This window comes from Aquarana catesbeiana, linkage group LG12 (genome assembly GCF_042186555.1).
Source record: "Aquarana catesbeiana isolate 2022-GZ linkage group LG12, ASM4218655v1, whole genome shotgun sequence".
Taxonomy (NCBI): domain Eukaryota; kingdom Metazoa; phylum Chordata; class Amphibia; order Anura; family Ranidae; genus Aquarana; species Aquarana catesbeiana.
In genome coordinates this window covers 71,619,180-71,763,358 of record NC_133335.1, presented here as the reverse complement: position 1 = coordinate 71,763,358, position 144,179 = coordinate 71,619,180, and the positions used below count along the sequence as shown (strand labels likewise).

Genomic DNA, 144,179 nt, shown 5'->3' with positions numbered 1-144,179 from the left:
CAAATTATTACATCTCAAGCAGGCTCTCTCCCCCAGCCTAAGATGGGAATCTACAAGCAGCTGGGGTAAGCCCCGGGGATTAGATCACACGGTGCCACATGCGGCAATTCCATGATCAAACAAGTGACCAAAAAGTGTCACGCTTGTGTAATAATTGTCCACATACAAGTGGTACCCCCTTCCAAATAAGGGTGATACCAAGTCCCACACAATCTTACCAGCGCTACTTATGTATAGCCTGTTGCCCTGTCAGAGAGCTTATACATCTTGACCCCATATCTGGCACGCTTGCTGGGAAGATACTGTTTGAATGACAAGCGGTCAGAAAACTTAAACAGGGGCCGAATTTTGTAGAGCCGATCGTATTCAGGGTCCCCCGAGGACAACAGAGTTCATTGTTCATTGAAATGCATGAACTGCAAGATCTGCTTGTATCGTGTCCTGGTCATGGAGGCAGAGAACAAGGGCATATAGTGAATTGGGTCAGTGGACCAATATGACCGCAACTCACTTTTTGTAGTTATGCCCATAAGGAGGGATAGGCCCAGGAAGGTCTTAAATTTAGAGACCGTAATAGGTCTCCAATCTCTGGCAAGGGTCAACTGGGGCTTAACGGTAATTAATTGACCAGAATACAAATAGCTTTGGTCCACAATAGATCTATAGAGATCTTCCGTGTAAATCAGTGAATAGAAATCAAGTGACGCAAAATCAACTGTTGAATTCCGGGTTGGCCAGTGAATGGGGGAAGTACAGGTGCTGCAGAAGTGGTGGGCTCCCAATTCGCAATGGCAAATGCAGCAGGAAGGGCACTATGGGCTCGACTGGCCTGTCTTTGTCTTCTTGGAGGCTGTGGGACACTAGTTGTGGTAGCCACCTCACCAGCTTGAACTGCACTTATGGGACTTGCCACGTCACCAAGTGTTACTGCACTGCTGGATGTACGACCAGGATGTACTAGGCCGCTGGTGCTTGCCAGTTCACCAGAAGGATGAGCGGCACTAATACTGGTTATCTGCTCCATACGAGACCTCTGCAGTACTTGCAACAACAGTAGAAGAATGGGGTCGGGTACGCCTGACCTTGACAGGGACCGCAACTCCATCATTAGAGCTATCGGTCAGGGTGCCACTGCCGTCTACAGGTTCATATTCTTAGCCTGAATCTGACAGATGGGTGAGTTCCTCTTCACTCTCAACTGTCATGCTCAGAAACGTGTAGGCCTCTTCACTAGTGTACCTTCGATTGGACATTTTGGCCTCTAAATTTACTGGTACAACTAATGAGACTATTGAGGAAAAAAAGAGCACCTAACTGTCAGCGACTGCTTCAAACGCTACCAAAAAAACTGTAATGCCCCGTACACACGATAGGATTTTCCGACAGAAAATGTTTGATAGGAGTTTGTTGTCGGAAATTCCGACCGTGTGTAGGCTCCATTGGACATTTTCCATTGGAATTTCTGTCGCACAAAATTTGAGAGCTGGTTCTCAAATTTTCCAACAACAAAATCCATTGTTGGAAATTCCGATGCACAAAGTTCCACGCATGCTCAGAATCAAGCAGAAGAGCAGCACTTGATATTGAACGTCATTTTCCTCGGCTCGTTGTATGTGTTGTATGTCACCTCGTTCTTGACATTCGGAATTTCCGACCATTTTTGTGTGACCGTGTGTATGCAAGACAAGTTTGAGCCAACATCCATCGGGAAAAAAACATGGATTTTGTTGTCGAAAAATCCTATCGTGTGTACAGGGCATTAGCGTTCACAGGGATCAGGCCTGACCCTGTGAATACTGCAGTTATGTGTTTTGTAAGTGACAATGATCGATTCATACTGCACTTGGGTGGGCTGGGCTCGGCTGGGCAGGGGGGCCAAACACAGGTACTAGCAGGTATCTAGGCTGATCCTGCTAACGCTGGGTTTTTGGAAACCCTAAACTATTGGGGATGCTAATATAGTTCTGATAAGATCAAAGATATCAATTCGTTCAGACACTATACTACTAAGGGAGGTGTATGGGGCGTGCGTGGGTGTTAGCGCTACTGGCACTAATCTGACGCTGCCTGGGGCGACGCAGACCCTAACTGACAATAACACCTAACTGATATCACCCACCGGGTGATCAGGGGGTTAAACCTTTTATTAGGGTGCCCTGACGCTATAAAAGAATAACTAACTAACCAGCGTCACCCGTGACACTAATACAGTGATCACTTCAGTGGTGACAAGGGGTGATCAAGGGGTTAAAGCTTTATTAGGGGGGTTTAGGGGGGGTCCCTAGACCTATCTGGGCCTACTACTAAGTACCCTAACGCTTTTTAGTGTCACAAATGACACCAGTACAGTGATCAAAGAAAAATATGAACACTGCACTGGGTGACACAGTGACAGAGAGTGAAGGGGTTAACTGGGGGGCGATCGGGGGGTAAAATGTGTGCCTATGCTTACTGTGTCAGTGTAGTGTTGGTGCAACTCACGTTTGGATGTCCTCTCTCCTCTCTCAGGAACAGAAAAGAATTCCAGAGAGGGAGATGACATCACTTCCCCTGCCTGTGTTTGCACTTACAGGCAGGGGAAGCATTTCATTCATCAGAACCGATCAGAAATCATTGGCCTGGGCCTGGAGACTGATCGGTTCTGAAATCTGATCAACGCAGCCACCTAGGGGGCGCGCGTGCAAGCTCGACGCAAGGTAAAGTCGTTTTGCCCACCCGTGCCATTCTGCCGCAGTAAAACTGTGGCGGCTGGTCGGGAACCGGCTAAAATGGATCCAAAAAACTATTTGATAATAAACGGCTTCATGTGATTGCTATTCTTAAATAAAAGACAGTTTTTTTGGCATGATCAGTCATATTTTCAATATTAATGCCAAAATTTCACAATTTCTGCCAGGGTATGCAAACTTTTGGGCACAACTGTATATGCATTATACCTTTCTACCCAGCAGGTGGCACAGCAGTGTTATAATGTGTATTCTCTGTGGTAATAAAATAAAAGTATGTATTGTCTGTATCTAAGTGTGTACTTGTATACTTCTGCTTCCTGTTCATGTTTCTCCATGCTGTAAGACATGTAATATATTTCTCCATAAAAGTAAAGCCGTTTGCTGTATCCAAGAAGCTTCCAGCACTTAATTGCAATAATCTGCACAATAGAAACACTCCTCAAATGAGGCATTAAGGTGTAACCTATATGGAGTTACATAGGAGAAGCAAAATAGGGGAGGCATAGATTGCAGACAAAAATGATGATGATGATAAGTACACTGCTGTTAACTAAATGTTAATGAATGAGTCCATACAGGATTCATAAAAAAGGGTTACCTTCCATGAGTTCGATTTTTGGACTGTATGGATGAGGGTATGATGTCTGGATGCACTTTGGTATCTGAGACAACGTTGTCTTTTTTTTAAAGTGATGGTGGTGGTGGTGGTGACAGTTTTTAATGTTTTACCTGATTTATGTAATTCATAAAGGTTTTTGTATTTTCTCATTTTTTGACTCCATTTCATTATTTTGTATTGGTTCACTATACCCCTGAGGCTTAATGGTATGGTTATTTGACAGTTCTGTTTTCTAGTTCTGTCATCTTTTTTGGTACATGCTTTTTTTTTGCCATAGAGCCCCACTACAACCTGTTAGTGAGTTGGTTAAGTGAACTGATGGTACATAATGATACCCATATATGATATGCTCCCTTTCTCTATATATTTTTTATGTTGACAATTTCCTTATCAGTCTCAGCTCAGTGGTCAATCAGTGGTCAATCAGGTTTACACTTTACACAAAAAAGTATTTATGTTGACGGTGCACATTCTCACCTTTATCTTACTAGTGTTGGACTTGTTGCACTCATATACTTAGTCAAAAAAGAGGCATTATGACTTTTATGAACTTTTACTGAAGTATCAAAAAGCATTAAAGATGATCAGTTCTATAATTCTACATGGATGGCCATACAGTATAGTACACGTAGTATGAATGTGTCGAAAATATGGTAACCTGGCTGTAACAGATCTAAAGTGCCACTAACTCCACAGGAGTTGCTTTGGTGCTACTCACTAGTAAAGTCCTCAATGATGTCCTCTTCAGGCCAAAATGATTCCCCATCCACACAAGCAAGGTTGATAGAGAAATCTTCCCCACTGAGGCATACAATTCTGACAGTGGAGACTCTCTGCTGTCAAAATACTCTGATCAGTGGCTGTAGCTGCTGGTGGAGAATTTTTTTTTTAACAGAGTGGGAACACCCATAGAAGTTCGGGCAGTCCCTGCGGATCCTCATGGCTTCCAGTTCCCCAAATGGAAAGTGCATCCACTTTAATGTTGCATTCTGTTGTTCTCACTGCATATCCAGCCCAGAATGGCTCCTTCTCCCCTCCTATAAAGGCCCTGAGCCGAGCTACTAAGAAGCACACCACCACAAAAGGGTAGTGGCCATACCTTTAAGGGCAACACCTGTTTATACACAGTGCCAGATTTAGGCTTTGGGGGGGCCCAGGGCACTTCAAGTTGGGGGGCCACACAACAAAGAAATGAAATTATATGACAAATAAAAAATTCTACTGATGTTAATGATAAACTGCATTTGTTCTAAAAAAATTATTCAAAAACCCACTTGTTAGGAGTCAACTTTACTACTACACTCGGTGCAAGACACGTAAGAAAAGAATGTCCCCTACTCTTTGCTGATTTCGTCCGACACTCTTTCATTCTGGCCGAATTCTGATTCAGGTCCACGCCTGTCCCGAATTTGACCAATCTCATAATTTTGGGTAAAATTTTTCTAACAAAGTTTACCCTATTCGAGATCACGGAGTGTCAGATTCGTCCCTTGACCCAGTTGGGGTCAAGCGGGGGAGTGAGCTTCTCTCATGTTTCTCACTGCGATAAATTATTCTAACTTTAAGGCCCCTTTCACATGTGACTGTCCATTTTGACAGACTCCGCTTGCTCAGCAAGGATCGCTCTGTTAACCCCCACTGAGCCACCGGATGACAGGTCCGTCTCTGCTCACTGTGCAGGGATGGACCTGTCAGAGCCCCGCTCTCGTCTATGGGGGATCGAATGAAAACGGACTGCCTGTCCGTTTTCATCCAATCTGATCTGCCAGATGGATGGAAAATAGGGTTTCCATCCGTCTGCATTTAGCGGATTGGAGCAGATCGTATGTCATCCGTCGCTCCATAGAGGTGCATGGAGTGTCCGTTCAGGTCCGCCTGAAAAACTGACAGACGGACCTAAATGGTCCGCATATGTGAAAGAGCCCTTACACTGTTTCATGTGACAACACTGAAGAAATGACACTTTGCTACAATGTAAAGTAGTGAGTGTACAGCTTGTATAACTGTGTAAATTTGCTGTCCCCTCAAAATAACTCAACACACAGCCATTAATGTCTAAACTGCTGGCAACAAAAGTGAGTACACCCCTAAGTGAAAATGTCCAAATTGGGCCCAATTAGCCATCTTCCCTCCCCGGTGTCATGTGACTCATTAGTGTTACAAGTTCTTAGGTGTGAATGGGGAGCAGGAGTGTTAAATGTGGTGTTATCGCTCTCATTCTCTCATACTAGTCACTGGAAGTTCAACATGGCACCTCAAGGCAAAGAACTCTCTGAGGATCTGAAAAAAAAGAATCGTTGCTCTACATAAAGATGGCCTAGGCAAGTGATGGCGAACCTTGGCACCCCAGATGTTTTGGAACTACATTTCCCATGATGCTTCGGCACTCTGAAGAGTAAATGAGCATCATGGGGAAATGTAGTTTCAAAACTTCTGGGGTGCCAAGGTTCGCCATCACTGGTCTAGGCTATAAGAAGATTACAAAGACCCTGAAACTGAGCTGCAGCACGGTGGCCAAGACCATAAAATGGTTTAACAGGACAGGTTCCACTCAGAACAGGCCTCGCCATGGTCGACCAAAGAAGTTGAGTGCAGGTGCTCAGCGTCATATCCAGAGGTTGTCTTTGGGAAATAGACGTATGAGTGCTGCTAGTATTGCTGCAGAGGTTGAAGGGGTGGGGGGGCCTGTCGGTGCTCAGACCATACGGTGCACACTGCATCAAATTAGTCTGCATGGCTGTCATTCCAGAAGGAAGCCTCTTCTAAAGAAAGCCCACAAACTGTTTGCTGAAGACAAGATTACTGGACATGGATTACTAGAACCATGTCCTGTGGTCTGATGAGACCAAGATAAACATATTTGGTTGAGACGGTGTCAAGCATGTGTGGCGGCAACCAGGTGATGAGTACAAAGACAAGTGTGTCTTGCCTACAGTCATGCATGGTGGTGGCAGTTTCATGGTCTGGGGCTGCATGAGTGCTGCTGGCACTGGGGAGCTACAGTTCATTGAGGGGACCATGAATGCCAACATGTACTGTGACATACTAAAGCAGAGCATGATCCCCTCCCTTTGGAGACTGGGCCGCAGGGCAGTATTCAAACATGATAACAACCCCCAAACACACCTCCAAGATGACCACTGCCTTGCTAAAGAAGCTGAGGGTAAAGGTGATGGACTAGCCAAGCATGTCTCCAGACCTAAGCCCTATTGAGCATCTGTGGGGCATTCTCAAACAGAAGGTGGATGAGCGCAAGGTCTCTAACATCCACCAGCTCTGTGATGTCGTCATGGAGGAGTGGAAGAGGACTCCAGTGGCAACCTGTGAAGCTCTGGTGAACTCCATACCCAAGAGGGTTAAGGCAGTGCTGGAAAATAATGGTGGCCACACAAAATATTGACACGTTCGGCCCAATTTGGAAATTTTCACTTAGGGATGTACTCACATTTGTTGCCAGCAGTTTAGACATTAATGGCTGTGTGTTGAGTTATTTTGAGGGGACAGCAAATTTACACTGTTATACAAGCTGTACACTCACTACTTTAAATTGTAGCAAAGTGGCATTTCTTCAGTGTTGTCACATGAAAAGATGTAATAAAATATTTTCAAAAATGTGAGGGGTGTACTCACTTTTGTGAGATAGTGTACTTCCACTGAAGTCTATAGCAACCAAAAACATGTGACTGAGTCAGAGAAGTTCATGAACTTTGAGCTACAAGCAACACGTAATCTTCTATTATATGATTAAAGGCTTTTTTTGTCAACTGTGATGTGCTGCTGACGCTTTGATACTTCCTATGTCCAAATCCGTTCTCCAGTCTGATGTAACCCCTGTTTAAAGCACATTCCAATTTCTGAATGCTGGGAAGCTATATACTGTCATATTTTAGGTATGTGATTACTGTAATGGTATCCGTATACACTTTGATAAATGATCAACCTATTTTCCAATCCATAGGAAGAATCAACCTATAGTCAACAACCCATACAATCGATATACCACACATGGAAGAGTGGATTTTGATTGATAGTTAAGATGTGATTGTAATTTAGGATCATAAGTTAAGTTATAAACTGCATTTGTTTCCACCATGCAGTCTCATTGAATTGAATCAATCGAAATACAATTATAAGAATGAACAAAGTATCACAAGGATGTCGATTGTTACACAACGGTCAATAAATTTCCACACTGGCTGATCAGTTTGATCAAACACAAACTGATCAGAACAGAAGTTGTGTCTATTTGATTGTTTTAATCAAATCACAGATCAATTGGGTAATAAAATCAAAGCATGTTTGTCCACTCTTAAACTCAAAGCGGTTGTAAAGGCTTCATTTCTTTTCCCTAAAATAATAAACATATTATACTTACCTACTGTAAGTGTAATGGTATTGCACAGTGTGGCCCCTAACCTCCTCCTCTGGGGTCCTCCTCCTCCTTTTCTTTGTGTTCCCCGTAGCAAGCCATGTGCTATAGGGGCACACGTTCGAGTGCGCTCCCAAGCCCTACTGTGTGTGTGCATTATTATTATTGTATTTCGATTGATTCAATTCAATGAGACTGCATGGTGGAAACAAATGCAGTTTATAACTTAACTTATGATCCTAAATTACAATCACATCGTAACTATCAATCAAAATCCACTCTTCCATGTGTGGTATATCGATTGTATGGGTTGTTGACTATAGGTTGATTCTTCCTATGGATTGGAAAATAGAGTGATCATTTATCAAAGTGTATACGGATACCATTACAGTAATCACATACCTAAAATATGACGCGACTCGGCCCCCGCCCCTGCTCCCTTGTCACAGGATTTGATTGAAATCATCGGAAACCAATAGCTCCCGCTGCCCCACAGACAAGCCCACTGAAAATGGGTACAGCGCTGGATCAAGATAGGACTTGGGTATGTATATATGGCGGGGAGGTGATACAACTACTTGGACATTTTTTACCTTAATACAGAGAATGTATTAAGGTAAACTATGTCTTGCCTTTAGAATCGCTTTAATATTTCCTAATTTCCCCCATAACATAGCAAACCTCCACTCAGTTCCCATTTATTTATAAAATGAAGCACAGAGGACATCTAGTGGTGGAATGGTAAAACTTCCCATTCATTATCTTGTTTGCAATTGTGTACCTAACACATTTATTATTATTATTATTATTATTATACAGAATTTATATAGCACAAATTTACATATTAACCACTCGCATACTGGCCACTTTTAACCCCTTCCTGCCCAGGCCAATTTTCAGCTTTCAGCGCTGTCACACTTTGAATGATAATTGCGTGGTCATGCAAAACTGTACCCAAAATACATTTTTATACATTTTTTTCACACAAATCTTTTGGTGGTATTTAATCACCACTGGGTTTTTTATTTTTTGCTAAACAAATAAAAACAGAAAATTTGAAAAAAAACAAACATTATTCATAGTTTGTTATAAAAGTTTTTAAACAGGTAATTTGTCTCCTTCACTGATGTGCATTGATGAGGCGGCACTGATAGGCACTGATGAGGCGGCACTGATGGGTGGCACTGATGGGCACTGATAGGCGGCATTAATGAGGTGGCACCGATCAGGAGGCACTGATCAGGCTAAACTGATAGGTGGCACTGAAGGTCACTGTGAGGGGCCACTGATAGGCGGCACTGATGGGCACTGATAGGTGAAACTGATGGGCACTGGAAGGTGGCACTGCTAGGCAGCAATGATAAGTGACACTCATGAAGAGGCACTAATGGGCACTGATTGGCAGCACTGATGGGTACTGATAGGTGGCACTGATTAGCAGTACTGATGGGCACTGATAGGTGACACTAATGGGCACTGGAAGGCAGCACTGATAGGCAGCAATGATAAGTGACACTCATGATGAGGCACTAATGGGCACTGATTGGCAGCACTGATGGGTACTGATAGGTGGCACTGATTAGCAGTACTGATGGGCACTGATAGGTGGCACTGGTGGGCACTGATTAGCAGTACTGATGGGCACTGATAGGTGGCACCGGTGGGCAATGATTAGCAGCACTGGTCGGCAATGTTGGGACCAATGGCCTTTTAACAGGAGCCAGTTATCGGTTTGCCTCTTTGCTAGAGTGAGAAAAAAAAAGCCGATAGCCAACTTCTGTTTACATTGTGTGATCAGCTGTCATGCTTACAGCTGATCACGTGGTAAAGAGGCACTGTTATTGGCCCTTTACCCCGATGTGATCAGCTGAGTCCGAAGGACTCATGGGAGGACGTCCGTGGATGCCCTCCCGGCATTGTAAGCCCGCGCTGTAGCTGTCTTTCAGTTATAGCGTGAGCAGGAAAAGGGTTAATAAGTAAGGTTCCTTATATGACTATCACAAGTGCACACCCCCATTAATATAAGGGGAAATATTTTTTATTATAAAAAATTACACATCCCACTTAAAAATAAGATTGTGTGACCAAACTTTCATAAATTTATTTAACATCACATATACTATTTTGGTGCACCTGCTCACCAGTTTAAATAAATCCATTGATTTCTTCATCGGTTCATTGATGTGTTAAATGTTCTGGGCAGGGACATTGCAAATAGCCTCATAATGAAGCACATATTGGTGGAAAATATGTCAAGGTTCTAACTGTATTCTCTGATGATTCTACGTTTTAAATTTTCAATAAACCATTATACATTACATAGCTGCTCTTTAGACCTCATTTTATTTTGTGGACTTGGGTGACAGCTTAGGTAAAGCTGAGATAATGAGAAACAGCTGCGTATGGTCAGGATCCCGGGTGTTCAGTTGCAGTGTCATTTACATATCAGAAAGCTACTTTGATTACCGGTGGAGGATTAAGCAGGCCATACACAGTTGAATTTTGAACAAATTTTCTTTTCAAAATCAGAATGTTCGTTTTTTTTTGTGATCCGATGATGCCACCATTGATTTTAAAAATTCGGCCGACCAAGCCTTCAATTTCACCGCATGTTGCTACAGAAAAGAATTTTCATGGCCGGGAATCTTCTTTTCTCTCCATAAATTTTCTTTTCTTATTACATTTCTCGCATGATTCTACCATCGTTCGTTTCTCTAAAAATTTCCAACATGTCCGATTCCTCAAATTTGATTGCCGCACGAAAATCGGCCGTTGTTGCAGCCTACTAATGGTGCGAAATTCATACGAAAATTCTTTCATACGATTTTCGAAAGAAAATTCTTACGAAATTCGAACCGTGTATGGCTGGCATTAGTCATCTCTTTCAATTTGCTTTTGTTGTTTACCAGTGTATTTGTTTTCAACAATTAAAGCCTAAACCCAGCCATACATGGATTGATATTCATCCAGTTCAGCACGGCCGGCCTATTTTTGATCCAGGTAGGAAGTTGTACAGAAGTCGATCTACTATCAATGATCTCTTTGCTCTCACTGGTTCCTCATGAAAAACTTCACGTTTCTTGCAGATACACAAAGATCAAAAATATGTAGCAGAATACATATTAACCTAAATTGATGAAGAAATTTGATTTTTTACATTTTTTTATTGGATAGGTTTGAGGCTCAGTTCACAGTAGATGCTGCGCGAATTTACAGCGAATTTGCTGCAAATTCGCACCGCATCTAAATCGCAAACCTGTTCATGCAAACCGATTGCGGAGTGTAAATTAAGTTAACCACACTCCACAATCAGTTTGTGAACACCCATGCGATCCGATTCTGGTGCGGACCAAAAAAAGGGTTCTGCGCGAATTTGGTCCGAATGGGATGCAAATTCAGCCATACAGTTTGAATGGCTGAATTCGCATTGCACAGACATCGCATGTGATCTGCACAGCAATGCGGTACGAATCACATTTGATATCTGGCATCGCACCAGTGTGAACTGGCCCTGATAGCAAAAAGTAAAAAATGTTGCTTTTTTAATAAAATTGTTGGCCTTTTTTTTATAACACCAAAAATTAAGAACGCAGAGGTGATCAAATACCACTGAAAGAAATCTCTATTTGTGGGGAAAAAAGCATATACATTTTATTTGGGTACATCGTTGCATTACTGCGCAATTGTCAGTTAAAGTAACGCAGTGCCGTATCGCAAAGAAAATGGCCTGGTCATGAAGGGGGGTAAATTTTACTGAGGTAATGTAGTTGTGTCACTCAACAGTTGTGTCTGCATCAGTGTCTTTGTGTACAGTATAATTATTTTTACAATTGTTTTTCTTTCTTGCAACCACCATCACGACCTATCATAGAACTTTTTGATGGATATTCATTTTTGTTTTGTATATTATCAACAGTAATTTTCTCACTATATACTGCGTGAAGGAATCAAGGCACATTCACAGATCAAGATTTATCAGTCTTAACTTATGTAGTTTTCCACATAAATGTTATCAAGTGTGGCAGCTATCCTTAAAGAGTAACTCCGTATTTGTTGAAAAAAAACAAACCCTCTGGGTGATCAATGTACATTGCAGTAATTTTAACAAACTTTGTAGCAGATTCCTACTTTTTGTTGCTTTGAAGAAATATCTGTTTGTTTTACCAGACTGATTCTAAATGAGAGGGTCTGGTTTATTATAACCAGGTGATGCACTTTCTGTGTTTTAATGAGGAAAACTGCAGTGTCTGCATCCTTTTATAAGTAATTAACCTTTAGGTCCCTTTCACACACGTGGATCGTTTGTCCGTTTTTCATCCATCCGTTAACGGATGAAAAATGGACATCAACACATGTCTATGGACAAACAATGTAAACGGATGATTATGCGTTTACCTCAGCATCCGTTAAAATCCTTTTTTAAAACGGATCATAGCTCTATTTTTGGTCCGTTTAAAAAATGGAAAGGGACCTAAATAGATGTAAGCTGACGATCGGTCCATTTTTGCATTAGTTGTTAGGAGCCGGCACCTGCTGGCGTCCTAACAACCAGTGACTCATCTCTGCTGTCAGCAGGCATTCCCGCTGACAGCAGAATGTAAACAAAAGATATAAAAAAAATGCAGCCACTGGGTGCAGACAAGGGGGGGGGGCAGTGTGCACAAGGAGGTGGCAGAAGAGGAGCAGTGTACACAGTGAGGAGGCAGTGTGTACAGACAGGCTCCCTCACTTGCCGGCGCTGACTGTCATTGCCGGATCTGAATGTAACTGCCAGCTCCTTTGTTTTGTTTACTTCAGCGCTGGAGAGGGAGCTGTCATTCGACCCTGCCACTAAAGTAGAGAAAGGGGAGAAAAAAAATAGAAAAATTGGCCCCAGGGTTCAAGCTAGTGGATGAGGGCATATTGCATTGAATTTTACAGAAAATTACAGTGGCTATAGATAGGAAAGGAAAGATAAAACATGAATAGATTGCATTCACACAGCGATCACGTGGTATCTGGGCCACTCACAGTGGGCCGATACCGAGCACCACAATCCACTGTGTTCAGAGGAAATCATGACGCTGTGCGCCTAGGGTGACCACATTTCAAACTACCATTCAGGGAAACCCCCCGACAACTCAAAAAAAAAGACAATTTTTGATACCTTTTTTTTTGCCAAAAGCAAATGGTGGCCACCAGTTTGTGGTATACAATGTGCAGTTTTCTCTGTCTCCTTCATCAATGTCCCCTCAGTTCCCTGTGTCACCCTCATTACTGTCATCTCAGTTCCCTGTGTCACCTTTATTAATGTCCCCCCAGTTCCCTGTGTCACCTTCATTACTGTCCCCTCAGTTCCCTGTGTCACCGTCATTACTGTCCCCTCAGTTCCCTGTGTCACCTTCATTACTGTCATCTCAGTTCCCGGTGTCAAATTCATTAGTGTCTCCTCAGTTCCCTGTGTATCCCCTTCATTAGTGTCTCCTCAGTTCCCTGCATGTCCCCTTCATTAGTGTCTCCTCAGTTCCCTGCGTGTCCCCTTCATTAGTGTCTCCTCAGTTCCCTATGTGTCCCCTTCATTAGTGTCTCCTCAGTTCCCTGCGTGTCCCCTTCATTAGTGTCTCCTCAGTTCCCTGTGTGTCCCCTTCATTAGTGTCTCCTCAGTTCCCTGCGTCTCCCCTTCATTAGTGTCTCCTCAGTTCCCTGCGTCTCCCCTTCATTAGTATCTCCTCAGTTCCCTATGTGTCCCCTTCATTAGTGATAAGTGATAGGACCTCTGCGCTACTAACTACCGTGAAATAAAATATAAAATTTCCATATGATGTGGACAAAAAAATCATAAAAGTGATGCCGCAAAATCAATGGTGTACACTAAATCACCTAATGGAAAATAAATTAAGAGTGGGATTTCGCACAAACACATATATAATGACGTCAATGTTGCGTGTGTCACGTGACCTGTGTACAGCAATGAAAGCAACAAATTGACAATAGTGATAAAATAAAAACCAAAAAATATATACAAAAAAGTATATAAAATAAGGCCCCTAGTCTAGGGCCAAATCATGGATGGTATATCAAATAATAACACAATCCATCTGCTAAGTATGGTGGCTCCAGTGATGATGGTTAATAATTGTTCTTTAGATTGAAATCAAATACATCAAAGTGCTTCATTCCCTCTGTGTGTGTGCTCACAATGCCCTTACCTCAAGGGGCTTAAAAAATAAGCCTTATTACAGATGTGAAGTGATGATCTAGGGGTGCCTGTTCTTCTGGTGGTGAGGTGATGTCCGCTGGTTACAGGTGAATGGATATCCCAATTACTCCTGAATAGGGGTGTCTTGCTCTGTGTGTTGATCTCCAGGCCACAGAAAAACGAAAGAAAAAAAGAGGGGGCTTCCAATGGTGTAGTAATTTTTAAAAATCCGGTTTATTAAAGTTAAAAAAGTGAATAAAATAACATCCACACTGTGGGTACAGTGTGGAACAGTGACAAGCAAAGATGGCGGCGGGACGCCGTCACCTGGTGCAAAACTTCCGGTTCACAGCTACAACGTCCGGGGTCGAAACAGCGTCGAATGTTGTGTGTATCTCTTAGCTAGATCCTACGCGTTACGTCACGTGACCTCGTGACTTCATCAGGGATTCTCATTGGTCCAAGCCTCCTTCCATTTATAGTCAATGACAGGAAATGGTTCAGGCGCCATATTTGTGTAGTCCGAGTGTAATGTTATTGCGCAAACAAGTATTGTCCTATTTCAATGCTAATGTGTGTGCATCTTATACTGGCTTTTAGTGAATATCCATAGTTTATACATAAGTGCTCATGATAATTAAATAAATCTTTAAATGTAATATCCTAAAAGGGTATCGCAAATCTGTACAGTGTAAGATTAAATATGCTGCCATCTTGTGGTGACTGTGAGGTTTACATGACGTTATTAAACGATAATGTGTGAGGTAAATAAGACTCTAAATACAAAGCTGGGTAAACTACCCCAGTCAATTATTCGCAATTCCAAAGTGCATAAACTTGGAAGAGGTTGATAAAAATAGGTTATATTAAAATATATAAATTACGAAATCTCTTCAATAATAGATGAGTGCGGTACTAGACAGTTAAAAGTGCTGCCATCATGTGGTTAAAATTTAAGCTACATTTGAGAATGTTCTTGGTTATAAGGCATAGCATTGCCAGATTGTGTTCTGAATAACTTGGAAGTAATCAACATTGATAGACTTAGGTACAACTTATAAATGGAAAAAAATTAATAATGGTCTGTAATCCGGAAAATTGGCAACAGGTTTACAAACAACATATATAATAACTGCATAATAAATCAATAGTCGCTGATAAAACAATTTAGGTCAAAGTCTATATTCAACCCATTTGGCACTAAAGTATTCATTTTATGAATCCACTGGGATTCTTTTTGACTTAGACTCCTCATTTTGTGGCTACCTCTCCATGATTTGTGATAACGTTCTATGCCCCAAAACATCATTTCGGTCGGGTTACTGTTATGCACCTCGGAAAAGTGTCTTGATACATTATGCTTCGGGAAGTTTTTAATTATGTTTTGCACATGTTCTTTGACTCTAACTTTTAAGGACCTTTTGGTCCATCCTACATATAGGTTTATCTGGACCAACTGCAGATAAAAAAACATCAAAGATCCAATTCATATTAAGAAGGGCATACAAACATTAATTAAGAGAAAAGACCTCGTGGTAAGACCAGCCGATAAAGGAGGAGGAGTAGTGTTGCAAAATAAAGCCAATTATCTTAAAGAGATTGAACGTCAACTTTCCGATGAGTCTACATATATCAAATTACAGAGAAACCCTACATCACAAATTAAACGAGGATTGGAGCAATTAGTCCAAAAGGGAGTAAAAAAAACAATACTAACGAATAAAGAAGCCAAGTACCTAGTACCAGAATTGTGTAGAATACCAGTAATTTATACAGTCCCAAAGATACACAAGAACAGCGAAAACCCACCAGGAAGGCCTTAGGCTGGATTTACACCTATGCATTTTTAGTGTTTTCTGCATTTTGCAGATTTTCACTACAGTCCATTTAACGGTTTCCTATGGAACACGTTCTGTAGTACAAATCTGCAAAATGCAAAAAGCACTAAAAATGCATAAGTGTGAATCCAGCCTTAGGCTGGATTCACATCTATGCACGTTGCTTTTGAGCGTTTCTGCAGTGCTTTTTGCGGTGCTTGCCGCGTTTTTGAACATGTGTTTTTGCCGCGTTTTTCGTTTTGCATTTAATTTTCACAGTGTTTTTTTTTTTTAATACACTGTGGTTGCTAAGCAACCAGCTATATACAGTATAAAAAAAAAAGAAATAACAAAAAAACGCAGATCGCGGCAAAAACGCAGTAAAAACGCGGTACTTGCATTTTGGATGTGGGTCCATTGAATTCTTTTACATGCAAAATGCTGCATTTTGCATGAAAAAAAGTCCCCGACCGTTTCCAAAAAAGCAGAGGCACAAAAATGCATTGATGTGAACATGTTCCATAGGAACCCATGTTAAAAAATTTCCATGCATTTCTGCAAAAAGCATCAAAAAATGCATTAGTGTGAATCGAGCCTAAGGCTCGAATCACACTAATGCGTTTTTTGATGCATTTTGCATTGGGCAATGTGTAAAAGGTAGGGGTCCGTGGATGTTTAGGTACCAAATAATTAAGGGTGTCTGTCAATCAGACCATGCCAGAAAGCCCCCGTGCACAGTTCTCTGAATTTGTTAATGAAACCCATGATACTGGTAAGTGAAATGGGTTGGTACCAAATGGAATTGTTTAATACTTCATAGCACATTGTTTGGTATTGGGTGTGTGACATTATCACTATGTTGCCACCTTTGTCCGATAGTTTAATGACAATGTCACGGCGTGTTTGTAGGTGTTGGAGGGCTCGCTGTTGGCTGTGGGTCAAATTAGGTGTGAAATCCTGCCAGTTCTTACTCTTGAGATCTTTGATTGATTGATGTAAGAAGGCCCAGATAGCTGGACAGGTCATCAAGTCGGGAAAATTTTGTGACTTGGGTTTAAAGGAGCCTTAGAGGGTGTAGGTAACAGAGAAGTGGGAGTGACAGTGGTTTTGTAAGGGACCTCACTTAGTTCAGGTTGTGAGTGTGATGTGTTATTTATGTTGCTCTCATCGTATAATAACATTAAGTCGCGCAAGGCGCGAAATTCCTCCATTGTAAAGTGTCTGGTGCGTTCCGTGAGTTCATGTTCCAAGTTAGTATTTTGATGGTTGGAGTCAAATAGAAACTTGTACGTTAAATTTCGTGCAAAAAGATAGAGGTCTTTGATAGTTTCTGTGATGTGTATGGGGTCAAGGGGACAGAACCCAAGACCCAATTGTAGGACAGAAAGTTTGTCAGAAGAAAGAGAACATGAAACCAAATTTATCACGTTCAACTGTGATGAGTGGGGGTGCTGGCTGAAGGTGTCGGGGGGGGGTTCCAAACAAATGTGTCGATTTTGGTTTGTTGGTGTTTTTTCAGATCCAAAGAAGTTGGGTCTAAAAAATCACCATCAGTGGGTGATCTTCTGGAGTTACCAGAAATACTTTCAAGGACTTTGGGGATAACATTGTGTAATGAAGGGGGGGCAACTCCGCCAGCCAACTGGGATGGGGGTGTGGATGGGTCCCCTGGTAAGTGCACTGACTTGTGTTTAGTAGATGTTCTTTTACCTTTACTAGGTGCTGCAGGAGAGGTACCACCACTGTGACGAGTATGTTTCCATACAGGATTAGAGGTGGAAGAACCTGAAGAGCGAGGACCTATTGGGTGAGAAATGGACGATGAGAGGGAAGAGTCAGATTCTGATTGTTCAGTATTGCCATTTGGTAAAAAAGTGTTGCGTGAAACCGCTCTTCTACCTTTCATTCTACCAGACCACTTATATGCGAACCCCTCGGAGAAAGCGAGTTTGTCTTTTACAAATTTAATTTGTTTATTTTTAATAATATCCTTAGTCAACTCTTCAATACGTTCCTTTTTTAGGGAAGGAGGGAGCGTCAAGGAGGTGTTGGTAATGTGTATTGAGTCTATCGATCTTGTTATCAAGCGAGGTCATGTCATGTTCATATTGAGTAACTAGGGTTTGCATGAGTTCTAAGCTACAATGAGTTAAGCTTTTTTCCCCAAGACGATTTAAAGGAAGGAGAGGGGTCCTTAATGGTGGGGAATAACTGGATTCTCAAGCCCAAAGGGCAAACTTCTTCCTTGATGTATAGTTTAAAGTACTCAGTATGCCAATGTAGGTGTGATTTATGTTTGAGGAGACTATACATACAATCAATCAGGTTTTGATTTCTTCATCAGATTTAGTGTTGTTGGTAAGACATGAATTTTGAATTTGAGTCATAAAGCCTGTCCAGGCCTTGCCTAAAACATCCATGTTGTGTTATTCACTTAGGCCAAAAATACAGAGTCTAAATAAATTTAATTCGAAATTGGTAAAATATCGCATAGGATTATGAAGAAAGAGGGTAATGAGGGAGGCCCTCCCCAAGTCATATGGGACGAGGGGAGTTAAGAAAAAATTGGCAATGGCCGCCGATGTAAGCCAACGAGGGCGCAGCGAGAGAAGACCTAGTTACAGTCGCTGCGTCGAAGTCGGAGGCCAGCACCCGACCGCACACAGGTGTGTTGTCCACCTAATTAATATAGAAAACGTATGGCCTCACAAAGCAAAATAGATAGGGTATAAATCAGTAAAATGTACCATCATCCAGATTGATTGAGAATGATCATTTGGGAGTATGGGCCCCACCCCTGACTCACCGAGGAAGAGGAGGCAAGTGGACTATTGTGGTACATATGAAAGAGATATACATATATAGTACAAATCACTGGTAAAAAAAATCACAAAATTTATTTATACAAAAATAGCAAAAGAACAACAAAACATATGAATTTAAAAGGGTTCAGATGACATGATATTTCAACATGTTTCGTGGGTTTACTGCTTCATCAGGACAATACATCTGCAAATATAGATGAGAATACAAAGATAAATACCATATAAAGGGCTTTTACAAGATTATGGAATGGGGAGGATGGAATAAGATAATAGGACTGCTTACCCAAGCCTTGGAGGGTGTGAATCAACAAGGTAACCTGACTAAGCCTCCCCCGGTGATTGGGAAGGGGATATGAGACACCAGCTAGCATCTGAGTGAAACAGTATGAAGATAGGTAATCAGATAACCAATATAAGTGTCAGTCATAAAGTGATGTGATTGTGATAGGAACACACCAACAATAATAAAAAGAGAACATGCCAGCATGTGGAAAAAATCACACCATGATTGGGGATAGGAGAAGGAAAGGAAGTGAAGGTAGGGGAAGTGAAAGAGAAGTAAGGAAGAGGAGGAGGGAAAGGAGATGGACATAAGGGACAAGAGGGGAACCAAGAATAGTCCAAAGAACCAACGAAGAGTAGGAAAACCAGAGAGAAAGGGGGAAAGAGACATGAGAGGGAAATGAATGGGGTGGGTAACCAGGGACCAAAAAACTCCACATGTGAGCATAATACTGGTGAATGTAGAACAAAAACCGTGAAGTTGTGAACATGAAACCAACCATGAAAACACGTAGTGAGGTGGGATAAGTGAACAGACTGAGCAACCTAGGAGTGTAAACAAACGGGTGATAAGGGTAAAAAATAAAACTGACAGTTATTTAAGGCCCTTTTCACACTGGGGCGGTTTGAAAGCGATATTGCGCTAATAATAGCGCCTGCAAACCGACACGAAACAGCTGCTGCTGTCTCTCCAGTGTGAAAGCCCCGAGGGGTTTCACACTGGAGGGGTGCGCTAGCAGGACGGGAAAAAAAGTCCTGCTAGCAGCATCTTTGGAGCAGCGAAGGAGCGGTGTATACACCGCTCCTGCCCATTGAAATCAATGAGACAGCGTGGCTATACCGTCAGCAAAGCCAGTGGCGTTGCGAGGTGGGGGCGGGGGGTGCGGGCCGCACCTGGGTGACACCCGCCAGAGGGGTGACACCCGTGTATTGCAGAACCGCAGCCGCTGACACCGCCCTCTGCCCTGTGTCTCTCATCTCGCTCACTCTGTGTCCCCCGTGGAGCGGACTGAAGCTGCCTCCTCCTCTGTTTACATCCTGTGAGGAGGAGGAGCTCTGAGTGACACACACCTCTGTGTGTATACGTCCGCGGCCACGCTGTACTGAGGTACTGTACTGTACACTCTAAGTAGATTAGTAGATGAGGTAGATGGACATGTGCGGGGGGGGGGGCACTATGGGAGGGGAGAGGGGTGCTTATACTGATGGGGGTCTGCACTAGGGGGATTCTATACTGATGGGGTCTGCACTAAGGGGGATTCTATACTGATGGGGTCTGCACTAAGGGGGATTCTATACTGATGGGGTCTGCACTAAAGGAGATTCTATACTGATGGGGTCTGCATTAAGGGGGATTCTATACTGATGGGGGCTCTGTACTAGGGGGATTCTATACTGATGGGGGCTCTGCACTAGGGGGATTCTATACTGATGGGGGCTCTGCACTAAGGGGGATTCTATACTGATGGGGTCTGCACTAAGGGGGATTCTATACTGATGGGGTCTGCACTAAGGGGGATTCTATACTGATGGGGTCTGCACTAGGGGGATTCTATACTGATGGGGGCTCTGCACTAGGGGGATTCTATACTGATGGGGGCTCTGCACTAGGGGAATTCTATACTGATGGGGGCTCTGCACTAAGGGGGATTCTATACTGATGGGGGCTCTGCACTAGGGGGATTCTATACTGATGGGGGCTCTGCACTAAGGGGGATTCTATACTGATGGGGCTCTGCACTAAGGGGGATTCTATACTGATGGGGGTCTGCACTAAGGGGGATTCTATACTGATGGGGTCTGCACTAAGGGGGATTCTATACTGATGGAGTCTGCACTAAGGGGGATTCTATACTGATGGGGGTCTGCACTAAGAGGGGGTGTCTCTATTGATGGGGGTCTGCACTAAGGGGGATTCTATACTGATGGGGGTCTGCACTAGGGGGATTCTATACTGATGGGGGTCTGCACTAAGAGGGGGTGTTTCTATTGATGGGGGGTCTGCATTAAGGGAGATTCTATACTGATGGGGGGTCTGCACTAAGGGGAGGTTATATACTGATGGGGGGTCTGCACTAAGGGGGTGATTCTATACTGATGGGGGGTCTGCACTAAGAGGGGGTGTCTATATTGATGGGGGGTCTGCACTAAAGGGGGGTCTCAACTGTGGGGGTCTGCACTAAGGGGGGATTCTATACTGATGGGGAGGGTCTGCACTAAGGGGCTGGATTCTACCCTGATGGAGGTCTGCACTGAGTTTGGAGGTCTATACTGATGGGGGGGTGTCTGTACTGATGGGGGGGGGTCTGCACTGAGGGTGGAGGTCTGTTGTTAGTGAGGGTGATCTATACTGCAGGATCTGTACTTAGCGGAGAGGGGTCTGTACTGAGGGGTGACTATATTTGGTGGAGGGCGGGGGGGAGGGGGGTGACACCAATTTTTTCAGCACCGGGTGACACCAACCCTAGTGACGCCATTGAGCAAAGCGCCTCTGCAGAGGCGCTTTGCGGTGGTAAAACTGCCCCGCTAGCGGCCGAATACCAACGGTAAAGCGCCGCTAACAATAGCGGTGCTTTACCGCCGACGCCGTCCCCACCCCAGTGTGAAAGGGGTCTAAGTCATAAAGATATTAGTGTATGGAGCCCAGAGATACATAGCCATGAGGGTCAATGCAAGTATGTATAGATCACGGGGTTGAGTAAGCCTAAGTTGACTGCATCAAACGTGCATAGCAACGGGCATGGAAACATTGGAAACAATGTCCAGGATCTAGGGGGAGTAAATATGTGATAAAAACATCATTGGTAATCAGTTAAATATATTAGTAGTAGCAAAGTGTAGTGCAGCCGTCTGTCACCTACAGAAGTACGGCCAGACACAAGTATAAAAATATAGAAAAAACTTACTAGTGCTGTAGTGTTCCAGGGCTTCTCTGGAGCCACCCGCCAGCAGTAAATGTACTAAAAAAATGTGTTGCACAAATTATTAAACGTGCAAAAACACAAAACATAATGAAAAGCAAAGTAAATGTACTGCTGTCAGTCAGCAAGTGGTTAAAGCCACCTTGGACTGTAGTCAGCACCTGAGTACAGCTTTCCCCTGATTACAGCCAGAGCCAGATTACATTCAGCACTTGATAATAGCGCCAGATTACAGAGAGTGCCTGATTACAGTCAACACCTGATTAGCCACTTCACCCCCCCAGGCCAATTCTGACATTTCTGTCATACATGTACAAATCAGCATTTTTTTGCTAGAAAATTATTTATAATCCCCAAAGATTATATATGTTCTGAAGGCAGAGACCCAGGAGAATAAAATGGTGGTTGTTGCAGTTTTTTATTTCATATGATATTTGCGCAGCCATTTTTAAAACACAAATTTTTAGTAAAAGATACACTTTGATAAATTTTAGTGCACATAAACAGAATTGAATATCCCAAAAAATATCAAAGCTGATTTATGCCAAATAAAAAGATATCTAACATGTCACACCTTAAAACGACAGTTTAAAAATCTCCATGGTGACAAATGAAGGCTTCTTTCACACTGAAAGTGCCAGGCATTAGTGCTAACGTGCTGCTTATTTTAGCAGTGCTTTAGCGCTGTTTAAGCTGCACTTTTGCGCAGCTTTTTCTGTCGCTAACGGGGTGCTTTTAAACCCAAAAAAAGGGTTAAGACCCCTTTCACACTGGGGTGATTTTCAGGCACTTTAGTGCTAGAAATAGCCTCTGCAAAGAGACAGAAAACCGCCACAGATTCAATCCAGTGAGTTTTTTCACACTGGGGCGGTTTGCTTGTGGGACGTTCCAAAAAATCCTGCAAGCAGCATCTTTGGGGTGGGTTGGGAGTGCTGTATTTAGTGCTCCCAAAACGCCCTGCCCATTGGAATGAATGGGCAGCGCATTCAAAGCACCTTAAAAGTGCTTTGAAAGCATTGTAAAACAGGAGTTAAAGGTTACAGGCACCCTGCTAGCAGCTGAAAAGCGGTGCAGCACTAAAACGATTGGCGCTTTAGCGCTAATGGCCGGCATTTTGGAAGCGCTGCCCATTCATTCCAATGGGAGCGCTGTATTTAGCGCTCCCAACCTGCCCCAAAAATGCTGCTTGCAGGAATGTTTGGTGCAAGCGCACCACCATAGTGTGAAAAGACAAACTGGAATGAATGGGAGGCAGTTTTCAGGTGCTTAGCAGAGGCTAATTCTAGTGCTAAAGAGCCTGAAAACCACCCCGGTGTCAAAGGGGTCTAAGGCTGGATTTACACTAATGCGTTTTTTGATGCATTTTGCATTTTGCAGAAATGCATGGAAATTTTTTAACATGGGTTCCTATGGAACATGTTCACATCAATGCATTTTTGTGCCTCTGCGTTTTTGGAAAGGGTCGGGGACTTTTTTTCATGCAAAATGCAGCGTTTTGCATGTAATAGAATTCAATGGACCCGCATTCAAAATGCAAGTACAGCGTTTTTACCATGTTTTTAGTGCGTTTTTTGGCGCGACTGGCGCTTTGCGTTTTTTTTTTATTTCTTTTTTTAAACTGTATATAGCTGGTTGCTAAGCAACCACAGTGTAAAAAAAAAAAACTAAAAAAAAAACAAAAAAAAACGAAAAACGCGGCAAAAACGCATGTTCAAAAACGTGGCGAGCACCGCAAAAAGCACTGCAGAAACTCTCAAAAGCAACATGCATAGATGTGAATCGAGCCTTAGAGTCTTTACAAGTTACCAGTTTAGAATAAGGCTCGATTCACACTAATGCGTTTTTGATGCATTTTGCAGAAATGCAGGGAAATTTTTTAACATGGGTTCCTATGGAACATGTTCACATCAATGCATTTTTGTGCCTCTGCGTTTTTGGAAAGGGTCGGGGACTTTTTTCCTGCAAAATGCATGTAAAAGACTTCAATGGACCTGCATCCAAAACACAAGTACCGCGTTTCTACCGCGATTTTGCCGCGATTTGCGTTTTGTGAGGGATTTTTGGGGTTTTTTTTTTAGCGGAACATTCACTGTATATAACTGGTTGCTAAGGAGAGGACCGGGAAGCCGGCCACCGTGTCCTTAACCACTTGCTGACCGGCTCACGCCGTTATACATCGGCAAAGTGGCACGGGTGCGCAAAATCCCGTATGGGTAAGTCGGCCCTTTAAGAGCCGCCACAGGGCGCGCGCGGGACGCTGGAGACATGTGCGCGCACGCGCTGCACGGCGGGGGACCCGATGCGTGTGGCCGGTGGGCGCGATCGTCACCAGCCAGGCGCGATCGCATGCACGAGCACCAGCACGGGGATTTGTGTGTGTAAACACACAAATCCCTGTGCTGTCAGGGGATAGGAGACATGTCGTTTGTTCCTAGTAAATAGAAACAACGATATGTCTCCTCTCTTACTCAGTCCTATCCCCATACAGTTAGAACACACTGAGGGAACACATATTTAACCATTTAATTGCCCCTAGTGTTAACCTTTTCCCTACCAGTGACATTTACACAGTATGGGCGGCACAGTGGTGTAGTGGATAGCACTTTCGCCTAGCAGTAAGAAGGGTCGCTGGTTCGAATCCCAACCACGACACTACCTGCCTGGAGTTTGCATGTTCTCCCTCTGCCTGCGTGGGTTTCCTCCGGGTACTCTGGTTTCCTCCCACACTCCAAAGACATGCTGGTAGGTTAATTGGATCCTGTTTAATTTGTCCCCTAGTATGTATGAATGTGAAATAGGGACCTTAGATTGTAAACTCCTTGAGGGTAGGGACTGATGTGAATGTACAATGTAAAGCGCTGCGTAAATTGATGGCGCTATATAAGTACCATAAATAATCAGTGCATTTTTATAGCATTTTTATAGCACTGATCGCTGTATAAATGTCAGTGGTCCCAAAAATGTGTCAAAAGTGTCCACCGCAATGTCGCATTCCCGATAAAAATCACAGATCGCCGCCATTACTAGTAAAAAAAAATAATATAATAATAAATGCCATAAAAATTACATACATTTTTCCCATAGTTTGCAGACGCTATAACTTTTGCGCAAACCAATCAATATACGCTTATTGGTATTTTTTTTACCAAGAATATGTAGAAGAATATATATTGGCCTAAACTGATGAAGAAATTTGTTTTTTTTTATAAATATTTTTGGGGATATTTATTATAGCAAAAAGTAAAAAATATAGTTTTAATTTCCAAAATTGTCGCTGTTTTTTGTTTATAGCGCAAAAAATAAAAACCGCAGAGGCGATCAAATACCACCAAAAGAAAGCTCTATTTGTGGGGAAAAAAAGGACTCAAATTTCGTTTAGGTACAGCATCGCAATTACCAGTTAAAGAGACACAGTGCCAAATTGTAAAACGTGCTCTGGTCAGGAAGGGGGTAAAATCTTCCGGGGCTGAAATGGTTAACAACCGATGAGTCATCAGCTGTCAGCAGGCTTCCCTGCTGAATGTAAAAAAAAAGAATTGCGGGCTAAAAAAAACTTGGGTCTTTTTAAAAAATGGCATGGGATCCCCCCAAAAATCCATGCTTGACATCGGCGAGGACAGATCAGTGGGATGCAGCATCGGAGGAGGGTCGTGGGCGGCAGAGGAAGAAGAACACCGGACAAAGAAGACAGAAGAAGAGCAGAAGAAGAAGCAGCAGAAGAAGGAGAAGCCCGGAGGAGGAAGATACGGGAGAAGATGGAGGAAGAAGCGGGGAAGAAGAAGATATTTTTAATAAAAGACAAAAACTGCCTACTATATTTTCTCACACTACACTACTTTTTTTTGGTGAATGGGTAGGGGTACAATGTACCCCGTACTCATTCACATGGGGCTGGGATCTGGGGGCCCCCTTGTTAAAGGGGGCATCCAGATTCTGATAATCCCCCCGCCCGTAGACCCCAACAACCACTGAGCAAGGGTTGCTGGGAAGAGGCCCTTGTCCCCAACATGGGGGCAAGGTGCTTTGAGGTGGGGGGTCACAAAGCCCCCCCCGCCCCAAAGCACCCACCCCCCCATGTTGAGGGCATGCGGTCTGGTATGGTTCAGAAGGGGGGGCACTCGCTCGTCCCCTCCTTTTCCTGACCTGCCGGGCTGCATGCTCGGATAAGGGTCTGGTATGGATTTTGGGGGGGACCCCACACAGTTTTTTTTTTCACAATTTTTTTTTAGCCGGCAATTTTTTTTTACATTCAGTGGGGAAGCCCGCTGACAGTTGCTGACTCATCGTTTGTTAAGGACGCAGCGGCCGGCTTCCCGGCCTCCTCCTTAGCAACCAGCTATATACAGTGTTAAAAACAAAAAGAAAAAACGCAAATCACGGTAAAATCGCTGTAAAATGCGTGTCCAAAAACGTGGCAAGCACCGCACAAAGCACTGCAGAAATGCTCAAAAGCAGCATGCATATATGTGAATCAAGCCTAAAGCTGGATACACACTATACAACTTTCTTTAGATTTTCTCCTTTAGATTTACCAAAAACAGTGGCGGAATTACCAGGCCCGCAACAGTTGCACTTGTGACGGGGCCCTGGCATTCTGTCACTGTCGGGGGGCCCAGCGGGTTTGCTATTCATACGGCCCTGAGCAGAGAGCGTGTCTCTCATGGAACAGCAGCACAGAGACACCGGCATTGACAGAGGACACAGCTGATCTGCTCCCCTTTGTCCCTCCTGTGTGCTCCGCGGGCAGTCAAATGTGAAGCTAACAAGCTCACATTTCCTGCGGAGCACACAGGAGAGGGGAGGGGGGAGAAGGGGGAGCAGATCAGCTGTGTGTCCTCTGTCATCCCGTGCGAGAGAGGATGGACAGAGAGGGAAAAAGAACTGTCAATGCCGGTGTCTCTGTGCTGCTGTTCCATGAGAGACACACTCTCCGCTCAGAGCCGTGCTGTCCTGAGAAGGCAGACGGAACTGATGGGCACTGATAGGATTCAATGATGAGCACTGAAAGAACGGAGGCACTGATGGGCACTGATAGAAGGCACTAATGGGCACTGATAGAAGGCACTAATGGGCACTGATAGAAGGCACTAATGGGCACTGATAGAAGGCACTAATGGGCACTGATAGAAGGCACTGATGGGCACTGATAGGTGTTGCAGCCTCTGGGGCCTTTCAAAAAGGTGTGTATATGTAATGACAGATCATGTGACACTTAGATTGCACACAGGTGGACATCATTTCACTAATTATGTGACTTCTGAAGGTGATTGGTTGCACCAGAGCTTTTTATGGGCTTCATAACAAAGGAATGAATACATACGCACATGACAATTATCCGTTTTTTATTTCTGATTTCTAATTTACTTCACCAACTTAGACTATTGTGTTCTGATCCATCACATGTAATTCAGATTAAAAAAACATTGAACCAAAGGCTGTAATGTAACAAGATAGGTTAAAAGCCCGGGGGGGGGGAGGATACTTTTGCAAGGCACTGTATAGAGTCTACAAGCTATGGTGGTAATCATTGAAAATTGATCACACCTGATGTACTGACGGCCTTTCTCATTTCTTGAGACACTAACAATCCAGGACAGTATAAATACCCCGCAAATTACCCCTTTTTGGAAAGTAGACATTCCAAAGTATTTAGTAATGTAGCAGGAATACACGGTTCGAAAATCGACCGATCGCTCGACCGCCAACCAACAAAACAACGTTGGTCAAAATTGTCGCCAACATTAACCAATCCAAAAAATTCTTTAAAAGAGCAATCGATTTCACACGTAGTGTTGACATCTCACGTACAAGTGGTGTCATCTACTAGTTTCGCTCATGCGTGATAATGTTCAAGAGATGTTTTACGGATGACCTTCACACCAACTAATAAAATATCGTTCGTTCGCAAACGATGCAATTTTTCCATTTGTTCAATCGGTCTTTTTCGTTCACAATATCAATATCAGGTATTACTTGCTGGGCATCAACGAGTAGAAAATCAGCCGATCCTTCGCAGAATGGAAATTTTTGCCCAATTTTCTTATCGTGTATTCCTGCCATAAAAGGCATAGTGAGTTTTTTGAAGTTGTGATTTTTTTTCCCACAATTTTTTGCAAAATTAATATTTTTCTTTTTCCACAAAGTTGTCATATTAACAGGTTTTTTCTCTCACATGGCATATGCATACTTGCAACTACACCCCAAAATACATTCTGCTACTCCTCCTGAGTATGGCGATACCACATGTGTGAGATTTTTTCACAGCCTGGCCACATAGAGAGGCCCAACATGCAGGGAGAACCATCAGGTGTTCTAGGGACATAAATTACACATCTAATTTCCTGACAATCTATCATTTTTGAAGGCCCTTCATATTTCTAACACATAGCAGGTACATGTAGCAATACCACCGTAGGGGCTGCTGAAATTTTGGATTGTCTGTCACCTGGCCCAGCCCGGGGTTCACCTCTCAGACACTCAGAGACACAGAACAGTCCATATACTTTGCTTTTTTGTTTTATTGAGGGGATTGAACTTGGATGGGGTAAGGGAAATATGGGATGCCCAGTAAAATCGGTAGCACTTGCTTGGGACAACTATATACAGTCCAGTATATACACTCCATTTCTCCTCCTGCACATCACTTCCTCTTTAATCTTCAGGTCTTTCTCCTCCAGCACATCACTTCCTCTCTAATCTCCAGGCACTGCTACCATAAAGTTCTTAGGCTGGACACTGGCTCAGCCAGGCCTTTAGCAATTTCCCTTTGCAGGCAGGGACTGCGGGCCCCAATGGTGTAGCAAAATAGAAAGTCTCTGGTACTAGCTGTCCTACCCGTGGCTACTGAGCCCAGTAAGCCATCTTCAGGCCCTGCCAGCTCACCTGGCTGCAGCTGTTTTTTCCACTGCCCCTTTCACCACAGTCCACACTTCTGGTTCTGCACCCATCCCAGACTGCAAGCTCCCAGTCCTCTCAGGCGTGCCTCTCAAGTCCTCCCGACTGTGCCTCACCCAACCAGCCCTCCTGGCTGCTACCAGTTGTCCTCCCTGGAGTCTCTTAGTAGTGCTTTCTCCCATTGACCTTTCCTTGCTCTCTCTTGTACCTCCAGTTCAGGCCCTCTTCGTGTGTTCCTGAAATTGGTCCCGACTGCACCCGAGCTCAGACTGGTTAGCTCCCTCAAAGGCCCCGACAGTCTCCACACTCTCTCACTCCAGTGCTTCCACCAGACAACTCCTCCCCCAGCTGGGCTGACCCTGGGTATTTAAGGAGGCCTGCAAATCCAAGTTGGGGATTGGTCAAGGCTCCTTAGAATACCCCAGGCAGCTCCACCTCTCCTCTCCTCATCTCTTTCCAGAATCTTCTGAAAATAAGAGGGAGGTCTTGGTGATGCTGCCTGTGAGTCACCAGCTGCTACCCTGAGCCACTGCCAGCCCAGAATGAAAACAAAACGGACAGGCCTGACGACCAGCCAGGCCTGCCTAAATTTACCTAATCCTAACCAAAAATCTTCACTCTAGCACCTACCTAGAGAGTGCTACATACACACCAAGAATTACACCCCAAAATAAATTATGCTGAGCAAAGGGTGAACCTAAGATTACCTGTGGTTTTAGTAGTGCAGTTGCCCACAGAGAAGAGCATTGGTCCAGGCAGCAGGCAGGGACGTGGTCAGCGACAGTGAAAGTAATTGTCCAGGCAGCAGGCAGGATTATTGTCTATAGTCAGTGCAGACAGCAGGCAGAGATATTGCCAGCACAGCCAAAGCATTAGTCCAGGCAGAAGGCAGAGATGTGGTCAGCAATAGCCAAAGGAATTGTCTAGGCAGAGACATGGTCAGCACAGGTAAAATATTGGTCCTGGTAGTAGACAGGAACATGGTCCATAGTACAGGTAGCAGGTAGCAGGCAGAGGTGTGGTCAGTTCGTGTGGCATTTAGAGACATGATGGCAGTAAGTCAGCAGGGGCAGAAATATCAGGCTTAGGGCCTTGGTCAGGTAAAACTTGGGCACAGGGGTAGAGGCTTCTCCCGTCCAAATCTCTTTGAAGCCTCTGGTCTCCAGACCCTGATCCGGAAATTACAAAAACTTGGACCAAAAAATTTGTTTTCTCTATCTGAAAAAACAATTCTGGAGCCCCTCACATATGTGAGACCCCTGTGTACTACAGTAGCAGGGCAACAGATCAGTCCAAGCGGTAGGCAAAAAACATTGTCAATTAACAGGCCAAGGCCAGTTCACATGGAAGACAGAAAAGTGGTGGATAAACAATGCAGACGGCAGGCAGAAGCATAGTTGGTAAACAGGCCAGGGTCAGTTCACGTGGAAGTCAGTGGCATGGTTATTTGAGGAAGCAGGCAAATGGTCAGAACAGATGTTGAAAATGGGGAAATGGCAGGCTGTTTAAAATATGGGCTAAGATTTTAGGGATGTGTGAAAACGTCGGAAGCATTCTCCAATGCATAGGTTGGGTTAGTAGGGACACTGGGGACAATGATAGCTGGTATCTCTTCTAACTCCTCCTTTGCTGCATACGCAACAGAGAGAAGGTTTTCTGGGGGGGGTCTTTGCTGGTAGATGAGGGCTGTGACTTTTTCTTCTATGAATTTTAGGAAGGGGGTGGGTCTTTCTGTGGATTTGGTGTAGGTGACATAAGCATTGTAAATGGCCAAATGAATAAACTAAATGGCAACTTTCTTATACCAGAAATGGGACCTCCTTGTTGCCAAATAGGGCTGAAGCGTTTGATCGTTGAAATCCACTCCCCCATGTAAAGATTATAATCTTGGATGCATGTAGGCTTTTGAATGGGACCGTGTCTTCCGCAATCTCCACTGAGGTGTCATTTTGTATGGTGAACAGGACGTAGGCATCCCTCTTATGCTTCCACTTCACGGCCAACACTTTGTCGTTTCTCAGACTTGCTGATTCCCCCCTTCATAGCCTTGTGTTCACTAAAGTTTGTGGGAAGCCGATCCTGTTTTTTCTGGAGGTACAGCAGACCAAGGTTTTTGCATAGTGTAGGTGGCGGAAAAGGGGCAGGCTGGTGTAAAAGTTTTTTGGAGAAGTGGGTATGCCAGGTCCCATACATTTTTTCCACTTATGTCATTGTAGGTTGGGCACTCAAGGGGCTGGAGCTGGTAATCTCTTCTTTCCTATATGCAGAACGCATACGGATGTCCTGTGACTCTTTCACAAAGATTGTAGATTTTTATTCCATATCTGGCCCTTTTGCTTGGAATGTATTGTTTATTTCCTAGACGGCTACTGAAGTGTACAAGGGACTCATCCACCCATATATTTTGATCAGGGACATAAAGTTCAGCAAATCTTTGTGAAAAAAAATTATTCAGTGGGCGAATGTTGTATAATTTGTCATAGTTGGGATGATCTCGGAGGGGGCACTGGGTATTGCCACTGAAGTAAAGGAAGTGCATGCCTGACAAAGGAGCACGCATGCTCCGAACGCAAGCTCGACCACGCCTCCTGTCCATCATTGCTGACGCGCCTGCCGTGTGACTGTCTTCAGCCTCGGAAACCACCGCTGCCCAGCTGGACCACAGGAGCCCTAGCCTAACTTATACCATGCATGTTTATTCTACTCAAATGTGAGTTGATACTACGCTTATTAAAATTTTCATTTTTAACCGACTTACTGCACTCAGAGTGGTGCTGCTCTTTTTCTCTCTCTCTCGCTCATCTGAGTTTACACAGCCGCTTCTTCTCTCCACAGCTGGCTGCCCCCACTGACACAGACCAGAACCTCTAAACACAAGTCTGGTCCCAGCAGTTTATGAACTTTGCCTATTGGCACCCCTGGACCTTTGTAACTGTTTCCAGATCGCACTAGCTGCGTTTTTAGCGCTCCATCTTTTATTTAAGGAAGTGCATGATCATCTCATACCTGGGTATTACAGAAGAATAAATGGGCATGTGATGGATGGAGTGGGTGGACCAGTAGGCATGTCCTTCATTTTTTTTTTCTGTAAGCCCCATGTTAAGGGTAAGGCCCACAAACAATTTGAACTCCTCCAATGTTAGACATTTCCACTGATACGGACAGGCATAGGATGAACTGGGGTTGCTATCAATCTAGTGTTGAGCAAATAGATTTGTCTGGTCCACAATAAATTGGAGTAAAGTGTCAGGCAAAAATAAATTAAAAAGAAAATACATTTCTGAAAATTTTTTGTATTGGCCTGCACGCCTGGCTGTGCAGGGAAAGGAGGAATGCTTGCTGATCCCGAGTTGGAAGGCAGCCATATTGGGTTGGCAAGAACATCTGGGAGTTATGTATGGGCCCTGATTCTTGGGGGATTTGACATTCTAGGTACTTGGGGGATGTGACACTTAAATGCTGGTAATGAGGGATGTGACATGCCAGTGCTGGTACTTGGGGGAGGTGACACTCCAGTGCTGGTACTGGGCCTTTCATCCTAAGGTCTGTTGCCGTTGGCATTTGCTGATTGACCATTGGGGTGTGTGGTTGTCTAGTTTTCAGAGAGCTGTATCCTTTTAGGAGGGACCCTTTCTTCCTCCGATTCGATCGCTGATCCACTGCTTTTGACGGGTTCATACACCGAATCAGAATCAGACTGTAGGAACTCTCCGCTGCTCTCACCAGTCACGCTAAGGATCTGAAATGCCTCCTCACTGGTGTAAACATTTTTGGACATGGCTGGGACTGGTAGACTGCTGATGGTGGTTGTGTGATGGCTACTCTGGTGATGAGCGGCTGTAGGATGGGTACTCTGGTGATGTGGTTGTGTGATGGGTACTCTGCTGATGGGAAGCTGTGTGACAGGTACTCTGCTGATGGGTGGCTGTGTGACAGGTACTCTGCTGATGGGCGGCTGTGTGACAGGTACTCTGCGGATGGTGGTACTGATAGGCAATGTGCAACAGGTGCACTGCTGATGGTCACTGATGGGCAGGAGGTACACTGCTGATGGATGACAGGTGCACTTTATGGGCACTGATGGGTGACAGGTGCACTGGAGGGGCGATAGTAACACTGCTGATGGGCACTGATGAACACAGTTGATTGGCAATGTGACAGGTTCTCTTGTGTGGTGCTTGGTGCAGTACAATGACAAGAAACAGATCGGTAACTCACTGATCCCTGGCTCTCCTCTCCTCACACTGGAAACGGTGTGTGGGGAGAGGGGAGCCAGTAACAGCCAGTTACCGTTCTATGTTTACATTTGTGATCCGCTGTGAAGGGACACTCACGTGGTAAAGAGCCGCTCTTTACCAAGAACAGTGACGCGCCATCTCTGGGGGACACGCTGACACCGAGATCAGAGCGCTGCGTACCCTCTATGTTGATGTGCTGTAAGAGTCAGACGACGTCATAGAACAAGAGCGGTCCCGCCTCGCCATCATATTACTATATGGCGGGCGGGAGCTGGTTAAAGTGTATGCAAAAGTCAGCAGTTTTGGCTATATATGCACTGCAGTAAATGTATGAACATGTGACAATCATCATACTAAGCAATGCATTGTCTGACCCCTGGACTAATGCATTCAACAGAGCTGGTACCAGGGTTGCCAACCATCAGTAAATGTACTGACAGTTTGTAAAAATCACAGCTTTTTACAGCTGTCAGTAAATATCTGTTAGAGAAAATTAATGTCAGTAAAAATCAGTATTTTTTTTCAAATAGGTTAGTGCTGGCTCGGACTAGTGCGGACTTTTTGACCGAACTGGTTCGACGGACCGAGTCCGGTGGACAATTCGACCTTGTGTGGGCTTCAGTGGACTTGCAGTGGACTTTTTCGGTCGAAAATCAGACGGGCTTTAGATTTGGAACATGATTCAAATCTTTAAGTCAGAACTCCGCCGGACCCAGTTCCTATTGAAAAGTCCGCTCGTCTGTATGCTAGTCCGACGGACGAAAACCGACGTTAGGGCAGCTATTGGCTACTAGCTATCAACTTCCTTATTTTAGTCCGGTCGTACGTCATCACATACGAATCCGTCGGACTTTGGTGTGATCGTGTGTAGCCAAGTCTGTTCCTTGGGAAAGTCCGTTGGAAGTCCGCCAAAAGTCCGTCGGATAGTCCGTTGGACCAGTCCGGTCGAAAAGTCTGCTCGTGTGTACGTGGCATAAGATCGAACCCCTTGACAGCTTGATGCAGCACCAGCAGCCATCCAGGCAGAGTTTGGAGCCAGTTGGGATTATTTTTAAATAGAAGCAGGCTGCAGCTGGCAGCGGAAGGAGCAGCTGACTGCATTTGCTGCTCCTGCTCCTCTAGTTCAGGCTGTGGAGTGATCTCAACTGTGCTCCGCCTGCCACCTGTCTGCATAGATAGGTAGTTGGAACCTGGTGCTTATCTAGCAGCAACAGCTCCTGAAGCCTGTGCCCACGGCCCCACGGCTACACTACACTCTACTCCTGAGTAACCTATCTTGCTCTTCTGTAGCCACAGTTCTCTATCAGGTACTATCAAGGAGGGGGATTTGGGGGTGGGAATAGCGCACTGTACTGGGGGAGAGGGTGATTTGGGGGAAAGGGGGGCACCCATGAACCCTGCACCGTGTAAACAGTGCACCCTTGAACCCTGAACTCTGTATGCAGGACACACCCGAATCCTGCACTCTGTACACAGCACACACCTGAACCCTGCACTTTGTACACAGCACGCACCTGAACCCTGTACTCTGTTTGCAATTCACCCCTGAACTCTGTATGCAGTACACCCCTGAACGCTGCACTCTGTATGCAGTGCACCCAAAACCTGCACTCTGCATGAAGTGCACACGTGAACCCATAGCTCCCAACTGTCCCTGATTTTGAGGGACTGTCCCTAATTTGGAACAAAGTCCCTCTGTCCCTCTTTCCTCCTCATTTGTCCTTCATGTTGGTCTGATCTCTATAGTTGTATATAAAATTCTCTTTTGATCTTTCAGTAAGTGTTTCCCAGTGATAAACCTTTAATCCAATTTCTAAATTGCTGCATTTGTACATTTCAAAAGCCAATATAAAGGAATAGTACTGGTAAAACAGCACTTGTGGGTTTAACCAATCATCTTTTTATGTATTACTCTCCTTTAAGGGGGCATGGCAGGGGGCGTGTCCTATGCCTACATACTTTTGCTAATAGGTGTCCCATCTCAAAAAGTTTAAAGATATGGTGAACCCCGCACTCTGTATGTATCGCACATTTGAACCCTGCACTCTGTACATAGCGCACACCCGAACCCTGCATTTTGTACTTCTGGTATTTAATGCCCCTTTAAGACTCTCCCACTGTTTTTGCTGCCTCCTAAATGTGTTTCTTTTTTTCACCGAATGGGAATTTTGCTTTGAAAAACCGTGTCACAACTGCAAGCCAAGCACTTAGCCTGTGGCTGCAGCCTTAATGAGCAAGTTTGACAGATGATGCCCTCTGTGAAACTTGACATGTTCAGTTAAAATTGCCGCACTATGAAGCTAAGCATGGCAATGTGTACTCACCCAAGCAGCTGATATGTTCATTCGGAGGTAGGTGGTCAGAGAGCGGTTCTGTTTAATCATCCTCTTTTAGGCCACTCCTAGTATTAGATGCAATCTGGTCATGGCTCTCTTTGGCATGCATAACAGAACTTGTTTTTCAACTGTATCCCAGCAGGGTGGCTGATAATATGTCATGCTCTGTTGACTTTTTAAAGGTAAACCAGGCCAGTTATGGGTATTGTCAGAGTGTGATTGTGTTTATACTGTTTACATTTTAGTTCCTATTAAGAGTTCTATAATTTTTTCAAGCTGTCAGAAAAAAAAAGTGCTCTGTCAGTTAATTTTTTTATGCTTTGACAGCAAAAAATGTTGCAGGAGGTTGGTAACCCTGGCTGGTAAACTGATCAAAAGTAAGGTGGGGGTCACTCCAGGGTGAGAATACAGATAAAGGATAACATTTTCAGGATGCAGTTAGGATCAAGATTATGGGATATGACCATAAACTAGCAGGAGGAAAGTTCAATAATTAGTTAGAATAATAATTTTACAGAGAGAGTAGTTGATACTTTGAACTTCCAACAGAGGTAGTGAGTCAGTCAACAGGGAGACTTCATGCACATAGGCGTATTCACCCATAAAGCATGAAAATTGGGGGCATTTTGGCACCACAAAGGCACAGGTGGTGTATACAGCCCACTGCCAGAAGCCTGTTAAAATCAATGACAGGCTAAGATTTGCTTCGCTACATATGAATGGTATTCACTTACAGGCCGTATACACTTTTTTTTTTTTTTTTACAACAGCATCCTTCTAAGTGTAAGTAAAGTCAATTTTTTTTTTAAGTTTTACAAAGTGTAGGTAAGGGTTTGGATTTTTATTGCTGTCTGTCTGCCCATCAGGAGATTTACCCCCTGCTGGCCATTGCCTCATATATAGAAAGTGATGGAAAATCCAACAGACTTCCAGCAGAGGTAGTGGATCAGTCAACCGAAAGGGCTCATTCATGCCAGATGCGCTCAGTTGCGTTTGTGAGTGCATGGCAACCAAAAAATAATAGTTCCCTATGAATGCAGTTCACACCAGTGCGTTGTGCTTCATTGTATTTTCCCAGCACTGAAAAAAAAGTATGGCATGCACTACTCTTATCCAAATGCAATGCGATCAAATGCATGCATAACGTGCATAAGTACAACACACCGTAAGGCGAATCAAGGCAAACAAGGCATAAAAAAAACAAAAACAAACAAAAGGCATGTAAAATGAACCCCAATGCATTACAACACATTACAAAAAGCGCAATGCTCATGCGTGAACAGATGTGTTGTAGTGTGAATCCCTAAGGCCTCATGCACATGGAAGCATTTGCCTGTATAGCGTAAAAAAAGCCTGTATTTTTAGAAGATCTGCACTCTGGACATACTGTATGTCTCTCAATGCGAGTACTGCTGACATGTGTGTGTAACTCCACATATAGCCAAAGCGTATTTCAGCCTATCATTGATTTTGAAAGCTTGTTGGCAGCAGGCTGTATACACCACTTGTGCCTCCCTTGCGTTAAAATACGCACTTTTTTTATGCTGTATGGGAAAATGCACCCATGCAAACATGCTAGTAAAAAACAGATATAGGGCTCATGCCCACAGACGGTATGGACTCATGCCTGCAGGCGTATTCCTACTTACAATGCTCAACATGCTGGTATATTTTGGTACCTGAGAGCCCCTGTTGCTGTGTACAGCCATCAATAAACATGAATGGGTATAGGCATAGGCAGTTGTACAAAGATATGTGCCACTACATAAGGTTCCGAACACAAACTGCCTGCGTTTGGAGACTTACAGTGCCTTGAAAAAGTATTCACACCCCTTGAAGTCTGGAATTGCTGCACTTCTCTCTTTTGCCGCTAGGTGGTTGGGTACCCGGTGATATTAGAAAAGACAAGGGCAAAGGAAGGACAGATTAGGAGTATATGGGGTATCTCAGCCAATGGGCAGGGGTTTTCTTAAGTCCCTTGGCCTGCTAGGAGAACCTATATATTTGGGTGGAGTCAGGTGATCAGTGTTCTGTGCCACCTGGACAGCTGTCTGGGTGGGCATGTGTCGTATTGCCCGAGCTGTTAGGCCGGAGTTTGGGCCTATCCTGGGCACACCTGGCTGCTAGGCTGTTTGAGGGCCTATCCAGAAGCAAGAGAGCAGTGTAGGGTTAGGACTGCGGCTTGCAGTCCAACCAGAAGTGACGGTTCTGCTGGCTGGAGAACCTGTCATGGTCGGAGGTAGAGGGGAAGCTGTCGCCATTAAGGGACCAACCACCTTATTACCAGGGACCACAGTGAGTAGCTGAAGCAAGTCAGCTGGGCAGGCCAGTGGGGTGAAGCTTGAGAAGTATCTGGAGTGCCAGGCTAGAGACCCAGCAGAGAAGCGAGGGTGACACTTGAGGGAGATACTTAAGTAAAGATAGCACTAGCTCAAAGGATTCGGTGGCAGTGAATCAGCAAGTTGGTGAGAGAGACTGGGAGCTCAGTGGGTTGAGAACCTACAATAATTGACTGTATAAGAGTAAAGGAGTTTGTTCCAATATGTGTTAGGGACTGTTGCAATAGGAGACAGCATTCCTACACATGCAGATGTGGTGTCTTGCTGGATGCCTTTCCCTGCATGTCTGTCTACCTATAGAAGTCTCGGAGTCTGCCAATTAACATTGCAACTACCTAAGGGTGTCCCGGCCCTAAACCCTCTCTCCCAAAGTTCTGTTCAAGAGAAATAAAATCTCTTTGCATTCAAGAAGTGTCTGGCGCCCATGAATCTATCTTGTGGCCAATCAAAAGACTTGAGACTGGGGCGAAGGTTCACCTTCCAGCAGGACAATGACCCTAAACATACAGCCAGAGCTACAATGGAATGATTTAGATCAAAGCATATTCATGTGTTAGGATGGCCCAGTCAACGTCCAGACCTAAATCCAATTGAGAATCTTTGGCAAGACTTGAAAATTGCTGTTCACAGACACTCCCCATCCAATCTGACAGAGCTTGAGCTATTTTGCAAAGAAGAATGGGCAAAAATGTCACTCTCTAGATGTGCAAAGCTGGTAGAGACATACTCAAAAAGACTTGCAGTTGTAATTGCAGTGAAAGGTGGTTCTACAAAGTATTGACTCAGGGGGGCTGAATACAAATGCATGCCAAACTTTTCAGATATTTATTTGTAAAAAAATTGGAAAACCATTTATCATTTTCCTTCCACTGTACAATTATGTGCCACTTTGTGATAGTCTATCACATAAAATTCCAATAAAATACATTTACGTTTGTGTTGTGACATGACAAAATGTGGAAAATTTCAAGGGGTATGAATACTTTATCAAGGCACTATCTTTCTGTATGCATGTGCTACTTTATGCATATAGCAGTGTATACCTATACCCACAGCCACCTATACTTAGGGCCAGGGCTTTTTTTCTAGGAAAATAGGTACAGGAACTCAATCGCAACCCCCTGTCCCTTACATACACCCTCCAAACCGCATCAAATAGTGGGTGTGGTCAAATTTTACCTGCATCTCCCTTGTCCCCATCCTTCACTTTTGTGTTTTCAAGTAATAGTGGTCAGCAGGGAGCAGAGGGCCTGAGCCAGAGGTGGTGGAACTGAGTTCCACCAAGTTCCGGCTGAAAAAAAGCCCTGCTTAGGGCCCTTTCATACTGCTCCATTGACAAAAGCACATGCCTTTTTTATGCCTTTTTTATGCATTCTCTGCTTCCAATCATGCACCTGTGAAATTTGGGCATGTGACTCAAAAAGCATTCCAAAAATGCAACCAGGGTGCGTTTTTGATGCATTTTCCATTTATTTCAATGAAGAGGTGCATGTTGGTGTGCTTTTTAAACATGCGCCAAAAATGCAGAAAGCAGGACTTTTACGGCCCTTTCACATTGATCAGTTTTTTTTTTAATGCGCTTTTGGTGGTTAAAAAGCAGAACAAAAATGCATGAAAAATGTATCTTATTAAGTCATATAGAACTCTTCACACCAGTTTGCCGCGGCATCAAAAGAGCACCAAAAACACACCTCCCCCTGAAATCAATAAAAACACTGCAAACGTGCACTGGGGTTGTGTTTTTGGTGTGCTTTTTGAGTCACGTATCCATGTTGCACATGTGCATGATTGAAGTCAGGTAACCAGAAAACGCACCAAAACACATCAAAAATACATATGTGTTTTTACTGAGTTTTTTCAACAAAGCAGTATGAAAGGGCTCTTAAAAACATGCCACAGCATATTGGTGTGAAGTGTTCCTTAGGAGTTAACCCTTTTGCTATGTCGTACAGACCTGACAGCAGGGGGTTTCATACACAATCCAATGGCTGCACCACTGGGATTGTGTGGGAGCCCTGGTTCACACATATGCTATTCGGGAATTAGCATGATTTCAGTGCGGGTTCCCGCATCGCATCTACCCTGCAATCAGTTCACACTGCCCTCTGCGAATCTCTGCGGGTGTCAATGTAACGTTAATGACACCCCCAGATTGGTTCACAGATTGCAGTGCAAACTGTGAATTCAGAGAGGAATCGGATTGCATGGGTGTAAATACTCATGCAATCCGATTCCAGTGCGGGGGGAAAAACAGGTTCCTGTACCTTTTTGTGCAAATCCAATGTGAGTTCAGCCATACAACTATAGTACCCCGGGCTTTAGTCAGGGAGCTCCTCACCAAATTCCTTGTCAGGAGTAGCTACTGTAGTTAATTGCCAGAGGTCCATTAATTTCTCTCTAAGTTTGGCCTGGTTGTACTTTTCTCTTCTACCACCAGGTGGTCAGGCACTTGGAGATATTAGGTTGAGAAGGACTACCCAAGGTCCGGTTATGGGTATATGGGGTATCTCAGCCAATGGGTAGGGGTTTTCTTGAATCCCTTGGCCTGCTGGGAGAGCCATTATATTCGTCTGGAGTCAGGTGATCTCTGTTCTGTGCCACCCGGACTGCTGTCTGGGTGGACGTGTGTCATCTGCCCAGCTGCTAGGCCGGAGATTTGGCCTATCCCAGTGGCATATGGCTGCCAGGCTGTGTGAGGGCCTATCCATAAGCAAGAGGGCAGGGTTGGGACTGAGGGGAAGCGTGGGTGACTCTTGAGGGGATACCACCGCAAAAGCCTTGAGGATCTCATGGGATTCAGAGTCAGTGAATAAGAGGGTCCAGTGAGAGATTTGGAGCTCTAGGGGGCTGAAGAACTACAAGGAGAAGTTTTAGTAAAGCTGAGAGCACTATTACGTTTGAATTGGGAACTGTTAAGTACTGTTGCCATAAGAGACAGCAATCCTACACGTGCAGAAGTGGCACCTTGCTGGGGCCTTTCCCTGTACGACTGTCCTCCTAATGAAATCTCGGAGTCTGCCATTTGAATTTGAAACAACTTAAGCGTGTCCTGCCCCTATCCCTCTTTCCCTTGCAAAATATAAAAAAAGGACTATTAAAGAAAACCTCTTTTACATCCAAGAAGTGTCTGGCGCCCAATGACTTTTACCACCTTTGCACTCACTATGCCTCACAACCAACCATGTATTGAAGGATATTAGCCATCTGTGGCCTTGAAGGTTCCCATTAGACTGGACGAGATTAGAGATTCTGCTAAACAACTGTATGGCTGAATTCGCATTGCACAGACATCGCATGTGTTCGGCACAGCAATGCGGGTGCGAATCACATGCGATGTCTGTGTTTGCATATGTGTGAACCCCTAAGGCTGGGTTCACACTGGTCCGACAAACGCTCCGACATTGGGAGCTCATGTCGCATGACGTGTGAAATTTAATGTTTCCCTATGGGAGCCGTCCTAACTGGTCCGACACAAGTCGTTCCGACTTTAGAAATGCTCCCTGTACTACTTTGGTCCGACTTTGATCCTACTTCAGCCTATTGACTATCATTGAAGTCGGATCAAAGTCGGATTGCCGTCTTGCATGATCCGACTTCGGCACGCGACTTGTGCTCAGATGTTCTTGAGGGGGAACTCCGCGCCAAATTTTAAATAAAAAACCGGCATGGGTTCCCCCTCCAAGAGCATACCAGGCCTTTGGGTCTGGTATGGACCTTGAGGGGAACCCCCTACGCCGAAAAAACGGCGTGGGGGGTCGCCCCCAATCCATACCAGACCCTTATCCGAGCACGCAGCCCGGCCGGACAGGAATGGAGGTGGGGACGAGCGAGCGCCCCCCCCCTCCTGAACCGTACCAGGCCGCATGCCCTCAACATGGGGGGTGGTGCCTTGGGGGAGGGGGCGCGCTGCGGCCCCCCCACCCCAAAGCACCTTGTCCCCATGTTGATGAGGACAAGGGCCTCTTCCCGACAACCCTGGCCGTTGGTTGTCGGGGTCTGCGGGCGGGGGCTTATCGGAATCCGGGAGCCCCCTTTAATAAGGGGGCCCCCAGATCCCGGCCCCCCACCCTATGTGAATGAGTATGGGGTACATCGTACCCCTACCCATTCACCTAGGGAAAAAGTGTCAATTAAAAAAAAACACTACACAGATTTTTAAAGTAATTTATTAGACAGCTCCGGGGGTCTTCTTCCGACTTCGGGGGTCTCTCCGGTTCTTCTCCGCGCTCTCCGGGTCTTCTGCCGGGCTCCTCCGCTATTTTCTGCTCTTTTGCTATAGCGGAGGAGCCCGGTTTGCTGCCTTCTTCTCTTCGGGGGTCTCTCCGGTTCTTCTCCGCGCTCTCCGGACCTTCTGCCGGGCTCCTCCGCTCTCTTCTGCTCTTTTGCCGCTCTTTTGCTATAGCGAAGGAGCCCGGTCTTCAATCTTCTGCCTTCTGCTCTCTTCTCCTGATGTTGACACGACGCTCTCTGGGGCTGGAATGCACTCTGAGCGCTCCGCTCTGACTTATATAGGTGGTGACCACGCCCCCTTATGCCGTCACAGTCCCTGGGCATGCTGGGACTATGACGGCATAAGGGGGCGTGGTCATTGGGTGATGACCACGCCCCCTAAAACGTCACAGTCCCAGCATGCCCAGGGACTGTGACGGCATAAGGGGGCGTGGTCACCACCTATATAAGTCAGAGCGGAGCGCTCAGAGTGCATTCCAGCCCCAGAGAGCGTCGTGTCAACATCAGGAGAAGAGAGCAGAAGGCAGAAGGCAGAAGGCAGAAGATTGAAGACCGGGCTCCTTCGCTATAGCAAAAGAGCGGCAAAAGAGCAGAAGAGAGCGGAGGAGCCCGGCAGAGGGTCCGGAGAGCGCGGAGAAGAACCGGAGAGACCCCCGAAGAGAAGAAGGCAGCAGACCGGGCTCCTCCGCTATAGCAAAAGAGCAGAAAATAGCGGAGGAGCCGGGCAGAAGACCCGGAGAGCGCAGAGAAGAACCGGAGAGACCCCCGAAGTCGGAAGAAGACCCCCGGAGCTGTCTAATAAATTACTTTAAAAATCTGTGTAGTGTTTTTTTTTTAATTGACACTTTTTCCCTAGGTGAATGGGTAGGGGTACGATGTACCCCATACTCATTCACATAGGGTGGGGGGCCGGGATCTGGGGGCCCCCTTATTAAAGGGGGCTCCCGGATTCCGATAAGCCCCCGCCCGCAGACCCCGACAACCAACGGCCAGGGTTGTCGGGAAGAGGCCCTTGTCCTCATCAACATGGGGACAAGGTGCTTTGGGGTGGGGGGGCCGCAGCGTGCCCCCTCCCCCAAGGCACCACCCCCCATGTTGAGGGCATGCGGCCTGGTACGGTTCAGGAGGGGGGGGGGGCGCTCGCTCGTCCCCACCCCCATTCCTGTCCGGCCGGGCTGCGTGCTCGGATAAGGGTCTGGTATGGATTGGGGGCGACCCCCCATGCCGTTTTTTTCGGCGTAGGGGGTTCCCCTCAAGGTCCATACCAGACCCAAGGGCCTGGTATGCTCCTGGAGGGGGAACCCATGCCAGTTTTTTATTTAAAATTTGGCGCGGAGTTCCCCCTAATACCAAACAATGCCGGGCATTGGCGGGGATCCAAGTCGGATCCCCGTTCATTGAAAGTCGGACACATGCCGGCTTTATGTCGCAGGGCAAAGTCGGATCCAAAGTAGGATGGCTGTCGTGTCGCACCAGTGTGAACCCAGCCTAAAACTGATAAGCAGACTACTGCCTGTCAGGTGGAAGCATTCAGGCAGTTGCACTGCCACCTGATTGCTTCTACACACTCCCTGTAATGGCGCCCCTGCCATGTATTCCGGGCTCCGCTTGCCCATCTGCGGCCCGGGACCGACATGGCGGGTCCCGGCGGGTGGAGGGATGTGTTTCCGCTTTCCTCCCCTTTTTTGTTGGTGACCCGGAAAGCGGCGTGTATGACATCACTTCTGGCTCACCCTGTCATTTTCCCCCGGCTAGCGTAGAGGGCATTTGCATTGTAATACATCCAGTGGAGCCCAGAGGAGACATGCGGGATCTGAAAGAGAACCTGCCACCAAAAAATCACATAGACGACTCTTTGTCCCCTATGTGATGAAAAAAGTTAAACAAAAAAAAAATTATGTATGAAAACGTTGATTGCAATACACGTTACATATCTCCGCGCACGCTGGAGTGAGAACCATAATTCTATCACAAGACCTCCTCCATAACACTAAACTGATGACCTATAGGGGGCTTTTGAAGTGTCACCTATAGAAAATATAGGGTACTGAAGTTTGTCACCATTTCACGGGTCTGTACAAATTTTAAGGTTTGGCATGTTGGGTATCTATTTACTCGGTGTAAACTTTTATATTTTATCAAAATGTGAGTAATTTATTAAGTTCGTTTGCCCTAAAATTCACTTTAGTGTGTTTTTTACTGAACCTGCCAAGACCTCTGCGGTAATATCAGGTTACATAAAAAAATGGAACTTGATTTTTCCTAACGGCTCCATGTCAGCACAGCTGGGGGGGCAGAGCCTATACCCATCTGTGCTGCCATGGAGCTCGTAAGTAAAGGAAAATTACGGTAAGTATTTGAATTCAATTTTCCATTTTTAAACATGCGTGCAAAAATGCAAAAATGGTTCTGGCAGCAAAAGGTTAAAGGGATAAATACTATTAAATCTTATTGAACGCTTCACACCAGTCAGTTGTGTTTTGTTGCATTTTTGGTGTCTTTGATGCATGTTAAAAAAACACACCTCATTGAAATGAATAGAAAATGCATCAAAAACTCGCCTGCAGTTGCGTTTTTTGAGTCATATGACTAAGTTTCTCAGGTGCATGCTGGGAAATCGGCACCCAGAAAATGCACTGAAAATGCATCAAAAATATGGCACAAGTGCATATGTGTATTTATTGCATTTTTTTCAACGGAGCAGCATGAAAGCAGCCTAAAGCCTCATAAACACGCTTAGAATTTTCGGACGACCGAATGTCTGTTTTTTGTGGCATGCTAGTCTTATGTCAAAAGTGAAGAGGATGCTCACAATACAAAATTTTTTCGTATGACAGAATTTAACTTCAGAAGTGACGTAATGTGTTGACTAGTTTTGTATGTGTTCTTTCGTTTCTGAGCATGAGTAGTCTTGCTCTTACAATTTTATTCTTACGAAAACCATACTAATGAAACGAAAAAATCAGACGTTGAGTTCACAGCTGACAAAAAATGTATAGTCTGCACATCCAGCTTTTGTCCGAAAAAGCGAAATCGGCTGTCGAAAGCACCGTACTAACGATCCGAAAATCGTCAGACAGCTCGTCGTACAAATTTTTCCATCCGATTTTTATATCGTGCGTATGGGCCTTATGGTATGCAAATATGTTGTAGCATAAAATCCTGACTGGGAGATGCAGATGCATACTTGCCAACTGTCCCGGATTTCCAGGGACATTCCCGGGACTTAGACACCATTCCCGAATTTGTGGTGTCCCGGTAAATGTCCCGAGAAATCCGGTTCTTCACGATTTCGCATCCGCCGCCGCCGCTAGAGGTTCGCGGCCGGCGGAGACATTGTCTCTGCCGGCCGCCATTTTTCTGTAGTTTAGGAAGACGGCGGGGGGGGGGCTAGACAGAGCTCCTGCGTCGCCTCCCACCCTCCGCCCCGCTCCGCCTCGCCTTGCCCCGCTCTGCCTTGCCTACCCCCCTCCCCGCTCTGCCTCGCCCCGCCTACCCCCCGCCCCGCTGCCAGTCTGATATGGAAAGGGGCGGGGGTTCTAGCCATGCGGAGGACACCTCTGAGGTGGGGGGGGAGCACCGCTGTGGGACTCCTGATGCAAGGAGGACACCTGATGTGAGGGGTCCGCCGGGGACACCTGATGTGAGGGGGGGCTCCACTGGGGACACCTAATGTGAGGGGGGGCTCCACCAGGGACACCTAATGTGAGGGGGGCTCCACCGGGGGCACCTGATGTGAGGGGGGGCTCCGCCGGGGACACCTGATGTGAGGGGGGGCTCCGCCGGGGACACCTAATGTGAGGGGGGGCTCCGCCGGGGACACCTGATGTGAGGGGGGGCTCCGCCGGGGACACCTGATGTGAGGGGGAGCTCCGCTGGGGACACCTGATGTGAGGGGGGGCTCCGCCGGGGACACCTGATGTGAGGGGGAGCTCCGCCGGGGACACCTGATGTGAGGGGGGGCTCCGCCGGGGACACCTAATGTGAGGGGGGGCTCCGCCGGGGACACCTGATGTGAGGGGGGGCTCCGCCAGGGACACCTGATGTGAGGGGGAGCTCCGCCGGGGACACCTGATGTGAGGGGGGGCTCCGCCGGAGACTCCTGATGTGAGGGGGGACACCTGATGTGAGGGGGGGCTCCGCCGAGGACACCTGATGTGAGGGGGAGCTCCGCCGGGGACACCTGATATGAGGGGGGGCTCTGCCCGGGACACCTGATGTGAGGGGGGGCTCCGCCGGGGACTCCTGGTGTGAGGGGGGGCTCCGCCGGGGACTCCTGGTGTGAGGGGGGGCTCCGCCGGGGACTCCTGGTGTGAGGGGGGGCTCCCCGGGGACTCCTGGTGTGAGGGGGGGCTCCGCCGGGGACATCTGATGTAAGGGGGGCTCCGCTGGGGGAACCTGATGCAAGGACGAACTCTGCTGGGACATCTGACGCAAGGACGGAAGGCTGGTGGCAGGCGACGTGGCTAGTGACACGCTCAGGGATCCCACTGATTCTGCATTATGGTGAGTTGAATGATTGCATTTTATATTAATAATAGAAATAATGTACTTCAGTCATCCTGACACCATAACAACCATGGTGCCGGGATGATTGAAGTGCTAACACCAGGTGTTTGGAGTATCTTTATCTGCTGATTGTTAAACTTTCTAGAATACACACATTTTTATTGTGTAGGATCTGGGACTGCTGTCCCGTCATTTACCCTCTCCCCCTCTCCCCCTCTCCCCCTCTCTATCCCTCCCCCTCTCCATCCCTCTCCATCCCTCATTCATCTCAGACTCTAACCACACCCTCTTGAACCACGCCCATTTAAGTCACGCCCACTATGTCGCGTAAACCACGCGCTTCGCGTGCCGCACTTGTATATTCTTCGTAAGCCACGCCTACAAACGAATGCCCCGCCCCCTAATTATTGTACAACTCCGCCTACAGCCACAAAAGTGTCCCACATTTTTTTTTTACAATGTTGGCAACTATGCAGATGGTACATATAGCTCGCCAAAAAAAAAGTAAATAGCTGCATGCGGCCATACTCAGGTCAACAAATATGCCTTATCAGTAAGGATAAGCTCCGGCGTGTTTGCACACCCCACGTGCACAGCCAGGAAGTTGGCACTGCGCTGCGCTAATCACAGGCAGTGAGACATTTCCCGTTCTCTGCAGCCTCGCATCGGGACAATGTCTCACTGCCTGTGATTAGCGCAGCACAGTGCTGACTTCTTGGCGGGCTCTGCATGTGGGCTGTGGGAACACGCCAGAGCTCATCCTTACTTATCAGTAATTATATATGAATTAGGCCCCTTTCAGACCTGCGGATCCGTATTTAGCCATCCGCTTGCTCAGCGGGGATCGCTCGGCTGAGCCGGCGGATGACAAGTCCGTCTCTGCACACTGTTCAGGGACGGACCTGTCAGAGAGACCGCTCTCCTCTATGGGGGGATCAGAATCGGATGATTACGGACCGCCTGTCCGTTTTCATCCGATCCGCCAGACGGATGGAAAATAGGACATCCATCCGTCTGGATTTTGCGGATCAGATTGGATCGGGGCGGATCACATGTCACCGCTGACATCCGTCGCTCCATTAGAGATATATGGAGCGACCGCTCAGGTCCGCCTGAAAAAACTCACGCTAATCACAGGCAGTGAGACATTTCCCGATCTCTCTAGCCGCACAACGGGAAAATGTCTCACTGCCTGTGATAAGCGCAACGCCGTGCCGACTTCCTGGCGGGCTATGCACGTGGAGTGTGCGAACACGCCGGAGCTCATCCTTAGTAAACACTGATGCAAGAAAGCAGTGTTCATCTGAATATGGCCGCATATAGCCATTCACATCTATGGCTGGACATGTCACATTTTTGTGGAAAAAACACCAGTATTTTTCACGCTAGCTACAGCATACAAAAAGGTAAATAAAAAAAAAAAAGATTAGACTCGGCCTTTTTCTGTTGTCACTTTTTTTGTTTTTCATATGGGCCCACTTTTCTATTTTATTTACATGTTTAAACTGGCCTGGGATTGCTTATACATCATTTTATGTGTGTGAATTTCCAAACTAAGCTCAGTGTGTGCACTTCCTCATGATATCACAAGGTCTCTCTCCGCCTACAGGAGGTGCGGCCTGGTCAGGCTCAGTTCCTGAAGACACTACGTCTATTACATACCTTTGTACTAATACAGAGAAGTGCAGGTACTGAAGGAGTGCTGAGTGCAGATCTCCATAAACTTTTACTTTATAGCTTCATATTGTTATGTTACGTTTACAGCTCTGAGTAATCTGCATACTGTCATTTCTGTAGGTTGGGTTTCATGGTACAGATTCACTTCCACATTTGTCTGTGTAAGAAACACGGAAATCTTCATAATTTATGACAGCTGATACAGATGATTGTATAAAGTGGAACAGACGGCATCAATCTGCAGGTAACAGATTATCATCAGCCAATGATTTATTGCAGACTCGATCCTGCTTGATTTGCAAATAGCTTTTAAAGGTGTATGCTTGTATCTATATTGTCTGTTTTATTTCTGAGCTATAGGCCTCATTCACACAGCCGTACGTCAGAGCAGAGGGCCGAATTTTTGCACCCATCTGGTAAAAATTATGCAATCGGCTGTATCTTTCATCTCGTATATCCAAGTGTTTACATCCGTACAAGAATGAGGGCTCAGCTAAGGACGCAGTATATATGCAACTAGATCTATGCATCTCTCTTTTATGGCCTAATTTATATGGGGCGTATGAATCTGCACCCTGCGCTTGGGGCCATGCACCCACACGGATGTCACTTTGGGAGCAGCGACTGTGTCTAGGCAGCTGTTGCGTCCTAATTAAGGATGGGCTCGCAGCTCCAGGTGCCCAAGCCCGCCAGGAAGCTTACACTGTGCAGCGCTAATCGCAGGCAGTGAGACGTTTCTCTGCAGCTGCGGATCGGGAAATGTCTCGCTGCCTGTGATTAGCTCTGTGCAGTGTAAGCTTCCTGGCGGGCTCAGGCATGTGGAACATGCCTAAGCCCATCCTTAGTCCTAATTGACAGCAAATTGGGGGGGGGGCCCGCACAGGTATGCATGGAACACTTGTGCATCTCCGTATAGTAAACCTGGCTGTTATACTCTGTATGAATTTATGCGTTCTATGCGAAGCCATGTGACTCGGGCTCGGTTCACGCTACAGTCCAGTCCAGTCTTCATTGACTTCAATGAAGAAGCTGCAAAAAAAAAGCATGTAGTGTGTTTTTTTTTTTTTTTGCTGCAGTTTTTATCACGGTTAGCATTTTTTAGTCCACTCAACAACAAATTGGCCAAAAAAAAAAGCATAAAAAATGCAAAACGCTTCAAAAAATGCATCAAAAACATGTGCAAAAAGCACTGCAGGCATGGATCAAAAGCAAACTGCATAGGTGTGAACCAAGCCTTAGATTCTTGGATGTACAGGAATAGGGATGAGTGCAGGCAGGTTTGGACACAAGTCCAAACCTGCCTGAGCTGTCCCCCCGGGTGGTTGTCAAAGCCGACAGCCAATCCTAGGCATTCCCCATAGCCACACGTATGCAAGAGGTGAATATATGTGCAACTGCAGGGAATGCCTCCGCTGCCTATAAATTGACAGCTACCCAGTGGGATATTTCAGGTGGTTGGATTTGTGCCTGAGCCCATCACTGTATGGAAAAATTTTGTAAAACTGCTGCAGCCAATCCATTGATTTATACAGGCTGGCTGCACTCCTCGAGCCCATAAGCACAATACTCTGTACAAACATGCGTGTCTATGTTCACATTGGACTGAACGTTTTCCCACACCTGAAACTGGCTAAGCTCCTATTCACACCTGAGCATTTTGTTGTGTAATTCCTGAAGCATGACAGTTCTCGGGATGAGGAATCCCGTTATGCTCAATGGACCTGTTCACATTTGGGAGTTGTGTGACTTGTCGCATGAAGCTCAGAAAAATACACTGGCTTCTTTGGGGCAGAATCTTGTGCTGTTGGTTGTAAAGACTTTAATGGGAGCACCTAAAATATGCATTTTTACGCAAGTATTTCAGGTGCCAAAAAATGCGCTAGTCTGCTCCTAGGCTGTAGTGCAGGGTAACACATGTGCGTTAAATGTACCATCGTGGTCTGGCATGGTGTGACTGGGCCCTAAAGTGTTGTACAGAACTTTTCTACCCTTGGAAAGCACATACAGAAAATGAATCAAAAATGCACCACCACATGTAATGTCTGCTCTCCCCTCCAGTATTTATTGCGTTGCCAGAAGCCTCCAAACTCACCTCTTGAGTTAGGCTTCATGTACACGGGGCGTTGTTTAACCTCTCCTGAACGTTTTAACTTGACAGCTAGAAACCGGCCTCTAAAAGCATCCGTTTGGCCGCGTTTACATGCCGCGTTTAGTTGCGTTTTCATCTAGAAGCGTTTGTAAAGAAAAAAAAATATATATATTTAAATGAAAAACGACTGTAAACGAAACGCTGCGAAACGCGAGTTAGGCCTCATGTACACTGCTGCTGGTAAACAAACGTTTAGGAGCAGTTGGGTATTTTTTTCAACTGCTCCTGAACTCTCCTGTTATCTTATCAGTACATGTACACAGGTTCGTTTACAGTCATTTCTAGGCAGTTGAGTTTAGAGGCTTTTTTTGGAACCACAAAAAATGCGTTCAGGAGCTGTGTTTAGAGGCATTTCAAGCGCGGCTACCCGCGTTTTCGTCTACAAGCGTTTTTAAAGGGAAACCTTTTATTTATTAGCCTGGAAAATGCGAAAAACACACCAAAAACTCAATTATCACTGCCTGCAAGCTTGATATACCATGTGATATTCCCCTCATCAGCCAATAATGCTGTACAATACACAACTTGCATTACTTGACACTGAAGTTGAGTCACCAACAGACGTTCCTCTGGCGGCACGCTTTTCCTCATGTTGGTGTCCATGCGAACTAGATGGGGTTTAACCTTTTTCCAAGAGAACTTCAAAGGTGGCAATTGACATGCGTGTAAAATTAAAAAAAATTCTCAGGGTAATTATGCAGCTGAACATAGATATTAGAAAGTATCCTGTGGACATGTGTTGAGCCATCAATGGATGTGTCCAGTAGCGACAAACTCTGGTCCTCTCATGCAATTTTCTACATCTTTGGAGCCTCAGCAAAAGCAACGTCAGGAGCATTTCCTCACACATGTTCATCATGGGATCCATATTAACAAACCAACTAAAAAATAACAGCTATCTACATGCACACTGCTTTCTCAGCTGCTACTCACACTGTTCTCTCAGAGAATGGCTAAAATAGTTAATACTTGTTTTTAGTGCTTTCTAATAATTTGAGAGGGTCTCCTGAGGTTATCTTTAGGCCTCATGCACACGAGATGCTGTTAAACTCGTGTTCAGAGGCAGATGGACACTTTTTTTAACTGCCCCTGAACTCATTCAATGTTATCCTATGTGTCCATGTACACAGTCTTGTTTTTAGGCAGTTGCGTTTAACCTCGTTTTTCCAGAAGCAAAAAAATGGGTTCAGACGCAAAAGTTGTCCACGTTTCAGACGCCAAAAGCGGGGCCCCATATCTCGGGGCCACTTAATGCTAGGAACCCCAAATTTCCAAACTGTGTTAGCACACCAAATTTGGGGTTCCCAGCACTAAGGAACCCCAGGATATGGGGCCCCAAAGTCGGGTCACAAAATGTCAAGCACTTTTCTGCAGCAGAGAATGACATTTTGTGACCCGACTTTGGGGCCCCATATCTCGGGGCCACTTAATGCTAGGAACCCCAAATTTGGATATGTTGTAGTGCTCGTTCCACTGTGTTAGCACACCAACACAGGATTCCTAGCACTAAGTGGCCCCGAGATACGAGGCCCCAAAGTTGGGTCGCAAAATGTCATTCTCTGCTCTGCAGACGCTTCTAGACGCAAACGCGCCTAAACGCGGCATGCAAACTCGGCAAACTGGCATGACCATTGCTGGTGGTGTATCGAGGCGCTTCTAACATGCACATTCTCAGCAGTGGGATAAGTTCTTGTGGACATGTGCAGGACTTGTCATCCTGTGCTGGCTAATCAAGTCATCCAAAGACCCAACACCTAGAAGAAGCCAGGAAGAAGATGTCAGGGCCTATTCAGTCTCCATTGATCTGTACAGGTCCCCTTTATATGAGCATAGAAAGCAAAGGCATCATAAGTCTTGGTAGCCTTGGCCTGTGCAGCCAGGATCCTTAATAATGACTGGATCAGCTTCACCGTCCTATAACTGCGGATGCTGCTAAAGATCAGGTTCTGGGGTCACTTCCTGTTTTCCAAACTGTTCATTATGAAGCAAATATATCTTTGTAGGCTGTTTGCATAATAGTCTGCTTTCCTACGATTAAATTGTATCTACAGGCTAACCATTTCATTTCTTTCTTTCCTTTTTTTTTTTTTTTTTTTTTAATAGACTAGGGAAGGATTAAAACCCCCTGTTATGTTTTCTATTGTTGTCTGTATCCCTGATGGGGTGATTCTCCCTTTTTTTTTGCCAGATCATTTAATGTTGATGTAAATGTTCTGGTTCTTAGGCAGGCAGCTTCTACACCCCAGAGGATCTTCACAAGTATCAAGAGCTTGTAGTGTAATGCAGCCTTTCCCAACTGGGGTGCCACAGTGTCCTGGTTGAGAAATGACTGTGCACATTACTGCTCTCTCTGCCGACAATTGGCAAGTTGGGGAGACTTCATCCTGAGTGCTGACCTGCTCTGCCAGTTCATCTGGCTGTGCGGGGTGCCAAATATAAATTGAATGAAACCTGGAAGTCAGCCAGGCAGGAAGGTGTCTGGATCAGCCATGTGTGTAAATCTGCATTTTTTTTAACTAAAGGGTAAGTGTGTGTGTGTGTGTGTGTGTGTGTGTGTGTGTGTGTGTGCAGTGGCTTGAAAAAGTAGTTGTACCCCTTGAAATTTTCCACATTTTGTCATGTTGCAACCAAAAACATAAATGTATTTTATTGGGGTTTTATGTGATAGACCAACACAAAGTGGCACATCATTTTGAAGTGGAAGGAAAATGATAAATGGGTTTCAATTTTTTTTTTTTTTACAAATGAATATCTGAAAAGTGTGGCGTGCATTTGTATTCAGCCCCCTTTTACTCTGATACCCCTAACTAACATCTAGTGGAACCAATTGCCTTCAGAAGTCACCTAACTAGTAAATAGACTCCACTTGTGTGTAATTTAATCTCAGTATAAATTAAAGCTGTTTTGTGAAACTCTCAGAGGTTTGTTAGAGAACCTTAGTGAACAAACAGCATCATGAAGGGCAAGGAACACACCAGACAGGTCAGGGATCAAGTTGTTTAGAAGTTTAAAGCCAGGTTAGGTTATATTTAAAAAGAAGAAAAAAAAATCCCAAGCTTTAAACATCTCACGGAGCACTGTTCGATCCATCATCCGAAAATGGAAAGAGTAAGGCACAACTGCAAACCTACCATGACATGGCCGTCCACCTAAACTGACAGGCCAGGCAAGGAGAGCATTAATCAGAGAAGCAGCCAGTAAGCCCATGGTAACTCTGGAGGAGCTGCAGAGATCCACAGCTCAGGTGGGAGAATCTGTCCACAGAACAACTATTAGTCGTACACTCCACAAATCTGGCCTTTATGGAAGCGTGGCAACAAGAAAGCCATTGTTGAAAGCAAGCCATAAGAAGTCCCATTTGCAGTTTGTGAGAAGCCATGTGGGGGACACAGCAAACATGTGGAAGAAGGTGCTCTGGTCAGATGAGACCAAAATTGAACTTTTTATCCTAAAAGCAAAACGCAATGTGTGGTGGAAAACTAACACTGCACATCACCCTGAACACACCATCCCCACTGTGAAACATGGTAGTGGCAGCACCATGTTGTGGGGATGCTTTTCTACAGCAGGGACAGGGAAACTGGTCAGAGTCGATGGGAAGATGGATGGAGCCATATACAGGGCAATCATCAAAGAAAACCTGTTATGCCCTGTATACACGACCCCTTTTGCCATCGGAATAAACTCTGAAGTTTTTTCCGACGGAATTCCGCTCAAACTGTCTTGCATACACACGGTCACACCAAAGTCTGACTGTCCAGAACAATGTACGACGGGACTAATAAAAGGAAGTTCAATAGCCAATAGCTTTCGTCTCGTACTTGCTTCAGAGCATGCGTTGTTTTTGGTACGTTGGAACAGCATACAGATGAGTGGGATTCCCGATAGTAATTAGTTAGGAAATTAGGAAAAATTTAGAACATGTTCTCTAAGTCCGTCTGAATTTTCGACGGAAAAAGTCAGATGGGGCATACACACGGTTGGAATATATGATGAGAAGCTCCTATCAGACTTTTTCTGACGGACATTCCGCTCGTGTGTACGCGGCATAAGCCTGCAAAAGACTTGAGACTGGGGCGGAGGTTCACCTTCTAGCAGGACAACGACCCTAAACATACAGACAGAGCTACAAAGGAATGGTTTAGATCAAATCATATTCATGTGTTAGAATGGCCCAGTCAAAGTCCAGACCTAAATCCAATTGAGAATCTGTGGCAAGAGTTGAACATTTCTGTTCACAGATACTCTCCATCCAATCCGACACTCTCTAGATGTGCGAAGCTGGTAGAGACATCCCCAAAGAGACTTGCAGCTGTAATTGCAGCGATGTGGAAAAATGTGGAAAATATGCTGTGTGTATGTCTGCACATTACTTTTGACTCTGACCCCTACACTCTGTATAATCAAAGCTGCTTTTGTAATCTAGTGAGACTACTTTTTTATGGTTCGTGTACACTTGCGGCAAGGAATGCCTCTCTTCTGAAAAGCAATTCCTGCTCGCATCACTTTTCAGAGGCATTTGACAGGTGGTGAAGAGGCAACCTGTCCCCTCCTGATCGCCTGTTTTAACCCCCAAAATTCAGAACCACTATGCTCCAACCAGTTGCGATGTAGCCCCACTCACCTGAACGGGTCCCGGTCGGGGGCGGTAATGCCTGTTGAATGCAACGGGGGGTATAATTCCTGCCACGGCTGCAAAGCATCACAGCTGCAGCATGTACGGAGGAGTTTTTTGGGGGGGGTAAACGCAGGTGAATGAGTCCCTAGACTGAGGTACCTCGAGGCTGAAAATACTTTTAAATGGCGCCTTAGCTGAACAGAAGTTGAGAAACACTGGTATAATGTAACAAAAAATAAAACTGAAGTGTCACACTACTGCTAAGAGGGTCAGATACAAAATTATTCAAAGAAAAAGTCTGGGACTATCCAAAAAGTAGCTAACTGGTTTCGGGGGTCCAGGAGCACTCTCTTCATCAGGGCTTGATTGATCACAATGGGAACTGACTAGAAATGAACTGGACCTGTACTGTAATTTATTTTTAGTGTAATTACCAGCACAGGCTATATAATTATATATATAATTTATTATTCTATCCCAAACTAAAAAGAAAAGTTTTGCTATACTAATTTTTGCCGGGCCATCTGGCTTAAAGCCCAACTCTGTGTGTTTAAAAAAAAATGGTCCCTTGTTGTGGAGCTATACCTGCACTACAAGAATGAATTGCTTGATTAGGTCTAGGGAACACAAAAAAAAAACTGATTTTCTTTCCTGATTCTCCAATCCTCCCTGCTGCTGTACTGGTCCCTTCAGCATCTTCTCCATTGTGCGCCACTGGTCTAAGGTCCTGACGTCATCAAAACTATTTCAGGGTCTATAGTCCTGCACTGGATGTGAGGACACTGAGGAATAGTCCACCGTTGGAGGATCAGGTATGTAAGGCCTTTCACCTTTTTTCCCTAGATAAAACAGTTAACTTTTGCAGTGCAGGCTCAGCCTCACTCCAAGGGATCATCTCATAGTTTCCTGGAGTTGGACTTTGAAGGGTCCGTAAACCCATGTGAACATGCTTTAACCCCTTGCCGACCAGTGCACGACGATATCCGTCAGCACAATGGCACGGCTGGGCATTTGGACGTACAGGTGCGTCCCCTTTAAATCGCGGCGTAGTGGGCGAGCGCCCGCTGCTTACTCCGTGAGCATGCCTGCGTGTCCCATGGACTATGTCCGGCGGGGGCCCATGATCGTATCACGGAGCGGCAGAACGGGGAGATGCCTATGTAAACAAGGCATTTCTCTGTTCTGCCTAGCAACATGACAGAGATCTACTGCTCCCTGTCATCGAGAACAGTGATCGCTGTCATGTTCTAGTGAGACAATCCCCCCCCCCTACAGTTAGAATCACTCCCTAGGACACACTTAACACCTTGATCGCCCCCTAGTGTTTAACCCCTTCCCTGCCAGTGTCATTTACACAGTAATCAGGACAAAAAAAAAAAGAAGAGTAAAGCTATGCCAATCAGTGCCACATCCAGTATTGAGAACAAAGAAGAAAATCTCCCCTAAGGTGGCACATAGAAATTTATAGTTAAAAGAGTGTGTAAAGTATTTGTAATACAAAAATATTAATGTTTAGACATGATCATTAAAAATGGTACATGTACAAGTATAAAGAAATGTTTAAAAAATGTTGGGTGTTGTCAACATATTTTACAACGCATATGAAGTCCTCTTTGCATCCAATGCGTATAATCTCTCTCCTTCAGGGGTGTGTGAAGAGGAAAATGCATCTATAACATGGTTAAGGAACAGTAAATTTCTCATAGTATAAAATCTATAATCAAGTAAGCAAGTTGTATAAAAGGTTTACCCTATACTCTTACATAGTACTTTATAGCAAAAAAAAAGTTTCAACATTCCATCATGTGACATTTAAAAACAAGAGATGACATGTGGCAGTCAGAGCTGAGTCTGTAGATTCGCCAATATACAGTATCTGGGCATCAAGGTCAGTCTTTGAATGGGGTTATCTTTGGCTTGCATTTGAGGTTATCACTTAAACTGTCCTCTATTACAGGGTTTTCAGCTTGGGCCCCAGTATATCCCGCTGGCCAACTTCTTGCTGCGAGAGGAGTGCCCTCACCCCTCTCTTTGGGGACTCGTCATAACACCCTGTTCCATTCAAAGACTGATCTTGATGCCCAGATACTGTATATTGGCGAATCTACAGACTCAGCTCTGCCCCTGCCGCATGTCTTCTCTTGTTTTTAAATGTCACATGATGAAATGTTGAAACTCGTTTTGCTATCAAGTACTATGTAAGTGTATAGTGTAAACCTTTTATATAACTTGCTTACTTGATTATAGATTTTATACTATGAGAAATTTACTGTTCCTTAACTGTTATAGATGCATTTTCCTATTTACACACCCCTGAAGAAGGAGAAAGATTATACTCCGAAACGCGGTGCAAAGAGGACTTCATGTGCGTTGTAAATATGTTGACAACATCCAAAACTGTTTAAACATTCCATTGGTTTATACTTGTATATGTACCGTTTTTAGTGATCATGTCTAAACATTAATAAATATTTTTGTATTACAAATACTTTACACACTCTTTTAACTATATTTCTATGTGCCTTTAACCACTTCAGCCCCGGAAGGTTTTACCCCCTTCCTGACCAGAGCACTTTTTACAATTCGGCACTGCGTCGCTTTAACTGCTAATTGCGCGGTCATGCAATGCTGTACCCAAACGAAATTTGCGTCCTTTTCTTCCCACAAATAGAGCTTTCTTTTGATGGTATTTGATCACCTCTGCCATTTTTATTTGTTGCGCTACACGGAAAAAGACCGAAAATTTTGAAAAAAAATGATATTTTCTACTTTTTGTTCTAAAAAAAATCCAATAAACTCAATTTTAGTCATACATTTAGGCCAAAATGTATTCGGCCACATGTCTTTGGTAGAAAAAATGTCAATAAGTGTATATTTATTGGTTTGCGCAAAAGTTATAGCGCCTACAAACTAGGGTACATTTTCTGGAATTTACACAGCCTTTAATTTATGACTGCCTATGTCGTTTCTTGAGGTGCTAAAATGGCAGGGCAGTACAAAACCCCCACAAATGACCCCATTTTGGAAAGTAGACACCCCAAGGAATTTGCTGAGAGGCATGTTGAGCCCATTGAATATTCATTTTTTTTTGTCCCAAGTGATTGAATAATGACAAAAAAAAAAAAAAAAAAATTACAAAAAGTTGTCACTAAATGATATATTGCTCACACAGGCCATGGGCATATGTGGAATTGCACCCCAAAATACATTTAGCTGCTTCTCCTGAGTACGGGGATACCACATGTGTGGGACTTTTTGAGAGCCTAGCCGCGTACGGGGCCCCGAAAACCAATCACTGCCTTCAGGATTTCTAAGGGCGTACATTTTTGATTTTACTCTTCACTACCTATCACAGTTTCGGAGGCCATGGAATGCCCAGGTGGCACAACCCCCCCCCCCCCCAAATGACCCCATTTTGGAAAGTAGACACCCCAAGCTATTTGCTGAGAGGCATGGTGAGTATTTTGCAGCTCTCATTTGTTTTTGAAAATAAAGAAAGACGAGAAAAAAAAAATTTTTTTTTCTTTTTTCAATTTTCAAAACTTTGTGACAAAAAGTGAGGTCTGCAAAATACTCACTATACCTCTCATCAAATAGCTTGGGGTGTCTACTTTCCAAAATGGGGTCATTTGGGGGGGGGTTTTTGCCACCTGGGCATTCCATGGCCTCCGAAACTGTGATAGGCAGTGAAGAGTGAAATCAAAAATTTACGGCCTTAGCCTGAAGGCGGTGCTTGGTTTTCCGGGTCCCGTGCGCGGCTAGGCTCCCAAAAAGTCTCACACATGTGGTATCCCCGTACTCAGGAGAATCAACAGAATGTATTTTGGGGTGTAATTTCACATATTCCCATGGCATGTTTGAGCAATATATCATTTAGTGACAACTTTGCGCAAAAAAAAATAAAAAAAATAAAAAATTGTCTCTTTCCCGCAACTTGTGTCACAATATAAAATATTCCATGGACTCGACATGCCTCTCAGCAAATAGCTTGGGGTGTCTACTTTCCAAAATGGGGTCATTTGGGGGGGTTTTGAACTGTCCTGGCATTTTATGCACAACATTTAGAAGCTTATGTCACACATCACCCACTCTTCTAACCACTTGAAGACAAAGCCCTCTCTGACACTTTTTGATTACATAAAAAAATATTTTTTTTTTTGCAAGAAAATTACTTTGAACCCCCAAACATTATATATTTTTTTAAAGCAAATGCCCTACAGATTAAAATGGTGGGTGTTTCATTTTTTTTTTTCACACAGTATTTGCGCAGCGATTTTTCAAACGCATTTTTTGGGGAAAAAACACACTTTTTTAAATTTTAATGCACTAAAACACACTATATTGCCCAAATGTTTGATGAAATAAAAAAGATGATCTTAGGCCGAGTACATGGATACCAAACATGACATGCTTTAAAATTGCGCACAAACGTGCAGTGGCGACAAACTAAATACATTTTTAAAAGCCTTTAAAAGCCTTTACAGGTTACCACTTTAGATTTACAGAGGAGATCTACTGCTAAAATTACTGCCCTCGATCTGACGTTCGCGGTGATACCTCACATGCATGGTGCAATTGCTGTTTACATTTGACGCCAGACCGACGCTTGCGTTCGCCTTAGCGCGAGAGCAGGGGGGACAGGGGTGCTTTTTTTTTTTTTCTTTATTATTATTATTTTTTTATCTTATTTTTAAACTGTTCCTTTCATTTTTTTTTTTAAATCATTTTTATTGTTATCTCAGGGAATGTAAATATCCCCTATCATAGCAATAGGTAGTGACAGGTACTCTTTTTTGCAAAAATTGGGGTCTATTAGACCCTAGATTTCTCCTCTGCCCTCAAAGCATCTGACCACACCAAGATCGGTGTGATAAAATGCTTTCCCAATTTCCCAATGGCGCTGTTTACATCCGGCGAAATCTAAGTCATAAAATGCTCGTAGCTTCCGGTTTCTTAGGCCATAGAGATGTTTGGAGCCACTCTGGTCTCTGATCAGCTCTATGGTCAGCTGGCTGAATCACCGGCTGCATTCTCAGGTTCCCTGTTGAGACAGGAGAGCCAGAGAAAAACACGGAAGACGTTGGGGGGGGGGGCATTCACTCCCACTGCTTGTAAAAGCAGTCTAGAGGCTAATTAGCTGCTAGGATTGCTTTTACATGAAAGCCGATCGCTGGCTGAAAAGAATGATACCAAGATGATACCTAAACCTGCAGGCATCATTCTGGTATAACCATTCAAAGTCGTGAATGGCGTACCTGAAGACAAAAAAATGGTTAACAATAAAGCACAGTAAACGGTAAGGTATAAAAAATTGCATACCTGAAAAACAAACATGATAAAACATAATAACAATAAAACATTGCAGAATAGAATACAGTAAAAAAGAGCAGAACAAGAGAGAGAGAATAGAGAGAGAGAGAGAACAATAAAACGACAACTATTTTTTTTTTATTTTATATTTTTGTATGTGTTTTTTTTTTTACACTTTTTTTTGTAACTAACTTTTATAACTGTAACCGGTTCCAGGTTCGGGTCTCTCAAAATGCGATGGCATCTTGGGAGACCCTGTGAAAGTGTGCCTAGTCTGTGCAGTGCTGTACCCTACACTAATACTCAACTAATGAATGGTAGCGTTCAAAACATTCACCAATGCAAAGACCAGGATTGTCAGGACAGGAGGGACAATAATAGCGGATGTCACGCCTATATCCGCGCTTGCTGCAGACACAACATCTTTTTTGGGGGGGTTCGCTGGGTAGGGGTACTCGGGAGGACATAAAGAAAATGCCTCTCATGCAGCCGACTGCATTTGGTTGGGGATGTGAATGGGGGAAGTACGGGCGCTGCAGAAGCGGTGGGTTCCCAATTAGGATTGGCGAATGCAGCAGGAAGGGCACTATGGGCACGACGGGCCTGTGTTTGTCTTTTTGGTGGCAGCGGGACACTACTTGTGCTTGCCAGCTCACCAGCTTGAACTGCACTTATGGGACTCGCCACGTCACCAAGTGTTACTGCAGTGCTGGTTTGACTACGACCGGGGTGTACTAGGCCGCTGGTGCTTGCCAGTTCACCAAAACGCTACAAAAAAAACTGTTAGCGATCGCAGGGATCAGGCCTGACTCTGCGAACGCTGCAGTTATGCGTTTAGTGTTTTGTAAGTGTCAGTGATCAATCGATACTGCACTTGGGTGGGCTGGGCTGGGCCGGGCGGAGGGGCAAAACGCAGGTGCTAGCAGGTATCTGGGCTGATCCCGCTAACACTGCGTTTGTGGGAACCCTAAACTGCTGGGGACGCTAGTATAGATCTGATCAGATCAGATATTGATCCGATCAGATACTATACCACTAAGGGAGGTGTACGGTGCGTGCATGGGTGTTAGCGGTACTGGCGCTAACCTGACGCTGCCTGGGGCTGGTGCTTGCCAGTTCACCAAAACGCTACCAAAAAAACTGTTAGCGATCGCAGGGATCAGGCCTGACTCTGCGAACGCTGCAGTTATGCGTTTAGTGTTTTGTAAGTGACAGTGATCGATCGATACTGCACTTGGGTGGGCTGGGCCGGGCGGAGGGGCAAAACGCAGGTGCTAGCAGGTATCTGGGCTGATCCCGCTAACACTACGTGTTTGGGAACCCTAAACTGCTGGGGACGCTAGTATAGATCTGATCGGATCAGATATTGATCCGTTCAGATACTATACCACTAAGGGAGGTGTACGCTGCGTGCGTGGGTGTTAGCGGTACTGGAGCTAACCTGACGCTGCCTGGGGCTGGTGCTTGCCAGTTCACCAAAACGCTACCAAGAAAACTGTTAGCGATCGCAGGGATCAGGCCTGACTCTGTGAACGCTGCAGTTATGCGTTTTGTAAGTGACAGTGATCGATCGATACTGCACTTGGGCTGGGCCAGGCGGAGGGGAAAAACGCAGGTGCTAGCGGGTATCTGGGCTGATCCCGCTAACACTGCGTTTTTGGGAACCCTAAACTGCTGGGGACACTAGTATGGATCTGATCGGATCAGATATTGATCCGTTCTGATGCTATACCACTAAGGGAGGCGTATGCTGCGTGCGTGGGTGTTAGCGGTACTGGCGCTAATCTGACGCTGCCTGGGGCGACGCATATCACCGCCGGGCGATCAGGGGGCTAAACCTTTATTCGGTAATAAACGGCGGGTGCCCTGACACTATAAAAAATAAATGAACTAACCAGCGTCACCCGTAACGGTTATACGGTGATCAGTGGTGAAAGGGTTAACTAGGGGGCAATCAAGGGGTTAAAACATTTATTAGATAGTATATGGGGGTCCCTGTCGCTATAAAACGCTGACGGCGAACCTAAATATTTACCTCCCTAACTAGCATCACCAGCGACACTAATACAGCGATCAGAAAAATGATCGCTTAGTGACACTGGTGACAGGGGGTGATCAAGGGGTTAAAACTTTATTAGGGGGGGTATCCTAGACCTAAAGGGGGGTAATACTCACTGCCCTGACACCATGCAGTAATCAGAAAAAAAAAAAAAATACTGCTGGTGTCAGTTTGTGATTGGGGGGGGATCGGGGGGCGATCGGGGGGGGATCGGGGGTGTAAAGTATGCCTGGCATGTTCTACTGTGTGTGTGTGTTGTGCACTTACATGTCTTCTCTCCTCGGCGCTGGGACGGAAACTGCCAAGCCGAGGAGAGATGACATCACATCCTCTGCCTGTGTGAAACTACACACAGGCAGGGGAGGATTCCGATTGGCTGGGAGCGATCGCGAGGGGGGGGCCACGATCGGATGGTCTCCCCCTAGCCTCCCGACGCTCCCAGTCAAATGCCGACCGCCGCTGGCACCGGGGGGGGGTCCTATCGGACCCCCCGCCCGCGGGAGGCAGATCACGTACGGGTACGTGATTCTGCCTGCCCGTGCCATTCTGCCGCCGTATATGTGCGTTAGGCGGTCGGCAAGTGGTTAAAGTCCACCTTAGTGGAGTTTTTTTTCTTTGTTTACACAGTAATCAATGCATTTTTATAGCACTGATTGCTGTATAAATGACAATGGTCCCGAAATAGTGTCCAAAAGTGTCCGATGTGTCCGCCATAATGTCGCAGTCATGATAAAAATCGCAGATCACCACCATTACTAATAAAAAAATAAAATAATACAAATGCCATAAATACCCTATTTTGTAGATGCTTTAAAGCGGGGTTCCACCCAAATTTTGAACAATATCTGTATGTATTCTCTTCCTTGCCTAGATGCTGACATGCCGTTTAAAAAAATTTAAATCCCCGTAATTACCTTTTATTTTTCTATTCTTCTTTGCACTTCCTGGTTCTCCTCCCGTGGGAGTAGGCGTGTTTCTAGCCTCTCCCAGACTCCTGGGAGCTAGTCTCAGGCTTCCCAGGATGCCACTGAGCATGTGCGGGAAGGAGCAGTGAATGCTGGGAGCACAGCATTCACCACATCCAGGAAATAAATGCTTGTGGGCTTCAAATGCCCACAACGAAGATGGAAACCGCCTGCAGTGAATAATATAAGTTATTCTTTCCGACGAAATCTGAGACAGGCGTACATATTACACACAATATGTGAGTATGTAATGCTGAGAAGAAAAGTTTGTGAATGAACTCAAAAAAAAAAAAACGATAGATAGGTGGACCCCCGCTTTAACTTTTGCGCAAACCAATCAATATACGCTTATTGCATTGTTTTTTTTTCTTCCCATAAATATGTAGAAGAATACATATTGGCCTAAACTGAGAAAGAAAATTAGTTTTTTTTCTTTAATAATTTTTTTTTGGGATATTTATTATAGCAAAAAGTAAAAAATATAGCTTTTTCTTCTTTTTTTTTTTTTTTTTTTTTTTTCTTTTTTTTTTTTTTGTCGCTCTTTTTTTGTTTGTTCACAAAAAATAAAAACCGCAGAGGTGATCAAATACCACCAAAAGAAAGCTCTATTTGTGGGGGGAAAAAAAGGACGTCAATTTTGTTTGGGTGCAACGATGCACGACAATTGCACGATGCGCAATTGTCAGTTAAAGCGACGCAGTGCCGTATCGCAAAAAGTGCTCTGGTCAGGAAGGGGGTAAATCCTTCTGGGGCTGAAGCAGTTAATATGAGTATGTAGGCAGGTGCCAGCATTTTCCCACCAATTTTCCCGAGATTCACATAGAAAGGCTCACTGAAAGGCCCTGGGAGAGCTGCTGGGAAACCCTGCCAAGAGGTAGGCTGTTACTCTGTCAGTCTGTGCCCCCATCTGGGGTGCAGCAGTCGGGATTCCCTGAGGGGCTGGGAACCTGAGGACTCCATGGACTTCTAACTGCCAGCTGTTGGACGTATTGCCTTTATGGACTTTCTGCCAATTATGGACTTTGGATACTTAACTACCTCTTGTGGATCATTTGCCTTAATGGACACTTGCCTCTAAAGAACTATGGACTCTTCTGTTATTCAGGTATTATTACCTTATGGGCATTAGAACACCTTTGTACAGGAATGTGTGTAAGAAGGTGCTTTACAACTGTTCCTGTATGTTTACCTTTCTTCGGTAAGGTTACCATTAACTGTTAATTGCCTGGTTTTAGGTCTCTCAAAGGGGTGCATGCACGGCGTATCCAAAGAACAGGGCTTGCAATACAACAAGGGGACTGAGCTAGAGGAAGATGCAATACATGGGTCAAGGGTTGCCAACTGTCAGTAAATGAATGGACAGTTTGTAAAATCCATCATTTTTACATCCTGCCCATGAATGTTCTTCCAGACATGCAGATGTAAAAATCACTGATTTTTGCGTGCTGTTCTTTTGTTACAAAGTATGTTATTAGTGCTAGCTCATTGGTGTCCCCTATGCAGGATCCCTTATGGAAGAATCAAGAAAGTTCCTAATGTATAATATTGAGCTTGCACAGGGTGGCAACACAGAAGGATGGTGTTCAGCCACAGCAGGGTTGCCACCTTGCATAGGGGACACCAATGAGCTAGCACTAATAGACTTAGTACAGTTGTGCTCGTAGGTTTACAGACACTGGCAGAATTCAGGAGTCCAGAAACGCATTGACCTTTTTATACACACACACTAATTACAAGCACACAGATCACAGGTGAGGATGGTTACCTTTTAATAGCCATTCAACCCCCTTTGTGTCAACTTGTGTGCATGTTATCAGGCCAAAATCACCAGGGTATGTAAACTTTTGATCAGGGTCATGTGGGTAGTTTCTGTCGCCATTATGATTTAAAAAGAGTAAACACAGTTGATTGATAATAAATGGCTTCAGCCAAACACTAACCATAAATAAAAGAAAAGTTTTTGTGTTATCATTCATATTCTCTGAAAAATGGCCAAGAAATCATACATTCTTCCAGGGTATGTAAACTTATGAGTACAACTGTAAAAAAAAGAGCAGCACACATAGACAATATATTTTTTGATGCTTATAGAGGAACTTCAGGCTAGAAAATAAAAATGGGCGGACAGGCAGGATTAGCAGAAGCTTTGTCTCTTCTGCATTAACGCTACATGCCTACTTGTCTACTCCTGTACAGTAAGCTGTGCAAGCGCAGCTCACTGCACATGTATGGCAATGCCAAAGCTGATGGAGTGTGGAAGTGATGTCATCTCAGTCTGGTCAATGACCGCGGCTGGCAATAGAGACCTGGAAGCAAGGAATTCCGGATACAGTGCATCATTGGATTCAAGGTGAGTATAGTTCAGCTTTAAAGTTAATTTCATGTTATAGGTTTACTGAAACTTTACCTACTTCCAGCCCTTAGGACATACTAGTATGTCCTTGGTGGAAGTGCTTATACCAGGATCATGGCTGCACCTACAGCCATGATCCCGGTATCAAAATTTGCAGCCAGTGATAGGCTTTCTTATGAAGGTGATCCACGCAGCTCTATAGCTACTGGATCACTTTTATAGAGCGCAGAAGTGCGCCACCCCCTCCTCCTCTTCCGCCACCACTGTTGCACTGCTTCAACCTGTGTGGCTGTCTGAGTACAGGGCAAAGGAAGGTACAGCCTCTGCGACAAATTAAGCCAGAAACAACAAGGATTTTTTCACTTCTGGTTTTGGTTTGTTTACAAGCTGTTACTGGTTTGTAAAGCATCTTATCAAACAGATCTCAGTTTGATCAGACTCTTTTGAGGGCAGAGAAGAGATCTGGAATTATCCGTCTATTAGACCACAGATCTCTCAATAAAGAGTATTTGTCACTGCCCATGCCATTACAAAGGATATTGTTCTTCTCTTGTGATGGTAATAAAGTTGATCCAAAAAAAAAGACAAAATGAATAATAAAATAAAAAATGTAAAATGTTCCAGTCCTACTGTGCTCATCAGCAAATGCGAACATGTATGTAGGTTCCGCACACATATATGTAAACAGTGATCAAACATTTAGATCCCTTTCACACTGAGGCATTTTTCAGGTGCTAAAGGGCTAAAAATAGCACCTGCAAAGTGCCTGAAAAATGCCTACCCTGCCACCCCTATGTGAAAGCCCGAGTGCTTTCACACTGGGGCTCTGCGCTGGCAGGACGTTAAAAAAAAGTCCTGCAAGCAGCATCTTTGGAGCTGTGTATATACTGCTCCTGCCTATTGAAGTAAATGGGCACCACTGCTGAAGCACCTGCAAAGTGCTTTGGCAGCGGTGCTACACGCAGGGCCGTCTTTTGGCATGGGCACGCTGGGCAGTTGCCCGAGGGCCCCACTTGCCTGGGGGGCCCCACCTGCCTAGCGACCCCAGCCAGGGCCAGACTGGCCTACCGGGATACCAGGAAATTTCCCAGAAGGCCACATGCCCTGGGGCCTTTGAGTTGCGGCTGCAGCGCTCCGCTCTTTCCCTTTCTCCTCCTCCTGTGTATCATGGAGCTGGCTGGGTCTCTGTTCGGCGGCCGCACTGTAACAAGGTCCCACCCCCCTAGACTCATGTAATAGTAGATTGAATCAGTGTTCCGCCTATCGCACAAGCTGGTCTAGGGGGGCGGGACCTTGTTACAGCACGGCCGCCGAACACAGACCCAGCCAGCTCCATGATACTCAGGAGGAGATGCCAGCTGTGTGTGTGTTACCAGGCGATGGTGAGTCTGAATTAATTGGCACAGTGATGCTGCATTCATGGGAAAAGTGAGGGTGCATTCATGGGCACACTGAGACTGCATTCATGGGCACAATGAGGCTGTAATGGTGGGCACAGTGAGGGTGCAATGGGTGGGCACAGTGAAGCTGCAATGGGGGGCACAGTGAGGCTGCATTCACGGGCACAGTGAGACTGCAATGGTGGGCACAATGAGGCTGCAATGGTGGGCACAGTGAGGCTGCACTTATGGACAAATGAGGCTGCATTTGATGGGCACAGTGAGGCTGCATTCATGGGCACAGTAAAGCTGCATTTGATGGGAAATCGTGCATGATTGTGTAGACAGGGCCCCGTTGCACTGTATTGCCCGGGGGCCTATAATGCTCCTAAGATGGCACTGGCTACACGGCGCATTTAACCCTTTCCTTGGCCGCTAGTGGAGGTTAAAAGTGCCCCGCTAGCAGCCGAATAGCAATCGGTGTGAAAGGGCTCTTAAGGTATTGTTGTGAATGCAATAATTTTAATGCCAGGCCTCCTGTTTTAACTGTAAACTTGTAAACTGTAAAGCTTTGGATAGTTTAATGTACCATATTCATTCCACGGGTTTTCAAAATTTTGAAGCATCACATGTTGGGTATCTCTTTGCTCGGTATAACATCATCTTTTGTATTTTACCAGAAAAAAATAGGGATTATATTGTGTTTTGTTTGTACTAAAAAAGATTAAAGTGTATTTTTTCCTGAAAATGTGATTTGATAAACTGCTGCACAAATATTGGGTGACATAAAAACTTGCAACAACCACCATTTTATTGTCCAGGGCATTTGCTTTCAGAAAATATATAATGTTTGGGAGTAATTTTCTAGCAAACAAATGCAGATTTTTTTTTTCATGTATGTGAGAAATGTCAGAATTAGCCTGGTAGGCAAATGGTTACTACTAAAAGGGAAGATAAAAACTGTGCTCAGACTATAGATAGCAGCTTACACTCACTAGACATATAGTGTAAACATAACTAACAAATGATTGTGCAGCGCTATGTGTATATATGAAAAAAAAAAGGCATAATAAAACAAATGGTGAATAAACAAAAGTGGCGATTAAGCCAATGGGCTGGTGCAATAATTGAAAATATCAAAACATCAAGTCCATCAACAAATAGTGATAAAATGAATAGTTAAAAACTGTGCTATGTTCAAAAACACTCAAAGATCATGAATGCATTATCATTCAAGTAAATAAAATGAAATAGTCGACCATGGAAATGAAGTCCATAGAACAGAAAAAAAGACACCCATGTGAGGGCACAGTAGAGTTAAAAACTTCTCCGAGTTGTGCAGCCCCACACAATGTATTGAAAATGGCACGCTTACCAGAGGGCATGGATTCACATACTGATAAGTATTGAATCAAACAAGCATTTGTCCAGCTGTGCCAGATAGATAGCATGGATATCACCCCGTCACAGATTGAATGGAGAGGTTCCACTTGAAGCAATTAGGCTCCCAATAACGGCAGACATCAATGGGGAAAAGCCGCTCCCAGGCATATATGTAGAGAATAAACGGCCACACAGTCAAAAACTGCATAAATTATTTTAATGTAAAAACAGGTGTATACTTGTCAACATCCACTTGAATAGCGCTGTATATGCCAACATGGGATCAGAAGAGATTGCAATGACTCCACGAGCGTGACCTAACACGTTTCATCCAATTGGACATCGTCTGGGGTGTGAGGGTTGTACACAGTCACTGCAGTGTATATATATAGGTTTTCAATCCAATAGGAAATAGCCCCCAAATTGGCAAATGGGAACACCTGAATGCAGGGCTCCAAGCTGTTCCAAGATGGCACCGGGGTGCGTTCCACGCCTCACTATCATTCCCATTATGATGAAATGGAAAATGAAGGGCAATGGCATTAGATCATGCAATCCACGCCTCATTATCAAATTTGACCTGAACCAGAGGGAGCGCACCATTAAAACCGGAACTAAAACATTCAGGCGCCACCTCTGGTCACAGGGAGGGTTGGTAAAAAGACCGAATATGTCCTCCAAGCCTCATTGTGATCACAAAATTCCCATATAATAAATGAATTATAAAAAATCACTGGTTACAGGTCATAAAATATATATATATATATATAGATATATATATAGATATATATATATATCTATATATATATCTATATATATATATATATATATCTAGATAATGTGTAAATGGCCAAATCCTAACTTGGCCATTAAACAACATACACAATCAATAATCTTAAAGTAATAAATTTCATATTGACAAAATAAATCAATATACAGGTGTCATGAGCATTAAAGTGCCATCTAATGGATATATGGTAACAAGAATAAATCTTTTAAGTTAAATGGCTAAGAAGGTAAAATTCATTTATATTAAAAACCTACTGGATAGAACCTAAAATTCTAACCCAGTGGTCTATAGAGTGAATCGCTAAAGGGGAGGCACTAGAAAATTTGTAAAATTAAACATGAACTAGGTTGTTAATGGGGAAATATATGACCATTGATGGGCACATCACTTCTTATTAAAAAAATGCACTGATGTCCCACTGCACGTTCATACCACTATTTAATTTTAGAAAAAAAAATAAAAGGGAAAAATCATATCTAATTCCAATAGCCCCTCGTATTCCTATGATATATTATCTCCCCCAAAATCCATAAAAGCATCACACATCCTCTAGGTCGTCCCATCATTAGTGGGATTGATTCGGTTACATCAAGAATTGGGGGATATATAGACTTTTATTTACAAGCTCTAGCCAAAAATATGCCATCTTATCTGAAAGATACTAAAGACACGATCCAACTTTTAGAAAACCTAGAGGTCCAAGAAGGTTGTCTGGTGACTGCAGACATTGCATCTCTTTTACACCTGCATCTCCCATCAGTTAGGATTTGATGTGGTGCAATATTATTTATCCCAGGAGAAAACATTGCCCTATATCCAAAAATAATTTATTATGGAATTATTGTCCTTTGCCACTAGTCATTACTTTTGGTTTAATGGTCAATACTACCTCCAGAAAAAAGGCGTGGCCATGGGGAGCCAAGTTTGCCCCCAGTTTGGCCAATTTATTTATGGCCAAATGGGAGGAGGATGTCGTCTATGCCCAGAGGAGACCAGAATTGGTCCTCTGGGCTCATTATATAGACGACATCCTCCTCCTTTGGAATGACAGTTTGGACTATTTCCACTGTTACATGGCCACTCTCAATGCTAACGCTAGGGGCATAGCATTCTCAGTTGAAGCTAGCCCAGAGAAGATTCACTTTCTAGATTTGGAAATCAGAGTGGAAGGTACTAGGCTTGTTACCAGCAGATTTTTTAAATTGACAGATGGTAATTAATTTATTCATGTCGACAGCTGCCATCATCAGAATTGGTTGAGTTCGGTCCCACGCAGCCAATGCTTAACCGCTTCAATACCAGGCACTTTCGCCCCTTCCTGCCCAGGACAATTTTCAGCTTTCAGTGCTATCACACTTTGAATGACAAATGCGTGGTCATGCAACACTGTACACAAACTAAATTTTCTTCCCACAAATAGAGCTTTCTTTTGGTGGTATTTGATCATCACTGGGGTTTTTATTTTTTGCTAAACTAACTGAAAAATACCAAAATTTTTGAAAAAAAAAGTTTCTTTGTTTCGGTTATAAACTTTTTGTTTTCTCCTTCACTGATGGGCACTGATGAGGAGGCACTGATATGTAGAATTGATGGGCACTGAGAGGCAGCTGTGATGGGCACTGAGAGGCGGCTGTGACGGGGTTCTGACAGGTGTTACTGTAGGGCACTGATTGGCAATGTGATAGGCACTAATTGGCACTGACTATCACTTTATTGGGCACTGACAGACGATCCTGAGGGGGCACTGGCTGGCAGCTGATTGGCACCTTTTTGGCAGCTGTGATCGCACATCTGATGGGGCTGTGCTGATAATCAATGTGCTGATTCATCAGCACAGACCCCCCCTTCTGACAGGGAAAGCCGCCAATCGGCTCTCTCTGTCAGCGCGAACCGAGGAATGCCATTTAACGGCACTTCCTGGTTCACACGATAATCAGCTGTGATTGGTCACAGCTGATCAAGTGGTAAGAGGCTTCTTACCACGGTCGGAGATGCGGCGTGTCAGACTGACGCCGCACTTGCGATCGCCATGCTGCGTGCCCCCATGGGTGCGCGCCTGCATGTTATCCTGCTGGACGTCGTATGACACCCAGTCAGGATAACAGAACCACTTCCCAGCTGTCATTCTGTTATAGGCCAGGCGGGAAGTGGATAAGATTGCGTCGTAATTGTATTAGTGCTCAAGATTTTGAGGTACAAGCGACTACAATTAAAAGAAATTTTTTGGAGAAGGGATACTCTCCTGTCGATCTTTAAACTACACAACTTAGACAGACGCAAACTATTCCAATATAATCCCTGCAATCATAACTCCAAGTACCTCAAATGGTCTTTTTTTTTAATATTTTTTTTTTTTTTTTTTTTTTTTTTTACGTCTTTTTCGATCCAACATTGTGAAATTAAAGACATCCTTAACACACACTGGGATGTTTTAAAAAAATGACTGTATTATAGGGCTATTGTTGCCTGAAAGAGCTGATGTTATCTACAGAGGTGCTCCATCTTTACAGATGAAAGTTGCTGCTAATGTCATCAATCCTCCTTCTAGACCCACTTTTTCCATAATTTAACTGGATAGTAGCCATGTAAAAAAAATGTAATCTGTGTCTTCATAACACACATTGGAGAAGAAAAACTGAATTGTTTAGATCCAATGGATTTGGCTATTTACACATTATGGATATATATCGTTGATTGGTTTTATATGACCTGTAACCAGTGATTTTTTTTTTTTTTTGATTTATTTATTGTATGGGAATTTTGTGATCAAAATGAGGCTTGGAGGACATATTCAGTCTTTTTCCCAACCCTCCCTGTGACCAGAGGTGGCGCCTGAATGTTTTAGTCCTGGTTTTGATTATGCGCTCCCTCTGGTTCAGGTCAAATTTTGATAATGAGGTGTGGACCGCAGTGTCCATTCCTTTTTATTTTTTTCCCCCTGTCATAATGAGTAGTGACAGCGAAGCGCGGAATGCACGCTGGTGCCGTCTTGGAACGGCTTGGATAATGAGGCGTGGATCGCATAATCTAATGCCATTGGCCTTCCTTTTCCCTTTTTATCATAATGGGAATGGTAGTGAGGCGTGGAACGCACGCTGGCGCCATCTTGGAATGGCTCGGAGCCCTGCATTCAGGTGTTCCCATTTGCCAATTTGTGGGCTATTTCCCATTGGATTGCAAACCTATATACTGCAGTGACTATGCACAGCCCTCATACCTCAAATGATGTCCAATATTGCGAAACGTGTTGGGTGACGCTCGTGGAGTCATTGCAATCTCTTCCGATCCCATGTTGGATTATACAGCGCTATTAAGTGTACACCTTTTTTTACATTTAAAATATTTTGTGCAGTTTTACGCTATGTGGCCGTTTATTCCCTACATATATGCCTGGGAGAGGCCTTTCTCATTGATGTCTGCCGTTATTGGGAGCCTATTTGCTTCAAGTGGAACCTCTCCATTCAATGTGTGACAGGGTATAACAACAAAAATAAAAGTGTAGCGCTATATATTATACAGACATATTAATCAAAAAACCCCAACCCATAAGTGCATACAAACAGTAAGTAGAACCTTATCACACCTTGTATGACCATAAATATGGATTGCACAATAAAGTGACACTGTATTATTCAGCAAAACAGTTAGGGTGAAACAGTAAATAATAAATCTTAATTGACAATTATAAACAATAACTTATGTTTGAAAAACCGTGCAATCCATATTTATGGTCATACAAGGTGTGATAAGGTTCTACTTACTGTTTGTATGCACTTATGGGTTGGGGTTTTTTGATTAATATGTCTGTATAATATATAGCGCTACACTTTTATTTTTGTTGTTATTCCCTACCTTGAGGTAATAAATTGATTAATTAATTCAATTAATTAATAAATTAATAAATTGAATAGGTGTGTTAGCTGCTATTTTAGTGTTCCTTCTGGTTTTAGCGCAGCACTGTACTCATCTCCCCAATGTGTGACAGGGTGATTTCCATACCATCTATCTGATACAGCTGGATATTGTTGAGGTATCCCCTCACAAATGCTCGTTTGATTCAATACTTATCAGTTTGTGAGTCCACATCCTCTGGTAAGCATGCTATTTTAAATAAATGGTGGTGGACTGCACAACTTGGGGAGAAGTTTTTAACTCTACTGTGCCCTCACATGGGTGTCTTTTTTTTTTTTTTCTACTCTACGGACTTCTTTTTCATTATGGACTATTTCAAAAATGCATCATCATTCAATGAAAAATGAGAGTTATTTATTATAGCACAGTTTTTTACTATTCATTTTATCACTATTTTGTTGATGGACTTTGTTTTGCTATTTTCAATTATTGCACCAGCCTATTGGCTTAATCACCACTTTTGTTTGTTCACATTTGTTTTATTATGCATTTTATTTTTCATATATGCACATAGCATTTAGCGCTGCACTATTATTTATTTAGGAAATGGTTACTACTAGGACAAGGAATCCTTCTTTAAAATGTTGGTGGTATTCCCCTTTGGGTTTGAATGAGATACAGTCAAGCTGAACAGCAAATAAAACAATCAATTTCCTAGGTCTTAGTGTGGTTGATGCCAACTCAAGTGTCAAGAGAGCTAAGTAATAAAAAGGAACTGAAATAGAAGGGGGCCCTTTCATTCTTTCTGTATAAGCCAAGAAGTCTAAGTGACTCCAAGGATCTAGTGGAAGGAAGACTGGAGGCCTTCATCCACCAGTGGAAACAGATTTAATCTTTTCAAATTCCTTGCAGCATTACTAGAATGTCCACAAGAGATAGTGAATCAACAAATTTTAAATTTGTCCTGTCCTGAAACTAAAAGACCGATGTGATTTTATCTCCAAATTGCCGTTGAAGTTTTCTTTTTATTTTCAAACTGCTCACTTCCTTTCATTGATAACAAAAATTTGAAGAGGAAACCGTCTTATGAAAACTAAACTAATTCTTATGAAACTCCTTTAGTGTTAATATAATATAAATTGTGTTCTATGGAATTATCTATGTTTAAAAATACAGCAGTGTGCAAATGTTTTAGGCAGGTGTGAAGAAATGCTGTAAAGTAAGAATGCGTTCAAAATAATATGTTTAATTCTTTGTTTAGTTTACTCACTTTGCATTTTTTAAATTGATAAAACAGAAGAAAAATCCTAAATCACATCAATATTTGGTGTGTCTACACTTTGGCTTCAAATCGGCATCAATTCTTATGTTTGTACACTACAGGGATTTTTTAGATTTAGAGTCAAGTAAATGATTAACCAATAACACCAAGCAGGTGCTACTGATAATCATCATTCATATTTAGGTTGAAACACAGCCATTACCTGAAACAGCTGTGTAGGAGGCTTAAAACTGACAGGGTGATGAACAGCCAAACTCTGCTACTAAGGTGAGGTTGCTTCATGTCATGGGTCATACATCATGGCAAGACTTAGCACAGCAACAAGACACAAGGTAGTTTTTCTGCATCAGCAAGGTCTCTCCCAGGCAAAGATTTCAAAGCAGACTAGGAATTTAAATTGTGCTGTTCAAGTTCTTTTGAAAAAGCACAAAGAAACAGGCAACGTTGAGGATCGTAGATGCAGTAATTGGCCAAGGAAACTTAATGAAGCAGATTAAAGACACATCCTGCTTACTTCCCTTCTACATTAGAAGATGTCCAGCAGTGCCATCCACACAGAACTGATGGAAACCAGTGGTACACCCATCTACTGTCCAGAGAAGTCGGCCTAGAAGTGGTCTTCATGGAAGAATTGCAGCCAAAATAATGAATGCCTGCAGGCAACAGTGAAGCATTGTAGAGGTTCCTTGCAAGTTTGGGGTTGCATTTCTGCAAATGGAATTGGAAATGTCAGGGTCCATGGAGTCCTCAATGCTGAGAAATACAGGCAGATAGTTATCCATTATGCCATACCATCAGGGGGCATGGGATTGGCCCCAAATGTATTCTGCAGCAGGACGATGACCCCAAACGTACAGCCAATGTTATTGAGCACTATCTTCAGCATAAAGAAGAACAAGAAGTCCTGGAAGTGATAGTTTGGCCCCCACAGAGCCCTGATCTCAACATCATGGAACCCATCTGGGATTACATGAAGAGACGGATTTGAGGCAGCCTACACCCTCAGAAGATTTGTGGTTAGCTCTCCAAGATGTTTTGACCAACCTACCTGCCAAGTTCCTTGAAAAACTGTGTACTTAGAAGAATTGATGTTTTGAAGGCAAAGGATGGTCACACAAAATATTGATTTGGATTTCTCTTTTGTTCATCTACTTTTCATCAATTAACACTATTTCTGAGAGCATTCTTAATTTACAGCATTTTTTTTTCACACCTGCCTAAAATGTTTGACTAACCTTAACATATTTTCTAACCCCACCAGCCATAATCTGTTCCCCCCCTAAAGTTTGAAGGACACCTAACTGGCCCTTTGGAGACCCCTGCTTTAAAGAATGGGTTTGTCCTGTTTTTTTGGACTCATGTGGTGTATAACATTTAAGAGAGGATGTAGTTTTATGGGGCATGTGTAAACCTGTTATCACACTAGTTTGTGGGAAGGCACCAGCATTTGGACACCATGTTTGCTATTATGAGAAGAGACAAAACTGGCACTACCATTAACTAACATGTATGCCTTGGCAGGTTGAAGAAGCACTCTCACCAATGTCTGCGTGTCCATAGAAAACAAATGCCAGTAAGTACCTTTTATGAAGTATAATGGTGGACCTTCATCTTCACTTTCACCATTGCCCTTTTACCTTTCGAAACAGTAGAATTTTTTTCCTAGCTATTTTTTATTTCTGCTATTCAGCCCTGAATTTTCATTTTGGTGCATTCCCCTCAATGTTTTTTGTTGCCTGTCAGTATTACACCTGGCAATCCTTTCCATAGTGACTTAAGATTTTATTTCATACAAAAAAGTCTTATGCCGTGTACACACGGGTGGACTTTTCAACCAGACTGGTCCGACGGAACGAATCCGTCGGACAATCCAAACGTGTGTGGGCTTCATCGGACCTGCAGCGGACTTTTTCGTTCGAAAATCAGACGGACTTTAGATTTAAAACATGTTTCAAATCTTTCCGGCGGATTCGAGTCCGGTCGAAAAATCCGTTCGTCTGTTTGCTAGTCCGACGGACGAAAACCGACGTTAGGGCAGCTATTGGCTACTGGCTATGAACTTCCTTATTTTAGTCCGGTCGTACGTCATCACGTACGAATCCGTCGGACTTTGGTGTGATCGTATGTAGGCAAGTCCGTTCGTTCAAAAGTCCGTCGGGAAGACCGTCGGACCTTTGATGCCGAAAGGTCCGCCCGTGTGTACACGGCATTAGTGGTCATTGAGACGGTATATCAGATTTTTTTGCTGTTCTTCAAGAAAACTTGTAGAAAAATTGACCAAACCTGATTCATATGTTTACATCGTAGTAATGCACAGATCTTATTAATTTTAAACAGGACCCTAAGATACATACCCACACTGGACCTGCATTTAAGAGCACCAAACCATCTGAGCATTGTGGTGTGGTGGTCTAGAAAAAGCAGGTGCATTAAAAGGTCTGTTGTGATGCATTCTCAACCAATTCAGAATAAAAGGGATGGTCTACTGCATGTTAATGCATGACATAATGCATATTAATGTAACAGAAGGTAATGTTACTGGCTGCAGAACTTCTTTTATTTCCACAAGATGTCAATAGCAAGTCACTTTATTTAGCTTGTAACTGATTTTAGGCTATAGCACTCTGGGAGATGTAGTCTGGACGATGATCTGAGCCATGGCCATCACTAGGAAATCAACTACAATACTCAGTGATACCTGAGAGCAGGAGGGGTTTGATAAAAACAAAAACCCGGGAAGGAGCAGGGCAGTTGAGCGCCAACGGGAGAGAGGATGGGAGAAGAAATGCTGTGCTGTTCTGAGTTCCTCTGGGCGCTGTTGTATCCTGACTCAGATGGCTGGACTAAGCTGAGTCTGCTGGGCAATCGGCTGCTCCAGTGTCTGCCAACGCCCACTGGGGAACTGCAGGAGTAAACCAACAAACTACTCACCATTTCACTTGCCAAAAGTGATGGCCAACGAGAAGAAAGGGGGTCCCTCTTCACTCATCAAACCGACTGCTACAGGAAAACTGCAGAGAGCAAAAGTAGTGAGCGGGTCGCGGACCCACAGTTAAGCTGATTCCTTGTTGATCTTGTGAGCCCTCACTTGCAAAAAGCTGCAGATGTAAACTCTGCATCCATCATTCTGCTAAGTGTTCATGTTGTTGCTAGGCTAGGCCCAGCGCAACCAGATTACTTGTTCTGCTATTCATAGTGTTGCAACCATGCACACCCTAACATCTAACTACTACAACTGTGCAGAGGACCCAAATTAACCAGCAGCTCCTGTGGGGTTAGCTCTACATTAACACATGCAGTAATGCCATGCAAAGGTCTGAATCAAGTCTTAAGTAGTATCCCGGCATTAAAGGGGTTGTAAAGGTTCATTTTTATTTTTTTTTAAATAACTAACATGTTTATACTTAACCACTCTGTTCAAGGGTTTTGCACAGCGCAACCTGGATCCTCATCTTCTGGGGTGCCCTGCCGGTGCTCCCGGCTCCTCCCGCTTCATCGGGTGCCCCCACGGAAAGCTGCTTTCCATGGGGGTACCCATGCAGGCTCGCTCCCGAGTCCTGCTGCTGCATCCATTGACACAGGCAGCGGTACTCGGGCCCCCCCCCCCCCCACTACCGTGTCACTGGGTTTCATTGACAGCAGTGAGAGCCAATGGCTCCTGCTGCTATCAGTCTGTCCAATAAGGAGCGAGACAGCGGCTGGAACCGCTGTGCTCGTGCACATTGCTGGATCAGATTGGGGTCGGGCAAGAAAAAGGGGGGTCTTGGGCAGCTGCAGCAAAGAAGGTTTTTCACCTTTTAATGCATAGAATGCATTAAGATGAAAATCTTGAGACTTTACAATCACTTTAAACAAAATATTAACGGTCAGGTGAGTTTGAGAATCCTTAAGACTCTCACGTTGTAATTCTTCTCACTTTTAAAAGTGCACAATCAAAATTTCCATCTTTAGAAGCGTAATGTGATCTGATCTTGGCTGTGTGGGATATAAAATTAAAGCATATAAAAAAACTGTGAGCGCGGAACTAAAAAAAGTTTACTCAGGTCCTATGAATCCTGGTTTCAGATGCCCCCTCACAATGGTAGACTCAGATAATGCATTTTGGCCACTGAGCATTAGAACAGTTATACAGTATTTTGGTTAGTTTGGACCTTAATCCACATCTCTAAATCTGTGTTTTGATAAACTGACTGTGTTGTGGGAAACGAAGGGCAACTAAATTAGACAGATTGCTTGAACGTGGGATGATTTATCGATCTATGCTGGTTCCAATCTAGAACTATTAGTGACTGTGATGTTTGTTGAATAATCATTACTGAATGCTTATTATTTTCCTCTTTTTCTCCCCTTATAGTTCCCGGTGCAAATTTGTAAGGTCATCATGAAAAAATTACTGTCCCCTTTTAAGCGGTCAGACAAAGAAGAAAAGGACCCCATACTGGAAGGATCTGGATCAGGGAAATATCAAAAGTACATCAGCATTAACAACGATGCATCTGGATCAAGCAGTTCTTCTGAAGAGTCTCCCACAGTCACCTGTCCAACCTGCAGAGGGATAGGGAGGATTCCCCGAGGTACAGTGTTTTTATAGCCGTGTGTCTCAACCATTTTTCAGTCAATGTATGATTTAAATTTATGCCTCAGTCTGAAATGTAAAATACTAAACTAATAGTTTTACATATCGCAGCAGCATCCACACACATGGGCCACCCCACAGTAGAGGGGATTTACAAAGCAAATACACCTTTGCACACTAGTATTGACTAGTATTCAACATTTCTCTTCTCTTTCCATTTCTGTCCTTCACTCAGCTAATGTGACCCCAGTGGTGACAGAGGGGGGAAGGGGAGGTGCAAACAAGGAGGACTTCAGGCACCTGCATAGCATCCTTATCAACCAATGACGTCATCCATTTTTAGGATGCGAACGGTTGGCCTGTGTCCAAGGTTTTGATGCTGCACAATAAAAACATGTGGCTTTGTGTAACAAAAATGCTGGCTTGTTGACAATTTTTGAGTGATTTGAGACAATTTGTAGGCACTTTGCTAAGGCACCCCTAAAGAACCCAAAAGGCACTCCAAGTTGCCATGGCACCCTATTTAGAAAAGTCAGTTTTTATAGTATGGGGTGTTTTTTGGAAGTTTTTAAGTGTGTCTGGTTCTCTGTAAAAAAAAAAAAAAATAAATAAAAAAAATTAGACAATGCAAAAAAACGACTATAATCCTGGATCTAATCAATTAACCTATTTGGTTAAGTTTATCATGTACCCAAGGGCTGCAGAGTAGCCTGGATTTGGATTTCTAAAACCCATAGAAAGAGAATTTAATAGGTTTCTCTAAGTACTTTGGTCAACTCTACACTCGTGCCTCCCAAATTGCAACTTGTAAGGTAGGAACATTAAATTATGAACTTTTTTTGTGGGCAGGTACTGTGAATATCTCCCAAAATCTGCTTTATATTTAGGAGTAACACTAACTCAAGAATAAATGTTATAAAAATTTATAAGCAATGTACCAATTATTACAGCATTAAAAGAGCGCAAAACATATACATGTATACATGATAACTACTAATGCCAAACTATCATTTGTTAAAAAGTTATAGAATAAAATGGTATTCTGCTAAATTCTTTCAGTACATAGACCAAACTCTCTAAATTGGAATTTATGGTCAGAAAACTAACTCTGATGTAGTGTCTTCTCAGAGGACATGGTTCTTGATCACAGTAATCATAGTTAAATAAGTATGGTTATGGATCACCGGAAGACTAAGATGATAAATATGCAAAAAGGAGGAACATTTATTGAGAGAGCGAGATAGATAGAGATATATAATCTCTCTCTATCGCAGTTTGTTTCCCTGTATAAGACACAGAACATTAGATAATGCAGGACCCCATAAAAAACAGCACTACTCTATTTTAGGGACATGGCTTTGCACCTACATGTAATTTAGGGGAATAAACAATTATTGATTTAAAGCGGTAGTAAACTCATGTAAAAAAAAAAAAATTCTTCCTGCACGACAATATCATAATGTTACATAGTAAGGTTGAATAAAGACACCAGTCCATCCTGAGTGAATGTGGGTGCGTGTCTACAATTGTCCCGGTACATTGTGTCTCATTAAGATGCTCATCTATTATATTATTATTTATTTAAGGTACCCTTATAGCGCCGTCAATTTACGCAGCGCTCCACACATACATCGCACACTCGCATCGGTCCCTACCCTCAAGGAGCCAACAATCTAAGGTCCCCAACTCACATTCATATACTAGGGCCAATTTTGGACAGAAGCCAATTAACCTACCAGCATGTCTTTGGAGTGTGGGAGGAAACCGGAGTACATGGAGGAAACCCACGCAGGCACAGGTAGAACATGCAAACTCCAGGCAGGTAGTGTCGTGGTTGGGATTCGAACCAGCGACCCTTTTTACTGCTAGGCGAAAGTGCTAACCACTACACCACTGTGCCGCCCTAAGCACCCTGCCCACTGCCGCTAGTAAGCACTGCATACTATCATATTATAAGAGACATACCTTAAAACAAAGCCCTCCAGTGGCCTGTTACAGCTACAGAGGCTTCCATCTTCACCCGGTCTTCCTTCTGGGTTCACAGGCTGCCGCGACTTGATTGGCTGAGCTGCAATGATGACATTCCCACATGGGAGTCTCGGGCATGGCACACACAGCTCTGATGGAACGGCACATGTATGCCGTTGCTTCAGAGCGCATGCGCCGGTGACGTCACCGGCTGTTGCTCAGTAGAATACCTAAACCGTGCATGCTTAGGAGATATTTATTTTACATACAGGTAAGCTTTATTATAAGCTTACCTGTAGGTAAAAATAGAGCATTTACTACCAATTTTACACTTCTTATTTGGTTGAAGAATAGTGTTGCGCAACCCAAATAAACAATGAATTATGTGATAAATGTGCACTCTGCATATAGTAATAAAACATGAGAATTACAGCTGAAAAAAAATTAATGAAAGTGGAGTTCCACCCAAAAGTGGAACTTCCACTCATCGGATTCCTCCCCCCCTCCGGTGTCACAGTTGGCACCTTTCAGGGGGGAGGGGAGTGCAGATACCTGTATATTACAGGTATCTGTACACACTTCCAGCATAGATAGCCGCAGAATCTGCGGTTACTTACGCCACTTCCTGTTCCCCCCCGCTGTCTGCTGGGAAACACACGGGTCCCAGAGACAGCAGGGACCAGCCGTATTGCGCTGCGCGACTCGCGCATGCGCAGTAGGGAACCGGGAAGTGAAGCCACACGGCTTCACTTCCTGATTCCCTTACCGAAGATGGAGGCGGCAGCACCCGAGGACTGAGAGACGGTTCGGCCTCGGGTGCCGACATCGCGGGCGCCCTGGACAGGTAAGTGTCCATGTTTTAAAAGTCAGCAGCTGCAGTATTTGTAGCTGCTGACTTTAAAAAAAAAAAATTTCGGCGGAGATCCGCTTTAAATGCAGAAAAATATGTCAACAATACATAAATAGTGAAGCAATATTCTTTATACTAAAAAACGGAAAACAAAAGAATAGCCTAGTAATAAATGTGTAGATGATGAAACAGTCCTGCAGTGCGCCACAGAATTCAGTATCACATCAGTGCTCCATGCAAAAATAAATGTGCTCTACCTTAAATAGAACAACTCCACCAACAGGAATGCCCATTCACCTGAATCCTGGACCAACAGTGCCTTGAAAGTATTCATACCCCTTAAATATTCCGCGTTTTTTGTCATGTTACAACCAAAAACGTAAATTTATTTTAATGGGATTTTATGTGATAGACCAATAAAAAAAAGTGGCACATAATTGTGAAGTGGAAAGAAAATGAGAAATGGTTTTCAACAATTTTTTACAAATAAATATGTGAAAAGTGTGGTGTGCATTTGTATTCACACCCCCGAGTCAATACATTGTAGAACCACCTTTCGCTGAAATTACAGCTGCAAGACTTTTTGGGAATATCCCTACCAGCTTTACACATCTAGAGAGTGACATTTTTGCCCATTCTTTGCAAAATAGCTCAAGCTTTGTCAGATAGGATGGAGAGCGTCTGTGAACAGCAATTTTCAAGTCCTGCCACAGATTCTCAATTGGATTTAGGTCTGGAATTTGACTGGGCCATTCTAACCCTTTGAATATGCTTTGCTCTAAACCATTTGATTGTAGCTCTGGCTGTAGGGTCATTGTCCTGCTGGAAGGTGAACCTCTCAAGGCTTTTGCAGACTCTAACAGGTTTTCTTCTAAGATTTCCCTGTATTTGGCTCCATCCATCTTCCCATCGACTCTGACCAGCTTCCCTGTCCCTGCTGAAGAAAAGCATCCCCACAACATGATGCTGCCACCACCATGTTTCACGGTGGGGATGGTGTGTTCAGGGTGATGTGCAGTGTTAGTTTTCCGCCACACATAGCGTTTTGCTTTTAGGCCCAAAAGTTCAATTTTGGTCTCATCTGACCAGAGCACCTTCTTCCACATATTTGCTGTGTCCCCCACATGGCTTCACGCTAATTGCAAACAGGAGTTCTTATGGCTTCCTTTCAACAGATTTCTTCTTGCCACTCTTCCATAAAGGCCAGATTTGTGGAGTGCACGACTACATAGTTACATATTTACATAGTTAGTCAGGTTGAAAAAAGTCCATCCAGTCCAACCAAAAAAAAAAAAATAGAAACAAAAATATCATACAATCCCATATACCCAATCCCACACCCACAGTTTACTAATAGTTGTCCTGTGCACAGATTCTCCCACCTGAGCTGTGGATCTCTGCAGCTCCTCCAGAGTTACTATGGACCTCTTGGTTGCTTCTCTAATTAATGCTCTCCTTACCCGGCATGTCAGTTTAGGTGGACGGCCATGTCTTGGTAGGCTTGCAGTTGTGACATACTCTTTCCATTTTTGGATGATGGATTGAACAGTGCTCCGTGAGATGTTCAATGCTCGGGATATTTTTTTTAATAACCTAACCTTGCTTTAAACTTCTCCACAACTTTATCCCTGACCTGTCTGGTGTATTCTTTGGCCTTCATGATGCTGTTTGTTCACTAAGGTGCTCTAACAAACCTCTGGGGTCTTCACAGAACAGCTGTATTTCTACTGAGATCAAATTACATACAGGTGCACTCTATTTACTAATTAGGTGACTTCTGAAGGCAATTGGTTCCACTAGATTTTAGGGGTATCAGAGTAAAGGGGGCTGAATACAAATGCATGCCACACTTTTCACAAATTTATTTGTAAAAAATTTGGAAAACCATTTATCATTTTCTTTCCACTTCACAATTATGTTCCACTTTGTGTTGGTCTATCACATAAAATCCCAATAAAATACATTTACATTTTTGGTTGTAATATGACAAAACGTGGAAAATTTCAAGGGGTATCAATACTTTTTGAAGACACTGTATATACATAGTTAGTCTGGCTGAACAAAGTCCTATTTAGTTCAACCAGTAGAATAAAAAATATTATAGATAGATATCCAGTATAGTGGCCTAAATTTATGGGATGAGCCCGGAGGGTATTTAAGCAGCCCAATCGCCCATGCTCTTTGTCGGTTCAGTGCGCAATATCACTGTCGCAGGTGGTATTCAGTTGTTGTTGCTCATGTCCCGACATCATTCGGCACAGGCATAGTACATTCGTAAGTTCCTTCTGCCAAACATACAATTCATTTGTAAATCCATGCCTCCGAGCTGCTGTTGGTCGTTGTCCGATATCCCTCGCCATAGGCTTCACTGGTTATAAGATTCACTGTCCATGGGGTTGCCCTCTCATTCATTTGGAGATGAGCATGTATTGTTTGTACGGGTTCTGTGGCTGATTAAGGTGGTAATTAGACCCACCCGGTGCCTTGCCTTGTCTGCACTCTATTAGCCTGCGGAGCTGGGTGGTTGGTAGGTGTTTGGTTTCAGAGCAAGGGGTGGCATACACTCTACAACCAATTTGTATCAGATTAATTTATTGCTCCTTACTACCGATTCGTATCGGATTCATTTCATACATTTTGCAACGGATTCGTATCAGGAGTAATTTCTCTTTACAACCGATTCGTATCAGATACATTGCATACTTTCTACCATTGCCATTCGTTGTTTCCCCCATGACTGTTTTAGTTCCCGCAGCGGAACTTATGAATCGTTTGTACACGGTCCTTCCTTCATTTATTTACCAAACCAAAGTTATTTTCTGTAGGTCATGCACAATTCCACACCACACTCTTCAGATGTGTTTCACACCTGCTCCAGTCCAATGAGAACTCAGTCGCACAGTGACTGTCGCAGGTAGGATTCGTTATCGTGTTAGTCATGTCAAAATTCATGGCCACTCACGGTATCGCCCGTACCATGTGTTTGGTTCCCGCTGTGGAACTCATGAATCACCCCACCCCTGAGTGGCAACCAGTTTATGAAGCATGTCAGGATCCTCCTAAGCAACTTGGGCTTCAACCCCAGTCAATTCTCTCAACATTCCTTCCGGATTGGAGCAGCCTCAGATGCCTCCCAGCATGGAGTACCACACCATGTAATCAAGAAACTAGGCCGATGGAAGTCCGCTTGTTTTGCCACATACATCCCAAATCCTCAGGAAGGAATGGCACAAGCCTTCACCAAGCTCGCTCAATAACCACAAGAATCAAAAAAGTTATTCCCCCTATCTGAGTCTTTTGCTCCCGTTTTCTTGGCATACCGACCAGACCACCAAAGCACACTTCAGGTCTATTGATGTTGTAAGTCTTGTCACGTGATTGTGATCCACATCTCTCTCGGCCATAGGGCCACAACCATAAATAAGAAGGCCAGTATGGTGGCCTGAATTTATGGGAGGAGCCCGGAGGGTATTTTAGTAGCCCACTTGCCCATGCTCTTTGTCGGTTCAGTGCGCGATACCCTCCCGCCCTTCCCTTTTTCAGGGCACTTCTCAGCACATCCTTCTTCATAAACTACCCATTACTTACCTTGGGTATGTCCCCTTTTCCTGGTATACCGGCCAGACCACCAAGGCACACATCAGGTCTATTTATGTTGTAAGTCTTGTCACGTGTTTGTGATCCTCATCTCTATTGTATATTAATTAATGATTTTTTTTTATTGGTTGAACTAAATAGGACTTTGTTTAGCCAGACTAACTATGTATATACAATGCCTTGAAAAAGTATTCATATCCTTTGAAATTTTAATCATGTTTCAACCAAAAACGTAAATGTATTTTATGTGATAGACCAACACAAAGTGGCATATAATTGTGAAGTGGAAGTAAAATGATAAATGGTTTTACAAATTTTTTACAAATATATATCTGAAAAGTGTGGCGTGTATTTGTATTCAGACCCCTTTACTCTGATACCCCTAACTAAAATCTAGTGGAACCAATTGCCTTCAGAAGTTACTTTAATTAGTAAATAGAGTCCACCTGTGTGTAATTTAATCTCAGTATAAATACAGCTGTTCTCTGAAGCCCTCAGAGGTTTGTTAGTGAACAAACAGCATCATGAAGGCTAACGAATACACCAGACAGGTCAGAGATAAAGTCGTGGAGAAGTTTAAAGCAGGGTTAGGATATAAAAAAAAAAAAATATCCCAAGCTCTGAACATCTCACGGAGAACTGTTTAAACCATCATCCGAAAATGGAAAGAGTATGGCACAACTGCAAACCTACCAAGACATGCCCGTCCACCTAAACTGACAGGCCGGGCAAGCAGAGCATTAATCAGAGAAGCAGCCAAGAGCCCCATGGTAACTCTGGAGGAGCTGCAGAGATCCACAGCTCAGGTGGGAGAATCTGTCCACAGGACAACTATAAGTTATGCACTCCACAAATCTGGCCTTTATGGAAGAGTGGCAAGAAGAAATCCATTGTTGAAAGAATGCTATAAGAAGTCCCATTTGCAGTTTGTGAGAAGCCATATGGGGATCACAGCAAACATGTGGAAGAAGGTGCTCTGGTCAGATGAGACCAAAATTTAACTTTTTGGCCTAAAAGCAAAACGCTATGTGCAGCGGAAAATTAACACTGCACATCACCCTGAACACCCCATCCCCACCGTGAAACATGGTGGTGGCAGCATCATGTTGTGGGGATGCTTTTCTTCAGCAGGGACAGGGAAGCTGGTCAGAGTTGATGGGAATATGGATGGAGCCAAATACAGGGCAATCTTAGAAGAAAACCTGAAGGGGAGCAGACCAGAGGAGGACAGGGGGGGAACGGAGAAGGACAGGGGGCAGGGACCAGAGGAGCACATGGAGGAGCACAGGGGGGAACAAAGGGGGGTGCAGGGGACACTCAGGAACAATCGGTGTGGCGGCAGGGAAAGTTATAATCACCGATCTCCCTGTGTGCTTCTCCTCCTCCCCTCCTCGGCTTTCAGCTGCTTTATTGAAAGCCACATAGGGAGATCAGTGATTATAACTTCCCCACTGCCGCACCGATTGTTCCTGAGTGTCCAGATACCGGATTAGGCATCGGGAGCATCTGAATTTAGTTTTTTTAGCCAGTTTTCTCTGCATTTACAAACCTGATCTTTCCAAGCCTGTAGACTTTTTACCTCACACATGAGCCGTGTGTTTGGAATGGTGTCAAACACTTTTGCAAAATCTAAATATACCACGTCCACAGCCATTCCTTTGTTCAAATACTTGCCTCCTCATAAAAAGAAATCAGGTTTGTCTGACAACTTCGGTCTTTCATGAATCCATGCTGTCTGTTACTTAGAGGAGTTCTTGCTCAAAAAAAATATTCTATGTGGTCTTTTATTAAACTCTCCAGTATCTTCCTGACTATAGAAGTTAAACTAAAAGGCCTATAGTTATTTGGTTAAGACTTTGATCCCTTTTTAAATATAGTTACCACATTTGCCTTATGCCAATCCAGTGGTACCATTCCAGTCATTAACGAGTCCCTAAAAATTAGAAACAATGGCTTTGAAATGACAGAGCTCAATCCTTTTCGGATCCGTGATATGTAAATATGCAGGTCACAATGCGCCAATCAACAGTTGGTGCATCAGTCCATCCATTCCTATGATACCCAGGGCCCTGGTGTAACTGATGTTTCTTAAAACAACAGCAACGAGTCGGCTTTAAATGGATAACTGCATAACACCCTCTGCGATCAAGTTTAATCCAATAAAAATACACACGAACCGCTATAGGAATCTCACTCACAATGTTAAAATGATTAAAGTCACATGAACCCGGCGCAACTGCAGCATCTGATAGGTGCCATGGCTCCTCTGCCGCTGGGCTCGTCTGCTAAGCTTATGCTGGTGGGCACAGGGGCGGAGTCAATACCCGAGGGATTGGAGGCTCACCTTTTCCAAAGACCCAATAAACAAATGCCCACATATACACTTTTGCAAAAGGTATGGAACAAAGCTAAACAACTACAAAACGTTTTGGGCTTTACTAAGTATAGCCCGATATGGGAAAATAAAACATATGTTGAGCTTGCTAAGCTCCAACAAGGGCACAGATGACGCTGCAGGGGTATCACACATATGTACCAGATTTTCAGTAATGGAACATTGTTATCATTTAAGGATTTACAGGATAAATATTCTTTGCCTACCAGTATGTTGTTTTACTATCTACAATTACAGCATGCAATTAAAGCGCAGGGGGTTGCGACAGATTGGTCCCAATCCCCCACACCGGTTTTTCATATAATGCAGGAGGCATCAGAGACTAAAGGTATAATTTCACAATGCTATAATATGTTATTAGCGTCATTGTTAGAGGGGTACCCCACAAAGGCGGCTGCTCAATGGGAGGCGGATGTGGGCCCCTTGTCGGGGGGAAGTGTGGGAAGAAGCTCTGCAAGCAGTTAACACCTGCTCACTAAACGTGGCACAGAGGGTCTCCCAACTGTATATTTTATTGAGAGTACATTATACCCCTGTAAGGTTACATAGAATGGGCAAAGCTCCAGACTCATTATGTGGCAGATGCAGGGCGGCGTCTGGGGACCTGATTCACCTCCTCTGGCGTTGCCCCAAACTCCATAGGTATTGGACAGAGGTCCTGGCTACACTAAATCAGGTGTTCCAGGCCAATGTCCCCCTAGATCCATTGTGTTGCTTACTGGGAGTTTTGGAGGGGGTGATCACGGAGGAGGTGACGAGAGTTGCTTTTGCACGTGCGCTGTTCCAGGCTAGGAAGGTAATACTGATGGGATGGAAGTCTGCCACGCCACCTAATAGCAAAACATGGATACTAAATATGGGGAAAAACGCTTATAATGGAAAAATATATATACCAGCACAGGGGCAGCCCTGGAAAATTTGACAGATTGTGGGGCCCGTGGTTGGATGTGCCTGGAATAAGCCCCATGGAATTGGTACAGATGAGGCTGCTAAGAAGTGTTTAAAGATATGACAGGGAGATGCCGAGAGTGTGTATTGGAGAATGGAGGAGGAAGATGTGTGGATAATGGAGAATATATTGCCGGTTTAATCTGATGGGACATATAGTCCGAATGCTGACAGTTCTAAGATGTAAACTATAACACCTTATTGATAGCTATATTATTATGGGGGGAAAAAGAAATGCTGATTATGGTGCATATATAACTGTAATGTGTGTTTTTTCTTATGAGCAATAAAACCTTTTATGATTTTAAAAAAAAAAAAGTCACATGAACCAGCAGGAACAATGTATACTTTCGGTTCTCGACTCCGGACTGGAAGTGATGTCACTTTGGCTTCGCCATATGCATTATGCCACTAATCCATGTAGCTTCATTGTTACTTTGAGTTGCGCAAAACTATTCACTATTCTTCTGTTGTGTTGGTGTAGGAATACATACAGTGTTTGCAGCTTGTCAGCTTGTATGTACAGTATTTTATATATTTTTTGTGTGTTTGGAAGGTTGAATTTTTTTTTTTTTTTTTTTATCAAGTCTTATTCACAATACTTCTTGTTTGTTCGCCACCATTTATATACATGAACCAAATGGATGCCAGTGGTATTTTTTTTAAATACCCATACATACAGATTCTTTTACATGCAGTATATCACACGTTATTTTTATTGATCGTGAATGAACAGAAAAAGACATTGACACCATCTCAGTGGAAGCTCAGGATCCGTTTTCCCCTTGACCCTCCTTGGCACTCCTAACTCTTCTGATCGTATCTTGCTACTTCATGGCACCAGAGTCTCAGTTTTTGTGTATAAATACACCACATTATTCATAGTACAATAGAGTTGTGACATGAAAGTCGTGCAACTTCAGCCTGACATTGATGCAACTTTAATGAACGGGATCCGATTGATCCGACCTTGAGATGAGTGCAACTTGAGGGGAAACTCCACATCAAAATTAAAAAAAAACAGCACAGGGTCCCCCCAAATCCATACCAGACCCCCCCCCCAATGTTGAGGGCATGTGACCTGGTATGGTTCAGGATGGGGGGGGGGGGTGCTCGTTCATCTCCCCCCACCCCCCCTCCTTCTTGGCCTGTCGGGCCGCATGCTCTGATAAGGGTCTGGTATGGAGCACATTTCGTGCTCTCAAAGTCTGAGCTTTTCTTGCACCAGTGTGAACGGGCCAGAGGGTGGCATCTATTACTGTACTGTATGTAATAAACATTGGTCTAAATCTCGCACAATAATGACTCTGTCCCTCGTCTACTGCAGTGTATAAGATGAGACTTTCTTTTTGTTTCAATTTAGGCCAAGAAAAGGAGTTAGTAGCTTTGATTCCATACAGTGACCAGAGGCTAAAACCACGGAGAACGTAAGCTGGGATCCTTTATATTTATTCATTATATGTGTTTTAGTTGATTACTTTTTGTAATTGGGCATCAGATTCATTGCAAGAAAACAATATAAAAAGTAGTGTTGATTTAGTTTCTGTGGATTTTTGTTTCAATAGCTCAGTTTCCAGGTTGTATTGAATTTTATGGAATGTCAGGGGTCCCAGTAAACCAGGGGCACCTCTCATACAGATTAAAGTTTTGATGGGCTGGTAGGTTACCATAATGGCCAGTTTGGATCAAATAGAACAGGAGTCCTCAAACTTTTTAGACAGGGGGCCAGTTCACGGTCCCTCAGACTGTTGGGGGGCCGCACTATAGTATAAAAAAAATATGAACTAATTCCTAAATTCCTATGCACACGTTTTTTGTAGTGCAAAAGAATAAAAGAATGAATAATAAATAATAATATATATAGGGGATGAACAGGGGGACAGAGGGGCAGTGGGGTGGACAGGGGGACAGAGGGGTGGACAGGGGGACAGAGGGGGGGACAGTGGGGTGGACAGGGGGACAGTGGGGTGGACAGGGGGACAGTGGGGTGGACAGGGGGACAGTGGGGTGGACAGGGGGACAGTGGGGGGGACAGTGGGATGGACAGAGGGGTGGACAGGGGGACAGAGTGGTGGACAGGGGGACAGAGGGGTGGACAGGGGGGGACAGTGGGGTGGACAGGGGGGGACAGTGGGGTGGACAGGGGGACAGTGGGGTGGACAGGGGGACAGTGGGATGGACAGAGGGGTGGACAGGGGGACAGAGGGGTGGACAGGGGGACAGAGGGGTGGACAGGGGGACAGAGGGGTGGACAGGGGGACAGAGGGGTGGACAGAGGGGATGGACAGGGGGACAGAGGGGATGGACAGGGGGACAGAGGGGATGGACAGGGGGACAGAGGGGATGGACAGGGGGACAGAGGGGATGGACAGGGGGACAGAGGGGGTGGACAGGGGGACAGAGGGGGGGACAGAGGGGTGGACAGGGGGACAGTGGGGTGGACAGGTGGACAGGGGGACAGAGGGGGGGTCAGAGGGGTGGACAGGGGGACAGTGGGATGGACAGGGGGACAGTGGGGTGGACAGGGGGACAGTGGGGTGGACAGGGGGACAGTGGGGTGGACAGGGGGACAGTGGGGTGGACAGGGGGACAGTGGGATGGACAGGGGGACAGTGGGGTGGACAGGGGGACAGTGGGGTGGACAGGGGGACAGTGGGGTGGACAGGGGGACAGTGGGGTGGACAGGGGGACAGTGGGGTGGACAGGGGGACAGTGGGATGGACAGGTGGACAGGGGGACAGTGGAATGGACAGGGGTCCTCACTTGTTAGCAGGCTGTTGCCTGAAGCCTCCGCTCTCGATGTCACCCTCCGTGCCTCCTGTCTGCGTGAGGAAGACGTGAATCTGTGCTGTGAATCGCGCGGGACTGTGCAGGTAACTACACTTCCCAGCATGCAGCGCGGCACACGGAGCCCTCCATTACTGGGGTGGGGGAGGCGGCTTGAGCGGAGCGGATATGCTCCCTCCTGAAGCAGAGTGGACCTGCCCAAGCCAAGCCGACCTGGCCCCGGCCCGAGCCTGGCCTGTCAGGAATCCGGCCCTGGGTGGGGTGGGCCGGATAAATGTCCTCGGCGGGCCGCATGTGGCCCGCGGGCCGTAGTTTGAGGACCCCTGAAATAGAAGACTAATATCTAATCTTTGTATCTGAACAACAATTTGTCTAAAAACTGAAGTCACATTATTCTGACAAAATGGATAGATTGATTAATAGATAAATTAAATATTGTTTCAAAACTGTATAATGCATAAAATGTATGATCTCAAGCAACCCTGCTCCATCCTAATAAGATCACAGGTAGCAATAAAAAGCTGACACGGGTTCTGATCCCTCTCCACTCTATCCAAAATCTAAAAACATAGTTTTGCCTTCAGTTATACTTTAACAGCTGAAGTTTAATCTGCCTTTTGCTTCTCCTCGTTACTCCTTTTCAATTTTAATCAGCTTTTTAATAGCATTTTAAATAAAACCTTTACATTTCCACACCATACCTTATTTTATTATTATTATTATTATTATTATTCACGATTTATATTGCGCCAACAGTTTACGCAGTGCTTTACAATGTAGAGGTGGGACAGCACAATTACAGTACAATACAGAAGGGAATTTTAGACCCAGTCACATAATTGCTTATTCTTTTTTCTTCTCTATGCACTGCAGGCAGGTCATGGCTGGTGAGATGTGCTGTACATGCCCTGGTACTCCTCTCTAGAGCCCCCAGTCCTGATGCAAGCAGTGGGCTGGCTCTTGGGAGTAGTTATGCAAATATTAAAATGGCTTGATGGGTGGATGTCAGTCTAGAGGCATGGGCATTCCTTGGCAGACTGCCCTTGGTAAAATCAATATGCAATGCCAAACCCTCCCATGATTAAAACTGAAATTAAATAAATTAAAAGATCAGGCCAGGAACAGTAGGACTTCAGAGGAAGAGGGCTATATGATACTGTATGTAGTCCAGCCAAAAGATAAGATGAGCTCTATCTGACTTCCTGTACCTTCTAATGAACATTGTGGAAAGCTCAGTGTGCAGTGAAATCAGACCAAAGTGTTTTTTCTACAAGAAAGAAGCCTGTACAACTGTGCCAGACTGGAGAATTCCCCCATACAGATAGCTAAAAAGACCAATGGTATCAGTTATTACTTATGAGAGACAGAAATTTCTCAAGGAACCCCTAATAACCCTGGTTGGGAAAGGCTGCCCTAGATTCACACAACCCCAAATAAATTCATTCACATGCATGCTTTACAATTGGCAGGGTATTCTTGATGTTGAGTTTTTTTTTTTTTTTTTTTTTCGTTTACTGTATCTTGGCTATTGTTGCCAAGGAGTTACATTTTGATTAGGGCTGCAACTAATGATTATTTTCATAATCGATTAGTTGGGCGATTTTTTTTTTTTTTTTTTTTTTTTTTTTTTTTTTTAATTAATTTGATAAAATCATTAAAAAAAAAAAAAAAAAAAGTAATATGCAATTTTTTGTTTATTTAAAGTAATAATGAAAATGATGGGGCACTATTCCTCCCAGGAACACCAATGATGGGGCAGCACTATTCCTCCCTGGAACACCAATGATGGGGCACTATTTCCACCCACCCCCCAAAAAAATACTTAGGATCATGGGGCACTTGTCATAGAAATGAATGTACTGTACTGACTGTGTTATATAGCCATTAGCCACTACCTTATCACTTCACAGTGTGCAGCTTGGCTCTCACGGCTGCTTCTCGTCTCTCTCTGTCTATTCCCTCGAGGCAGCAGCGTGCGGGGCTGAGAATATCAGTGGGGAGCTGACATTGGCGAGGAGGAGAGGCTCGGACGTGCGGCACAAACGTGCCTGGTCACATACGGCGGTGCCGCCGCCTTGTACAAAGAAGATTCTAACGGACTCGCTGGGAGGGAGGTGCAAACCAACTAATCGATATTGAAAATCATTGACAAAGATTTTCATTATCGATTATTATCAATAGTATCGATTAATCGTTTCAGCCCTAATTTTGATTTTAACATCTCAACACGTGGTTCCAAAATGCCTCTAGCTTAGCTAGGTGTTGTGTTCTTCAAACATTGACTTTCTTGTTGAGGTCACAAGTGGCAATTAATTATTCCTTCAGGTCCTTTGCAGTAATATGTGGTTTTTCATTCTTGCCAAGACTACAACCAGTTCTGCCAGATTTTTCTTGAGCTTATACAACCTGTCTTGACTTTTCTTCTTCTATTTCTGTTGCTTAGTGACATTCTGGATGTGCATTGCATGAATTTAGATCACTATATAGCCCTCCTTTGCATATACGTGTGTGTGTGTGTATGTCTGTCTGTCTATCTATCTATCTATCTATCTATCTATCTATCTATCTATCTATCTCTATATAATTTTTTTTTATCCCCCACTCAACTGCTTAAAGGGAATCGCATGACTATCGGGGCACAACACCTTGAAGCTCTCTGGACACTATGGGGTCTATGTTTAAAAAAATAATCTTGCACAAATGTTTTGGGCAGTATTGTTTGTAATATGATTTGTCCTATGATTGTCAGCTCTATCTAGTGGCCATAATGGAGATAATTTTAATGTAGCACTACCCCTGTAGGGGTTGCAAATGACAGGGTTCACCACTGCTGCACAGCCAGGCCATGGGGAACTGTCTTTGAGCTTTTGTTTTTAGGTTTTTTGTTAATTTGGATGGGAATAGGAATTATGGGATGCCCAACATGATGGCGACAAAAACCAGAGACAACTTCCTCCCTATATACAACTCCAATTGATTCCTCCTCCTTGGTCTGTACAGGTCTGATTGATTCCTCTTTTAGTAACTAACAGTCTCTGTTAGATCAGCAACAGTCCCTTACAGGCTAGAAACTCTCAATCCCCTAGAAAATAGCACAATGTGTTGTGAACTACATCCTGGAGTACCTCCAATTCCCTTGTAGACACTGATCCCTGCTCTACCTCTGTAGAAAATGCTAGCCCACCTGGATATTTCTCCACCAGCTCACCTGGCTGCCTCTTTTTTCACCAGTCTACCTGAGGGACCCTGCAGAAATCTCCCAGGACAGGGTTATAGAAGATTTTAGCACACCGCTATCTTCATGAGAGACCTGCTACGTTTGGCAGTCTCTCCCCTTGTAAGTCCCAGCACTGTGCTGTAGTACTCACACTGTCGTCCTTGCACCCGTTGCCTCTCAGCGAAAAGGCCCCCTCAAAGCTTTTTCAGTTGTTAGGATCCTCCCAGGCCAGCGCCTGGGCCCGAGGCAGAGCACCCCCCCAAGACTGCGGGGTTCACCTCAAGTGCCACCGACAGTCTCCTCAGCACTCACTTTATCTCCATCTTAAACCCGACTCCCCTACCAGCATGACTCATCCATATTTAAGGACTCGCGTAGTCCCCTGCCGGGAAGACATCCTGGAGATTGGCTAAGCTCCCCTAAATATGCAGAACAATTCTCCTAGCCTCCGCCCTCCAGCTTCCAAAATGTTCTCCAACGTTCTAGAACCAGGGGGAGGCACCAGAGTGCTCCCTGAGACATTCAGCCCTGAACTCCAGTAAATCCTAACCCAGATTCCATGACTCAGACTTGGCCCTGAGTCAGATTATGGTTTACTTACTCTGATGCTAGTAGCACACTAGAGGGTGCTACATTAATATAAACAATATTTGGATCATTCATTGTGCCTGTGCAAATACTTAAATTGGATCTTCTCTGTAAGTACCACAAGCCAAAAACACTATTTGATTCATTTTTAATGTTCAAAGCAAACTCACTCATCCATCCATGTCACTTTGAAAAACATCCCCTATCATTTTTGTCTGGCCATCTTGAGTAAGGGCAAATGATGTAACTTTTTACTTCCTGAAATCCATCTGCCCTTAGCTCAAACATGCATGCAGGAGAGTGTGCTTAGCTAAGAAAACCCCTTCTCCTCTCCTCCCCTCCTGAAGACTCCTGTGATGTATGACATAATTTGCCTAGGCAAGAGACCAGGAAGTAACTAAAGAAAAGTAAAGAAAAGTTTAAAACAAGTAAATATAATCTACTTTCCTATCTATCTACTAATACTAGCAGCATAAGGATTATAATTAATGTTGATTGGGAGAGTGAAGTTCCACTTTAAAGGAGAAGTAGGGCCAAAGCTTTTTTGGCCCTACCTCTCCTGTGGGTCATAGGAGTGCACTTTGTTCTCCACTCTGGTGACCTGTTTTCAGGCAACAGTGGGCTAGAACCCATTCCTGGTCAACGTCACTGAACTGGTACAGTGTCAAGTCTGTAGTGTAAGGCCGGGTGGCTGAGTGCAGAGCTCTCCTGGGGTTGATACAGGGGATGCGATGCCCAAAGGTGCACGGGTTGTCAGGGATCCTGCAGGCTAGCTGGTTGGCAGTAGGTAGCTGGGGTGCGTTGTGGCAGCCGTGCGGAGAGAAGTCTTGAGTACGGAACAGCAGGGTAAACCAGGAACAGGGTTCGCAGACAGGCCAGGGATCAGGTACCAGAAGACACAGAAGACCGTCTGAGAGAAGTACAAGAACAAGCCGGGTCATACACAGAGGGCAGAGGATCGGAGAGTAGTCAGTAGTCAGCCAACCCGGGGTCAGAGCGAGGAGATAAGCAGGGTCACAGGTCAAGCCAGGCAGAGGTCAAACCAGGGGTCTTCAGAGTATACAAGGCACAGGAACACAGGAAGCTGTTTGATAATCCAGCAAACTGCAAGTGTCAGTAGTGGCTTTAAATAGGCTGGGGGTGTGTGCCTACAAGGTCAGGGCGTGTGCGCACGACGTTGCACACAGACTGCCATGGCCTGGCTGTTGCGCATCTGCGTGCACCCGGACGCAAGGGAACTCTTCTGGCGCAACCATGACGGTTACTGGCGACATTGCCCATAACACAGCCATTTCCCTGACAGTGCCCCCCCCAAGGGGCAGCCTCTGGATGTCCAAACGGACCCATCTTTCAGGGTAACTGACTCGAAATCTCTGCAGAAGTCTAGGAGCATGTATATTGGCTGCAGGTTCCCAAGAACTTTCTTCTGCTGGGTAACCCTTCCACTTTATAAGAATGATATTGAATAACTATCTCCTTTTATGAAAATTTTTGCTGTGTCTGCAGCAGAAGGAGTACCTGTCATAGGCAAGAAGTGTGACATTATGGACAGACGGTCCACAACTACTAGGATCATTGTGAATCTTTTGGAGGGAGGCAGCTCTGCTATGAAGTCCATAGATATATTTTCTTTCTCGAACATCACGGGACACAGAGCCACAGTAATTACTGATGGGTTATATAGGTATCACTGGTGATTGGACACTGGCACACCCTATCAGGAAGTTCAACCCCCTATATAATCCCTCCCCCTTGCAGGGATACCTCAGTTTTTACGCCAGTGTCTTAGGTGATGGACGTGTAAAGATGTCCTGTGCTGAGCTCCAAAGGGAATATCCTAAGATCCTATACTGGGGCAAGCCAGGCGAACCGGATCCATTCAAAGTGTCTTTTCATGGCCGAATTGAATGGTACCCGGGCCTCGTGTCCGAAGAAACGAGGTTTTACCCGTAACGCTTCTCTTTTTAGAGAGCTGGACCCCGCAGATCAGAAAATGGCTTTAAACTTCCTAATTTCTGGCGAGGTGCTTTACGGTCCCAGAACTGTTGGATCCCCCTACTGATGGGGGCCCCAGTCTCTGACGGTTTTTTCAAACGGAGCCCACCGTGAGAGGTGAAGATTGGGTCTGTGTAAACAGCACCCTGCGGCTGGATAAGGTAAGAGGAGATTCCACAGAATTTTTGAGTTCTAGTGGCTTTTCTCCTTTAAGGTAAATGCATGCTATGCCTATTGTGACCATCGGGGGCTGCAAGAGCACAAACCTGCACATGCTGACATGTCTGTCTCAGGTGTTGTAATCGCTGTTTATGTCCCAGCGTATCAAGCAGGCTGCAAACAGGTAAGGTGGAAAGGGGGATTTCTCATGTTTGAATGTTCCCCCCCAGGCTAGAGAGGGGCCGCAGGGGTCTAGAAAGTGGTTATACCACCCGGACTCTGCGGCCTAATGGCCACCATCTCTGAATCTAGCCGTTCAGGCAGATCTTGTACCAGTCTCTTCCCCCCCCCCCGCTCCCAGCCTTCCTCCAGAGACATGACAGGAGAGTCGGCCAGCGTGGGAAGCGCCTGTTTTTTTTTCAAAACTCGAAGGGGGGGCGGTAGAGGGGGAGGGGCGGGACGTCAGCACTGAGTGCTTAGACTCCCACTCAGGCCAGCTGCAGGCTATTAAAGGCACTCTGTACAGGTGCACTCAGCCTTCTGAGAGACACAGAGCTGACGGTCGCATGTAAGGTGGGACACAGGCAATCTCCTAGGCAGCATTTACTGAAGTAACACCAGACTGAGCATTGGGTAGCAAGGCTTTTAGCCAGACTACATCGCTCAGCGGGCAGTGTTCATTTGTATACCTCACACCTTGTTGCTTTGCACTATGGGTAGAAGAGGTTCAAGCACCCCAGGAACCAGAGACACTAGGGGATCTCGTTCAGGTTCTGAGGGCCCCCTGTCGGCAGCATCCTCCCCCCCTAAAAGATGGGCCAGGGACGGCTAGCCAGGGAGAGCCATCGGGGTCAGGGGCTACACCTGCTTCTGGCACTTCAGCCCCTGTATATATTACACAAGAGGTTTTTTCCTCAACCATTAATGGTCTAGAGGAAAGATTAATGGCCGTGATTACGTCTTCACTCAGTGGAAGAAAACGCACTAGGCTTTCCTCTGTTCCCCAAGACCCTCAGACAGAGGAGCTCTGGGATAAAGGAGATGAATCCCTTTCAGAGGATCGGGATGGGATGGATGATTCCTCTTCGGAGGATTCAGGTGGAGAGGGACCCTCTGCGACTTCCCAAGAGGAGAAAGTCTTAGTGCAGATCCTCACTGGATTGGTCCGCTCCACATTTAAGTTGCCCATACCTGAAACTGCTGAAGAATCCTCTTCTGCTTTGGGGTCACTGAAACCTTTCCAAGCAGCACATGCTTTTCCTGTTCATACTTTACTTGAAAAGCTTATTTATTCTGAGTGGGATCACCCAGACAAACGTTTTTTTCCGCCGAGAAAGTTTTCAACACTTTATCCGATGGAAGAAAAGTTTATTAAAATGTGGGGAATACCGGTTATTGATGCCGCCGTTTCCTCCGTAAATAATAGCCTGACTTGTCCTGTAGACAATGCTCAGATGCTCAGGGATCCTGTAGATAAAAGGATGGAATCCCTATTGAAGGATGTTTTCTCCTTAGCAGGATCAGTGGCCCAACCTGCAGTAGCAGCGATTGGAGTCTGTCAATACTTAAGAGACCATGTTAAGCAGGTCATCAAAGTATTACCTGAACAGCAGGCCCAGGGGTTTGCTAACCTTCCAGCGGCCTTATGCTTTGTGGTTGACGCCATTAGAGATTCTATCGTGCAAACCTCCCGTCTTTCACTGGGGTTGGTGCATATACGTAGAATCCTATGGTTGAAAAATTGGTCAGCCGAAGCACCATGTAAGAAGCTACTGGCTGGGTTTCCATTTCGTGGTGCAAGGTTGTTTGGAGAGGACTTGGATAACTATATCAAGAGAATCTCTTGTGGGAAAAGCACTCTCTTACCTGTCAAGAAGAAGAGTAAGCGTCCCTCTTTCAAACGGACTCTTTCTCCAGCGCCGGGGGCTTCAGCCTCCAGGCAGTCTCGACGGCCGCCTCCATCGGGGTCCAGAGACAAGAGTCAACCCCAGGGACAAAAGAGGTCCTGGGGAAAGAAGCCTACTAGGCAAAACACTAAGACCTCTGCATGAGGGGGCGCCCCCGCTCACTCGAGTGGGGGAAGACTGCGACAGTTCTCAGAGCTCTGGCAGGAGGACTTCCAGGACAGATGGGTAATCTCCACGGTAACCTTAGGGTACAAGCTGGAGTTTCAGGAATTCCCCTCTCCTCGGTTCCTCAGATCAGGTGTTCCAGAGACCCAGAGAAGTACCAGTCGCTCCTTCTAGCGTTAGGGCGACTTTTGTCGCAGGAGGTCATTATGATAGTTCCCGCAAAGGACCAGGGATTGGGCTTCTATTCCAACCCTTTTACGGTCCAAAAGCCAAATGGGGATGTCAGGCCCATTCTGGACTTAAGGGATCTGAACCGATTCCTAAGGATTCAATCCTTCCGCATGGAATCAATTTGAACAGTAGTTCCCACCCTGCAGGGAGGAGAATTTCTGGCATCAATAGACATCAGAGATGCATATCTGCATGTGCCCATTTTTCCTGCTCATCAGAAGTTTCTGCGCTTCGAGGTAGGAGGGCGCCATTTCCAGTTTGTGGCTCTGCCTTTCGGGATAGCCACTGCATCTCGAGTGTTCACAAAAATCTTGGCTCCTCCTCTGGCCAGATTAAGGGCTCAGGGTATAGCTGTCATAGCATACCTAGACGACCTGCTCTTGATAGACCGGTCGGTAGCCTCTTTGAATGGAAACTTGAGGACCACAGTCAGGTATCTAGAACACCTGGGTTGGATCCTCAACTTAGAAAAGTCTTTCCTAAAACCAGTAAGAAGACTGGAGTATTTAGGTCTGATTATAGATACAAGCCAGGAGAAAATATTTCTACCCCAGGCAAAGATCACTGCTTTGAGAGAGCTGATTCTGACAGTAAGGACCAAGAAGGGTCCCTCAGTCCGCCTTTGTATGAGGCTACTAGGGAAGATGGTGTCTTCATTCGAAGCAGTTCCCTATGCTCAGTTTCACTCAAGAATGCTGCAACACAGTATTCTGTTGACCTGGAACAAGAAGGTTCAGGCATTAGACTTTCCGATGCGCCTGTCGCATGCGGTGCGTCAGAGCCTCAATTGGTGACTCATACCCGAGAACCTGCAGAAGGGGAAATCCTTTCTACCGGTTACCTGGACGGTGGTAACAACAGATGCCAGTCTGTCAGGTTGGGGAGCAGTTCTGGAACAGGCTGCGGTCCAAGGGATATGGTCCAAGACAGAGAGGACCTTACCCATCAACATTCTGGAGATCCGGGCGATACATTTAGCTCTAAAAGCCTGGACTATCAGGCTACAGGGTTGTCCGGTCAGGATCCAGTCCGACAATGCCACAGCAGTGGCTTATATCAATCATCAGGGAGGCACCCAGAGCCGAGCTGCTCAAAAGGAGGTGAACCAGATCTTAGTCTGGGCAGAGATGCATGTGCCATGCATATCGGCAGTTTTCATCCCGGGAATAGAGAATTGGCAGGCGGACTATCTAAGCCGCCAGCAGTTACTTCCAGGGGAATGGTCTCTGCATCCCGACGTCTTTTGGGCCATATGCCAAAGATGGGGGGTTCCAGATGTAGATCTCTTTGCATCCCGATTCTACACAAAGATAGACAGATTTGTGGCAAGGACAAAAGATCCTCTTGCATGCGGGACGGATGCGTTGGTGATTCCGCGGCATCGGTTCTCACTGATTTATGCATTCCCGCCTATTCTGCTACTACCACGTCTCCTTCGCAGGATCAGGTAGGAAAGGAAGTCGGTACTTCTGGTGGCCCCCGCTTGGCCCAGAAGGACTTGGTATGCAGAAATAGTAAGGATGACGGTGGGTTCCCCGTGGACCCTACCGGTACGCCCAGACCTGTTATCTCAGGGTCCAGTGTTCCATCCTGCCTTACAAACGCTAAATTTGACGGTTTGGCTATTGAGACCCACGTTCTGAAGAGTCGTGGGCTCTCAGGTCCTGTCATATCTACCTTGATTAATGCAAGGAAGCCAGCTTCCAGGATGATTTATCATAGAGTCTGGAAGGCTTATATAACCTGGTGTGAATCCAGAGGTTGGCATCCCAGGAAATATGTCATAGGTAGAATCCTTGATTTTCTACAGATGGGATTAGAGATGAAACTGGCCTTGAGTACCATCAAGGTCCAGGTCTCTGCTTTATCAGTATTATTTCAGCGGCCACTTACTTCGCATTTTTTGGTCCGAAATTTTATGCAGGGGGTGAAGCGTCTTAATCCTCTGGTTAAAGCGCCCCTAAACCCCTGGGACTTGAACTTGGTCCTGGCTGTGTTACAAAGACAGCCTTTTGAACCAATAAGTCAGATTCCTTTGGTCTTGTTGACAAGGAAGTTAATTTTTCTGGTGGCCATCTCTTCTGCTAGAAGAGTATCAGAATTAGCAGCTCTTTTCTGTAAGGAGCCTTATTTGATTATACACAAGGATAGAGTGGTACTACGCCCTCATCCTAGTTTTTTACCGAAGGTAGTTTCTGATTTTCATTTAAACCAAGACATTGTTCTGCCTTCCTTTTTTCCAGATCCCTGTTCTCCGGAAGAGAGATCTCTACATTCGTTGGATGTAGTAAGAGCAGTTAAGGCCTATCTAGGGACAACTGCTCAGATCCGCAAGACGGATGTTTTGTTTGTGCTGCCAGAGGGTCCCAATAGAGGACAGGCAGCGTCAAAAGCTACCATTGCTAAATGGATTCGACAGTTGATCATTCAAGCTTACGGTTTGAAACAGAAGATTCCTCCGTTTCAGATCAGGGCACATTCCACAAGGGCTATTGGTGCTTCTTGGGCAGTGCATCACCGGGCCTCTATGGCTCAAATCTGCAAGGCCGCAACCTGGTCTTCAGTTCATACATTCACCAGATTCTATCAGGTGGATGTGAGAAGGCATGAGGATATCGCCTTTGGGCGTAGTGTGCTGCAGGCAGCGGTACAGGGTCCTCAGGTCTGATTGCACCCTACTTGGTCGTGGTTCCCCCCCCTCAGGTAGCATTGCTCTGGGACATCCCATCAGTAATTACTGTGGCTCTGTGTCCCGTGATGTTCGAGAAAGAAAATAGGATTTTTTAAAACAGCTTACCTGTAAAATCCTTTTCTTTCGAAGGACATCACGGGACACAGAGGTCCCGCCCCTCTTCTAATACACTATATTGCTTGGCTACAAAACTGAGGTATCCCTGCAAGGGGGAGGGATTATATAGGGGGTTGAACTTCCTGATAGGGTGTGCCAGTGTCCAATCACCAGTGATACCTATATAACCCATCAGTAATTACTGTGGCTCTGTGTCCCGTGATGTCCTTCGAAAGAAAAGGATTTTACAGGTAAGCTGTTTTAAAAAATCCTATTTTTCCATGGTTATGCTGGTACCGGCAAAGAATGTAGCAGACCTCAAGATTTAATGTTGGACCCCTTGTTTCGCTGGCAGGTGGTGAAGGAGCTGACATACTTTTTGCAATCCGATTTCAAGTTAGGCCACAAAGGATCACTGAATAAGATCCATGGTTTTCTGTACTCCGAAGTGGCCAGCAAGTTGGTGGTCATGTGATGTTTGTAAGACCTGGATTCTGGCTTGTTGCGGGACAAAGATCTTGTCCCAGTACCAGAGATACCCCCCTGGTTTCTTAAAGAGGAAGTCTCTGGTTCCTGGCATTGGAGGGAAGTCTGTTCAAGGGAAGACCTTAGATCAGGTTGAATCAAAGGAAAATTCTGTGGCGACAAGATTGTGCTGGATGTTGTTTCTTCTGGAGTATCAGGGAACATTCGGGATAAAGCGTCAGACTTTCCGTTCCTGGAGCCAGGGCGGTAGGTGATGTGAAAATTAAATGGTGAAAAGGACAGAGCCCAGCAAGCCTGACGGGGTCTCAGACGTTTGGCAGTGCGGAGGTACTCGAGGTTTCTGTGATCAGTGAATATCACTATAGGGTGCGTGGCCCCCTCAAGAAGGTATCTCCACTCCTCTAAGGCTGTCTTAATGGCCAGAAGCTCATGATCACCTACGTCGTAATTTCTCTCAGGCTGGCTCATCTTCCGAGAGGAGAAGGCCACGGGGTGAAGCAGAGACTTGGGTCCCAGGCGCTGTGAAAGTACTGCTCCTGTAGCTACCTCCGAGGCATCGACCTCCAAAATTTAGGGCAGGGCAGGATCAGGATGTTGATGAATTGGTGCAGAGGTAAACAAAGACTTCAGTTTCTCCAAAGCAGATTGGGCTTCGGAGGACCACAGGAAACGAACATGTAGGCGGGATTACTTGGGTTATGGGTGAAATGATGGAAGAAAAGTTCCTTATAAATCTTCTATAGAAGTTTGAAAAGCCTACAAACCTTTGTACCCCCTTCTTTTCAGACGAAGTTGGCCAATCTAGGATTGCCTGCACTTTCTGTGGATCCATAGCTACACCGCCAGTAGAGATAATTCGCCCTAGGAATTGTATTCATTGAGTCGCACTTCTCTGCTTTCGCGTAAAGTCCACGTTTCCTTAGTGTGAGTAATACTGTTTTTACACGAGTCCGATGGAGCTCCAAGGTGGCTGAGAATATAAGGATGTCATCCAGATAGATGACGAAGTAGTCAAGGTATTCCCGGAAGATGTTATTTACGAAGTGCTGGAATGTAGCCGGAGCGTTACAGAGCCCAAACGGCATCACCAAATACTCAAAGTGTCTTTCATCAGGGGTTAGTGCAGAACGTAACAGGCCAATTTGCTTAGGAGCTGATTCAGAGGTGGATGTACTGGCGGGCCTGCAGGTCCATGATCGTTCAGATTGTCTCTCTCGCAAACGTCGATCCAGTTGGATGGATTATTGGATGAGAGCTGCAAGGGTAGTGGGGATCCCGATCCTGGCCAACTCGTCTTTGAGAGATTCAGAGAGTCCTAGGTGAAACTGGTGTAATAAAGCTGCCTCATTCCAGGCTGTCTCTGCAGACCACCGGCGGAAGTCTACGGTATAGTCCTCTACTGGTCACCTACCCTGCTGCAGAGAATGCAGGGCGGCTTCAGCGGTGGCAGTACGAAGGGGATCCTCATAGGGTTGTGCCATAGCCACCAGGAATGCGTCCACAATGCTAATTAATGGACTCTTTTGTTCCCATAAACTGTGGGCCCAGGCCTGAGGTTCATCAGACAGTAAAGAAATGAGAAACCCAACTTTAACGGTCACTAAAGCAAAAGTCCGGGGCAGCAGGGCTAGGTACAGCAGGCAGGCAGTCCTGAAGGATCTGAACTCCGGAGAACCGTTTAGGAACGGGAACTCAGGGTTCTGGAGGAGGGAATATCATCATAGGAGCCGCAGAGGATTGATCGTGAGCAGATGCTGTGGAGCTGATAGAAGCTGGGACCGGATCCACAGGAGCAGATGAATCTGACAGGTGTTGCAGCTTATCCTTCACTTGAAGATAGCCTTCCTGCAACTTCTGAATTGCTTGGGTCAGAATAGTGTCTTGTTGACACAGCCTCTAACGGGGACGCACCTCTGCCGGCCTTAGTCATGGCTAGATTATACTGTCAAGTCTGTAGTGTGAGGCCAGGTTGCTGAGAGGGCGCCCCTTGTGGCTGAGTGCAGCGCTCCCCTAGGGTTGATACAGGGGATGCGATGCCCAAAGGTGCACGGGTTGCCAGGGATGCTGCAGGCTAGCTGGTTGGCAGTAGGTAGCTGGGGTGCGTTGTGGCAGTCATGCGGAGAGAAGTTTTGAGTACGGAACAGCAGGGTAAACCAGGAACAGGGTTCGCAGCCAGGGATCAGGTAGCAGAAGACAGTCCGAGAGAAGTACAAGAACAAGCCGGGTCATACACAGAGGGCAGAGGATTGGAGAGTAGTCAGCCTAGCCGGGGTCAGAGGAGATAAGCAGGGTCACAGGTCAAGCCAGGCAGAGGTCAAACCAGGGGTCTTCATAGGTTTAAATAGGCTGGGGGGTGTGCCTACAAGGTCAGGGCGTGCGCGCACAGACTGCCGTGGCCTGGCTGTCGCGCATCTGCGTGCACGCAGGCACATGGAAACTCATCTGGCGCAACCATGGAGCTTACTGGTAACATTGCCCATAACACGCCCATTTCCCTGACATACAGGCTCTGGAAGCATCCTGACTTTAACGTCGGTTTTCACCCAGATGCCTGGACTGGCAGCTGACTCCGCCTCTGAGCACGCCGCTGAAAGCCTTAGCCAGCTGCTCCCGCCCCATGCACAGCCCATCACTCCAATTAGTGCTGGAGGTGCAGAGCAGAGAGACGGTGACATTGGCCTTTGATCGCCTGGTTCTCGGTCTTAGAGGCAGCAGTGATTATAATTTTTTTTAGAATCCTGACCTCTTTTAAGGCATCCACACTGAATTTCTTTATACATAGACCCCTATGTGTTGCGTTAACACAGTGAGCTGTGTTAAGGCAGTCCATTCTTTTTTAATTGGCTGGGAGCGCGCCTAAACACTGCAGTGTGCTGCCTGCCATTGTAATAATATGTTGGGTGGCATTCAAAATGAAAGAAGCCATTTAGAATTAATTTAAAATGAATGGCATAAAAGCATATTAAATAAGGACATTAGGCAATGCATCCCATTGGGTAATAAATTTAAAAGAGCGAACAAAAGTCCTGGATGGCTTAGCTCCAATATAAAAATGCATACAAAAGCAAAGGAGAAGGCCTTCAAAAAATACAAGTTGAGGGATCATCATCAGCATTCAGACTTTATAAAGAATGCAACAAGAAATGTAAGGGTGCGATTAGGGCAGATAAGATGGCACATGAAAGACACATAGCGGAGTAGAGCAAAAAAAATCCCAAGATATTCTTTAAGTATGTAAACAGTAAAAAAGGGAGGACAGACCATATTGGCCCCATAAAGAATGAGGAAGGGCACCTAGTTACAAAGGATGGCAATATGACGAAAGGTATTGAATTTATTCTTCTCCTCAGTCTTCACGAGGGAATTGGGGGGGCTTCAGTAACCAAAACTGCAGAGTTTATCCTTATGACACATCACAGGAAGCACCTCCATGGTTAACAGAGGACAGAATTAAAATTAGACTTGGCAAACTTACCATTAATAAATCACCAGGACCAGATGGCTTGCATCCGAGGGTACTTGGGGAACTCAGTCAAGTAATTGCCAGATCATTGTTCCTAATTTTTACTGACAGTCTGACTGGAATGGTACCAGGTGGTTTGAGAAAAGCCAATGTAGCACCAATATTTAAAAAGGACCCAAAATACATCCCTGGGAATTACAGACCAGTTAGCCTAACATCAATAGTATGCAAGCTCTTGGAGGAGATGATAAGGGACTATATACAAGATTTTAGTAATGAGAACCGTATCATTAGCAGTAATCAGCATGGATTCATGAAGAATCGTTTTTGCCAAACCAATCTATTAACCTTCTATGAGGAGGTGAGTTGCCATCTAGATAAAGGAAGGCCCGTAGACGTGGTGAATCTGGATTTTGCAAAAGCATTTGACACAGTTCCCCATAAACGTTTACTGTACAAAATAAGGTCCGTTGGCAAGGACCATAGGGTGAGTACATGGGTTGAAACCTGGGCAAAAAGGAGTGGAGGATAAATGGGGAGTACTCGGAATGGTCAGAGGTGGGTAGTGGGGTCCCCCAGGGTTCTGTGCTGGGACCAATCCTATTTATTTTGTTCATAAACGACCTGGAGGATGGGGTAAACAGTTCAATCTCTGTATTTGCGGACGATACTAAGCTAAGCAGGGCAATAACTTCTCCGAAGGATGTGGAAACCTTGCAAAAAGATCTGAACAAATTAATGGGGTGGGCAACTATATGACAAATGAGGTTTAATGTAGAGAAATGTAAAATGATGCATTTGGGTAGCAAAAATATGAATGCAATCTATATACGGTGGGGAGAACCTCTGGGGGAATCTAGGATGGAAAAGGACCTGGGGGTGATGGTTAATAGGCTCAGCAATGGCATGCAATGCCAAGCTGCTGCTAACAAAGCAAACCGAATATTGGCATGCATTAAAAAGAGAATCGACTCCAGAGATAAATTGAGAATTCTCCCGCTCTACAAGACTCTGGTCCGGCCGCACCTGGAGTATGCTGTCCAGTTCTGGACAGCAGTCCTCAGGAAGGATGTACGGGAAATGGAGCGAGTACAAAGAAGGGCAACTAAGCTAATAAAGGGTCTGGAGGATATTGGTTATGAGGAAAGGTTGCAAGCACTGAACTTATTCTCTCTGGAGAGGAGACGCTTGAGAGGGGATATGATTTCAATTTATAAATACCATACTGGTGACCCCACAATAGGGATAAAACTTTTTTGCAAAAGAGATTTTAACAAGAAATGTTGCCACTCGTTAAAATTAGAAGAAAAGAGGTTTAACCTTAAATTACGTAGAGGGTTCTTTACTGTAAGAGCGGCAAGGATGTGGAATTCCCTTCCACAGGCGGTGGCCTCAGCGGGGAGCATCGATCGTTTCAAAAAACTATTAGATAAGCACCTGAATGCCCACAACATACAGGGATATACAATGTAATACTGACATATAATCACACACACACAGGCTGGACCTGTGTCTTTTTTCAACCTCACCTACTATGTAATAGCAATGCAATGCTTCATGATTCTTGTATTCCTGTAAATTGCAGCAATGGTGCGTTTTACTGCAGTGCAACAGAGTGAAGGGGACCTGAGAAATTCAAGACTCAGAAATTTTATTAAGGCAGGTCTTACACGGGTCGAATCTCGGCCATTTTAACAGATGGCGGCCCTGATTCAAACCATGTATGGGCAGGCTTAATGTACCAAGTTGATCAATCAACTCAAGTACAACCAGCATGCTGGGTTTTACTTGCGATTATCACTAGTGGCTGTTATAGCCGCTAGCAATAATCAGTCTTCTCCCAGCTCCCCCGTGCCCCCCTGTGAGGAGAAAACAATGGCCTGGCAGGAGGGATTCCCACATCAACTCTGTCTGTGTTAATGGGGGAATCAAGCAAATTTCTTTCCTGCAACCCGTGGTTGGCCAACCTTAGCCTTGGATTGTCTTGAACCTAAAACATAACGTAACACAAGTACATTTCAGTCTGTTGAATTCAGCAATTAAATGGCTTTTCAGCAAAATTAACAAAAATTCAAGTCAATCGCATCTGACAAACTTTATTCATTATTTTGATGCATGGTTTAGATTGTGTACATCGGCGGGGCCAACTCAACCTGCATGTGGGGGTAACATTCGCTGTGAATGCGCTCATCAATACACGGGGCCAGGCGGGACTGCGCTCATGTGAGACTCCAACATTATGTCGTTTCCCCGACTCAGAAGAGCTGTGTCACTGTATGCAGTAATAAAAGTACAGCGTTCCTTTGAAACATGTTGTCCGATGTCGCTACAAACCTTAGCTTGATGTATGTTGCAATTAGGAGGGACACCCCATGTCTAGACCAGTCCAGCGTACCTCAGCCACCATACTCCCAGTGACAGAATGGGGCCCTGCCACGCACCCACCACACCCCTACCATGCGTCCAGGTTATAGATCTCAGTAACGTGGATTCAGTTCCGGTTGCTATGGGAAACTGACCACTAGGGAGGGAGACTGGCCACTGACCCCATTTCGTCCGGAGGCACCATTTACCACATTTCACTACTGGCAGCAATTTACCTTGCACTAGTCCTTGGTTACCCATAGGAACGGCATTACAATTCCTGTTTGTCTTGCCGAGTAGACCTTTTGTAGTGGCTGTGCTTCATACCCCACATGTGCTTTACTGAACCAGTGTCCAGCCCTAAGTAACTAATGCAGGATGCACAGGCTCATACCTTTTTTAGAGAAGCAAAGTCCATTCAGCAAAAGTCCAGTACTGTCAGGCTCCTAGTCCAGAAAGCACCCCAGCAGGGTGACCCAGAAGGGGGCCAGGACTCCATGTTGCAGCAGATCCTCCTCTTTTAAATACCATGTGGAGGAGAGCGAGAGATGTGGGGGCAGAACTCAGGATGCCTGGGAAAAGAGGCTAGACACGGTTAATCCCTTCCTAACCCAGGCAGCCTGGACTGTCTGCATAGCTACACAGTGCAATTAATACAATGGCAGGTATACATGCAACGACACTTCGGGGAGATAGTGATCTGTGACGCTCTGCAGCAAAAAGTGGGTGTGGCCAAACATGGTAGTGGGAGGGGCTTAAGCACAGTGGTTGAGCACTGCACACGGACCATGACCGATTCAAGTGAATGGGGATGCCCTGCAAAGCACTACTGTTTTCAAATCGTACCACGCCAAACCACAGAATACTGCAGTACCATGTGGTATGGTGGCCGCAAACCTGCTGCTATTAACAATTAATGGCACCCATGCTTGTTCCACAAGGACCACATGGTTGCATGCAGTACAGGAAATGCGCACAGAATCCCCCCCCCCTGCACTATGTTCCAGTGTGAACCAACCCTTAGGGAGAGAAAGGGAAGGAACAATATGGTAGGCAGGAAGGATCACTATGCTGCATGGAAGGCAGGAAGGATCACTATGGTGCATGGAAGGCAGGAAGGATCACTATGGTGTATGGAAGGCAGGAACACTATGGTGTATGGAAGGCAGGAAAGATCACTATGGTACATGGAAGAAAGGAAGGATCACTATGCTACATGGAAGAAAGAAAGGATCACTATGGTACATTAAAGGCAGGAGGGATCACTGTGGTGCCTGAAAGGCAGGAGGGACCACTGTGGTGCCTGAAAGGCAGGAAGGATCACTGTGGTGCCTGAAAGGCAGGAAGGATCACTGTGGTGCCTGAAAGGCAGCAAGGATCACTGTGGTGCCTGAAAGGCAGCAAGGATCACTGTGGTGCCTGAAAGGCAGGAAGGATCACTGTGGTGCCTGAAGGGCAGGAAGGATCACTGTGGTGCCTGAAGGGCAGGAAGGATCACTATGGTACATGAAGTGCAGGAAGGATCACTATGGTACATGAAGTGCAGGAAGGATCACTATGGTACATGAAGGGCAGGAAGGATCACTATGGTACATGAAGGGCAGGAAGGATCACTATGGTACATGGAAGAAAGGATGGAGGGGTCACTTTAGTACATGGAAGAAAGGAAGGAGGGGTCACTATGAAAAACAAAACCAGAGAAAATTCCCAGCTCAACTTACCAGTCTGCTTACCAAACAAATTAACTTGTCCAGCAGTATGCGTAAAAACAGGGGTTAAGTTGGCACACATTTGCAAATGCATGCATAAGCTGCAAGGCCTCTTCACGGCATCCTGTATTACCTGCAGTCCTAACCCTTGTAAATTTATGAGCATCTCCACAGTGGGAGCACATGCATTCTAATGAACAGACTGGTTGATGAGTTGAGCTGGGAATTTTCTCTGGTTTTGCTTTTCATCCGTTGCCCTTCCATGTGCTCCTTGCTGTGAAGACCATAGGTTATAGGTGGGGGCAGGGACCATCTGTTTGTTACAGGAAGGATCACTATGACATACATAAGGCAGGAAGGAAGGATCACTTTGATACATGAAAGACAGGAAGGATGCAGGGGGACATGAGGAGGAGGTAGAGCAGACCTAGCCCCCCTCCTCTTCTATTTGTACAGGATGTAGAGCGGGTGGGGGAGGTGGAGGAACTATGCTGGCTGGGCACTGAGTGTGTCAGTCTCAACCTTGCCAGCTGCAGCGCGGCGTGCACTTGGCAGGTAAATTAGTGGAATTGAGTGTCGGAACTTGATCTGGCACTGGGCTCTGCTGCGGATTTCAGCCCAGATTTGCACCAGGATTAAAATCTTGAGGCAGTCCCGGCCAATCGGGGATGATAATGAGGTATGCAAAAAGATCATTCTATAGCTACCTAATCATGGTTTGACTTTAAAACATTCAACCTCCAAGTCTCTCTCCTAAAGTCAGTGGAGTGAATAAATTGGGATATTGGCACAAAGGCAAATTCAGTCTTCAGTCACCTTTCCCGTACTTCAATTTCTTACTCTAGGCTCCTCACAGTGTGCCTTAGACTTAGCAAGTTATATAAAACCCTTTCCTGGTTGGAGGACATCTAGCATCCTCTATTCCCTTCCTCCTGATCCTAACTACCTGACCTGCTCCTTTCATTTATTGGATTTCAACTATTTCAATCATGAAGCTCAGCATCACCTATGGCTTTACCAAGTGTGGTCTGCATACAAATGCAGCCTGCCTAAGAACACCCACTCCTCCAGACTGACATTCACCCATCAAAGCATTTTAATATTTGTATAACTTCTCCCAAGAGACAGCTCACTGCTTGTATCAGAGCTGACGGATTTTGAGTACTGAAGCGGGGTGCTGGGATGGTTTCAGGAAGTGATGTATAGTGCCTTGCTGGCCCCTCCTACCAGCCACGATCGTGTTTGTCACTTTTTTGTATACTTTTGTTTGGTGTGTACACGTTTTGTCACTGTGTGATGAGTAGGGTGTGGGTCCTCGGGCCTACCCTGAAAGTCTTGGGAGGGGGGGACATAGGCCTTTTGGCTTGGTTCGCCCTCTCTTATGAGGTCTCCCTATGGGGGAGTCCCACCGAGTACTTGGGTGGGTCTGTTTCGGCAGACCCTCCAGAGAAAGGGGTCCATCTGGTTTCGGCCAGATGGACCTAGTGAAGTACCTCAGTCCCCGTCAGGAGCCTAACGCCCCTGGGGGATCAGGGTAAGGTCCTTCCTTTTTTTTTTTTTTTAACATGGGTAAGGTCCTTCCTAGTGGAGGACAGTGTAACACCGTTGTACGTTTTGTGTTTCACTCTTTATGTGTGTGCAATTTTCTTGGCACCGGGTGGAGTTTTTGGGTGTGTTTCACACGCCACAGGCTTTTCAAAAATAGGGAAAAAAAAACAGCCACGATCTCACTGCTTTGCCTAGAGAAGTGCAAAGATCTAGTGATGATGTCAGAGTCTAAAATAAGGAATGTAATAAAAACTATTTTTTTTTTTTTTTTAATAAGTAAGTTGTTGGGAGTAGATTAAATTTAAGCTTTAATTTGGAAATAGGAAGGCTCAACAAAGGAAGATTTCCTAAAATGAACACCATACGCCTGGTTCTCTGGCTCTTAAAGTGGTTGTAAACCCTTACAGACCACTTTTACCTACAGGTAAGCCTAGATTAAGGCTTACCTGTAAGTGCCTACATGGTTTAGGAGATATTTCCAAAAGACAGGCACCAATGTCTACGGTGCATGTGCTGTAGACAACGGTGCTGTTAGTGGCGGCACCAGCACGCATGCGTGGGAGTGACGTCATCGCGGCTGCGCCCAATCACAGCGCCAGAGCCGCGATACCCGGAAGGAAGATGGAGGCTTCGTGGAAGAGGGGACAGCGGTGACATCGCAGGCTCCTGTGTCAAGTAAGTGACATATAATGGGCTACTATGTGATGCATAGTAGCCCATTATGCTTTACCTTTGCAGGGAAACAAAGAGGAAGTATACCCATCAGAGTTTACTTCCTCTTTAAAGACACTCTAACTTTTCTCTGGATATCCTTTGCAACTAAACTAATACTGTATATTGGAATGTCATTTTTGTGTGGTGTAAACGTGTTATGGGCACACTTTGTTTTTGGATGTTTTTCAGGAAGTGTTATGTATGCATCGCTGTCTTCTCCTGCCTGGTGATCTGCGCCATTGTTGCAGCTTTGCTGATTCAACTTTCTGTCACTGTGGATCATGCAGGGGTAAATTCATCACTTGTTGCCCATGATGCCTCCACTTCAACTGTGTACCTTGAAACCACAGTAAGTTGAGAATAATATCACTTCCTTTTATCATAGAGTATTCTGTGAAAAAAATATAGGATACCTGCACCTATAAAGTAGTGTACTTTGTGGGACTCAAAGGGAATTTGTCATATTTGCATATTTATTCTCTTTATCAAAAAGTAGTTTTAATATGTTCAGGAATGTCATTTGATGTGCATAGATTCTGCAACATGGGTGAACCATTCGCTAGTAGTAGTTTTAATATGTTCAGGAATGTCATTTGATATGCATAGATTCTGTAACATGGGTGAACCATTCGCTAATGGAAGGTGACGCGATCTGCCATTGGCTCCCGCTGCTGTCAATTACAGCCAGTGAGCCAATGAGGAGAGAGAGAGGAGGCGGGGCAGAGTCACGGCTCTGCAGGTGAATGACCACGCAGAGCAGCGGCTCAGGAGTCAGAATGCTTGGGTGCCCCCATAGCAAGCTGCTTTCTCTAGGGGCACTCGACAGGAGGGAGGGGCCAGGAGTGCCGGCGAGGGATCCGAGAAGAGAATTGGGGCTGCTTTGTGCAAAATCACTGCACAGAGCAGGTAAGTATAACATGTTTGTTATTTAAAAAAAAAACAAAACAAAAAAAATGCCTTTAATATCACTTTAAATAACAAAGCGTAATGCAGAAGATAAGCCTATGGCTCTTTACCTGCATCACTATTTTTTAGTTTATGTATAATTTTCCTTACCAGTTTGCAATAACCCCAAAGTTTGTGGCAGCTCCAAAAATATGGAGAAAAGGAACCCCTCTGCCCCTTGCATCTCTAATATATCAGAGATACTTGGTAGATTTGGTGTAGTGTGACTGGAATTCTATATCCGCTTAAAGTGTTACTAAACCCAGGACCCTGCATTCACTCTGGTCTCCCACAGAACACAGAAATAGGTCATAGGCCATGCAGATGTTACCTTGCATCATTTTTGTACCCCACTGTGATATATGGTGGACTCTGTAACTCTTATCATGCTACCCATTTTTAACCACGTTATTACCACTGTTTTAAGAATTGACGCCATGTGTATACCTATTTGTATGTATATGGAAATTGCCGTATTTAACGGCGTATAACACGCACCCGTTTTAGTTTTTCCTCTGAAAATAGTGGGCAAATCACGGGTGCATGTTATACGCCGACGGCAAACCTCGGAGGGGAAGGAGGGGGACGAGCGCTGCCGGAATTCACAAGCCGCCATCTCCTCTCCACTCGGCTCTCACGTCACACATGCAGTCCCGCCTCCGCCACCGGCATTGGACCAGTGTTCTGTCTATCACAGGAGCTGGTCCAATGCCGATGGTGGAGGCGGGACTGTGTATGTGACTGTCGACTGAGAGCCGAGTAAACAGGAGATGATGGCTCAGTGATTTCCGGCATTGGGAGATGGTGAGGCTTAATCGGGCAGCTGCATTGATGGGGTGAGTTGGGCGCAGATCAGGCTGCAGATCAGGCTGCAGATGGGCGCAGATCAGGCTGCATTGAGGGAGCAGACAGGCACAGATTAGGCTGCATTGATGCTCACTGACCATTATTTTGCTTCAAAGTGGTTTATTTAAAAAAAAACTTTTATTTTCCTGAAACTTCCCTCTTAAATTGGGGTGCGTGTTAAAAGCTGATAAATACGGTATGTGTGTAATTGAGTGTGTGTGTAATTTTCAATCACGTGCTTCGTTTAAAGTCCCACCCTCTTGCTCCTAATTTTAACAATTAGTTACATAGTCAAGTTGAAAAAAGACACAAGTCCATCCAGTTCAACCTTAAAAACAATAAATAAATAAAATAAAAAATAATGTACAATCCAATATACCCAATTTTATACCCTCAGTTGATCCAGAGGAAGGCAAAAAAACCCCAGCAGAGCATGCTCCAATTTGCTACAGCAAGTAGCAAGATCCAGGATCTTCCGATTATAGAAGTTAAACTAACAGGTCTATAGTTACTTTGATCCCTTTTTAAATATAGGCACCACGTTCGCCCTGCGCCAATCCAGTGGTACTATTCCCGTCATTAATGAGTCCCTAAAAATTAGATACAATGGCTTTGAAATTACAGAGCTCAATTTTTTTAGTATCCGTGGGTGGATGCCATCAGGGCCAGGCGCTTTATCCACCTTTTATTCTAAATAATTCTGGACCATATCACTTTTGAGCCATTGTGAATCATTTGGGGTGTGTCACTACCACCCCCATTATGGACATGAGCTCCCCCATGCTCTTTTGTATACACAGAGCTGAAGAAAGTATTTAATAAATTTGCCTTCTCTTTGTCCCCAGTCACCCACTCTATTTTGTAAAGGGCCTACATGCTCAGACCTGGCCTTTTTACTATTAATATATATGAAGAATTTTTTTGGGTTTGTCCTACTATCTTTTGCGATCTGTCGTTCGTTTGGAATTTTTGCATCCTTGATTTCCTTTTTACATATTCTGTTAAATTCTTTGTAACATTTAAACGACACTAGTGTTCCTTCATTTTTATATTTTTTAAAAGCTCTTTTCTTATTGTTTATAGCTTCTTTAACCTTGGCCGTGAGCCACATAGGTTTTGTTTTTAGCCTTTTAAAATTATTGCCCATGGGAATATACTTTGCAGTGAGGTCCCAAACAGTCTTTTTGAAGAATTCCCACTTCTGTTCTTTGTTTTATCAATGCAAATATTCCCTCCCAGTCTAAATCCTGGAGAGCAGCCCTCATCCTTGGAAAATTTGCTCGCTTGCTCCATCTCTGACAGTATCATTGTCAGGGATGGAGGCACATAACCTTACCAGGCCATGGCCTCATTTAAAGTCCCAATGTTTCACCTCCCCCTTTTCCCCAATTTTTGCACAGTACACAGAACATGCATATATTTTAGTAAATATAAACTGTTAAATACCTTTTCCTATCAGCAGTATATAGCAGTCTTGTTACTTCTATCTGTGTCTGGTTAAAGCTTTTAGGAAGAGTTTTCATTCTCTGACTGTCTTATGAGGCTGCATGACCCCTGACCCTCTGTCTGCGCCCTGTGCCGATCACATGCACTCTCCCAAGAAAAGAAAAAAACTCTAGCAATACACACTAAACTGAGGATGTGCAGAGTGCCCCCAAGGCTCTGTACTATCAGGAGATGGATTGAGGACTGTGGAAGAAGGGGAGGATCAGAGCCGACAGGGTCAAACAGCCTTTTTACACAATGCAGAGGATTAACATCTTGGGTTCTACAGTGAGTATAACAAGCATGCTTTACTGCATATACAGACTGATTTTACTGTTGTGGGTTTAGTAACACTTTCAAAATATTTTAAAACCAATCTCCTAGTACTTGTTTGAATAGAGGATTCATGGCGAATAATAGCATGCAATTCTTTTTTTTTTGTTTTGTGTGAAAGTTATTTGATTCTATTTCCCATGTCTGTGTGTGTGGGGACTAAACGGTTGAATCTGTATTCACTACCACAGAGTGAGTAGGGGACAAGGAGTATATGGTGGATTTAGGGTCTAGACATAGCTGGTAGGTTTAAGGTCAAGGCAAAGGATGTGCTATGTCTGAAATGTTAGTTGTATTTTGGAATCAATCTGAGATGGTGACTCATAGACATGTGCACTGCTGAAAAATTTGTTCGTTTTCGTTTCCGTTTCATTTGTTTGTTTTGTTTTTTTCTAGTTTTTCGGATCATTCGTTATGATTGAAATTAGTTCGAAAAAAAATTTGTAACTTTGGAAAAATTTGAATTATTTTCCATTCGTTTAGATGAGGTATTCGTAAATTCTAAATAATAACTACCTGTATTTATCGGCATATAACACGCACAGGCATATAACATGCACCTTCATTTTAGGAGGGAAGTTTCAGGAAAAAAAATCAAATTTTAAATAAAGAACTTTGAAGCAAAATAAGGGTCAGTGCCCATCAATGCAGCCTCGTCAGTGCCCATCAATGCAGCCTCATCATTGCCCATCTGCAGCCTGATCAATGCCATCTGCAGCCTCACAATTGCCCATCAATGCAGCTTGATCAATGCCCATCAATGCAGCTTGATCAATGCCCATCTGCAGCTTGATCAATGCCATCTTTAGCCTCACAATTGCCCATCAATGCAGCTTGATCAATGCCCATCTGCAGCCTCACAATTGCTTATCAATGCAGCTTGATCAGTGCCCATCTGTAGCCTCACAATTGCCCATCAATGCAGCTTGATCAATGCCCATCTGCAGCCTGATCAATGCCCATATGCAGCCTCACCATTGCCATGAATACAGCCTGATCAGTGCCCATCTGCAGCCTCACCTCAGATTACTGCTGCCTCAGAGGGGACAGGGAGGGGGGTGGGATGAGCGCCTTCAGATTACATACAGCGCGAACCGCCTGTTTACTCGGCCACCTCTTTAATACAAAGTCTCGCCTCCTGGACCGGCTTCTATGATAGACAGAACACTGGACCAATGCCAGCCTAGGAGATGGGACATCCTATTACAGAGGCCGCTGAGTAAACAGCAGATTCTCGCTGTATGTAAACTGATGGCGCTCGTCCCGCCCCGTTCCCTTCTAGGCAGCCCAAATTACAGTATCAGCGTATAACACGCACACACTATTTGAACCTGATTTTCAGGGTGAAAAAGTGAGTGTTATACGCCAATAAATACAGTAACTAATAATGGACTATTAAATTATAGGTAATGGAATTTCCTTTCAAATTTGGTTGTTTATGACCATAACAAATATGAATTTATCTGAAGTTCTGAATTATCTGAAATAATGAATGCCGCATCTAAATGAATGGAACATAACGAATCAATACTAATAAATAATAACGTATTTATTAGTTACGTTACGTTCGTTTAGATGCAGCATTCATTTCGGATAATTCGTAACTTCGGATAAATTCGTATTCATTACGTTCACTAATCGGCAAATTAGAAAGGAAATTCCAATACCTATAATTTAATAGTTTGTAATAGTTGTTGTTGTTGTTAGTTTTTGTTAAACTGGTTTTCGATTTGAATATTTACGAATTAACGAATTTGGCGAATTTCGTCGAAGAACGAATTTGAAACGATAAGAATTGCACATGTATAGTGATTCAACTCCTAAGCTTTTGCAAGGGTCTGAGTCATGTGCCAGCTTAACTTTTAGTTCCTTGATGGTGTGAATAAACTCCCATTGGAGGTAAAGTGACCTGAAGATACCCTTTTGATGTAGACGTTTAAGGTGTAGGTGTCCGCTGATCGGACAATTTTAGTTCTTTGGCCTATGTGGTTCCTATATTTAAAAAGGGATCCGTCTGGGGTCAGGCTTGGAGTACAGTAGCTGAAACAGCAGGCAAGTTTGTGGTTATTATCGGTCAAGGTTTGGTACAGAAGCAAGTGGTAGTATTAAAGGAGCAAGCAGGAGCATAATCGGTGACCAAGCCAAAGTCAATAGCCACATGTATCCGGTTTAAAGCAGAGAGGGTGGTTGGTAAATCTCCAGCCAAGGATCGGTACACGAGCAGTGGTAATAAGGATGCAGTGTTAGGGTAGCAACCAGAAGCGATACTGACAAAAGCACAATAATCTGCTCAACAGGAAGTGCAGAGCCTTAAATAGGAAGTTCAGTGGAGAACAATGAGTTCAGCAGAAAACGGTATCGATAAAAAGTGATCAAGAAATCAGACAAGGAGCTTTTCAGAGCTTCTAATGACTCAGTAGGAGGAGTCACTGTCGGACACAACAGAGAGCCTGCATGTAGAACCAGATCCTGATAATCCATAAGCGATAGCCACCATGGATTCATAAAAGGCCAACGTTTTCAATCAAATTTATTTCTTGATCAGACAGAGATTAAATGGAACTTGCAGTTTACTAACCCATTATAAAGTAGAACCAATAATGCACAATGGGGTCAGAATGGCAAAGAGCATGCATACACCGCAGAGTAACACCGCACAAGAGATAGTGAAAGCTGCACAAACATGGGCTCTTCAGATATTTCCCTGTGAGTCTCTGTTAGGCCCCGTTCACACTTGAGCGTTTTAGAGCTTCAAGCTGAAAATCGCTCAACAAATAAAATCCCATTCATTTCAATGGCCCAATTCACATCTGAGCATACATGAGCTTCTCTTTGGCAGAATACAAGCGCTTTTGGCCCCATAGACTTCAATAGAAATGCTTGAAAATGTGACATGAGCATTTTACAAACATTTTGCGGTGTGCTTTCTGCTCAAATAGCAGCTCTCCACCCCTAATCTCCTACCTCTAGTGCTTTTTATTGGCTAAACAAAAACCCCCTGAAGCTCTAAAATGCTTGTAATACATGTCTAAAAGGCTTTTAATACACTCCTAAAAAACGCTCAAAACCGCCTGAAAACTGCTCTACTCAGGTGTGAATGGGGGGCATAAGACTCTATAGCAACAGAGAGTCTGGTTAAAATCTCTACTTCAGTAGAAAAGTTTAGAACACAAAACCATTATATGCACTTATCCTTATAATTAGCATTCCTCTCAGTGCAGTCTAGGCTACTTTGTTAACACAGGCAAGCAGCTGGAAGGATCCCAGGCATAAGGACAAAATGCCACCAAACCGGAACTGCATGACTGATGTATTGCTGACTTATCGGCTGCCATGACCATGCCTGACTACCCACCTTATAAAAATAAGACACTTTAAAATGGATTTAAATGGCCATCGCAGCCTTTTATTAACAAACACAATTAAGAAATACATCTTTTATCACATTCCATGAAGACTGACTCTCTTTTTTAATGGATAGAGAAAAAGAGTGCAGTGCTGGATAAATACCACAAGTGGTGTGTGTGATATAGCAATGAATCAATAATGTACAGAAATAACTGATAATATCTAATAAATTCAAATAAATAATAGCATCAAATAAAAATGATAGATTATAACATCTAATGAAAAATAATCAGTTGGTGGTGCAGGTAAAAATATCACAAAAACATAATTAAATAAAAATTGTGTGGAAAACAGTTCATAAAGTGAAATAAAGTCCAAAAGTGAGATGTCCAATGGAAGACCCTGGGTCTGTATTTTCACCGCTAGTGCTGCCCGCCACCTGACAATAAAGCAATGGAGGCTTACCGGAAAGCCTGCGACCACCCTTATTTAGGGGGGTCAAAACAGGCTTAGTAGAGCAATCGGAGCCACAGGAAACACTGCTGGAGTCCCACCAACTTCCTTCATGGATAACCGATCAGCACCTTAGATGATGCATTCCCAGGAGGCAATTACCATACAGCAGCAGATGTACACTTCCAGACGGAGACTCTACAGATGCAGGGGTCCAGCACACCAGTGGCAGGGTTGGCACTCATTTTACAGACAAAGCTCAGTTTCCTGTACTTCCTCCCTGTCCCTTGTGTCCGTTCCGCTGTCCGCACACAGCTTCCCTCACCTGACTTACGCTATTAGTGTTACCACCGGCACGGTGCCCGCACTCTCAGCATACGGAAAGCCTTTCGCTTACACAATGTGCGTAATTGCCGCCAACTGTTAAAACAGATTGTGTAAGCAAAAGGCTTTCCGTATGCTGAGAGTGCAATATATTTTGGGAAAATAAAAATGAAAATACTTAAAGCGGAACTTCACCCAAAAGTGGAAGTTCTGCTTGTTTGCATCCTCCACTGCCACATTTGACACTTTATTTTGGGGGGGCGAGTACCTGATTTTGACAGGTACCCGCTCCCACTTCCAGTCAGATTCGCTGCGGCCATCTGAGCCAGGAGTTTGGTCCCCCCCTCCAGTCTCGCGCATGTGCAGTAGGAAGTCGGCTGTGAAGCCACAAGTCTTCACTGCAAGACTTCACTGCCTTTTTCCCTTACTTGAGATGCTGGCGCCTGCACCCGAAGTCAATTGAAGAATTTTCTCAGGTGAGGACATCTCTGGATCCCTGGACAGGTAAGTGTCCTTATATTAAAAGTCAGCCACTATGACTTAATTTTTTCGAGGGAGCCTGTAGTTCCTCTTTAATTGCAGGTAACACCAGTGTTACAAAGCTTCTTTTTTAACACTTGTGTTTTGAACTACACTTTGTTCACAAGCCTCTTTGTTAGCAAGAATGACTGATCAGCACAGCCTACTTATCGTAATATAAATACCTGCTGGTTTCAGGTTCATTGTTTTCATGACTGGCAATACAACTTGAGGTGCTGTTGATTTATTTCTGGTGCAGAAGAAATTTTGAGCCTACCATGTGCAAAAAAAAAAAAAACATGATTTATCGCAGTAACACTTTCCTTACCAAGCAAGGAAAGATCCAAACTTCCCCGCAATGGTCATGTAAAAAGCAAGAGAACTTGCATGATGTAATATAGTCCCCCTGATGACGTCTATTGGGACTAAAACGTGTTGGGCAGGGCTAACAGACGTGACGTCATCATGTACATCTTATATAGCACTGCACTTTTAGGACATATTGAGGTTGATTTACTAAAGGTAAATAGACTGTGCACTTTGCAAAGTGCAGTTGCACTCTGCAAGGGCAGTTGCTCCAGAGCTTAGTAAATGAGGTAAAGCTTCACTTTGCAAAGAGCATCCAATCGCGTGCAAGGAAAAAAAAACAGCATTTTTGCTTGCACATAATTGGGCGATGGAAGTCAGCAGAGCTTCTGCAAGAGCAAAGTGCACAGTGTTTTTGTCTTTAGTATATCAACTCCGTTGAGTTGGCTGCTACTACTTTAATAGTAGTGTACATATATACATAGCAACTACCTTTGTTGCACACAGAGACAATATTGAATATGGGAAAGATTCTGGGAATTGGAGGTTACATGACCTCCTCTCCTGTGACAGTGTTCGTGTCTTCAGCCAATCATTAGGGCCAAGCAATGTTGCATGATGGAGGCGGTGACATCACTGTACCCCCCCTTACCCTCAAGTCACCAACTCCAGACTACACCTTGGATTTTAGTTCGATGTGGCAAAGGCAGGAGCTGCGAAGAAGCGCTAGTAAGATGTGTATAAATGGGGCTAGGCTGTGCACCGGCATATTGACAGCGCCTGTTTAGGCAAACAATTTGCATACAAACGATCTTGTAATTTCACTGCATTTTTTTTCACAGAATAAATTGAATATAACTAATGATAACCTAATTGGGATAAAAATTCTGGACCTCAATGTTGAGGTTCTACACATGTCTGTTGTAGTCGGAACTCTCAACCTGAAAGAGGATGGAACAGTTGGCTCACGGGTAACTAACAAGGTAAATGTTTCCACTACTGTTAATCCAATACAGGATTATATTAAACGTATCTTTATTTCAAATCTTCTTTATTGATTTTTGCAAGGTTTACAGAGGATGATGCAAATGAAAATAACATTACAGATCTTACTTAGTTGAGTGTTATATAGGAGAGAAGTCCATCAGCTGTAGAGTATCAAGAAATTTCATTAGGCCTTACACCACAGTTCCGACCTATCACCTGAACAATCTTTGGCAGGAAATGTAACAAACGCCATAAAAGTTAACCGTTACATTACATCCCAACCCAGAGATGTACACTGGGTTCCATTTGGACACTCATATTTTACAACTCACTAACTAAAAACAGAAGAAAAGAAGTAAAAAAATCAGAATGGATTCAGGCTTTCTCTGTGAAGAGTAAGAACAATGTATCTGAGGTGTAACCAAGAATCGCCCGCCTTTCCTGTAGGTGTTCCAGGGTGCTCAGTGTTGATCGAATTTTGATAAGCATTCATCCTTATAGGCTATTATCTTCTCCAGAACATAAGTTTCAGATAAATGCTTAGTCACCTCTCCTGCATTGATTTCTACTTAGTAGAACCAGGCGTGCTGTGAACAGCACATACATGGTAATGGGCCTTAGGTCGGGGGGAAATTGTCAATGTTAACACTTAGTATAGCTTGTTTAAAGTTGACTATAGAGATGATACCCATTATACTTGCTATTAAACGATATACAGTATGGCATTTCAATAGCTCCGTATGTGCAGACAATACCATAACATGTGCAGCAGAGTGCCTCGCTGCCCACACCCTCTCCAGCATAGGCCAGAACTGCTGGGCTTAAATTTGGCTAGATCATAAGGTGTATAGTACCACCGGAGATGGACCTTTTCCGCCGTTTCCCAGTCAGTTGAACATTTGGAAGTAGTTAAGTTAACCTTGATGGTTTTCTGCCATTGCTGGTCTGAAGATCATTTAGGTAAGGGGGCAAGATTTAGTAAAGGAAAGTTTAGAATGCAGTTGGTTATAGAAAAGGGAGATGCCCTTGCGTTTGGAAGTTGGTGAGAGCAAAAACTGCCAAATGGGTCGTGGTTAAACTCATCTTTAACCAAAACGTTAATCAAAACTTTTTTTGGGAGTTTGGATGGGGTAGAATTTCCGCTTCGTGTCTGTCTGGGCAGGAGGATACTGGCAGCAATAAAAATCTGACGAAAGGATGGGCTCGGGGCTCACAGATTGAAATTCTAACCTTTCACCGTGATGATAAAAATTAGTTTTTGTTACTTTCCCTACTGGGGAAAGTTCCCTTTTAATTCCGTGTCTCTGGCCTGCAATGAGCAAAACAGGAGGGGGAAATTTTCCCCAACTGAGACACCATAAAATCACTTACAGAAATTCTAACCTCCTAAGTAAACCCCCCTCGTTTTCAGCCAAGGAAACTGCAATCTTTGCCTCTGTTTAATCTACAACTGCCATGATGTTGCACATGTGATCAGTTATGACACCAGCCATTGAATAGTTTGACAGTTTGGTTGAGAGCACAACCAATGGAGTGTTTTTTTTGTTCATGTTAGAATAGACCTGTTCACAGTTTGCTCCCCTAGGGGCGAATGGGTTTATTCTTGGCTGTTTACTATCTAGAAACCGAATTTGAAGGATTATTTACGTTTATTATACTGACTTAAAGGTGTTGTAAACCCTCATGTTTTTTCACTTGCATCTTATGCATTAAGGTGAAAAAACTTCTCACACTGGCCGGCCCCCTAGCCCTCCCGTTTTACTCACCTGAGCCCGTTTGTTTCTTTGGCGGAGACGCGCTCTTCATCTCTGTCCGTTGTCTCGGCTCTTGATTGGATAGATTGATAGCAGCGCAGCCATTGGCTCCCGCACAGGAGTTCACCAAGGGGGACTCAGGAGGGCACCTGCACGGGTGTCCCCCAAGGGGAGCGCTTCTTCAACTTAGACACTCGATGCAGGGAGGAGCTACCAGCGCCGCCGGGGAACCCCAGAAGTCGAGCATCGGGGCCACGCTGTGCAAAACTAACTGCACAGTGAAGGCAAGTATGACATGGTGTTTTTTTTTTTTTTTAAATAACAAAGAGCCTTTACAACACCTTTAATGTATTTATCAATGCATATGCTATACTATGTAATGGTGTGTATCCTGTTATACTTTTCTTAATGTCTTTATCTGTTATTTATGTTCTGATAACCAATAAAAAGTTGATTGTGAAAAAAAAACAAATTTCACTCTCTAGATGTGCAGAGCTGACTTGCAGCTGTAATTGCAACGAAAGGTGGTACTACAAAGTATTGACTCGGGGGGGGGGTTCTGAATACAAATGCACGCCACACTTTTCAGATATTTGTAAAAAAAAAAATTGAAACCCGTTTATCATTTTCCTTCCACTTCACAATTATGTGCCACTTTGTGTTGGTCTATCACATAAAATCCCAATAAAATACATTTATGTTTTCGGTTTTAACATGACAAAATGTGGAAAATTTCAAAAGGTATGAATACTTTTTCAGGGCACTGTACAGGTACTGAAGAAAGTGTAATTTGTGGCAGAGGAACATAGAGCACAGTGGCATAGTGGTTAGCTTTTCTACCGTGCAACACTGGGGTTATCGGATTGCGTTTTTCAGCGTTCATGTTCTTCTCTGTGCTTGTATGAGTTTTCTCCAGGTACTCTGGTTTCCCCTCACACCCCAAGAAAAGTACTATAAAACTTTATGAATTAGTTATTATTTCTAAAGAAGAACTTTAAGAATTTTTTTACATTGGAATATATTAAAACTTTTTGTGTCTTGAAATAAACTTATTGCGTTTGTTTCTCAGTTATTATAAAGTGACTTTTCTCTTTTTTTTTTTTTTTAGCAGATATTTTATACTGTGAAGAGTAACGTTCAGGACCCAAACACATTGTAAGTCACGAGGGACTGGGTAATCATTGTGGCGCATAACATGACATTAAAATATTGTGTACAGGGGTAGACAAAATTATGGTAACATGAAAATTGGTAAAAAAAATTTTAAGTAACTAAATCCTAAACACAACTGAAAAGGTGAGTCATATATGTTTTTTTTTTTTGTTTTTTTAGCAAGTGTACAGTTATAAAACTATATTAATTGACAATGTTTGCACTTTTGTAAATCAGCATTTTAAAACTACGAGGCAAAGCAAATAGCCTCAAAAATAACAACCTATGTGAATTGTGAAACATGGTGTATAAAAATGACTGCGTTACCAAAAAAAAGGCGGATAGCTTCTAACACTACAACGTGACAAGTTGTGTAAAGATCTATATAAAAAAGTGCAGTGCTGAGAAAATTGTGCATGTAAACGAAATACAAACACAATATGTTGTGTATGAGTAATAAGTGAATAACCACTGTTACATAAATGTGCAAGTAATGACATAAATAAATATATTCAATTAAGTGCATATAAATGTGTACGTTGACACAATAAATACGTGTAAAGTAATAAAGTGCATGAGTGCTAAAAAAATACATTAATTGATCGCCACAATGGACTAGGTGATCCAAAGCAGAATGTAAAGAGAAAGAACAAGTCCACAAACATCCGTGTTGGAATGAACTCACAACACACTATGCAAGTATGAGGGAGTAAGGAGATAGTCTATGCAAATAAGGATGATGTTGGGCAACCGTCTGTAGAAGAAACACCCGGGACTGTGCATCCACCACCTAAGGAGAGGGGTAGGTACTTACTGGAAGATGTGGACACACACCAGCCGCGGTGAGTCAGACAAGCATGGAATGGAAACAGGATCTCAAACTGCGGTCTCCAGAAATCTATACAACACCGAGTCTCTCATCCGTCAAATGGCTGGAAGTAGGGTCATAAAAAAAGAAGGCGCAGCTTCCACATGGCATTGGTCAAAAATATATGCATTTTATTGAAAAGGTACTAACATCATATGTGTACAATAAAATCGATGTGATCACGAAGTAATACAAACAAGCGCAATATGTAGAGCTGGCAAGCAGTGAGCTGACGCGTTTCCACCTAAAGGACTTCAGCTGGGGTATATTATAAAGAAGGCGACGGCTTCCACATGGCATAGGTCAAAAATATATGGGTTTTATTTAAAAAGTACTAACATCATAATGATGTGTACAATAAAATCAATGTGATCACAAAGTAATACAAAACAAGCGCAATGTGTAGAGCTGTCAAGCAGTGACATGACACACTTCATCCTAAAGGACATATTATATTATACCCCAGTTGAAGTCCTTTATATAACTTTGTGAGCACATCGATTTTATTGTACGCATCGTTGTGATGTAGGTACTTTTTAAATAAAACCCATATATTTTTGACTTATGCCATGTGAAAGCTGCCTTCCTTTTTTTTTTTCTTTTTTTTATGACCCTATTTCTAACCATTTGACGGATGAAACTCGTGGGTGTCGTTTGGATTTCTGGAGACCGCGGTTTGAGATCCTGTTTCCATTCCATGCTTGTCTGACTCACCACCGCTGCCGTGTGTGTTCACATCTTCCGGTAAGATGTACCTACTCCTCACCTTAGGTGGTGGATGCACAGTCCCGGGTGTTTCTTCTACAGACGTTTGCCCACCATCATCCTTATTTGCATAGACTCCTTACTCCCTCACACTTTCATAATGTGTTGTGAGTTCATTCCAACACAAATGTGTGTGGACTTGTTCTATCTCTTTACATTCTGCTTTGGATCACCTAGTCCATTGTGGCTATCGGTGAATGTATTTTTTTTTAGCACTCATGCACTTTATTACATTTACACGTATTTATTGTGTTGACGTATAATTTATATGCACTTGGTTGAGTATATTTATTTATGTCATTACTTGCACATTTTATATAACTGTGGTTATTCACTTATTACTGATGCACAACATATTGTGTTTGTATTTCGTTTACATGCACAATTTTCTTAGCGCTGCACTTTTTTATATATGTGTGAAATGTGAGCTTATAGACAGGGGTTTCTTTATATCACAGAAAATATGTATAAAACCATCCATGTGATGAATAATGCCCATTGTTTTGTTTGTAAGGGAAAAAATGTATTTTGTTCCAGGGATGCAGAGAGCAATAAAAAAGGAAAATGAAGTTTTAGCCTTTCATATCAGCCCATAGCTTAAAAAAAGAACACTTTTGTTGAAGTGGGCTTTAGAAACTTTCAAATGACGTCTTCTTCCACATTTTGCTTTTTGAAGTTTGAGGATGTACTGAGAAATTAAATATGAACTTAAGACCATTGAAAAAAAGTGTTAATGTTAAAGAAGAATTCCAGGTATAAATACAAAGAATAGAGCCGACAGCTCCAAATGTCCTTGTTGCTTCTTTATTGGTGCATGAAAAAAGTGAGTAAAAATATACAGGGGTCATGTGCTGCGGCTTACAAGCCTTGATCACAGCACCATTCTAGGTATGGTTTATTTTTATATTGTTACATTGGTCCAGCTTGTATATACAATACCTGGCTAACACGCCTGGGTAACCCAGATTCTCACCTGGTTCCTCTGCGGGGCCATTTCGTACCTAACTGGAGGATAACATTTGTCAGGCCTCCCATTTCCTGACTAATAGACAATGGGTTCCTTTTCTTTTCCAATAGGAACAAGACCTTCAAGTATCTTTCTCCCCTCCACATAGTCAGAAAATACTTAATTTCTCCCCAAAATCCTCTATATGTACCAGGTTGTAGGAAACCAACTATAAAATCTTAAAAGATGGTACAGAACCCCCACCTGTACTGCACAAATTCAGCCCAGATATCCCTGACACCTACTGGTGTTGCAACTCGGATATGGGCGCATTCCTTCACTTATTCAGGTCTTGCCTTAAACTGACCTCTTTTTGGAGCAGAAATGTACAAATGTACAATTTTTTTTTTTTTTTTTTTTTCCATCATCCCTTAATCCCCACCAAAACATATGCAAAATCCATTCTTCTGCACCTCTTGAATTCAGCTAAATCATGAATTCAGCTAGGGCATTCCCCTATGAAAAACACACACCCATGATTTACTTTGCTTATTAAAAAATCATCATCATCAATTTTATGGAGGACTTTGCAAACCAGCAACTTTCGTTTTATATGTTATAATATAGTAATGGCGACATGTAACAAATGTAAAATAGGTTTTATCACAATTTGGCTCCAAAAGTGGAAATACACTTTAAAATGTATGTTCAGCCAAATATTTATTTTTTGCCTCTATACCCGATTTGGATGTATTTCTTTATGAATGAGCACCCGGTCATTTATCTTCAATGTAGAATGCTGTGTATGTAAAACTGAAAACATGGCTCGATTAATACTGTACATTAACAACCTAGTTTGTGAGTTGCCCCTTCATAGTGTTGGAACACAGGCGTAGTTCACTAGAACAGTACTGTAGGGTAAAAGTGTGACTCCAGTTGGTTTGAAACCACCCGTCTGCACTCATTTTACAAAGGTTGGTTTCTCCATCTAGCCATCACTTTGAAGTCTTTGACTCTGAAGCAGATTGGGTTTGCTTTTATGTTGACACACACTGTGATCAGAATTAATGCACAATTATATACTGAAGCACTTTGCAATACAGTAAATTACCACACTTTTAAAAAGTTTTATAGAGAACATGTGACCCTAGAAATGGTTCAGATGACCTCTTTCAGCCTAATGCTGATCATAAGCCTAAAATGACCATTCAATGTAATGATCATTTCAGTAAAAGAATTATATCCTGGGCAAGCAAACCAGATTTGAAATGATCTGGAATCCTTTGGTACAATACATACCAATATGTGTGATACACAGCAAATGTGGTGATGTTTACTCCTAATGTCAGAAAAATTTTCACTCCCACTAGCCATAGTCTGGGCCCCCCTAAAGTCTGAAGGACAATAAACTGGTCCTTTCTTTAGCAAGTTTGGAGACCTGGGAGGACTAGGCCTGGAGCATGAGGGTGGCAGGCTGGCACCTGGCAGATGGGAGCGACTTCCCTTTCCTCTTACTTTCTCTTTCCTCTGTTTTCTTCTTTTTTTCCTTTGTCCTCGACCAAGCCCCTAACAGTGGGAATTGCTGGCTATCTTCTTATTGTTTTGGTTCATTTATGTGTTAATGGCCTTTGGCTGATGGTTATATCTGCCTAGAACCTCATCCTCTAGAACAGTGGTCTTCAAACTGCGGCCCTGGGGCCGGATGCAGCTCTTTGCTTGCCTTTAACCAGTCCATGGAGAATTATTCTTCCCACTGATATGAGACACTATTCTGCCAACTGACTCCAACAATGGGGTGCCATTTCTCCTGCTGACACCAATAAGGCAACACTATTCCTCCCAATGATACCAATGATGGGGCACTACTCCTCCCCTCAACACCAAATTTGGCAATGTTTATTCCCACTGATGTCAGGAAAATCTCCACTCCCACTGGCTAAAGTCCAAAGGACGATAAACTAGCCCTTTCTTTAGAAAGTTTGGAGACCCCATCTCTAGAAGACAGCTGGAATTTACCACCCTATAATGCCCCAGATTCTTGGGCAGCAAATACCATATGCTCCCGGATTATCATTGTATTACTGGTATATGTACTGCTTATGTGTTGTATCCCAGTGCTTACGAAGACCTGTCACTTGATCAATGAACCAAACAAATGTCTGTACTTCTTTTTATTGTAAAAATTATAAAATTATTGCAAAAGAATTCTCTTTAGCACCATGCTAAATATCAGAAAACTACCAGTCTTATTAAAAGGAAAATGATCATTTCTGGCAAAAAGTCTGATTTTTTTTTTTTTTTTTTGAATCGGCTCTGCAGCTGATCCAAAAAAAAAAAAAAAAAAAGACAGAGATATGAGACCTCTAACTGGTGTCATAGATACTGGGGAGAGAGCTAAGTGTGCTGTAATGCAGATGTCACTAATGTCCTGGTTCAGGCTAGTGAGTTGTGTTCACTGTAATGTACTATAAAGCCGGGTACACACTACAGTTGCATGAAAAAAACTGACAGCTCTGGTCGGAGCCGCTGTACTAACCATGCAAGGTTAGTTCAGCGATCTCCCCTGCTGAGCTGTTGTGTTTTGACAGAGCACTCCGATCAGCTCTCTATGACATTGGATGAGAGTGCTGATCGGGAGTCGGTCGGCTGTTGGTTTACCAGCTGTTGGTTTACCAGCATGCGCATCCGACAGAAGTCGGCTGAATTGACGGCTTCTGTCGAACAGACCGACATACGCACGGGCCAAATGTCTGCTGTTGTGTTTTTTTGTTTTTTTTTTTTGTTGTTTTTGAACTGCCTGTTGTCTCCCAACATTCGGCCTGTGTGTACAGGGCTTAAAGAGGAACTGCAGTCTGCTCACATAATTTGTAATAAAAACATCTTTGCCATTCTAATGCTTCCCTCCAACCACTTTGCATATTTTTTCATATATACTGTGATTCTGTACTTGCCAAATATGCTGCAGAAATCTCCCTCCACTGAGTCTGGCCAGTGGTGTCACTAAGGTTGGTGTCACCTGGTGCGGTAAAACATGGTGTCCCCTTCCCCCCCCATGTTTTTCCGCATCGGAGCGGCTCTCCTCCCCCTAGACTGCCATAGTGCTCTATCCTGCTGCTGTGGAGTGACAGCATGAGCAGGACAGAGCAGTAGACACTTGGAAGGCTAGCACATCCTGTCTAGCCTGCCACAGTGCACTTGATGGTGTCACCCAGGGCTCAACCATGCCCCCACCACAGGAGGGAGCACACTGCATGAAAGGGTAGGTGCTGCCGAATTGTGTGCTATGTGCAGGACTCAGGATTGCGTTATGTACAGGGTGCAGGGTACAGAAGGGCACTATGTACAGGGTGCAAGGCTCAGGAGGGCCCTACATACAGGGCACAAGGCTCAGGAGAGTGCTATGTACAGGGCGCAAGTCTCAGGAGGGCGCTACGTACAGGGCGCAAGTCTCAGGAGGGCGCAACGTATGGGGCGCAAGGCTCAGGTGGGCGCTACATACGGGGCGCAAGGCTCAGGAGGGCACTACGTACGGGGCGCAAGGCTCAGGAGGGAGCTACGTATGGGGCGCAAGGCTGAGGAGGGAGCTACGTATGGGGCGCAAGGTTTAGGAGGGAGCTACGTACGGGGCGCAAAGCTCAGGAGGGCGCTACGTACGGGGCACAAAGCTCAGGAGGGCACTACGTATGGGGCGCAAGGCTCAGGAGGGCGCTACGTACGGGGCGCAAGGCTCAGGAGGGCACTACGTACAGGGCGCAAGGCTCAGGAGGGCACTACGTACAGGGCGCAAGGCTCAGGAGGGCGCTACGTACGGGGCGCAAGGCTCAGGAGGGCGCTACGTCACAGGACAGAAGAGAGGACAGAGGGGCTGCTGTGGTAAAGCAGCTACAACTTACAGAGGGTGTGCAGTCTGGGCTTTAGAAGGCGCTACCACCGGGAGAGTAGAGCTGTCGTACACATCGCCTGCCCCCTCCCTCCCTCCCTCTCTCTGGGCAGTGTATATCTTTCCAGATCTCTTCCAATTGGCCGGCACTGCTGCTGTCAGTCCTATGATCCCTTTAGTTGGTCAGGAGAGATGAGGCGGGTGGTGTCTGCAGCGCTGCTCGTGTGGGGCACTGTGACCCGGCCGGAGTGACTTTGGGTGCTGTGTTGGGGGCTAATATGACACGGAGCTGCCCCAGCGCAGCTGCGTGGCTCAGATTTGTCCCAGATAACTCCATGTGTGCAGTGTGGTTCAGCACCGCACACATGAATGATGCGCCGCTGGTGTCACCCCTCTGGCGGTTGTTATCCTGGTGAGGGTTGCACCCCCCGCCCCCCCTATAGCGACGCCACTGAGTCTGGCTGCAGCCATTTTAACTTTGGGCAGCTGAAGCTGCTGCCTGTTCACTTCCTGGATTTACACAGGGGCACACATCCAGCTCTGCAGCTCTCATTGGCTCTCTCATGACTCATCCCCCTCTCCCTCCCTGGCAAACTCACAAGAGTGAGAGAGAGATGTGCATAATGTCCTAAGCCTTGTCATTTTACCAGACAAACAGGAAGTGGCTGTATAAGGTATTTACTGGCAGAAAAAAAAAAATTCCTATCCAAAGTTAAAACAACAAGGACAGAAGATTTAATAGATGGAAAGATGAAAAAATTCAGTGTTCAGTTTGTCCTCCTGCATTGCACTTGCTGAAGGTGAAGGATATCGATTACTAGTAGATGGAAACTTTTAGCATCAGCAGCATTACAGCATTTACAGTACTTGTTAAATATATTGTATGCCTAGAGTTCAGCTTTAAGCTGGTCAAAAAGCCACAAAAGGGCCATATCCTCTCTGACTTTATTTTGCTAGGGATGTTAAATGTAAAAAAATGGAATGGTAATTTTTCTGCTCAAAAAAGGATGAGGTTTTTGGTCATGCAAAGAGGCTACCCAAATTTAGATGAAATGTCTCAACAGGTAAAGGTTCATGTACTGTATGGCAATGGCAAAGGGTATATCATCATCTGAAATATATAAAAGATCTTTGCATCTATTGCCAGCATAAATGATGGTCACAGGTTTAAAAGGGATTCAAATAGAATACTGGAAAAGTTAGATTTGCCTATAAATATATTCAAGGGACCTGTTCAATTTCTTTGCAAAAAATGAACTGTCTTATAACAAAATTAGGAATGGTAATTTTTCCAACATATGCACTCTGTTCATTTTGATCACTATTGCATGATTTCTTAATTAAATTAACAAATAAGATTTAAAAATAACTAAATCTTTAGCATTTAAAATTATATATTTTTTTGTTTCAGTAAGGTCTGCACCTGGGACCAGATCAAAGTTCACAACATTCTGCTACTTATACAGTAAGTATACCGTGCAGTAAGTAGTAAGGAGGTTAGGGCTGCTACAATGTTTTTTTCGGAGTCCCCAGGATACAGGATTGCTTATGCCATGGCTATTGTAGAGAACAGCAAAGTCTCTACCACTTACTTTATAGCTGGATGGCTGTGAATGGTGTTGAGGTGTGCCAAATACCACCTCATTTGTCAGAGTGCAAGTATGGCCACATAACATATTAAACTGGTTCTAAACTCTAATGCCCCGTACACACGATCGGATTTTCCGATGGAAAATGTTTGATAGGACCTTGTCGTCGGAAATTCTGACCGTGTGTAGGCTCCATCACACATTTTCCATCGGATTTTCCGACACACAAAGTTTGAGAGCACGCTATAAAATTATCCGACAACAAAATCCGTTGTCGGAATTTCCGATCGTGTGTACACAAATCCGACGCACAAAGTGCCACGCATGCTCAGAATAAATAAAGAGATGAAAGCTATTGGCTACTGCCCCGTTTATAGTCCCGACGTATGTGCTTTAGAATGATCGGATTTTCCGACAACTTTGTGTGACCGTGTGTATGCAAGACAAGTTTGAGCCAACATCCGTCGGAAAAAATCCTAGGATTTTGTTGTCGGAATGTCCAATCGTGTGTACTGGGCATAAAGGTTTTTTTTAACCTTAATACGTTCTCTGTATTGGTAAAAAAAACCTTCCGGTGTTTGTATCCCCCTCCCTAACATTTACCTGACTACTCCATCATTGATCCAATGCTGTGCCCAGCTGCAGCTCTTCTCTCCCCTCTCCCATCTCTCACAGGCTTTGCTGAAAGCAGTGGGAGTCATTGGCTCCTGCTGTCAGTCAAATCCTGTGTGTGCCAAGCTGTGTGTGTGTGTCTATGAACTCGTACAGCTCGGTTCGGGAGCAGCCCGCATGTGTGCCCCCATAACAAGAGGCAGCACAGTGGCTAAGTGGTCAGCACGTTCACCTAGCAGCACTAGAGTCGTCAGTTCGAATCTCAAGCACGGGACTACCCTCCTGGAGTTTGCATGTTCTCCCTGTGCTTGCATGGGTTTCCTCCCAGGTTCTCTGGTTTTCTCCCACACTAAAGACATGCTGGTTGGTTAATCGGCTCCTGTCTAAAATTGGTCCTACCCTGTTTCCCCGAAAATAAGACCTAGCGTGATTGTCGGTGATGGCTGCAATATAAGCCCTACCCCCCAAATAAGCCCTACCCTGTTTCCCCAAAAATAAGCCCTACCCTGAAAATAAGACCTACAAGGACTACAATTAACTATGGCTTATTTGGGGGGTAGGGCTTATATTGCAGCCATCACCGACAATCGCGCTAGGTCTTATTTTCGGGGAAACAGGGTAGTATGTGTCTGTATGAATGTGAGTTAGGGACAATATGAATGATATATAGATATAGATAGAGATATATATATATATATATATATATATATATATATATATATATATATATTATAATGCACTGCATAAATTGATGGCACTATAGAAGTACCTGTAATCAATAAAATAATAAATAAGAGGCTTGCTATGAGGTCACATGCAGAAGAGGAGGAGCGGACAGCACTGGTGGGGGACCCAAGAAGAGGCGATAACAGGCCACTCTGTGTCATACCCTTGCACCTTGCCCAGGTAAGTATAACTAACTTCTTTTTTATTTTAATTTAAAAAAAAAATAAAGGTTTACTCTCACTTTAAATCGCATTCAAATTTAGATTTTCTACCCAGTATTTTCAAACGCAGAAAGCTATTGTGCAACCCAAAAATGTTATAAGTGAAACCACAGTATCCCCTCTCAAGCCTGCATTTAGGGTGTGATAATAGTAATGTTGACATTTAATAGAGAAACCATAAATTGCTCAGTGAGTAATGGCATAATAATGACAAGTGTAACATATAACTTCTGGTGCGCTACTATCATCAAAAATGGAACAAATAACTCAATAAATAAATAAATAAATGTGAATACGTATTCAGATACTGCACAACCCTGGTGATTGAATAAAGTCCTGGAAAAAAATCAGTCAATCCTGCAAAGACAGTCAATCAGTGCAAATCTCTGTATATGAGGTCCTTCAATGAATGAAAGACATCTCCTTGATCAAGGCAAGATCGACAAAAAGGAGGGGGAGGGGGGGCCACTTACCAGAAATGTTGGACCCCTATTATGGGGGTCTTACGAGCCCACAGATGCCGGATCAGGCAAGCAGGAACAGCTGATGTTATAAGTCTCCAATCTCTCACAGGCAATGGGAGTACAGCGAGAAAGCCAGTGCTTCCGTGGGATCACCGATATATAGGAGAGATCAAACAAACAGGAGATCCTCCATAGTGTAGTATTTTGGTTTCTTTATTTAAAAGATATATTGCGTTGCTGACATCACAGGCTGAGCAGAAAGTTAGGTAAACAAGCAGCACGGCCGCAGTGAAGCCAGCTAGCTGATTGTGTGGTGACGTCAGGTCTCGTGACTCCTGTCCAACGCGGCGTTTCTCCGTATGAGGCTTCTGCTGGGAAAGGAAATGACAAAACATAAGGTCACATGAAAGCACCAATAAACCATTATAAATGTGGTAGTACAAGTGAGCTTGTTCCAGAATGAGCAAGATCGGGGATATTCGAAACAAAGCTGAAGAATTGATGGGAAGTATGCACACAGGAGGTGCACGGAGGGTATGAGAGGGGGTAGTCCGTGCAGTAGAGGTTTGGTGAAGGTAATGAAGGGGGATAGTATGTGCAGGAGAGGATTGCTGACGGTGTCAGAGGGAACAGTATGTACAGGAGAAGGGTGCTGAGGATAACAGAAGGCAGTATGGGCAGTAGATGGGTGGTGAAGAAAATGGAGGGGGTAGTATGTAAAGGAGAAGGGTGCTGAGGATAATAGAAGGCAGTAGAGGGGTGGTGAAGAAAATGGAGGGGGTAGTATGTGCACAGAGGATTGCTGGGAATAATGGTGTGTGCAGGAAAGAATTGCAGAGAGTATGAGAGATGGTAAAAATTGAGAGTGTAGTTGATGCAGAAGACAGGTAAGAAGGTTGTGATAGTGGGAAGTATGTGCGCATAGGAGTGTGTACGGTATCAGTGTTGGGGATATGACATGGACAGCAGTCAGCACTTGCAGGAGATGTGCAGATTATGCACAAGAGTTGTGTGCGGAAGGTATGAGACGTAGCAGTAGATGCAGTAGAGGATTGAGAATACTGGAGGGGGCAGTATGTGCATGAGAGAACTGCTAAGGGTATCAGAGGGGGCAGTACGTGCAAAATAAGAGTGAGGATAATGGAGGGGGCAGTATACACAGGTTAGGATAATGCAAGAGTGGTATGTGTATAGAAGATTGCTGAAAATAATGGATGGGGCAGTATGTGGCAAGAATGGGCAATATGTGCAAGTGAGGAGTGCAGATGGTATGACAGTAGCCAGTATGCGCAGGGGAGAAGTGTGGTTGATATGACTGTGGGCAACATGCAGGGGAGAAATAAAGAGGGTATGGTGATGGACAGTATGTGCAGGAGACGAGTGAGAGTATGACGATCGATAGTATACACAAGAGAGGAGTGCAGAGGGTATGATAATGGGGAGGGCAGGCAGTTGGTGGGAAGGCAGTGTGCATGCTGGCCGGTCTGTGGGATAGCAGAGAGACACTAGCTTACACCTCTACCTGGGATGTCAGTCTGGCAAGTTTCTGGGCTTCACCCCTCCCTAATAGTGATGGTAACGAGTACCAGGGTTATATAGGATAATGCAACAAAGTTAACCAAAATCAGAAGACAAACCAATATAGAGGACTCTGTATACCAGAATTAATGCAACATAGAAACATTATAGCAGAAATAACCTATGTAATAATAGTTAAAACAAACTACTAAAAATAATAAGTAATAAAAACATGAATCTGCATTTCTAATGCCCCGTACACACGATCGGAAATTCCACCAGCAAAAGTCTGATGTGAGCTTTTGGTCTGAAATTCCGACCGTGTGTATGCTCCATCGGACTTTTGCTGGCAGGTTCTCTATTTTTCCGTCGGAAAACGTTCCTATCGGAAATTCCGTTTGTCTGTATGCAATTTCGACGCGCAATTAAACACTCATGCTCAGAATCATCGCTTTGTATGGGACTTCCCTTTTCTAGTGCCGTCGTACGTGTTGTACGTCACTGCGTTCTTGATGGACGTAGGTTCAGAGAACTTTTGTGTGACCGTGTGTATGCAAGCCAAGCTTGAGCGGAATTCCATTGGAAAAACCATCGAAGGTTTTTCCGACGAAAATTCCGATCGTGTGTACAGGACATAAGGTGCAAATCCAGAAAACTAAAATGACTAAACTTCCAATTTATACAGTGCATCCGAAAAGTATTCACAGCGCTTCACTTTTTCCACATTTTGTTATGTTTACAGCCTTATTCCAAAATTGATTAAATTAATTATTTTCCCCCGAAATTCTACAAACAATACCCCATAATGACCACTTGAAAGAAGTTTGTTTACAATCTTTCCAAATTTATTAAAAATTTGAAAAAACGAAAAAAAAAAATCCTATGTGCATAAGTATTCACAGCCTTTGCTTAATACTTTGGTGAAGCTCCTTTGGCACCAATCACAGCCTCAAGTATTTTTGAGTATGATGCTACAAGCTTGGCACACTTATTTTTGGGCAGTTTCTCCCATTCTTCTTTGCATCAACTCTCAAGCTCCATCAGGTTGGATGGGGAGCGTCGGTGCACAGCCATTTTCAGATCTCTCCAGAGATTTTCAATTGGGATTCAAGTCTGGGCTCTGGCTGGGCCGCTCAAGGACATTCACAGAGTTGTCCCGTAGTCACTCCTTTATTATCTTGGCTGTGTGCTCTGGGTCGTTGTCCTGTTAGAAGATGAACCTTTGCCCCAGTCTGAGGTCCAGAGCGCTCTGGAGCAGGTTTTCATCAAGGATGTCTCTGTACATTTCTGCATTCAACTTACCGTCGATACTGACTAGTTTCCCAGTTCCTGACGCTGAAAAACATCCCCACAGCATGATGTTGCCACCACCATGCTTCACTGTAGGAATGGTATTGGCCAGATGATGAGCGGTGCCTGGTTTCCTCCAGACATGACTCTTGCCATTCAGGCCAAAGAGTTCAATCTTTGTTTCATCAGACCAGAGAATTTTGTTTCTCATGGTCTGGGAATCCTTCAGGTGCCTTTTGACAAACTCCAGTCGGGCTGTCATGTGCCTTTTACTGGGGTGTGGCTTCCAGAGTCAGAGTGACCATCCGGTTCTTGGTCACCTCCCTGACTAAGGCCCTTCTCCCCTGATCGCTAAGTTTGGCCAGGCGGCCCACTCTATGAAGAGTCCTGGTAGTTCCAAACTTCTCCCAATTACGGATGATGGAGGCCAATGTGCTTATTGGGACCTTCAATGCTGCAGACATTTTTTTCTGTACCCTTCCTCAGATCTGTGCCTCTGTACAATCCTATCTCAGAGGTCTACAGACTATTCCTTGGACTTCATGGCTTGGTTTGTGCTCTGACATGCACTGTAACTGTAGGACCTTATATAGACAGGTGTGTGCGCCTTTCCAAATCATGTCCAATCAACTGAATTTACTACAGGTGGACTCCAATGAAGTTGTAGAAATAACTCAAGGATGGTCAGTGGAAACTGGATGCACCTGAGCTCTATTTTGAGTGTCATGGCAAAGGCTTATGTTCATTTTTTATTTTTAATAAATTTGCAAAGATTTCAAACTTCTTTCATGTTTTCATTATGGGGTATTGTTTGTGGAATTTTGAGGAAATTAATGAATTTAATCCATTTTGGAATAAGGCTGCAACATAACAAAATGTGGAAAACGTGAAGCACTGTGAATACTTTCTGGATACACTGTATAAAGTATAACAACTTGTAAAGCAGAAGATCTCTAATTTGATCTATATCTTAGAAAAAGCAAAATTTGGAAAAAGTCAAGAACCATATATTAAACATCCTCTAGATGGCACCATTGTATCAAGACCTTTAACCGCATAAGTCAGCTGAGCTTTTATAATTCCTCTAACCCCCTTAAATCCTAGACCATCCATAAAATCCATAAAACAATATTATTTTCCTATGACGTTTTATTAATTCAGTATCTACTTTACTTTTGTCGCTTGCAGGGGCTATCTGAAATTCTCACACATCGGTCATGAGGAACAGGTACAATTTTCTGGATATGAGTACCTAGACTGTAAAAATAATTCCACGGTTCCCCAGTGACTTTCGTCTGTTGCACCAAGAAGAATTTATATTTCTATGTACATTCTGAAAAATACCTCAATAGTCCCTGTTGGGGATCAATCTTATTTGCTAATACATGTCATTTTTCTAGACTGACTGTGGCAAATTAAATGAAGAGCGTTTTCTGTATCAATGATTACTTAAATCACTTATGGGCACTAAAATGCATTTAAAAAAACTCATAAAAATATGTAAATTAAACTTTTTCTTTTTGTTAATATTATTTGAGTAAAATGTTTTATTTATACTTCATTTCCTTTTGTACAAATAATTGTTTCTGGTATAGTATTTCATTCCATGTTTCAACATCTCCATTCAATGTTCCAATCTTTAGTTCTGTATCTAGCTGTATTTGCAGATAGATAAGATACAGGCTTCAATGTAGTTGTATATCAACCGCTATGATGTTCTACGCTTTACAAGCCAAACAAGACATCGTATTGCTGCCCAGTTTCCACATTTTATATTTTTATCAAACAGGATTTATATAGCAGTTTGTGCAGCACTTTACAAAATCAAGGGAGAGAATACAGTAACAATACAGTTCAATATAATTAATTCAAAGAGCACTGCTCATGAGAGCATACAAGTTATACAAAATAGTAAAAATTGCATGGGATGAGCTGATGGATGGTACACTATATTGTCAAAAGTATTGGGACGCCTGCCTTTACCCACACATGCACTTTAATGGCATCCCAGTCTTATGCCCTGTACACACCGTCGGACATTGATCGGACATTCCGACAACAAAATCCTAGGATTTTTTCCGACGGATGTTGGCTCAAACTTGTCTTGCATACACACGGTCACACAAAGTTGTCAGAAAATCCGATCATTCTGAACGCGGTGACATAAAACACGTACGTCGGGACTATAAACGGGGCAGTAGCCAATAGCTTTCATCTCTTTATTCATTCTGAGCATGCGTGGCACTTTGTGCGTCGGATTTGTGTACACATGATCGGAAATTCCAACAATGGATTTTGTTGTCGGAAAATTTTATAGCAAGCTCTCAAACTTTGTGTGTCGGAAATTCCTATGGAAAATGTGTGATGGAGCCTACACACGGTCGGAATTTCTGACAACAAGGTCCTATCACACATTTTTCGTCGGAAAATCCAACCGTGTGTACAGGGCATTAGTCCGTAGGGTTCAATCTTGAGTTGGCCCACCCTTTGCATCTATAACAGCTTCAACTCTTCTGGGAAGACTGTCCACAAGGTTTAGGAGTGTGTCTATGGGAATGTTTGACCATTCTTCCAGAAGCGCATTTGTGAGGTCAGGCTCTGATGTTGAACGAGAAGGCCTGGCTCGCAGTCTCCGCCCTAATTCATCCCAAAGGTGTTCTATCGGGTGCAAGCCAGTCAAATTCCCTCACACAAAACTCGCTCATCCATGTCTTTATAGACCTTGCTTTGTTCTCTGGTTCAAATTATTTGGTGGAGGAAAGATTATGGTGTGGGGTTGTTTTTCAGAGGTTGGGCTTGGCCCCTTAGTTCCAGTGAAGGGTACCTGTAAGGCGTCAGCATACCAAGACATTTTGGACAATTTCATGTCTCCAACTTTGTGAACACAGTTTGGGGATGGCCCTTTCCTGTTCCAACATGACTGCGCACCAGTGCACAAAGCAAGGATCATAAAGACACAGCTAAGTGAGTTTGGGGTGGAGGAACTTGACTGGCCTGCACAGAGTCCTGACCTCAACCCGACAGAATACCTTTGGGATGAATTGGAGAATTGGGAGACTGCGAGCCAGGCCTTCTTGTCCAACATCAATGTCTGACCTCAAAAATGCGCTTCTGGAAGAATGGTCAAACATTCCCATAGACACACTCCTAAACCTTGTGGACAGCCTTTCCAAAAGAGTTGAAGCTGGTTATAGCTGCAAAGTGTGGGCCAACTCAGTATTGAACCCTATGGACTAAGACTGGGATGCCATTAAAGTTTGTGTGCATGTAAAGGTAGGCATCCCAATAGTTTTGGAATATAGGGGGTTATTTACGAAAAGCAAATCCACTTTGCACTACAAGTGCAAACTACAAGTGCATAGTGCACTTGAAATTGCACTGAAAGTGCACTTGGAAGTGGAGTCGCTGTAAATCTGAGGGGTAGATCTGAAATGAGTGGAAGCTCTGCTGATTTTATTATCCAATCATGTGCAAGCTAAAATGCTGTTTTTTATTTTCCTTGCATGTCCCCCTTGGATCTACAGCGACTGCACTTCCAAGTGCACTTTCAGTTCAATTTCAAGTGCACTTTGCACTTGCAGTTTGCACTTGTAGTGCAAAGTGGATTTGCCTTTAGTAGATAACCCCCTAGTGCAGTGATGGCGAACCTATGGCACGCGTGCCACAGCTGGCACGTAGAGCCATCTCTGTGGGCACGCCAGAGGGTCCAGGTTCACGGCGGGAAGAACACGGCAGCAAGTAGCGGCGAGGTGCAAGAAACTGTCTGCACAAGTGAGTGGGCGGCCCCGCATCCTCCGCGTGGTAGGCTACAAGCATGACAGCGCGGGAGGGAGTGAAGAGAAGAGCTTCACCGCTTAATTTTATGGCCGAAGAGGGGCATCCCTGGTGCCTTTCGGAGCCTGGACTCCTCAAAGCTACAACAGTGAGTCCCGGAGAACAGACTGACTGTGGGCCCGGAAGACGAGGACAGGCGGAGAGGCGCAGGCTATGAGGGAGTCGCTGGATAGAACAGAGCAGAGGGCTCTCCCGGATCAAGTATGGAGACAGGTACCGGGCACAATTATACACTGAATAACTGCATACAAAGACTGGGGCATGGAGGCAGAGCAGGGATTGCAGATAGGGACAGAGCTAGAGGTCTCCCTTTCTCTCAGCTCCCCTCTTTTTCAGTCCCCCCAAGTCCCCTTCTTTCTGCTTCCCCTCGCTGTCCTCTCTCTCGGTGTTCCCTCTGTATGTGTGTGTGTGTGTGTCCCCTCTCTCTGTGTGTGTGTGTCCCCTCTCTGTGTGTGTGTGTCCCTTCTCTGTGTGTGTGTGTGTGTGTGTGTGTGTGTCCCCTCTGTGTGTGTGTGTGTCCCCTCTCTCTGTGTGTGTGTGTCCCCTCTCTGTGTGTGTGTGTCCCCTCTCTGTGTGTGTGTGTCCCCTCTCTGTGTGTGTGTGTGTGTGTGTGTGTCCCCTCTCTGTGTGTGTGTGTGTCCCTTCTCTGTGTGTGTGTGTGTGTGTCCCCTCTCTGTGTGTGTGTGTCCCTTCTCTCTGTGTGTGTGTGTGTGTGTGTCCCCTCTCTGTGTGTGTGTGTGTGTCCCCTCTCTGTGTGTGTGTGTGTGTCCCCTCTCTCTGTGTGTGTGTGTGTCCCCTCTCTCTGTGTGTGTGTCCCCTCTGTGTGTGTGTGTGTGTGTGTCCCCTCTCTCTGTGTGTGTGTGTGTGTGTGTCCCCCCTCTCTCTGTGTGTGTGTCCCCCCTCTCTCTGTGTGTGTGTGTCCCCTCTCTGTGTGTGTGTGTCCCCTTCTCTGTGTGTGTGTCCCCCCTCTGTGTGTGTGTGTGTGTGTCCCCTCTCTCTCTGTGTCCCCTCTCTCTGTGTGTGTGTGTGTGTGTGTGTGTGTCCCCTCTCTCTATGTGTCCCCTCTCTCTGTGTGTGTGTGTGTGTGTCCCCTCTCTCTGTGTGTCCCCTCTCTCTGTGTGTCCCCTCTCTCTGTGTGTCCCCTCTCGCTGTGTGTCCCCTCTCTCTGTGTGTCCCCTCTCTCTGTGTGTGTGTGTCCCCCCTCTCTGTGTGTGTGTGTCCCCCCTCTCTGTGTGTGTGTCCCCCCTCTCTGTGTGTGTGTGTCCCCCCTCTCTGTGTGTGTGTGTGTCCCCCCTCTCTGTGTGTGTGTGTGTCCCCCCTCTCTGTGTGTGTGTGTGTCCCCCCTCTCTGTGTGTGTGTGTGTCCCCCCTCTCTGTGTGTGTGTGTGTCCCCCCTCTCTGTGTGTGTGTGTGTCCCCTCTCTGTGTGTGTGTGTGTCCCCCCTCTCTGTGTGTGTGTGTGTGTCCCCTCTCTGTGTGTGTGTGTGTGTCCCCTCTCTGTGTGTGTGTCCCCTCTCTGTGTGTGTGTGTCCCCCCTCTCTCTCTCTGTGTGTCCCCCCTCTCTCTCTGTGTGTGTCCCTCCTCTCTCTCTGTGTGTGTCCCTCCTCTCTCTCTGTGTGTGTCCCTCCTCTCTCTCTGTGTGTGTCCCTCCTCTCTCTCTCTGTGTGTCCCTCCTCTCTCTCTCTGTGTCCTCTCTCTCTCTGTGTGTGTCCTCTCTCTCTCTCTCTCTGTGTCCCCCCTCTGTGTGTGTGTGTCCCCCCTCTGTGTGTGTGTGTCCCCCCTCTGTGTGTGTGTGTCCCCCCTCTGTGTGTGTGTGTCCCCCCTCTGTGTGTGTGTGTCCCCCCTCTGTGTGTGTGTGTCCCCCCTCTCTGTGTGTGTGTGTGTCCCCCCTCTGTGTGTGTGTGTGTGTGTGTGTGTGTGTGTCCCCTCTGTGTGTGTGTGTGTGTGTGTGTGTCCCCCTTCTGTGTGTGTGTGTCCCCTCTCTGTGTCCCCCCTCTCTGTGTGTGTGTCCCCCCTCTCTGTGTGTGTCCCCCCTCTCTGTGTGTGTCCCCCCTCTCTCTCTGTGTCCCCCCTCTCTCTCTGTGTCCCCCCTCTCTCTGTGTCCCCTCTCTCTGTGTCCCCCCTCTCTGTGTCCCCCCTGTCACTTTCTGTGTCCCCCCTGTCACTTTCTGTGTCCCCCCTCTCTCTCTGTCCCCCCTCTCTCTCTGTGTCCCCCCTCTCTCTCTGTGTCCCTCCTCTCTTTTTCTGTGTCCCCCCTGTCTTTTTCTGTGTCCCCCCTGTCTTTTTCTGTGTCCCCCTCTCTCTCTCTGTGTCCCCCCCCTCTCTCTCTCTGTGTCCCCCCCCCTCTCTCTCTCTGTGTCCCCCCCCTCTCTCTCTCTGTGTCCCCCCCCCTCTCTCTCTGTGACCCCCCTCTCTCTCACACACCCCCTCTCTTTCGCTTAGCACCCCTCTCTCGCGA

At 44.5% G+C, this 144,179-nt stretch overlaps 1 protein-coding gene across 3 annotated transcripts; it reads left to right on the top strand.

Moving 5' to 3' along the window:
* The first annotated feature begins 47,847 nt into the window (after window positions 1-47,847).
* Window positions 47,848-139,421, top strand: TMEM106A (transmembrane protein 106A). Of its 3 annotated transcripts, XM_073608031.1 has the most exons (10): window positions 47,848-47,974; window positions 48,084-48,207; window positions 75,625-75,676; window positions 78,458-78,677; window positions 89,801-89,864; window positions 112,748-112,907; window positions 121,960-122,100; window positions 124,967-125,013; window positions 132,881-132,934; window positions 139,078-139,421. In XM_073608031.1, exons 3-10 carry the CDS (start codon window positions 75,671-75,673, stop codon window positions 139,175-139,177), a joined length of 792 nt encoding a protein of 263 aa, XP_073464132.1. In that variant the 5' UTR covers window positions 47,848-47,974; window positions 48,084-48,207; window positions 75,625-75,670; the 3' UTR covers window positions 139,178-139,421. The 3 variants fall into 3 exon arrangements, with proteins under 3 accessions (XP_073464132.1, XP_073464133.1, XP_073464134.1); XM_073608032.1 differs by lacking the exon at window positions 47,848-47,974 and having other exon boundaries at window positions 48,078-48,207; window positions 124,970-125,013; XM_073608033.1 differs by lacking the exons at window positions 47,848-47,974; window positions 75,625-75,676 and having other exon boundaries at window positions 48,078-48,207.
* Window positions 139,422-144,179: the final 4,758 nt, after the last annotated feature.

Bases quoted from the DNA above. Each gene is read 5' to 3' on its own strand.
- TMEM106A (XM_073608031.1), top strand. The intron at 89,865-112,747 runs GTAAGCTGGGAT...GATGTTTTTCAG, and splicing joins AGGCTAAAACCACGGAGAAC to GAAGTGTTATGTATGCATCG. The intron at 132,935-139,077 runs GTAAGTATACCG...TGTCGCTTGCAG, and splicing joins AACATTCTGCTACTTATACA to GGGCTATCTGAAATTCTCAC.